The following is a 144,179-nucleotide window of genomic DNA, read 5'->3' as shown; positions in this document are numbered from 1 at the left end:
CGCCTGGTCGGAGGGGTGTAGAGACTCGGAGGTAACTACCACTTTGGGGTACCCATTGTCAGGCTCACAGGACGAAGCGGACAAAGTATTGAGTACCGGGTGTAGAGAAGTCTCTCTCCATTTGTCATCGAGTGGTATCCCGGAGGGTTCAGGAGGCAACAGGGGATCCTCCGCCAGGTAGTAGAGGTGCACAGACTCTGAGGTAACCACAGCTTTGGAGCATCCTTGGACATGCACACCGGTTAAAGAGAAAGAAGCATCTGATGCCGGGTGCAGGAAGTTCTCCTGTGTGGAGTCTGGATGGGCAGAAGTCTCTTCGGCCAGGAGAACTGGTGCACTACCCACGCACATTACCCATTGGGGTTTCTCCGGGATACAGGGAGATGAAGCTTCAGTAGGGACTTCAAGGTTGGGGTCAGGAGGTCTCAGGGAGGACAGACCCTGGCGTGACGGCTTGCCTCTAAGTCTAGCACGTCTGGACTGCCTCTTGAGGTTGAGAGAAGTATTCCGGAAAGCGTAGTCACCCTGTGAGGATTCTGGGTGGGCAGTAGTCTCATTGGGCTGGAGGACTATTGCGCTACCCACACACATTACCCGTCGGGGCTGCTCCGGGATATTGGGAAGTGAAGCTTCAGCAGGGGCTTCAGAGTTAGGGTCCTCGAAGACCATACGAAAGGCCACCAGGAAGGCCTGCAGGTCAAGGATGACAGGATCCCATGCTTCCCATAGGGGAGTGACCCATTTCAAGGCATCACCCGCTAGGTAGTCAATCATAAAGGCCACTTTAGCCCAATCGGAAGGAAAATAGAGAGGGTAGGCCTTAAAGTGTAGCATGCATTGCTCCACAAATGCACGACACTGTCTTGGATCCCCATAGTAACGTGGCGGATCCGCAGGAACGAGAGCTGATAGATCCATCTGGACGGGTGCGTAATTCGCCTGGAACTCAGCTAAAGGGGGGAAAAAATTTATTTATTTATTTTAATGCATGTATTCGCTGGAAAAACTTCTCAAAGAGCGAAGGCCGTGGGGCTCAACGGGAACCATGGCCTGAGCATGCTGTTATGCACACGCCCGGGCTAAGCGGCGTGTGCGTGTGATTGTAGTGATTCCACTGGACCGTGCCGGAGAGTGAATGCCTGGAGGGGCGTGACTAAGTATTCACCCGATCCGACCAGGGTCGCACGACGGCATACGACGCCAGTGCACCAAGGAGGAACCGAGCAGAGGGACCAGGTGCTACTCCAGGACAGACCCCGGACACGGCTGTTGACCCACACAGGGGAATACAGGAACAGGCTGGTAGGCTGGCACACAGACTGGTGGGTATAGGCAGGCACGACTGGTATGCAGGCAGGCGGGTATGCAGGCAGGGGGGTAAAGGCAAGCACAGCTAGAGTGCAGACAGGGAGGCACTAGCAGGTAGGAACACAGGCGGGATAGGACCCAGTACACACCGGGACTCAGGAACAATACAGGCAGAGGGTTACAGGCAAGCACAGCTAGAGTGCAGACAAGGCTGAGCAGGGAGGACAGGGCTCTGTTCACACGGAACAGACAGGAAGGGAAAGACAGAGCCAGATACTCACACAGTACTTGCAGAGACAACAAGCAGGAGTTAGGTACGAGTTCAGACTCTGCAGAAAAAGGAAGGGAACGGACATAGAGGCAAAACAGGTAAAGGACAGGAGAGAGTTCAGACTGGAACTGAGTGTACGGAGGAGACCGACACTGCAGAGGGATACAGGAGCGGGTCTGGGAATACGGCCCCCAGAGAGGCGGAACGAACAGGCAAGGAGCGTGTTCAGACAGGACAGACCAGACGCAGGAGCGGGTCTAGGAAATCGGCCACTAGAAGGCGGAACGAACAGGCAAGGAGCGTGTTCAGACAGGACAGACCAGAGAACACAAAAAGGACACAGTTCAGACACGGGAGCTGATACCGCAAAGCAGGAGACATACAGGACTCAGTTCAGACACGGGAGCTGAAACCGCAAAGCAGGAGACATACAGGACTCAGTTCAGACACGGGAGCTGATACCGCAAAGCAGGAGACATACAGGACACAGTTCAGACACGGGAGCTGATACCGCAAAGCAGGAGACATACAGGACTCAGTTCAGACACGGGAACTGATACAAAAAGCAGGAGACAAGAGACGGGACCTGGCACCTTCAGAGTGCAAGCACACACTGAAGGAAACACTATGCTCAGGCAGGGATAGAAGGGAGCTGCTGAGCTATATACCAAGTGACAGACAGCAATAGGCTGAGGACGCACAAGGGGTGTGACCCACAGCAGGTACAAAAGGCAGGAAGTGATCGGGCGCCGCCTTTAAGCAGCAGAAACAGACACAAACAGACAGCATGGAGGGAAGCCAGAGAGACATTCTGGACAGGAGATCAAGTGCGCCCTCTTGCACAGTGGGAGATGGACCACCATGCAAGGACGCCGCCAGGTATGTTACAATGTGGACTTTATTCTTGAGCTCCTTCCACAAGTTTTCAATTGGGTTAAGGTCAGGAGACTGACTAGGCCACTCCAACACCTTGACTTTTTCCCTCTTGAACCAGGCCTTGGTTTTCTTGGCTGTGTGCTTTGGGTCGTTGTCTTCTTGGAAGATGAAATTACGACCCATCTTAAGATCCTTGATGGAGGAGCGGAGGTTCTTGGCCAAAATCTCCAGGTAGGCCGTGCTATCCATCTTCCCATGGATGCGGACCAGATGGCCAGGCCCCTTGGCTGAGAAACAGCCCCACAGCATAATGCTGCCACCACCATGCTTGACTGTAGGGATGGTATTCTTGGGGTCGTATGCAGTGCCATCCAGTCTCCAAACGTCACGTGTGTGGTTGGCACCAAAGATCTCGATCTTGGTCTCATCAGACCATAGAACCTTGAACCAGTCTGTCTCAGAGTCCTCCAAGTGATCATGAGCAAACTGTAGACGAGCCTTGACATGACGCTTTGAAAGTAAAGGTACCATACAGGCTCGTCTGGAACGGAGACCATTGCGGTGGAGTACGTTACTTATGGTATTGACTGAAACCAATGTCCCCACTGCTATAAGATCTTCCCGGAGCTCCTTCCTTGTTGTCCTTGGGTTAGCCTTGACTCTTCGGACAAGCCTGGCCTCGGCACGGGAGGACACTTTCAAAGGCTGTCCAGGCCGTGGAAGGCTAACAGTAGTTCCATAAGCCTTCCACTTACGGATGATGCTCCCAACAGTGGAGACAGGTAGGCCCAACTCCTTGGAAAGGGTTTTGTACCCCTTGCCAGCCTTGTGACCCTCCACGATCTTGTCTCTGATGGCCTTGGAATGCTCCTTTGTCTTTCCCATGTTGACCATGTCTGAGTGCTGTTCACAAGTTTGGGGAGGGTCTTAAATAGTCAGAAAAGGCTGGCAAAAGAGATCTTTAATCCACACATGTGAAGCTCATTATTCTTGGTGCCTGAACTACTTCTTAATACTTTAGGGGGACCAAACAGAATTCTTGTGGTTTGAGGGGTTGAATAATAAATGACACTCTGAATTAACTTTTAACGTTTTTAAAAAAAAAAAAAAAAAAAAACAAAAACAAAATTTGCTGCAGTGCATTTCCCACTTCCAGGCTGATCTACAGTACAAATGTCACAATGCCAAGTTAATTCCCCATGTGTCAACCAGCTAAATCTGCAGGGGGTTGAATACTACTTGTAGGCACTGTAATAAATATAATAGTTTAAAATAGTGTAAAAGTGACTGACCTTAGGTTCACACCTGTATACAGGTAATTACTATGTTACTATTCCAGTACAATGTTAGACATGGAGAAAGAATGATGGCTGAATTGAATTCTTCACGCAGGTGTGAATCTCGCATAACCTGTCGATACATACAATGCGGTAGGAACTAATGAGGCCAAATGTGCCAGAATTCTGGAGCAATCTGAGCTTAAAAAAAAGGACTTTCACAACCTGCACCATATTTATTAGGTGTTTTAACCGGTTCCCGACCGCCCACTGTAGATAAACGTCGGCGCTTGCCGGGCTCTGTGTGTAACGGGTCCGGGAGGCGGAACCTCTGAGCTACTATACAAGGGGGAGGCCCTTGTAAGGGAGCGGGTGGCAGTCTCTGGGTGAACGGACAGGGAGTTACGGCAAGTGATCAGGGCAGTCTCTGGGTAAGGGGTAGGTACGACCTGTGATGGCAGAGCCTCCGGGTAGGCTAGCAGGCAGATGGTAGATGTGTGCTCCCAGGTGAGCAAGCGAGAGTCTCTGGAATAGCAGGTGGTCACGGCACGTGACGGCGGAACCTCCGGGCTGGCAGGCAGGTAGGTAACGGAGAAGCGCTCCCAGGTGAGCGGGCAAGAGTCTCTGGAATAGCTGGTGGTCACCGCACGTGACAACGGGACCTCCGGGCTGGCAAGCAGGCAGGTAACGGAGATGCGCTCCCAGGTGAGCGGGCAAGAGTCTCTGAGATAGCTGGTGGTCACAGCACGTGACAACGGAGCCTCCGGGCTGGCAAGCAGGCAGATAACGGAGAAGCGCTTGCCAGCCTGGCAGGTAACTGGCAGGTAACTGGCAACGGGACCTGAGGGCTGAAGCACAGGTGAGACACAGGTGCAAACAACATTGCTCGGGCACCTCCATTTTGGAGGAGGTGCCTTATATATGATGAAGTCCTCCGGCCATTGGCCGGGGACTCCTTAGGACGGCGCGCGCGGCCCCTTTAAGAGGAGGGGAGCGCGCGCGCGCCCTAAGCACAGGGGCCGGGAAGGAGCGCGCGCTGAGAGCAGAGCGGGAGGAGGACGCCGGGAAGGAGCGCGCGCTGACAGCAGAGCGGGGAGAGGACGCCGGGCACGGAGCAGAGCGGTGAGGGGAGCAGCGTCCCTGCCTAGCAGAGGGCAGGGACGCCAGCGCTACAGTACCCCCCCCTTTAGGCCCCCCCTTTTTTAGGCCAGACAGAAATTTAGCTAGGATGAGAGGGGCATGGATGTTCTCCCGGGGCTCCCACGTTCTCTCCTCAGGACCAAACCCCTTCCAATCTACCAGAAAAAAGGTCTTTCCTCTTACCCTTTTGGTGGCAAGAATGTTCTCTACCTCAAACTCGTCCTCAGCAGAAACCGGAGCAGGAGGCGTACCTGTAGACTTGGAAAAAGAGTTAAGCACCACAGGTTTGAGGAGAGACACATGGAAGGAGTTAGGGATCCGTAAGTTGGCCGGGAGTTTCAATTTATAGGCCACCGGGTTGATCTGACTGATGACCTCCAGTGGGCCGATGAACCGAGGCCCTAACTTATAGGAAGGGATCTTGAGCCGGACATATTTGGACGAGAGCCAGACTTTATCCCCAGGGCGGAATTGAGGAGGGTCCAGACGTTTTTTGTCAGCGTGTCTTTTCATACGCTCGGATGACAGAAGGAGTGCGGACCGGGTACTCTCCCATATGGAGGAAAATTTGTTAACAAGAGATTCCGCAGCCGGATTGTCCGCCGAGGTGAAGACGGGAAACGGGATCCGAGGATGCTGACCGTAGACTACAAAAAACGGGGATTTGGAGGAAGACTCGCTCTCGTGATTGTTGTACGAGAATTCGGCCCATGGCAGGAGATCCACCCAGTCAGAATGGTGGGCATTAACGAAGTGCCGAAGGTAACTGGTCAGGTTCTGATTGATCCGCTCCACTTGACCATTAGACTGTGGGTGGTAAGCGGAGGAGAAGTCCAGGGTGACGTCCAGCAATTTACAAGTGGCTCTCCAGAAACGGGAAGTGAACTGTACCCCACGATCCGACACGATGTGACGGGGCAGGCCATGAAGACGGAAGATGTGGCGGATAAAGTCTTTAGCCAGCTCGGGTGCAGACGGAAGACCTGGCAGTGGAATGAAGTGAGCCATCTTGGAGAAGCGGTCAGCGACCACCCAAATGACCGTACAACCGGCAGAGACGGGTAGATCAGTAATGAAGTCCATCGCTATATGCTGCCAGGGGGCAGCAGGTACTGGCAGAGGTAGGAGGCGGCCGGCCGGCAGGTGTCTCGGAACTTTGTTGCGGGCGCAGGACACACAGGCAGAAACAAAGTCTATTACATCCTTGTGCAGGTTAGGCCACCAGTAGTGCCGGGTAATAAGCTGGAGGGTCTTTTTCTGACCGGCGTGGCCAGCTAGTTTAGACGAATGACCCCAGTGTAGGATCTTCTCCCGATCAGGTACTGGTACGAACGTCTTACCAGGAGGAAGACGATTTAGACTCACGGGAGCCACCTGCATTACTCTGGCGGGATCGATGATATGTTTCGGATCCTCCTCGAGATCAGACACCAGAAAGGACCGAGACAAGGCGTCCGCCTTGACGTTTTTGTCAGCCGGGCGAAAATGAAGGACAAAATCAAAACGAGCAAAAAACAAGGACCACCGGGCTTGGCGCGGGTTAAGTCTCTGGGCATGCTGGAGGTAAGCCAAGTTCTTGTGGTCAGTGTAAATTATTACCGGGTGAAGAGCCCCCTCGAGCAGGTAACGCCACTCCTCCAATGCCAGTTTGATGGCCAATAACTCTCGGTCTCCTATGGAATAGTTGCGCTCAGAGGAGGAGAAGAGTTTAGAGAAGAAGCCACAAGTTACCATCCTCCCGGAAGATGATTTTTGAGTAAGTACCGCTCCGGCTCCAGAGGAGGAGGCGTCAACTTCCAGGAAGAACTGTTTGTTGCCATCTGGGCGATGCAGCACCGGGGCGGAAGAGAAGGCCTGTTTAAGGGAAAGAAAGGCCTCCTCTGCTTCGGGTGGCCACTCTTTGGGATTAGTACCTTTACGGGTGAGCGCAGAAATTGGGGCCGTCCGGGAAGAGAAGTGTGGTATGAAGAGGCGGTAGTAGTTGGCGAAGCCCAGGAATCGCTGAATGGCCTTCAACCCCTCCGTTCGGGGCCATTTCTCGATGGCAGACAGTTTCTCAGGATCCATTTGTAGGCCGGTCTGAGAGATAATGTAGCCCAGAAACGGAAGCGAGGTCTGCTCAAAGAGGCACTTCTCAAATTTAGCGTAGAGATGGTTCTGCCTTAGCCTGAGCAGGACCTGACGAACGTCCCTCCGGTGAGTCTGGAGATCCGGAGAGAAGACCAAGATGTCGTCCAGGTACACCACTACGCAGGAGTAGAGAAGGTCCCGGAAGATGTCATTGACCAACTCTTGAAAGACGGCAGGAGCGTTACAGAGACCAAAGGGCATTACCAGGTATTCATAGTGGCCGTCCCGGGTGTTGAATGCCGTCTTCCATTCATCCCCCTGACGAATACGAACCAGGTTGTACGCCCCACGAAGGTCCAGTTTGGTGAAGATCCTAGCCCCCCTCAGGTGATCAAATAATTCTGGAATGAGCGGAAGGGGGTACTTATTCTTCACCGTGATCAGGTTTAGGCCTCTATAGTCTATACAGGGACGGAGAGAGCCGTCCTTCTTTTTGACGAAAAAGAAGCCTGCTCCCGCCGGGGAGGTAGATTTCCGGATGAATCCTCTGGCCAGATTCTCCTTAATATATTCGGACATTGACCGGGTCTCAGCAGCGGATAAAGGATAGATACGCCCACGGGGAGGAGTAGTACCGGGTAGCAGATCGATGGGACAGTCGTATGGTCTATGTGGTGGTAATGTCTCTGCCTCCTTTTTATTAAAGACATCTGCATAAGACCAATAAGGAATCGGAAGTCCAGGTAGATTAGCTGGGGTAGGAGAGGGACGGACGGGATGGACGGGAACCAGGCAGGTTTTATGACAGTCTTGTCCCCAGCGAAGGACCTCTCCGGTTTGCCAGTCTAGCACGGGTGCATGTCTCTGGAGCCAGGGCAGACCTAGCAAGAGGGCGTGAGAGAGTCCAGGCAGAACATGAAAGGAGATACTTTCAGAATGCAGCATTCCCACCTGCAGGGTAATGGATTCGGTGATGAGTTGAATGGGGCGAGGTAAGAGGCCCCCATCCACGGCAGCGACAGACAAGGGTACAGCCAGAGGTTTGGTGGGGATGCGGTATTTCTCAACCAGGGACTGTGAAATAAGGTTCCCGGCTGCTCCAGAGTCAAGTTGGGCTAGTTCGAAATAACGGTTCTCCCCGTAGATGATCGAAACTGACAACAGCAGGGATGGAGAGGATTTATTCTTGTCTAGGTGGACCTCTCTGAGCGAACCTAGACACAGGCGTTTCCCGACCTCTCCGGGCAGGCACGGATCCGGTGCTCCTTACTGCCACAGTAGAAGCAGCTCCCCTCGGCACGGCGTGAGTCCTGACGGGTTTTGACCATCTTGGTCTGGTCGACCTGCATAGGCTCAGGAGAGTGTACCTGGGGAGAGATGGAGGGAATGACGGGTTTCTGGAAAGTAGGAGCTAAACGTGGAATCCTTCTCTCACGGGTGACCTCTTTGGCACGCTCCTGGAACCGTAGGTCAATCCGGGTGGCAAGGGTTATTAGATCATCGAGAGAGGTAGGAATGTCCCGACCAGCAAGTTCATCTTTAATACGACCGGACAGACCCTCCCAGAAGACGGATACCAGAGCGTCGTTATCCCAGGCCAGCTCCGAGGCAAGGGTGCGGAACCGTATGGCATATTGGCCCACGGTGAGACCCTCCTGACGGAGGCGTAGCAGTGATGATGCAGATGAGGTCTTCCGTCCGGGTTCGTCGAAGACTTTCCGGAAAGCCGAGAGAAAAGCAGGCAAGTTGGACACCAGGGGGTCTCCTCTCTCCCATAGAGGATTTAGCCAGGCCAGGGCCTCCCCGGTGAGATGGGACATGATAAAGGCAATTTTGGCCCGGTCGGAATTAAACTGATGGGACAAAAGTTCAAAGTGCAGGGTGCACTGATTTATGAAGCCCCGAGCCTGGACGGGGTCGCCTCCGAAGCGAGGAGGTGCAGAAAGCCGGGGTCCGGGGTAGGATACCATAGTATTAGTGGGCAGCGGAGCTGCCGGATTGCAAGATATGGCACTGGCGGAGGTTGTTGGTGGATCAGACAGAGTGTTCAGGCGAGTATTAACATTCCGCAGGTGACCCAGGATGGCCTCCTGTTGGAACCTCTGACGGGACAGTTCAAGACAGAGGTCCGAGAGCGAGGGAGCTTGGGTGCCACCGGGTTCCATGGCCCGAGCAAACTGTAACGGGTCCGGGAGGCGGAACCTCTGAGCTACTATACAAGGGGGAGGCCCTTGTAAGGGAGCGGGTGGCAGTCTCTGGGTGAACGGACAGGGAGTTACGGCAAGTGATCAGGGCAGTCTCTGGGTAAGGGGTAGGTACGACCTGTGATGGCAGAGCCTCCGGGTAGGCTAGCAGGCAGATGGTAGATGTGTGCTCCCAGGTGAGCAAGCGAGAGTCTCTGGAATAGCAGGTGGTCACGGCACGTGACGGCGGAACCTCCGGGCTGGCAGGCAGGTAGGTAACGGAGAAGCGCTCCCAGGTGAGCGGGCAAGAGTCTCTGGAATAGCTGGTGGTCACCGCACGTGACAACGGGACCTCCGGGCTGGCAAGCAGGCAGGTAACGGAGATGCGCTCCCAGGTGAGCGGGCAAGAGTCTCTGAGATAGCTGGTGGTCACAGCACGTGACAACGGAGCCTCCGGGCTGGCAAGCAGGCAGATAACGGAGAAGCGCTCCCAGGTGAGCGGGCAAGCTGGTCCATAGACAGACTGACCGGAGTAGTAAGGCAGACCGTCGGACCTCAGGCAAGCAGGCAGGTAGCTGATATGCGCTCCCAGGTGAGCGGGCAAGCTGGTCCTTAGACAGACTGACAGGAGTAGTAAGGCAGACCGTCGGACCTCAGACTGGCAGACAGGTAACAAGTATTCAGGCAGGAATCAGGCAGGTAACTAGCAGGAAACTGGCAGGAAACTGGCAGGTAACTGGCAGGTAACTGGCAACGGGACCTGAGGGCTGAAGCACAGGTGAGACACAGGTGCAAACAACATTGCTCGGGCACCTCCATTTTGGAGGAGGTGCCTTATATATGATGAAGTCCTCCGGCCATTGGCCGGGGACTCCTTAGGACGGCGCGCGCGGCCCCTTTAAGAGGAGGGGAGCGCGCGCGCGCCCTAAGCACAGGGGCCGGGAAGGAGCGCGCGCTGAGAGCAGAGCGGGAGGAGGACGCCGGGAAGGAGCGCGCGCTGACAGCAGAGCGGGGAGAGGACGCCGGGCACGGAGCAGAGCGGTGAGGGGAGCAGCGTCCCTGCCTAGCAGAGGGCAGGGACGCCAGCGCTACACTGTGCAGTGCCGACGTTTAAAAACGGTGGGTGGTCTCGCAGTGCTCAGGACCCCCAGGGTCCTGCAAGCACTGCGATTCCGGTGCAGAGCGTTAGCTCTGACAGGGTACATCATCGGGACCTGATTAGATCAGGTCCCAGTGATGTTAACCCTTTGCTGTCTTCTATATGCTGTGATCTATAGTGATCGCGGCATATAGGAGACAGCAGGAAGAGAGGGGGTCGTCTTACTTACCTCCGAAGACCTCCGTTTCGTTTGAGGACCTGGGGTTGCTATGGCAGCTGGAGGTCACATGACCGCCTCCAGCTCTGCCATATATGGTGTCCTTCCTGTCTGACTTCAGCCTGTATGTAGCTGAAGTCAGACAGGAGACTCTGACTGAAACAGTCAGTGAAGATCTCATATAATGTAATATATGTGTATTACATTACATGAGATCAGTGATCAGAAAAATAAAAATTAATGTCCCATACAGGGACTAAGTAAAAATGTAAAAAAAAGTAAAAAAAAAGTTTTTAAACTATTAAAAAAAAAAATCACAAAATAAATAAAAATAAATAAATAAAATATTAAACCAATAAATCCGTAAATTATTACAAAACCAAAAAAAGTACACATATTTGGTATTGCCACGTCCGAAACAACGCGAGCTATAAAACTGTCACACTAATTAACTCCTTCTGTGCACACCGTAATAAAAATAAATAAAAAACGGAGCAAAAAAATATGCTTTTTCATCATATCGCCAAACAAAAAGTGGAAAAAAATGCGATCAAAAAGCAGAATAGAAATAAAAATGGTACCGCTGAAAACGTCATCTTGTTCCGCAAAAAAAAGCCGCCATACAGCTCCATCAGCCAAAAAATAAAAAAGTTATAGCGCTCAGAATAAAGCAATGCAAAAAAAATATTTTTTTTTCTATAAAATTGTTTTATTGTGTAAAAGCGCCAAAACATAAAAAAAATACAGTAAGTGTAGTATCGCTGTAAACGTACTGACCCGAAGAATAACGCTGCCTGATCACTTTTACCACACGCAGAACGGCATAAAAAAAAACTCAAAAACAATTCCTGAAGTGTTTGTTTTTGTTAACTTTACCTCCCAAAAAACGGAATAGAAAGCGATCAAAAAATGTCACGTGCCCAAAAATGGTTCCAATAAAAATTTCAACTCGTCCCGCAAAAAACAAGCCGTCACATGACTCTATCGGCCGAAATATGGAAAAATTATAGCTCTCAAAATATGGTGATGCAAAAACTAGATTTTGCAAAAAAAGCGTATTTTAGTGTGTGACAGCTGTCAGTCATAAAAACCCGATATAAATCTGGTATCTCTGTAATCGCACCGACCCGAAGAATAAAGTAATCTAATCAGTTATATCACACTAGGAACGGCATAAAAAATAAATAAAACAAATATTATTCACCTGCTACTGATTTGTTTATTATGTCTCCCAAAGATCCCAGTAAGGCTCTGCTCACATTTATCCTGTGCTCTGCGCTGAGCACTTACACCAGAGTTTCCGTGTAAATCTCTGAAATACGTGATTCAGCCAGAACCCATGATGGAAGATTCCCTGTAATGAGGCAGATATAGGCCACTGTGGATGCCGTCTAGCCTGGGATCCCACGGTGTCATTTGTTTTAGGCGTGCATAAAAGTGCGGTTGGCCACAGTTTTGTGCACTTCTGAAAAAAAGGACACCGCTAAACAGAGGCCAGACGGAGTCCAGAGTAACTCTGCTGCCTCATTACAGTGAATGGATCCTGCATGGGTTTCATCTGAATTACATCACTTGGAAAATTAGATGGAAACCCCGATGTAAGTGCTCAGCCTAGAGCGCCGGATAAATGTTACGTAAAATGTTCCCAATAAAAGCTTCAACTCAGTCCTCAAAAAAAGCTAGTCCCCACTCAGGTCCATCATCTGTTAAAAATATAAGGGACTTCCAAGTTACTGGTAGCAGAAAGGCTCTGGAAAAGCAAAATGGCCCTTGCCCCCCAAAAGAAATTCAGAAAATTTTGTGCTCCCAAATCCAAATGCCTATTCTACAATAATTTGTTCTCCAATTGTCAAATAGCGCTCCTTCCCCCTCAAATCTCACCGTATGGCTAAGTGGTACGATACAGCCACATATGGGGTATTGACACTTTTAGAAGAAATTGTGTGACACATTTCGGCACCATTTTTACCCATTGCCCTGTGTGAAAATGTAAAATCTGAGGGTAAAACATTTTTTTGTGGTAAAAATATAATTATGCTTTTTTCACTGCCCAATGGTATAAATTTAAAAATTAAAAAATGCTCACTACTTCCCTAGATGAATTCCTTGAGAGGTGTAGTTTACAAAATGGGGTCACTTGTGGGGGTTTCTGCTGTTTTGGCATGTCAGCGACTCTTCAAATGTGACATGGTGTCTGCTGCCTATCCCAGCCAACATAGTGCTTCTTTCTCTTCCGAACCCTGCCGTACACCAAAGCAGTGGTTTTCCCCCACATATGGGGTATCGGCGTACTCAGGAGAAATTGCACAACAAATTTCATGGTGCAATTTATCCTGTTACCCTTATGATAATACAAAATTAGGGAATGAAAAACATTTTTTGAGGGAAAAATGTGAAAATTTTATTTTTACGGCTCAATATTATAAACTTCTGTGAAGCAGCTGGGGGTGCAAGGTGCTCACCACATATCTAGATAAGTTCCCTAAGGGGTCTAGTTTCCAAAATGGTGGCACTTGTGGGGGGTTTCCACTGTTTAGGCACATTAGGGGCTCCCCAAATGTGACATGGCGTCCGCTAATTATTCAAACAAATTTTACATTCAAAAAGTCAAATGGCGCTCCTTCCCTTTCAAACCCTGCCATGTGCCCAAACAGTAATTTGCCTCCACATATGGGGTATCAGCGTGTTCAGGAGAAATTGCATAACAAATTTCATGGTGCAATTTATCCTATTACCCTTATGATAATGCAAAATTAAGGGATGAAAAACGGTTTTGTGGGAAAAATGTGAAAATTTTATTTTTACAGCTCAATATTATAAACTTCTGTGAAGCACCTTGGGGTTCAAGGTGCTCACCACACATCTAGATAAGTTCCCTAAGGGGTCTAGTTTCCAAAATGGTGTCACTTGTGGGGGGTTTCCACTGTTTAGGCACATCAGGAGCTCTCCAAACGCAACATGGCGTCCGCTAATTATTCAGACAAATTTTACATTCAAAAAGTCTAATGGCGCTCCTTCCCTTCCGAACCCTGCAGTGCTCCCAAACAGTGGTTTTCCCTCACATATGGGGTATCAGCACGCTCAAGAGAAATTGCACAAAAAAATTTGGGGTCCATTTTTTCATGTTACTCCTGTGAAAATAAAAAAATTGGGTCTATAGTAACATTTTTGTGAAAAAAGTTAAATGTTAATTTTTTTCTTCCACATTCCAAAAATTCCTGTGAAGCACCTGAAGGGTTAATAAAGTTCTTGAATGTGGTTTTGAGAACCTTGAGGGGTGCAGTTTTTAGAATGGTGTCACTTTTGGGTATTTCCTGCCATAAAGACCTCTCAAAGTGACTTCAAATATGATGTGGTCCCTAAAAAAATGTTTTTGTAAATTTTGTTGGAAAAATGAGAAATCGCTGGTCAACTTTTAACCCTTATAGCTCCCTAACAAAAAAAAATTTGGGTTCCAAAATTGTGCTGATGTAAAGTAGACATGTGGGAAATGTTATTTATTAACTATTTTGTGTGACATATCTCTCTGATTTAAGGGCATGAAAATTCAAAGTTTGAAAATTGCAAAATTTTCAAAATTTTCGCCAAATTTCCGATTTTTTCACAAATAAACGCAAGTGATATCAAAGAAATTTTACCACAATCATGAAGTACAATATGTCATGAAAAAACAATCTCAGAATCAGGGGAATATGTTGAAGCGTTCCAGGGTAATTACTTCATAAACTGGCAGTGGTCAGAATTGAAAAAATTGGCCTGGTCACGAAGGCAAAACCAGGCTCTGGGGCGAAGTGGTTAAACACTTTGGTTGATGAAGTTATGAAAAGTTATGACCCACAGGGAAAGGCGGCATGGTCCAACGTCAACACAATAAGGCAAAAAATGCAATAAGGCAAAAAAAGTAAGTGAACTAAAAATAAATATATAATGTAGCACAGAACTGCATTTCAATAACCAAACAGGTAGATAATAAAGGAAAGGTCTATACATGTCCTTTTATATTGAATACTTGCTTTAGGCTTAAAAAAGGGAATGTGTCATCAGAAAAGAAATCATTGTTTAAATCATGTCTGTGTGTTAGATGTGTTTTTTAAAATATTTTTGGCAATGTTATTTTTTATATTACAATCTGCATTGAAAAACAAAATTAGTAATCTTGCAACTCACCACTGAGGTCCATTTTATACTTACACTTCTCATCCTTTCAGTAAGAGCTTTCATCAGGCTAATTATTATCAGAAGCAGGATTACAATGGCAGGTAACACCTATACAGCTAATAATTCAGGATCCACCATTCACAATAGGTGATGTCACAGCTCACCTCCTCCTCCTTCTGTACAATGACTGATAACACCTCTATATACAGTAGATAACACAGGATCCACCATTCACAATAGGTGATGTCACAGCTCACCTCCTCCTCCTCCTGTACAATGACTGATAACACCTCTATATACAGTAGATAACACAGGATCCACCATTCACAATAGGTGATGTCACAGCTCACCTCCTCCTCCTCCTGTACAATGACTGATAACACCTCTATATACAGTAGATAACACAGGATCCACCATTCACAATAGGTGATGTCACAGCTCACCTCCTCCTCCTCCTGTGCAATGACTGATAACACCTCTATATACAGTAGATAACACAGGATCCACCATTCACAATAGGTGATGTCACAGCTCACCTCCTCCTCCTGTACAATGACTGATAACACCTCTATATACAGTAGATAACACAGGATCCACATTTCACAATAGGTGATGTCACAGCTCACCTCCTCCTCCTGTACAATGACTGATAACACCTCTATATATAGTAGATAACACAGGATCCACCATTCACAATAGGTGATGTCACAGCTCACCTCCTCCTCCTGTACAATGACTGATAACACCCCTATATACAGTAGATAACAGGATCCACCATTCACAATAGGTGATAGCACAGCTCACCTCCTCCTCCTGTACAATGACTGATAACACCTCTATATACAGTAAATAACACAGGATCCATCATTCACAATAGGTGATGTCACAGCTCACCTCCTCCTCCTGTACAATGACTGATAACACCTCTATATACAGCTGATAACACAGGATCCATCATTCATAATAGGTGATGTCACAGCTCACCTCCTCCTCCTGTATAATGACTGATAACATCTCTATATAGAGTAGATAACACAGGATCCATCATTCATAATAGGTGATGTCACAGCTCACCTCCTCCTCCTCCTGTACAATGACTGATAACACCTCTATATAGAGTAGATAACACAGGATCCATCATTCATAATAGGTGATGTCACAGTTGACCCTGCTCCCCTTTTCTTCATAATGAACTTTGCACACGCTTTAATAAAAATATAGAGTCTGAGTCAGTGTATTGTGGCTAATGTACATGTCATTTTCCTGAACGAACAAGAAGTATGATTCTAGAATAGCCCCAGTGGCCAGTGTGAAAATTTTAAGATTTCTCATTTTAATTTTTAATTAAATCATTAATTATTATGTATGAAAAAAATATTAAAAATAAGCAAAAATAAGTACATTTGTCATAAGACCTGATTTAAACAATAGGTAATTTTCTGATGACATTTTACCTTTAAGAAAGTAATCTAGCTGTACAGATAGGATGTGTTGGCATGGGATTGTCAGATTTGCTTACAGCTCATCAGTGGAGTAACACGAGTCCTTTGGGCCCCAGACATCATCCCTTGTAAGAAAAAAAGAAAGATAAAAGTAATAAATTTCACAGTAAACATGGCAATAGTCATACAGTTACCAAATATAATCACCATACTGTTAGTGAGCCATGTTCACTATACCAGCACTAATAATATTACTATTCAAGAGATAAATAATGCTGCCACACCTTGAACAAATATTACAGCCACGTTGAATGCAACCACAATCCATTCAGCAGCGATGGTGGCCGCTCTTCAAATCGCACCTATTTCATGTATTTCCATTATGCGCTCCTCCATCTGAATACAATCCGTACGTCTGATGAAGGTCACTTGTTACAGACCGAAACGTCACATTTTACATTTTAAATTACATAGCATGAATAAATATCACTATTTTCGCTTCCAATTGAGCATTAAATTCTTTCTGTATTGCTATATGCATGTATCCGAGCACCTAAATCCCAGGGGTGTTGTATTCCCAAATCGGTACTTTAACCACCATCAAGTTACTGAACAAAATCCACCGGTCCAAGACCAATATAACAATAATGCCACATACAAGAGACAAATAATACCGCCAAACCATGACCATATAATACCATCACATACAGTGGTGACTGAATAATAGTATCATGCAGATCATTAACAAAAACTATTGTACTAACAGTAATATTACCACCAGTGACAGTTATACCCAGGAGCTCTATAGACAGTATAGACATACTGTATACAGAGCAGATAAATCCAGGGACATTTCCATTTAAAATAATTTATTTTCGCTTTTCTTCGTTATCTGTCACAGACCGCTATTACTTCTTTCAGTAAGGACTCGTGAGGAGCTGCCCACTTACTAAAGACTATGATATTTTTCCAGCAACGGACCACAATTTTTGTCAATATTATTATTGTGTTTTATTAGTGATTTACTTGTTATGTTTTATATAGTTCTGCTTACTTGTCAGTATGTAAGATTCACTTGTAAAATGTCCAGCATTCCACTAATCTGTATCTCAGGATATCTGTATCTCAGGAGTATCTAACCATTGTTCCAACAGCCAAAAATCACATTATGTGTGTGTAGAGTGTAGACATAGTGGAACCGTCACCACAGGGGGTCTTACATGCAGTCTCAGGTGAAGGCTTCTAGAATATTCTTCATTGTTTTAGCAAACAATGAATGTTTAAGGGGGAGGGTGTGATCACTTCTGAACTGGGAGGGGACTGATCCCAGTGGAAGAAAGTGGAGACATGTTTTAGAGAGTTGTGTGGAAGGATTGAAGGAAGAGGATGGAGACCATGGACTTGGAAGGATGGATGGATAAACATGTTACCATTATGGATTATGTCGTTTGGATTTACACTTTCTTAAAAGGACTGCTGCTACTGGATACCTGGGCTTTCATCGTTTTATCTGCCATCTAGAGGATCATGGACTGTGGCTACAGACTATACTGGCTGGAGATACGAAGTCTGTGGGCCAACCAAAAGTTGGGAGACAATGAGTATGGCCTGATACAAAGCCAGTGGAACTACTGAACCCAGATTGGGAACTTAAGGACTGAGAGAACTGTATTTTGGCCATTTACCTGGAATTGCTTTATTACCATGGCTGTGATCAATAAAATATTGTTGCATCGTTAACCTGCCAAGGTGATTACTTACAACCCACAACCTCAGATCTTTACACTCGTCAATGGCTGTTATAGTGTTACCCATACAGCAATAACATATACCACATCCTCACCCACTCAGTAATAGCCTCCATGTTTTTTGTCCCAATACATTTGTAATGCCTCCAAACGTTATTTATCTAGGGCATTAATGGGGATCATTATTAATGTATAGAGACACAATGAGGGAAATTATTAATCTATAGGGCCATAATGGAAGACATTATTAATATCCTCTTTTGTGGCCCTATACATTAATAACGTGGTCCACTTTGGCCACATCCACAAATAATGTTTCACACTGTGATCCCATAAATTATTTTTCCCACTTTGCCTCATACACTAATAATGTCTTCCATTGTGCCCCAATAAAGTAATAATGTCTCCCATTGCGGCCCTCTATATTAATGATGTCCCCCAGTGTGGCACCCATATACCGTATTTTGCGGACTATAAGACGCACTGGACCATATGATGCACGCCAAATTTTGAGGAGGAAAATAAAAAAATGAAATGTGTCAAATGGGGCTTCGTCTTAAAGTCCGAATTTAGCTTACCGGGGTGGCGGCAGTGGAGTGGGGCACAGGAGACAGGGTCGCCGCTACAGGAAGCTGGTGGCGGAAGGAGTGAGACGATACTGACGGTCCTGGGATGGAAGGATGGGGTGTCCCAGCGGTGGGTTTCATAAAAATGATGGCTGTGCAGTCCCCGCCCTACATATTTCTTTGCCGGCGGAGGGCTTCAAGAAAATGGCTGCTGGAGACTGCGCATGGGCAGATTGAGATATCGGCTCGTCATTCAGCTCTTTAACTCGTTAATAGAGATTATTGTATTTCTTAAAATTTGAATTTGCTAACTTTGCTTAATTTTTCCCAAAAATTAAATTTGCATAAAATTGAGCTGTGGCTCACAGATAAAGCTGCTGTCTGCAAATTTAGGAAAGTGCGTTTGAGTCCTGGGGAGGAGTGAATAAATTAAATTTAATTTATGCACTGAGCAGAGAGAATGCGGCCCCGCCCCGAAGAGGAGGAGGAGCTACGGCAGCAATGAAGATTTTGTAGAGGTGAGTAGAGAAGCCAGGACAAATCAATGACAAGGCGGGACTGAGCCCTCAAAGCGGGACAGTCCCGCTGAATCCGGGACGGTCGCGCTGAATCCGAGACAGTTGGGAGCTATGTAGCTGTTCTTCTCTGCCGAGTTATCACACGCACAATCTGTAATGTTTGTTCAATGTTTTATGGATTCTTCTCCCTATATCTAAGCTATGCTGCGAGCTTTGACATCTTCTCACTATCCAGATGCACCACAAAATGGCTGCTGCATTTCCTCTTTATGCTTCTATATAGACCAATAGTTCTTCCTGATTGGCTGTGCTATACCATGTGATGCAGTAGTTGCGAAAACCACTCAGCTCATGTCATGTGAGCCTTCTCTGGCTGCTGTAATCTTCTACAGTGTGTAAAATGGCAATAGATATTTTAGACGCTTTGTGAGAGACACTCATTGCCAAAGAAAGCAAAAGTAATCCAAAAATATTCTTCAACTACATAAACAGTAAGAACTTAAGAAACTTAAAAATTATGGTTTTGGCTCCATAAAAATAATCTGGGTGAAATGGTGGAAGACAATGTGGAAAAGGCCAATCTGAAAACAGCTTTGTCTCCACAGTATTTACACAAGAGAACACCATAACAGAAGATCAGAGAGACCATAAATTCTCTCTATTAAATATTTAAATATTACCTGCTTAACCCAGTCGGAAGTATGGCGTCCCCTCAAAATCACTAAAGTAGACAAATCACCAGGCCCGGATGTCATACACCCCCAAAAGTACAGTATCACAGGACTGGCGCATGGCAAATGTGGAGCCAATATTCAAAAATGGGACAAAAACTGAGCCTTAAAATTATAGGCCGGTAAGTTTTAACTCTACTGTGGGTAAAATCCTGGAGGGTTTCCTAAGAGATGCTATACTAGAGGATCTGAAGAAGAATAACCTCATGACCCAATATCAACATGGGTTTACGAGGGATCAGTCCTGTCAAACTAATCTGGTAAGCTTCTATGAACTGGTAAGTTCCAGACTGGATGAGGAAAATGTCATGGATGTTGTCTATCTGGACTTTTCAAAGGCGTTTGATACAGCGTCATGTAAAAGGATGGTAAATAAAATGAGAGAAATGAGACTAGGGAAAAGTGGGGTACCATAGGGGTCAGTATTGGGCCCTCTTCTTTTTAACATATTTATTAATGACCTTGTAGGGGGCATACAGAGTAGAATTTCAATATATGCAGATGATACTAAACTCATCATATATGCCGATGTACTAAATAGTAAAACATTGGGTAAAGCAGTCCTTGAAAAAGACTGGGGTATATGGGTTGACAGCAAACTCAACTTTAATGACTAGTGTCAGGCAACTGCAGCCAAGGCAAATAAAATAATGGGATGCCTTAAAATAGGCATAGATACTAATGACAAAAACATAGTTTTGTCTCTGTACAAGTCAGTAGTGAGGCCACACTTACATACTGTGGACAATTTTGGTGTCCGGTATACAAGAAGCTGAACTAAAGTGGGTGCAGAGAAGAGCGACCAAGGTGATTAAGGCAACGTTCCCACAATCAGGAAGTAGCAGCGATTTGGACACAGCGTATATTCACTGCGTTCAATGCGCTGTGTTCTAATCACGCAGTTAAATCCGCATGTGTTCACAATGCCTGCGATGGAGACAAGGGGGAATCCTCTGGAGGAAAGAAGGTTTAAGCATCATCAGACAGTGATTCTTTACTGTAAGAGCAGTGGGACTATGGATTCTTTACTGTAAGAGCAGTAAGACTATGGATTCTTTACTGCAAGAGCGGTGAGACTATGGATTCTTTACTGCAAGAGCGGTGAGAATATGAATTCTTTACTGCAAGAGCGGTGAGACTATGGATTCTTTACTGTAAGAGCAGTGAGACTATGGATTCTTTACTGCAAGAGCGGTGAGAATATGAATTCTTTACTGTAAGAGCAGTGAGACTATGGATTCTTTACTGCAAGAGCAGTGAAACTATGAATTCTTTACTGTAAGACTGGTGAGAATATGAATTCTTTACTGTAAGAGCGATGAGACTATGAATTCTTTACTGTAAGAGCAGTGAGACTATGGATTCTTTACTGCAAGAGCAGTGAAACTATGAATTCTTTACTGTAAGACTGGTGAGACTATGGATTCTTTACTGTAAGAGCGATGAGACTATGGATTCTTTACTGTAAGAGCAGTGAGACTATGGATTCTTTACTGCAAGAGCGGTCACAATATGAATTCTTTACTGTAAGAGCAGTGAGACTATGGATTCTTTACTGCAAGAGCGGTGAGAATATGAATTCTTTACTGTAAGAGCGGTGAGACTATGGATTCTTTACTGTAAGAGCAGTGAGACTATGGATTCTTTACTGTAAGAGTGGTGAGAATATGAATTCTTTACTGTAAGAGCAGTGAGACTATGGATTCTTTACTGCAAGAGCGGTGAGACTATGAATTCTTTACTGTAAGAGCAGTGAGACTATGGAAATCTCTACCACATGATGTTATAATGGTTGATTCACTACAAAAGTACAAGAAGGGCCTGGATGGCTTTCTAGAAAAATATAATATTACAGGTTATGGGCACTAGATTCTTTGATGGGACATTAATCCAAGGAACTAGTCTGATTGCAGTTTGCAGAGTCTGGAAGGATTTTTTCCTCTAATATGGGGCTATTAGTATCAGTTACATCTCCAATATAGTACCTTTCAAAACATTATTTTTGGAACATTTTGCTATTAGCATCTGCCTCCTGAGGGTTTTGCCTTGCTCTGGATTAACATGTTAGGCTATAGATTGAGCTCTATGAACTTATGTCTACCTTCAACCTAAAAAAAACGACAGTATGAAACGGTGAAATTTGTAAAAAAAAAATTAAACAAATTTGATTTTCAACAAATCACTTCACTGATAAGACATTTTTAAATTAGGCAAAGTGAAGTTTCTGCATTGTAGTAATTATCATGTTTCCTTCAAATGCAAAAGGTCACCGGGCAGAAACAATACCTAGAAGTTGCCCTAACTTTTTTTTTTAAGATGCGTGAGTGACTGAAGCAGCTGGAGCTGTGTGAAATGTCTCTACCAAAGCAAAAGGAAAAAACAGAACAGTTTTACATCAACACAACAACTCGGGGGCATTAACCTTAGAAAGGCTTCATAAGCAGAAAACAATGGATTGGAATATATAGCATTCAAGTCAATTGGTTTTAACACAATGGCAGGTTCAGCAACAGGGTACATGTTCTGGGGGAGAGACTGATACACCAAATACGGAAATTCTTTGGAAGGACCTTTCTGTGGATAAAACTTTTTAGTGATTTTTTATGGTAAGTTCACACAAGTTTTTTTTTATGTGGATTTGGGAGCAGATTTTGCTTCAAAAAACAATCCAAATACTGTTTGAAAAAAATCCATATTCATTTCAATGAGAAAACGGGAGAATACTTTTTTCCCACCTGTTTTTGTAAGCCTGTAAAAAGAAGCAACGTGTCAATTCTTAAGGTATTTCTGCTTGTAAAAAAAACAATGTTCCAAATTTGACCTTTGATTGAGCGGAAGGTGGAAAACATATTTCATACACAAATAATACAGCGTCAAAACTCACCAAAAATCCCACCCAAAAGCTTTTATTTCTTTTAACTGCAACGTTGAAGTATTTTTTAAATGGATTTTAATGCAAAACTGCAGCAGAGTATGATCACACGGAGTTTTTTTAAGCAGTTTTTGGCTTGGATTCCATGCCAAAATGCACACCAAAAAAAAAAACTTTCAGCCTGTTTTGAAACAAACCACCCATTCTTTTTTTCTATATTTTTAATGTGTGTTAGAAGAAACATTAAGTCAATTTGTTTGGCACATTTTCCATGTGTTTTTGCCAAGGCATTTAATCACAGCTTTTAATGCATTTTTGTTGGCAAGGTATTTTGCAGCTGAAATACGATGTAGGAGCCTTTGGAGTATTCTTTTACAAAGCCACTTCACGAAAAAGCAGATGTCTTTTTTATCTGAAGCAGCTCTGCTGGCGGTTTTGTTGTCATTTTCACGGCTATGCCAGCTTCTTTTTCCTACAACCCCTGGCAAAAATTATGGAATCACCGGGCTCGGAGGATGTTCATTCAGTTGTTTAATGTTGTTGAAAAAAAGCAGATCACAGACATGGCACAAAACTAAAGTCATTTCAAATGGCAACTTTAGGGCTTTAAGAAACACTAAAAGAAATCAAGATTAAAAATGTGGTACTCAGTAAGGGTAATTTTTTTTCAGACCAAGCAGAGTGACCAAGTGACAGAAGCAGCCGCCTTTATGAAGTAAGATGTTGTCTCTATAAAAAGACCCAAAAAAATTGACGTGTGAGAACAGCTAGCTAGTAAAGAAAAATACTAGCAAAAACAGTTAATGTCAGGAGGCCCCTATAGACATTAGACCAACGTCAGCAGGATTAGCCGACAGTCAAACATGTATGGTGGCCTCCCGACGCTCTCTCCTCAAGAGATGATGTCAGGGTAGAGAAGGATCAAGAATGTAGGATTTCCGATGGCAGAAGCTTTTGTTCTCCACGAGATAAGCAGCTGCCTAAGGAGCCTGAGAGCGGTTCTCTCATTGAGGACACAGGAGCGTTCCCCTAACTGTTCCTGTGTATTGGGGGGGACTCGTTTAGGGCAACAGCTTTTAAGATCTATTTGTGCATTGGGGACTTTAGACTTAGACCAGACAGACTTAAAATGCAACATATTTATCATTGTCAAGCGAAGAGTAGAAGTCCTGGTCACCCAAATGGCTCCTTAGAAATGCCACCTGTATTTGATGTTCAACATAACAGAATTGAAAAAATATTCCATCCTGCGCTCGCCCATTTGCAGAAATGAATCAAGCTAAATGTGCCAAAAACTGTATGTAACGGCTTTAAGCATATGTATTATAAGTTTTAGACACTTTCTGCACCGTGCCCGTGGGCTCATTGCAAAAATAGGAGTGACCTATTGCGTGAAGCAAATTTCTGGCACACAGTAAGACAATAGGTGCTGTGTAATTTTAGGCTAGAAAGTCTCAAGATGAGCCAGATCTTAAACAGCATGAACCACTTTGATATATCGGGTGCATTTGCGGAACGAGAGTTCATAGAAACATTCATTCACGATTATCAGTCCGTCTAAACAGACCAACAATCACAGGATGAATGAACAAAATGCCGGCATAAAAATCATCATTATTGGCAGAACAAACGTCACCTCATGTAAACAGGTGATGGGCTGCCAATAACATGATGTTATATGAGCAGAGAACCATTGCATTGCCGATCATTCTGTGAGCATGGAACGTGCGTTGGCCAGTGTAAACAGCCCAGTAATCGATCACTGATCGGCTTCTTTGGAGATCATTTAACGACATGGATCGTGCCTTGTAAACCCAACATAACGCAAATTCTTCATTAAACAATAGGTGATTTTCTGAAGACACATTGCTTTTACAATCAGATTTTTTATGCTTTCAGTGTTGGTTAAAGGGGTTGCCTAGTATCATATATTGATGGCTTATCCTTGTATGCGAAACGCAATGTTTGTCGCGACAGAAGCACAAGAAAGCTGACACAAGTTTCACTTATATATACAGTATATGCTGCAAGAAAAAATGTAGACGATGGAACCTCAGCACCACAAAAGAAAATGAGACTGTAGGTCTTTCTGCAGTGATAGTTTATTTTGACCCGGCAAGGAGTCAAAAACAGATATGGTCCAATATTTTGACCAGAAGTGGTCTTTATCAAGGACATCTGTGTGGAGAAGAAGCCTATCACTGCAGGAAGACCTACAATCTCATTTTCATTTGTGATGCTGACGTTCCTTCTTCAACAAGTCTGAACCACGAGTCCCTTCTTCAATCGCGCAATTCTTTAATAGGACAGTGTGCCGGTCTTTCTCCTTCTAATTAGCAAGATAAAATGTATTAATCAACAACTTTTCAATAGTAGAAGAAATGATACAATCTCTTCTTACTAGTGTTGATGACTGAATGCCTTTTAAGGGCCATATGAGTGGAAAAAAAAAGCTTCAAACGGTTGTCCCCTTTCAGAAAACTTTTTTTTATAGGATGTGGCAGCAATGACAAAACCAAACCAATTATTACGTACCCTCCCTGGTTCGCTGCCCCCTGTCTCAGTGATTGGCTGCAGTGCTGTCAACAAGATGTCAGCATTGTAGATAAACAGGGACCGGGGCAGTGGCGTAGAGCCGATGCTGGACAAGGAGAATATAAATAATACTAATTTTCTTATTAAATGACTCCTGCAGTCTAGGAAAGAAAGTTTTATGAACGGGGACAACTCCTATAACTAGGGGAGACATTAGTTTTGGATTACACTTCGATAATTTATCTGATCCAATTAATTTTATTAAAAGCTCATAATTATAGACTGAACTTTGCAGGATTATAGCGCATAAACCCACATTAATCTACAGATGTAATCCGATGTCTGCAGGAACAATGTAGCAGATGTATGCAACTTTGCTACTAGTGATGATCGAGGACTGAAATGCTCGAATGCTCAGTACTCGAATTGAGCAGGTCAGACGCTCTTATTGGCTCAATCCATGTTTGGTGTCTACAAACTCATACTGACCTGGAGAATCATAATGGCAGGTCAGTTTTAGCATTTAGTGAACATGGTAACAAAAAAAAAACAACTGTGGAATTGCACTTTTTTTTGCAGTTTCACCGCACTTGGAATTTTTTTCTCGTTTTCCAGTACACGATATGGTAAAACCAATGGTGTCATTCAAAAGTACAACTTGTCCCGCAAAAAAAAGCCCTCACACGGCCATATTGACCAAAAAATAAAAAAGTTATGGCTCTGGGGAGAAGGGGAGCAAAAAAAACAAAAATGGAAAATAGCCCAGGAATGAAGGAGTTAAAATCAGCCTGCAAAGTGTCTAAAAGTAACATTTTCTAAATGCCCTCAATGAGAACCTGTCACCATAAAAATGCAGTCCAATCGGGGCAAGCTGAGTGGGTTGATATACGTTTTGTGAGAAAATATTCCGTTTTTCCTCGGCTTCAATCATTCTAACCTCTGCTTTTCTCTGGGATTTTCATCCCAGGGGCGGTCCTATCAGTGATTGACAGCTCTCTCTGTATGCACACTTATTCATAGAAATGTACTACAGTCCCTGACTGGAGTAACATTCCTGGTAGAGAAGCACAGGAGATGCCCCTAATTCATTAACCCCTTCATGAATTAGACACATTTTACACCAGCGTTGTCTTCATTAAGACTGGCATACAAAACTCCAGTCTTAATGAATAAATCCCACATTGTTTTTACAACCAGATTTTTTTATATTTTCAATCTTCATTGCTCGTTAAGGCCTTGGTTACACTGAGACTTTTTGTAGCGCTAATGATTGATTTTTACTATTAAGTTTCAGCTGCAGTCCACCCAATTGCATAAAACTCGATGCATTGCTTTCGGACTGCAGCAGTAGCTAAATAGTTATAATCAATAATAATAAAATAATAATTTTATTTATATTGCACTAAAAAATTACGCAGCACTTTACAATTAAGCGGGGACATGTACAGACAATAAAAACAATACAATGTATCACATTTCAACAGTTACAGGAGGAGTGAGGGCCCTGCTTGCAAGCTTACAATCTATATTGAAATGGGGGGACACTATAGGTAGAACGTTCTGTCATGTATGGTCCGGCCATCATTATAATAAATAGGGTGTTTCAAAAAGCAACATGATCCGGTCATCAGCCAGGATCTGTCTAAGTGCAGTTACCAAGTGCTATTGGGTGCATGGAGGGTGTGAAGACAGATGAATAGGAGGGACCAGATGATGAGGAAAATTTAGAAAGAAGGAACAGCGAAGTGAAATCAACTGATAAGCCTGTCTAAAGAAATGTGTTTTTGAAGCACAATTAAAAATGTGGGGACTACGTTTTAGTCGGATTTCTGGGTTAGTGCATTCCAGAAAACTAGCACAGCAAGAGAGAAGTTTTGGAGACGGAGGTGCGAGGTTTGGATTATGGAGCATGTTAGTCTTAGATTAGTTACAGAACTGAGGGCACGGGAGACAGAAATGAGGGATGAGATTTAGGGCGTTGCAGAACTGTGGAGCACTTTGTGGGTGAGAGAGATTTGTATTGTATTTTGTAGTGAATGGGTAACCAGTGCAATGACTGGCACAAAGTGGAGATATCGGTGTAGCTGGCTGGACAAAAATACAACCCTGGCTGCTGCGTTCAGGATGGATTGCAGAGGAAAAAGTTTGATTAGTGTGAGACTGATCAGAAGAGAGTTGCAATAGACCAGACTAGAATAAATAAGAGCAACAGTAAGGCTCTTAAGAATCATCAGGGAGTAGTGACCATTAGATTTAGCTGTTAGTAGATCGTTAGAGACTTTAGTGAGGGCAGTTTCAGTAGAATGTAAAGAGGGAAAATCAGATTCTAAATGGTCAAGAAGAGCGTTATCTGAGAGACAGCTGATTAGACTGGAGTGGACCAAGCATTCCAGTAGTTTAGAGATGAAGGGAAGATAAGAGACAGGTCTTTAGTTAGCAGTGCAGTTCTCCCCGAGGGATGTTTTTTCAGTGAAAGGGTTGTGATGGCGTGTTTGAATAAAGATGGAAAGATACTGGAAGAAAGAGAGAAGTTAAATATTTTAGTTAGGTGGCTATTGACAGCCGGGAAGAGAGACTGGAGAAGTTATGAGGGAATAGGGTCACTTTTACAGGTTGTAGGATGAGAAGAAGTGAGGAGCTTGTTAGCTTCTTCTTCCGTAACAGGTTCAAATGTAGAAAGTGAGTTTAAGATGGGGGTGGGAAGGGGATACAGATTCTGAGTTGAATGGGCGAAAATGTTCTGATGGATGAGTTTGATTTTTTTTCTAGGAAATAAGTGGCCAGATATTCGGTGCTGAGGTTGTTGACCAGGAAAGTTTTGAAGAGTCATTTTGGATTGCTGTCTAGTGATGTGATGAGGGCGGTGAAGTGTACTTGTTTAGCCAGATGGAAAGCAGAGTTATAAGTTTTGAGCATGAACTCATAGTGGATGAAGTCTTCTGCTGAAAGTAATTTTCTCCACTGACGCTCAGCACACCTTGAGCAACGCCGGAGAAAACGTTTTTTGCATTCTGAGTGTAACAGGTGCTGCTTCATCCAGGGCACTCTGCAATATATTACTATAATGTGACAATGCTGAATCTGAACAGGACAGGGAGGAGCTTGTAGCTAAAGATGACTGTAGATTATTCAAAAGATGGCACGTAATTTCTGTATCTGTGGTAAGTGGTGGTGTCCTGAGCGGGGAGACAGTTCTTGACAGAGAACGAAAGAAGATTATGGTCAGAGAGCGGGAGAGGGGAGTTAGTAAAGTCAAGCACTGAGCAGAGGCGGGAGAAGATCAGGTCCAGAGTATTCCTGTCATCATGAGTAGGAGAGTTAGTGAGCTGTGAAAGGCAAAGGAGGAGGATAGAGAAAGAAGATGAGTGGCAGATGGGGAGAGAGGATTATATAATTATCAATGGGGATGTTAAAGTCCCACATGATGAGAGTGGGAATGTCACAGGATAGAAAATGTGGGAGCCAGGTGGCAAAGTGATTGAGGAAATGGTTGGTTTTGCCTGGAGGGCGATAGGCAACTGCAACTCTCAGGGAGAAGGGTTTGAAGAGTATAAACTGTGAGGACTTGAAAGGAAGGAAACATAAGTGAGGGTACGGGGAGGATGACCTAGAAAGAACATGGTGATGAAAGGAGCAGACCAACACTTCCACCTTGTCTGCTCTCAGGTTAAGCAGTATGTGAAAATTGTATCTCACCATACGAGAGAGCAACAACGGCGGTTGGGTCCAACTACTGGATCCAGGTTTCAGTGAGAGTCAGAAGGTTAAGGAAGTTAGAAAGGAAGAGCTCAAGGATGTAGGGGAGTTTGTTACACACTGACTCTGAGTTTCAGAGGGCAATCAGTCAGTAGCGCTACAAAAAGTCGCAGTGTAGGCCTGGCCTAATATGTGAAAATATGTGTGACTCGCCCCCTGGGCCGTGGGGCACTCGGATCCAGGCAGTAGGGGAACGATGGGAGTAGTAGTGGCAACCCGGCTCCGTGGCTCAGGGTGGTGAGGCCAGTGGTAGTCCGTTATGCGCTGATGATTATGTCCGACTACGCCACCCGTGGATTGCGGTTATTAGGAACCGCCTCTGCATGCAGACCGCTGGGGCTGATGAGGTGTGCAGCTAGGGTAGTGTGACTCCACACGGGAAGAGTGCGGCCCCAGGGCAGTATAATGGATGGTGGGAGTGATGGTGGTGAGAGTCCCAGTACCGGTAGTGCTGGAGGCGCGAAGGAGCACACAGACAACAGGTTGCAGTCCAGGGCCTTTACTAAAACAGGTAAACTGACCCATAAACAGTCCCGGCTAGGAGGGGACCTGGATGTCTGAGAGCAATGGGGAAATTGGCCCTGGTCAGGGTGAGGGTGTAGGCCTACCGTGCTTTCTGTGCTCCTTCTGGCTATCTCCTACTTATAGGGTAACAGCCCACGTTTCCGAGCTTTCCGTGTACTCTCGCCTGTATGGCCTGCGACGTGGGTTCCTTTCTGCTCCCGGCCTGGTACGGCTTTACTGGTCCCTTCTGTTGTGGCAGAGCCTCCAGGTTTCTTAGGCCAAGGAACATACAGTCCCCTGCGGACTGGTTATCTGCTGTGGGATGTGGAATCCTCCCAGCCTCAGACACCAAAGTCTGGTAAATTAAGTCCTTTATCTGCCAAGACAGGCTCTCTTTGCCTCTTGTCTCTGGCTTGTGGCTCTCCTCCTGCCACACTTCCTCTTAGGTGCAATACAACTTTCTGTCCCTGCTCTGCTCCGGGACAAGTCTCAGTACTGAGACAGGTCATCCAGTTCTCTCTAACCCTGCCCCCAGTACCAGCTTTTATAGCGGCAGCCTGCTCCCCCTACTGGCCTGAGACAGGAGGTACTGCATGCTAATGTTCCCCTGACTAGAGAACCTCCCCTTGCTCTCAGACACAGCTTTATTACATTTTGTGGCATCCAGGCCAGGGTGACACATGTGCATGTGTAAAGTCTGCACATTATAAATGTTTATTTTTAGGAGTTGTTGGTTTCTTCAAAATCTGAGCCCAGGAACAGAGATATAAAAAAATATAAATAAAAATAGGTTAGGTCAGCACTACTAATATCTGCAATTAAATTAATGGAGTAGATAATGGAGATGGTATCATTGTTTAAGTCCCAAGTCAGTAATATCATAGCCACAGACAGTGCTCAACAGAAAACTGGCAAATAGGAGCTAGGAAAAACTCTGGCACTCCCCTCATGGCTGAAAAGTTATCCCTTTATTGCATACCGGAATCACAACTCTTACTTTTGATAGCCGCTGGTTTACACAGATAAAAGGAACAGCAATGGGGACGCCTGTAGCCCCAGTTTTTGCTAATATTTTTTGGGAGGAATTTGACATTCAGATGATCTATAGTATTAATAATCCATTTTTAAAATACCTAAAATTGTACCATCGGTTTATAGATGACATATTAATTGTTTGGGCAGGTTCTGAGATACAATTCTTTGAATTTATAAAATATTGAGAAAATAAAACTAAAGCTAAAAAAAATTCATTTTCTTTCAAATATAGCACATATTAAGAATGACTCTACACCTCTACACTGGTTAAAGTTGCGCTTAAAAAAACATTCATATACTTTAGAAGTAGTACTAATTTAAGGAATATTTTGATAAAGGAGAGATTTTCATTATAAACACTACCGAGAGGAAATCAAGAATGTGGTCATTGCAAATATTTTATGCAGTTAATCACTGGTTTGCATCTCCAAATTGGAGGCTCATGGGTTAATGTACAGGGTGGGCCATTATATGGATACACCTAAATAAAATGGGAATGGTTGGTGATATCAACATCCTGCTTGTGGCACATTAGTATATGGGAGGAGGAAAACTTTTCCAGATGGGTAGTGACCATGGCGGCCATTTTGGATCCAACTTAATTTTTTTCAATGGGAAGAGGGTCATGTGACACATCAAACTTATTGAGAATTTCATAAGAAAAATAATGGTGTGCTTGGTTTTAATGTAACTTTATTCTTTCATGAGTTTTTTACAAGTTTATGACCACTTATAAAATGTGTTCAAAGTGCTGCCCATTGTGTTGGATCTTCAATGCAACCCTCTTCTCCCACTCTTGACACACTGATAACACCACCGCAGAAGAAATGCTAGCACAGGCTTCCAGTATCCGTTGAGACCGGGGGCCATCAGAAGGTGAGTATAATGGGTTTTTTTATTTTTTACCATTTTTAATCTTTTTTTAACTATTAACTTGCTCACACTATAGAAATCCATGCCGGTTGCATGGATTTATATAGTGTGACCAAGTTGTCAAGCACTTTCCAAGTGATGATAAAATCGCTTGTCAACCCGCATGCGGAAATGCATGTGAAGAACGCTTCACAAACGCTTCTACCTGGCGGGAAAAACGCATGTAAAATTCACATGTGTTTTTCCTGCCAGGGAGATGCAGAAAAAATCAGGAGCATTTCTGCATCGTGGGCACATAGCCTAAGCCTCAATTTTAAACCTCATTGGAGCAGGATTGTGAGGAGCGATCACAATGACAAAAGGACAAGATCAAAAGAAGACATGCGCTGCCACAATACATCAAAGGGAGAAACATCCACATAAACTCTTCACCTGAAACATTTGTGTCACCCTCAACACTCAGGAAGTTTCAGTAGTATAGTGGTTATCACGTTCGCCTCACACACGAAAGGTCCCTGGTTTGAAAACGGGCAGAAACATATTTTTATAAATATGATCTCACATTGCATAAATTGTCCCTCAACACCTTTTCAATAGTCAAACAAATTATATGAACTCTGTTTGCTAGTTTTATTAAATGTACACTTTTAAAGGAGCTAAAAAACTTTCAAAAACACAAAGACCTTGGTTTGAGGTTACATCTTGATCATTTCTTCTCATCCAATGAATTTTGTTGGAAATCATAATTGTTGTCAGATCATTGCAGAATGATGGTGCAGACACCCCCAGTACCCTACAGCTGTAACTCTGTGCCTCCAGGAAGATCACAGCTGATTTACTCCAGCCTGCAAGTTGGACCTTTGTCCCAGCTGAAGCGTTAAAAAAGAAAACATAAAGGAGTTTCTGTAGTGTAGTGGTTATCACGTTCACCTAACACGCAAAAGGTCCCCGGTTCGAGACCGGGCAGAAACATTTATTACATTTTTTTTCTTTAACGATCCTTTCAAGACACGTGAGTGACAGCAGCAAGTGCCGTTAGAAACTAAGACGTTGTCTCTGCAAAAGAAAAAGAGATTGCCGTGTGAGAACAGCTGGTCCTTTAACCCCTTCTCGTTATAAGACGTAATTGTACATCATAATTGGGAAGATGTTCCCATAAATAAGATGTACAGGCATGTCATGGTGATCCTGTAGGCTCAGGAGTTGTGCCCGCACAATTCCCACCAGGAGCTCAGATTAACTGATGGTCAAACAACAATCAGGGCTGTACACTGTGGTCAATAGTGACTGCGGCATTTAGTTGGTTGTGAATGGGAGGGGGCTTCCTCTATCACCCAATTGATCCCTATGCTATGCGATCACAGGGTGCCGGTAGTTGTCATATTTGCTATTGACGTGTCCGGAACACCCGGAGCTATTCATTCTGTAACATTATTTATCCTGTATGGTAAAAAAAATAAATTACATACTAAAAATATAGGCTTTTTATCAAACTGACAAAGAAAACAATGGAAAAAGAGTGATTAAAAAGTCATATAAAAAAAGCAAATAAAAAAATGTTATGTACCCCGACATGCTACCAATAAAAACTTCAACTCAACTCACAATTAACAAACCCCCGCACAGGTCCGTTATCTGTCAATGGGAAAATAGAGGGTTTCCATGTTACCTGTAGCTTAAAGGGAAGGTGCTGTAATTTTTAATTTTGCATTAATAGTTATTGATTATGTAATCAATTATTTTTAACACAAAATTAAATTTACCACTTTATTCATTTTTGATTTATTCATTTTTACATTAGCCACTGGTGGCTGCCATTTTCATTTGGTGGATGTGTAAGAGTCTAAGCAGGACTTTTACACACCTCACTTATGGCAGCCATGGGCATAAGAAACTGTGGTCGGTCTCCTACCGTATCTCTACCATTAGAGGCCGCTCCTCCTGCCTCTAGCTGTGACCTGGGCATATACCCTGGGCTGTCCAGGTCGCAGATGTGGGAGGAGATCGTGGACATCTTTGTGGAGCCCGCAGTGTAAGTTGCGAGCTGCACTTTCCCTATGTCGTTGCTCGCACTGCTCAGTCAGTGCATGCCATGACAGGAGCTACCGGGGAGGAAGTGCTGGGGAGCGGAGGCCCCGGGAGAGTATCTGCAGCAGCTGTGGCGGGGAATGGTGATCTTAGCCTGTCAGCTGTTATCACCGCTGACATCTTCAGAGCACACAGAACACAGCGCTGTATGGGAGCGTGGAAGGTGAGTAGAAGCGTTTTTTGCATTCAATATACAGTTGTGCTCAAAAGTTCACATACCTCGGCAGAATTTTTCCTTTCTTGGCCTTGTTTCAGAGAATATGAATGATAACAAAAAAACTTTTTCTCCACTCATGGTTATTGGTTGGGTGAAGCCATTTATTGTCAAACTACTGTGGTTTCTCTTTTTAAATCTTAATGACAACAAAAAACATCCAAATGACCCTGATCAAAAGTTCACATACCCTGGTGATTTTGGCCTGATAGCATGCAAAGAATTTGACACAAATGGGTTTGAATGGCTACTAAAGGTAACATCCTCACCTGTGACCTGTTTGCTTGAAATCAGTGTGTGTGCATAAAAGCTGAGTGAGTTTCTGGGATCCAGACAGACTCTTGCATCTTTCATCCAGCTACTGACATTTCTGGTTTATGAGTCATGGGGAAAGCAAAAGAATTGTCAACGGATCTATGGGAAAAGGTAGTTGAACTTTATAACACAGGAAAGGGATACAAAAAGATATCCAAGGAATTGATAATGCCAGTTAGCAGCGTTCAAACTGGGATTAACAAATGGAAAATCAGGGGCTCTGTAAAAACTAAACCACGGTCAGGTAGACCAACAATATTTCGGCCACAGCTGCCAGGAAAATTGTTCAGGATGCAAAGAAAAACCCACAAATAACATCAGCTGAAATTCAGGACTCTCTGAAAACTAGCGGTGTGGCTGTTTGAAGATACACAATAAGTAGGCACTTGAAGAAAAATGGGCTACATGGTCGAGTTGCGAGAAGAAAGCCATTACAGCGCAAATGCCACAAAGTATCTCTCCTACAATAAGCCAAACCGCACAGAGACAAGCCTCAAAACTTCTGGAACAAGGTAGTTTGGAGTGATGAAACCAAAATTAAATTTTTTGGCCACAACCATAAACGTTACATTTGGAGAGAGGTCAACAAGGCCTATGATGAAAGGAACACCATTCCTACAGTAAAGAACGGAGCTGGATCGCAAATGTTTTGGGGATGTGTGAGCTACAAAGACACAGGAAACTTGGTAAAAGTTGAAGGAAAGATCAATGCAGCATGTTATCAGCAAATACTGGAGGCAAATTTGCACTCATCAGCCCGGAAGCTGCGCATGGGACGTACTTGGACTTTCCAACATGACAACGATCCAAAACACAAGGCCAAGTCAACCTGTCATTGGCTACAGCAGAACAAAGTGAAGGTTCTGGAGAGGCCATCTCAGTCTCCTGACCTCAATATCATTGAGCCACTCTGGGGAGATCTCAAGCGCGCAGTTCATGCTAGACAGCCCAGGAATTTACAGGAACTGGAGGCTTTTTGCCAAGAAGAATGGGCAGCTTTACCATCTGAGAAAATAAAGAACCTCATCCACAACTACCACAAAAGACTTCAAGCTGTCATTGAGCTTGGAGGTGGCAATACATGGCATTAAGAACTGGGGTATGTGAACTCTTGATCAGGGTCATTTGGATGTTTTTGGTTGTCATTAAGATTTAAAAAGAGAAAACACAGTAGTTTGACAATGAATGGTTTCACCCAACCAATAACCATGAGTGGAGAAAAAGGTTTTTGTTATCATTCATATTCTCTGAAACAAGGCCAAGAAAGGAAAAATTCTGCCGGGGTATGTAAACTTTTGAGCACAACTATATGGGGCCATATACCCAGGATGGAGGGCCATATATCCAGGATGGAGGGCCATAAAACCAGGATGAAGGGCCATATATCAAGGATGGAGGGCCATATACCCAGGATGGGGGCCATGTACTAGGATGTTGGGGCCATGTACCAGGATGGGGGCCATTTACCCAGGATGGGGGCCATATTCCATATACCCAGGATGGGGGCATATACCCAGGATGGGGGCCATATTCCATATACCAGGATGGGGGCATATATCCACAATGGGGGCCATGTACCAGGAAGGCAACATATACCAAGATGGAGGGCCATATTCCAAGATGGGAGTCATATACCAGGATGGGGGCATACACCAAGATGGAGGGCCATATACCAAGATGGGGGGGCATATGCCAGGATGGGGTGGGGTCATATACCAGGATTGGGGGGGAATATACCAGGATGCGCTATATGGTGCCATTATACTGTGGGACAATATATGATGCCATTATACTATGGTGCACTATATGGGGACATTATACAGAGGACTCGGTTATTCTGATGAGCTGTATAGTTACTGACGTCACTGCTCATCACAGCCGCCGGGTCTCGGGGAGCACAGCGGTACCTGGAGTGGCTGCTGCTATGGCCTATGGAGCGTCGTTCTCTGAACAAGGCTCCATAGCCTTTGGATGTCGGATTCGGGTATCGCCGTGGGAGCGTCATGGACTACGGCGGACCTGCATGTTTTTTTTTGTTCAAAAATAAATTGATGAACCAGGGAAAGTGTCGGGGAGTCTTTATTCAAATAAAATTTATTTTTCAGTCTGTGTATATTTTTCCATTAGTGGGTTAGTAGTGGGGGTGTCTGATAGATGCCTCTCCATTACTAACCACAGGGCTTGATGCCAGATGTGAAATTTGACATTACACAGCTGTCGTCAACCCCAACTATCAATACCCTGATTGCCACCGCATTAGGGCAATCGGTAAGAGCCGGGAAAAGCGTCTGAATTGGCGTATCTAAAGTGATGCGCCAATTCTCAGGCAGCTGTGAGTTGGTATTTTTTGGCTGCAAATGGCCAAAAACCAGGGACATTCCAGCCTGATAATATAAGCCCGCAGCTGTCTGCTTTACCTTGCCTGGTTACCAAAAATAGTGGGGAACCCACGTTGTTTTTTTTTTCATTTATTTATTAGGGTAAACACCCTTTAATGCCACATGAAAGGCACAGTTAACAAACAAAGTAGCACTCTGTAACGCTAAGTACGTAAATATGAAGTATGAAATATGAATAGCATTACTGCTGTAGAATAGAAGTAAATGAGAAATCTTAGCGCATAAATTGACCAATTCATGTGTACCTGACAGCCGCGGTAAGGCATTTCTCGATGTCAGGACCCTACCAATGTGAATACCTGTCTAAGGCTATGTGCCCACGTTGCGGAAATGAAGCGGAAAATTTGCGCTTCATTTCCGCATGTCCTTTCCTGGAAAAACGCATGCGGAATTTCGCAAGCGTTTATCGCACGTTTTTTGCGCGTTTTCAACATGCGGAATTGCCTTGTGTTTTTTATTGCATTGCAAAGGCAATTCCGCAAGCGGAAACGCAAAATTAATTGACATGCTGCGGATTTTTGTGCGCATCAAAAACGCTGCGGAAAAATCCGCAGCATGGGCATAGAACTTGCGGATTCTCATTGGGGACTATGGGGTGCGGATTACCAAGCATTTTACAAGCGTTTCCGCAGCGGAAATTCCGCATCAAACACACTTGTAAAACGCTACGTGGGCACATACCCTAAGGGACATCCGTCTGCTTATGTGCGAGAAAGTAAGATCCTACTACAGTTAAAACCACCTGCGGCATCAGAGTGGAGTGCTCAGTCTAAGCTTAAACATAGAAACAGAAAAAACTGACGGCACTTCCAATACAAGAAATAGGTGTGAACAGGTGCTTACTAGGAGCAGCTACCTCCATATACAATTAATAAACAAAGTAGCACTCTGTAACGTGAGGTGGTTTTAATTGCAGTAGGATCTTACTTTCCCACACATAAGCAGACGGATGTCCCTTAGAGAGGTATTCACATTGGTAGGGTCCTGACATCGAGAAACGCCTTACCGCGCTGTCAGGTACACATGAATTGGCCAATTTATGCACTAAGATTTCTCACTTATTTCTATTTTCTACAGCAGTAATGCTATTCATATTTCATACTTCATATTTACATACTTAGCGTTACAGAGTGCTACTTTGTTTGTTAATTGTATATGGAGGTAGCTTCTCTTGGTAAGCACCTGTACACACCTATTTCTTGTATTGGAAGTGCCGTCAGTTTTTTCTTTTTTTTTTTTTCTGTTACATGAAAGGCACAGGACATTTATTCTATTACACCACTGCTCCCATGAAAATAGACAGAGCAGGGTTACACATTTCTATGGGAGTAGTGTGGTGTAATGTGTGACCCTGCTCTGTCTACTTCTACAGGAGCAGTGGTATAATGTGCGACCCTGCTCTGTCTACTTCTATAGGAGCAGTGATACAATGTGTGACCCTGCTCTGTCTACTTCTATAGGAGCAGAGGTGTAATGTGTGACCCCCGCTCTGTCTACTTCTATAGGAGCAGAGGTGTAATGTGTGACCCTGCTCTGTCTACTTCTATAGGAGCAGTGGTGTAATGTGTGACCCTGCTCTGTCTACTTCTATAGGAGCAGTGGTATAATGTGCGACCCTGCTCTGTCTACTTCTATAGGAGCAGTGATACAATGTGTGACCCTGCTCTGTCTACTTCTATGGGAGCAGTGGTGTAATGTGTGACCCTGCTCTGTCTACTTCTATGGGAGCAGTGGTGTAATGTGTGACCCCCGCTCTGTCTACTTCTATAGGAGCAGAGGTGTAATGTGTGACCCCCGCTCTGTCTACTTCTATAGGAGAAGAGGTGTAATGTGTGACCCTGCTCTGTCTACTTCTATAGGAGCAGAGGTGTAATGTGTGACCCCCGCTCTGTCTACTTCTATAGGAGCAGAGGTGTAATGTGTGACCCTGCTCTGTCTACTTCTATAGGAGCAGTGGTATAATGTGCGACCCTGCTCTGTCTACTTCTATAGGAGCAGTGATACAATGTGTGACCCTGCTCTGTCTACTTCTATAGGAGCAGAGGTGTAATGTGTGACCCCCGCTCTGTCTACTTCTATAGGAGCAGTGGTGTAATGTGTGAACCCGCTCTCTCCACTTCTATGGGAGCGGTGGTGTAATGTGTGACTCCCGCTCTGTCCACTTCTATAGGAGCAGTGGTGTAATGTGTGACACCGCTCCGTCCACTTCTATAGGAGCAGTGGTTTAATGTGTGACCCTGCTCTGTCTACTTCTATGGGAGCAGTGGTGTAATGTGTGACCCCGCTCCGTCCACTTCTATAGGAGCAGTGGTGTAATGTGTGACACCGCTCCGTCCACTTCTATAGGAGCAGTGGTGTAATGTGTGACCCTGCTCTGTCTACTTCTATAGGAGCAGTGGTGTAATGTGTGACCCTGCTCTGTCTACTTCTATAGGAGCAGTGGTGTAATGTGTGACACCGCTCCGTCCACTTCTATAGGAGCAGTGGTGTAATGTGTGACCCTGCTCTGTCTACTTCTATGGGAGCAGTGGTGTAATGTGTGACTCCCGCTCTGTCCACTTCTATAGGAGCAGTGGTGTAATGTGTGACCCTGCTCTGTCTACTTCTATGGGAGCAGTGGTGTAATGTGTGACCCTGCTCTGTCTACTTCTATGGGAGCAGTGGTGTAGTGGACGGAGCAGGGTCACGCATTAAACCACTGCTCCCGTTGAAGTGAACGGAGCGGGGTCACATCTTACGTACATTAGATATTGCGTATCTAATCCTATCCTGTGTGATACACTCCGCTGAGCTCAATATTACTCTAAGCGTATCTAATTGCACACATGATACACTCCATGTATCTAACCCCAGCTTATGATAAAGCGAGCAGCACCAGGTAACAGAATCAGTGCTGCTGGCCGTCCTCAGTGACACTGTATTTGTCAGTATCACTGGCAGTCACCAACAAAATGGCTCCACACTGTGATCCTAAACTTCATTCTCTCTTATCTTTTCACAAACACCCAGAAGGGAGTGAGGTCACAGACGTTTGAGCAGATCCCGCCCACATTTACTGCAGTCGTAATGTGAGCTAGTTGTACTAGGTTTTCATGGCAAAATTCAGCAGCTGCTCCCCCTAGTATTTAAAAGTGGAAATACCAGCCTTTTCAAATTGTTTTTCATATTTTACTTACCGTATATTCCGGCGTATAAGACGACCTGGTGTATAAGACGACCCCCCTACTTTCCTGTTAAAATATAGAGTTTAGGATATATTCACCGTATAAGACTACCCCTTTTCCAACGCATACCAAACACCGGTAAAAATTTAAAAAAAACAGATTTGAATTTAACATGGTCCTTTTTTAATTTAAATTCTTATGACATGCAGGTATATAGCAGGAAAACTGTCACTCATAAACATATTAAAATAGGGGGGACCCCACGTCATTTTTTGGGGGGGTCCCCCATTCTAATAGCTAGTAAAGGCTAGGTATTCAGCTGGGGGCTGATATTAGTAGCCTGGGAAGCTCCGTGGGTATTACCCCCTTCCCAGGCTTCAAACATCTGCCCCAGCCGTCTGCTTAACCTCCGCTAGAGACTATAATGATGGTGGATCCCCACGCCAATTTTCTTTTTAAAAAATCCTTTATTTTAACACTAAATGACAATTGAGGGGTTAATAAAGATGCAGTCCCTAAATTATTATTAATTTTGTAATTAATTTTTCCCAAAAATGTTGATGTGGGCTTCACCATATTTTTGTGTCCAGCCAGGTACAGCAGGCAGGAACGGGCTGCCCCCAACCACCAGCTGCCTATTTGTACCTGGCCGGACACAACAATATAGGGAAGGCCTTTTTTTCTTAATTATTTCATGAAATAATTTAAAGAAAATTGACGTGGGGCTTCGCCCTATTTTTGTGTCCAGCCAGGTACAACTAGGCAGCTGGGGGCTGGAATCTGCAGCGCAGGGAGACCCAAGCTTTCTGGCCCCCCCCGCTGCAAATTGCAGTCCGCAGCCACCCCGGAAAATGGCGCGTTCATAGAAGCGCCATCTTCTGGCGCTGTACCCAACTCATCCAGGGCCCTGGTGCGGTGGCTCACTGGGTAATAAAGGGGTTAGGGCCAGCTTGGCATTATCAGCTGGCCCTAAGCCCGAAATTCATGGGGTCACGCCAATATTAGACATGACCACCATGAATTTCTAGTAAAGTAATTAAAAAAAACACAAACACCCAGAATAAAGTCCTTTAATTGAAATAAAGACACAATCCTTTATTGTTCTAAATTAAACCATACTTACCATCACGCCCATTCCAGCTGAAGCCAACGATCTCCTGCAATAAAAGTAAAATAATAAAGCAACCTCATCCTTACCTCTCCATGGTTCCCACGACAGCTTCAGCTCTGCTACATTCACATGACAGGCTGCACCGCAGCAGAACGCTGCCGTTCAGCTTGCCATGCGGCAGACACTGAGAAGCGCAGGCATGCTTGTGCTCCTCAGTGTCTGACTGTGACGGCATCCAGATGAGCCGAGATCATGTCCAATGAACTCAGCTCACCTCATGCACGTCACTGACAGCGTGGGAAAATTCTCCTGCTCCCCGCATGCGCAGTAGAAGTTTCCCACGCTGTCAGTGACGGACGTCCAGGAGGTGAGCTGAGTTCATTGTCGGCTCATCTGGATGCCGTCACAGCGAGACACTGAGGAGCGCAAGCATGCCTGCGCTTCTCAGTGTCTGCGGGATAACAGGCTGGATGGCAGCGTTCTGCTGCGGTCCAGCCTGTCATCTCGATGTAGCAGAGCTGGAGCTGTCCTGGGAACCATGGAAAGGTAAGGATGATGTTGCTTTATTATTTTACTTTTATTACAGGAGATCGTTGGCTTCAGCTGGAATGGGCGTGATGGTAAGTATGGTTTAATTTAGAACAATAAAGGAATGTGTCTTTATTTCAATTAAAGGACTTTATTCTGGGTGTTTGTGTTTTTTTTAACTTTTACTATGGGGTTAGTAATGGGGGTGTCTTATAGACGCCTCTCCATTACTAACCTGGGCTTGATGTCAGCTGGCATTATAAGCTGACATCAACCCCAGCCCTATTACCCCCTGCCACCGCTACAGGGCAGCGTGGAAGAGCGAGGCTAAGTGCCAGAATTGGCGCATCCTATGAATGCGCCATTTCTGGGGCGGCTGACGGCTGGTGTTTCTAGCCTGGGAGGGGGCCAATATTCATGGCTCCCTTCCTGGGCTATTAATATCAGCCCCCAGCTGTCTGCCTAGCCTTTGCTAGCTATTAAATTAGGGGGGACCCCACGTCATTTTTTTTGGGGGGTCCCCCATTTTAATAGCTAGTAAAGGCTATGTATTCAGCTGGGGGCTGATATTAGTAGCCTGGGAAGCTCCGTGGGTATTACCCCCTTCCCAGGCTTCAAACATCTGCCCCAGCCGTCTGCTTAACCTCCGCTAGAGACTAAAATTAAGGGGAACCCCACGCCAATTTTTTTTTAAATAAATCCGTTATTTTAACACTAGATGACAAGTACAGTAACCAGCACTGTCACTGTACTTCATATATATGTGACTGACATGTTTCTATCTATCTAATCTATGTGTGATGCTCTATCTTTCTGTTATAAATTGTCGGGTACAGATGCTGAATTGCTGGCCGGCTTTTTTAAAGAGACGGTGCATGAAAACACTATTATTTGTTTTAATAAATCCTTTACACTAAATGACAAGTACAGTAAGCAACACTGTCACTGTACTTCATATATATGTGGCTGACATGTTTCTATCTATCTAATCTATGTGTGATGCTCTATTCTTTCTATTCTAAATTGTCGGGTGCCGGCTTATGCCGCTGCTGAATTGCCGGCTTTTCATATATTGTCACAGAAGCGATGCGAACTTCCCTGCTCCGGACACAGCGCAGCGCTTCTGTGACAAGTGAAAGCTGTCGGCACAGAAGCCCTGCGCTGTGTCCGGAGCTGGGAATACGCTGCGCTGTGTCAGTTTCAGCACAGAAGCGCTGACTGTCTGGACCTACCGCCGCCGTATTTTAACTCCCTCCACCTTATATTAACTCCGACATGGCAGGGATACGGCCACGGCAGCTTATTAACACCCCCAGAGTATCCCCGCATGTCAATTTCTGAAAGTTCAAAAGCATTACCGGCGTATAAGACGACCCCAGACTAGACAGAAGATTTTTCAGTCTTCAAAAGTCGTCTTATACGCCGGAATATACGGTAATTAAAAATAGATCATGAAATATTAAAAAAAAAACATATTAATACTTTACATTTTTCCAATTGTTGAAAAAAATTTTTTTTTATGGCACCTTCCCTTTAATGGCTCTGGAAAGCAATATGGATCCTCCTCCCTTAAGAAAATCTGTGCACTCAAATCCAAATGTCCCCGCACCTCCCTTCTGAGTGTGCCCAAACTGTAGTTTCTGACAATATTTGGGGTATTGACAAAACCAGGAAAAATTTGGTAACAAAATACTGTATTTTTCGGAATTATAAGAAACACTTTTTCCCTCCAAATCAGGGAGAAAAATGGAGGTGCGAATGTAGCTTACTGGCTGTGGTGGAGCAGGGTCACAGGAGGCAGGGTCGTTAAATGATCACAGTGTGAATGCACACCTATACATTGCACACCTGTACTTTAGGGCTCAGGAGGGAGTGGAAAGTTTTGAAGAGTCATTTTGGATTGCCAGTTAGTGAAGTGATGAGGGCGGTGAAGTAGACTTGTTTAGCCAGATGGAAAGCAGAGTTATAAGTTTTGAGCATGAACTTATAGTAGATGAAGTCTTCTGCTGAAAGTCATATTCTCCACTGATACTTGGCACACCTTGAGCAACTCCGGAGAAAAGTTTTTGCAGCGTGTGCCAGGGTTACCGTCATTTGTGCAGGGACGTTTTGAGTGTAACAGGTGCTGCTTCATCCAGGGCATTGTGCAGTGTATTAGTATAATGTGAACATGCTGAATCTGAACAGGAGAAGGAGCAGCATGGAGTTAAACATGACTGTAGATTGTTCATAAGATGCTGGGTATTGATGGCATGTAATTTCTGTATGTGTGGTAAGTGGCGGTGTCCTGAGAGGGGAGACAATTCTTGACAGAGAACGAAAGAAAATTGTGGTCAGAGAGCGGGAGAGGGGAGTTAGTAAAGTCATGCACTGAGCAGAGTCAGGAGAAGATCAGGTCCAGAGTATTCCCGTCATCATGAGTAGGAGAGTTAGTGAGTTGTGAAAGGCAAAGGAGGAGGATAGAGAAAGAAGATGAGTGACAGATGGGGAGAGAGGATTATATAATTATCATTGGGGATGTTAAAGTCCCCCATGATGAGAGTGGGAATGTCACAGGATAGAAAATGTGGAAGCCAGGTGGCAAAGTGATTGAAGAAATGGTTTGTTTTGCCTGGAGGGCGATACACAACTGCAACTCACAGGGAGAAGGGTTTGAAGAGTCTAACTGTGAGGACTTGAAAGGAAGGAAACATAAGTTAGGGTATGGTGAGGATGACCTAGAAAGCATGCTGTGATGAATGGAGCAGACCAGCACCTCCACCTTCTCTGCTCTCAGGTCTGGCGGTATGTGAAAAGTGTAGTGTAATGCAGGTGCCGGAATGCAACGCACAGAGACACAAGGCGAGAACAGTCAGAGATGATTGTAAACAGTTTTATACAACAGGTATACTGAAACAAGGGATTAGCAACAAGGGTAATGAACAGTGGTTTGAAATATCAGAAAAATACGAAATTTCTCAAAATAAGGCGCAGTCTCTTAAAGTAAGGCGCAGTCTCTTAAAATAAGGCGCAGTCTCTTAAAGTAAGGTGATGCCCTCAAGCATGAGAAGCACCACACAAGTTCTTTAACCGTGAATTTGGCCCTAGCGGGGGTCACCGGTTATTCCCGCTAGGCCGTGAGTCTCTTTCCGGATGAATTCAATTAAATCACGTTGTGCTACTTTAGCCCCAACCGTCCCCCTCCCAACCTGAGTACTTAAACCCAATTGTCCCCGGTACCGTGGGTGAGCAGTGGAAGTGACGGCCCTGCTCACGTATGCAGCTCCTCTCTGCTTGGCTGTTGGGGGCAGTCTCTCGAGCCTTGGATAGGGGGGTCCAGGCCTCGTCTGTCGGCGGCCGACGTCGGGTTCCGCGAACTCACTCAGCACAGCGATCAGGTTCCTAGTATCCTCAGCAGGCACAGCACTCGAGTCACAACTGTGAGGGATCCGGAGCTCTTTTACCGGTGCCCGGCTGGAGCACCTCTCAGGCCTCTGGATTTGGCCTGTCACACGGGGTTTCTCAGGACGCAGGGAGCACGTCTGCTCCTCTCTGCTGCTTGGCGCCAAAGACCCCTCAGGTTTGGCACGCTGGCCTCTTATCTCTCTGAACTCCTTCCTGGAAGTCACCTGATCGGGTCCAGCCTCTGAATCTCTCCTGCCTGCAACTTCCTTTGTGTATTTTGGTTCCGCTTGACTGTCTCTGGCCAGTAGATGGCAGTCTCGCTCCATCCTTGAAACGTCATGTTGAAGTTCTGTTACAAGCTTTTTAGCTCGTTCTACATTCCTCCCTCCTTTTTGCTCGCCAGTCCTCGGGCGAGTGGACTCCTCGCAGAATTGATGTCTCCTTCCAGGCAGTGCAAGCTCAGACAGGAGTTGGGCACACTCCTGCGTTTTCTGTTGGATTCGAGACCAGATAAACTCTTCCTGAGCATACCGGTTAGGAGGAATTCCGGCATTAGCCCGCTCAGTTCTGCGGGGCTCTTCTTGCGGAGGAGACTCCGGGAGATCCGAGGAATCAACTACTGGGGATTGCAAATCATTTCCTGACTCATTCTGACTTCCACTCGGGAGTGGCACCAACGGTTCTGACGGGCCCAACTGCATTGTGGCCCACCCTTCTTCATCCCCCAAGGTTCCTGTATGTGGCACTTCAGCCAACACGTCTGAGGGCCCAGCCCTGTTACAGACTTCTGCTTCAGAGGAGCAAGGTCGCAACATATTACGGTGCAACACCCTGGATGTCGCGGTGTCATCCCCTTCGGGCCTAACCTCGTAGACGGGGTTGTCTGGGTGAACCTTCTTCACCTCCCGATATGGTATTGCCTCCCAACGATGGTCCAGCTTACTCCCAAATCGTTTAGCCCTCACCAGCACTCGGTCTCCTGGCTGAAGCGATCCACCTGTGGTCGGGGGCCGAACTGCATGCTCTACTTCCTGAAACTTCTGAGCAACCAGTCTTCTCACGGTATGGAGTCGACGCTGGTGTTCTCGAATCCAGGTACTTGGGCTACTGCCCAGACCGGGGTCTTCTGAGTCTAGCTCCAGTTCGGTGATTTCTCGGCCACTTCTTCCAAACAGCAACATGTAGGGGGTGTAGCCGGTGGTTGCATGAACTCGATTATTATACACCCACACCAGCTCGGACACGAATTCGGGCCACTTCATCTTTTTGTCCGCTTCCAGTGTTCGCAACATTTGCAACAGGGTTCGGTTAAAGCGCTCGCAAGCCCCGTTCCCTTGCGGGTGGTAGGGCGTTGTCCGGGAACGGTCGATCCCATAGATGCGGTATAGCTCATCCATCACTCGTCCTTGGAAGCAGGCCCCCTGGTCAGAATGTATTCGCTTCGGGCACCCATAAATCCGGATGAAATCTTGACAGATGGCCTTGGCTGCGGCTTCTGCCGTCTGATCTTTAGTGGGCGTCACTACTGCAAACTTGGTGAAGTGATCAGTCATGACTAAACAGTGTCCATAACCGTTGTATGAAGTTCCTACCATCAAGTAGTCAATCATCAAGACTTCCAAGGGGGCAGAAGTTCGGATGGTCTGAATGGGAGCTCTTTGCTCCGGGGGCTTGTTCAACTCACACTGGCGACATGTTCGGCAGACCCCCTCGACTTCTTGTCGCAGTTGAGGCCAATACACCAGCCGTTGCAACCACCGGAAGGTCTTTTCTACTCCGAAGTGAGCACCTCTTCTATGAGCTTCTTGGGCTAGCTGTGTTACTAGTGCTCCTGGAACTACCACTTGCCAGGTAACATCAAACTCTCGAGGCAGCTGGATTCTTCGGCATAGCAAGCCATCCTTCAGGAGGAGCCTCTCCCACTGGCCTAGGATTTGTAGGGTAGTTGGAAGTGAAGCGGCTCTGGTTTCCTGGTCGGGTCTCTGATTAAGGGCGACCCATTCTCTCAACTTTGCTAGCTCCGGGTCGGATTGCTGCAGATGTATCCATTCGTCTCTTGAACGTCCCAGAATCTGAGTGGGCCTCGGCTCCCCTCTGGTCTCTTGGGCGTCGACCACAGCAGCGGCAAACTGGCTGAAATCCGGGATCTCGTCGCCTTCGAGCTCCTCATCTCTGTCCTTCTTCGGCCCCGCCTGAGTGACCCGGGACAGGGCATCTGCATGTGTGTTCAGGGCCTTGGACCGATAGGCGATTTTATACTGGAATTTGGACATCCTTGCGACCCACCGCTGTTCTAACGCGCCCAGTTTGGCGTTCTCCAAGTGGGCCAAAGGGTTGTTATCTGTCCGCACTTGCACTTCTGACCCTGACAGGTACTCAGCAAACTTCTCGGTCATGGCCCACACCAGTGCCAGTAGCTCCAGCTTAAACGAACTGTAGTTGTCCGGATTCTTCTCCGTATCTCGGAGTGACCTGCTGGCATACGCGATCACTCGCTCTTTCCCTCCTTGTACTTGAGCCAGCACTGCTCCCAGCCCATGCAAGCTTCCATCAGTGTACAACATGAACGGCTGCGAAAAGTCAGCGTAGGCCAGAATCGGGGCATCTGTTAGCGCCATTTTCAATGCTCGGAATGCCTCTTCTTGTCGTGGGCCCCACTGAATGGGCTGCCGCTTGGCTCCCCCGGCTGTTCCTCTCAGCAATTCATTGAGCGGGTTCGCAATCTTAGCGAAGTCTTTAATGAATCTGCGGTAGTATCCAGCGAGCCCCAGGAATGCCCTTAGTTCCCTTAGATTGGCGGGCGTGGGCCACTTCTGCACGGCAGCTACTTTCTCCGCAGTGGGGTGCACCCCTGCACTGGACACAGTGTGCCCCAGATATTCAATTTCTCGTTTGAAGAGACGACACTTACGAGGCTTAATTTTCAGGCCGTGCCTTTGTAGCCGTTCTAACACTTGTTCCAATCGGCGGAGATGATCCTCAAACGTTGCGGAATAGATAATTATATCGTCCAGATATATTAAAGTGGCTTCAAAGTTGAGGTCCCCCAAGCATCTCTCCATCAGCCGTTGGAAGGTTCCTGGCGCATTTGTTAGTCCGAACGGCATTCGATTGAACTCAAACAGGCCCATAGGGAGAACAAAAGCTGTCTTCGGACGATCCTTCTCAGCTACTGGGACCTGCCAATAGCCACTGGCCAGGTCGAGGGAGGAGAAGAATTTGGCGCTCCCTAGTGCAGATAGAGACTCTTCGATTCAGGGGAGTGGATAGGAGTCCCGTACTGTACAGGCATTCAGCTTCCGATAGTCTACGCAGAATCTCAGGGTACCGTCCTTCTTTCGGACCAGCACGATCGGAGCCGCCCAGGGGCTCTGGCTTTCACGGATCACACCGTTCCGCAACATGTGGGCCAATAGCTCTTTCACCTCCTGGTACATTTGAGGCGGGATCTGCCGATATCTCTCTCGGATGGGAGCAGTATTTCCGGTGGGTATTTCATGCTGAATGTACCGAGTGCACCCGAAATCATCTTCATGCTGTGCAAACACTCCCTGATATCGCTGTAGAAGTTGTTCGATCTGCCTCACTTGTCCAGCAGAAAACTCAGTCAGGTTAGCTTCCATTTCTTCCAGGAGGTGGCGTCCAGCCAACGGTTCTCTTCCATGTTCCTGGCTATTGAGGGACACCTCTAGGGTCCATGGCTTTCCTTCCACAGGTGCCAGCCCTATAGCGTCAGCTCTAGTAAGGGCCTCCGGCATTACGCACACTCGCGCCACCTCTTGTCGGGGCAACAACTGTAAACTGGTGCCACTTAAATTGATGCAGCGCACGGGTACTCGACCGTGCCGCACGGTGGCCAGAGTTCGAGCAATCAGGAGTCCAGAGGGCGCTTCTTCTCCCTCCATTGGTTCAACTTGAATGTCCACGCCCTCTAAGGACACATGTGCCAGCACCGGCAAAGTGAGTACAGTCTGTCCCACCGGCAGTGTTATTGTGGCTTCGGGCGGTATCGATACCTTACCAAGGTACTGGGAGGTAGTGGGCAACTTTTGAATCTGACTGACCCGCACGAGGTGCTGGAACACTCTCTTGTTAGCTGGGTCTCGAGTGGCGCGGGTCCAGTTGTTTTTGCTACAGCCCTCAGCCAGGAACTGTCCGACTTCTTTCAGCACATTCATGCCCAGGGTTACAATGGGCCCATCGCCTCGGGCCCGGTGGTCAGTACAATCCCTTTTCGACCGAGGTCCTTTCCACATGCCCGCACAGACATCCATACTACTCCTGCTACTGGGATAGGTAGTTGATTAGCCGCCACCAGTTTGACAGTGGGTTCCCGGCAGGAACGAGCGACTTCAGGAAAGTGACTTTGGAAGTACGTCTCAGGCATAGTGGTCACTTGAGACCCGGTGTCCATCAAACAACGGATTCGCTGCCCATTGAATTCAGCCCAGATAATGGGCCTCTCAGAGACAATGTCTTCAGAGCTCCCTCTTCTACTCTCTGAAGCTCAAAACCCCACGGTATGCTCCACAACCGTGGGGCATTTTAGTTTAACGGCTGTCCCCTCCTCCTCCTTTCTCGGTTGGGACAGTCTTTGGAGATATGCCCCCTACCTCCGCAGGTCCAGCACTCCGGTCCTCGGTCTGCCGATAGGTCGGGTACATGTCGTGCTGGGGCCGGATAGGAACGTCTTTCTCGTTCTGGTCTCCGTCCGCGTTGAGCAGTACGGTCCGTCGGCAAGGGGGCAGTAGGAGTCTTCCTAATAGAATTCAGCTCACCCCGAATGTCTCGAATTTCCTGACGTATTTCCCGTACCCAATCAGGCTCTTGGTTGGTGAATCCAGGAGCAATTGCCTCATGACTTCTAACTGTGGCTTTGAGAACAGGAACTTCTCTCTCCAGGCCTCTAGCTTCAGCCCCTACCTCCAGGAAGCCCATATCAGGGCTCAATCGCAGCCGCTCCTTCAGGATCTGCCTCAGGGAAGGGTCTTTCAAGCCAGCAATCAGTTGGTCACGCAACACCTCATCCAATGGTCCCAGTCCTCGGTTCCCATCTCGAGTTTTCTTAGTGATATGGGCCGTCACTTCCTGTAATGCATTAACATACTGATTTACTGTCTCATTTTCCCCTTGGACCCGCTGAAACAACCGTAAGCGCAAGTGTCCCAAATCTGTAGTGTCACCGTGCATGTCCTCTAGAATTTTTATCACTTTATCCACGGTGTCACGGTCCCCAGGTGGGCGGTACATCACAGTCTGTCGGGCCTCTCCACCAAGGGTTAGGAGGGCCAACTCCGCCTGGGCTAGAGGGTCAAGGGGATACATACGTAGCATACTTCTCAGTCTTTCTGCCCAGTCCCAAAGTGACATGCCATCCCCTGTAAACTTGGGAAGATGGCTGAGCATAGCCCCCAGGGGTATATGGCTCCGGCCGGACCCAGCCATAGACTGATCCGCCATCTCTGCGTCTGAATGTTGCATCCTGCCGACTACGCCAAATGTAATGCAGGTGCCGGAATGCAACGCACAGAAACACAAGGCGAGAACAGTCAGAAATGTTTGTAAACAGTTTTATACAACAGGTATACTGAAACAAGGGATTAGCAACAAGGGTAATGAACAGTGGTTTGAAATATCAGAAAAATACGAAATTTCTCAAAATAAGGCGCAGTCTCTTAAAATAAGGCGCAGTCTCTTAAAGTAAGGCGCAGTCTCTTAAAATAAGGCGCAGTCTCTTAAAGTAAGGTGATGCCCTCAAGCATGAGAAGCACCACACAAGTTCTTTAACCGTGAATTTGGCCCTAGCGGGGGTCACCGGTTATTCCCGCTAGTCCGTGAGTCTCTTTCCGGATGAATTCAATTAAATCACGTTGTGCTACTTTAGCCCCAACCGTCCCCCTCCCAACCTGAGTACTTAAACCCAATTGTCCCCGGTACCGTGGGTGAGCAGTGGAAGTGACGGCCCTGCTCACGTATGCAGCTCCTCTCTGCTTGGCTGTTGGGGGCAGTCTCTCGAGCCTTGGATAGGGGGGTCCAGGCCTCGTCTGTCGGCGGCCGACGTCGGGTTCCGCGAACTCACTCAGCACAGCGATCAGGTTCCTAGTATCCTCAGCAGGCACAGCACTCGAGTCACAACTGTGAGGGATCCGGAGCTCTTTTACCGGTGCCCGGCTGGAGCACCTCTCAGGCCTCTGGATTTGGCCTGTCACACGGGGTTTCTCAGGACGCAGGGAGCACGTCTGCTCCTCTCTGCTGCTTGGCGCCAAAGACCCCTCAGGTTTGGCACGCTGGCCTCTTATCTCTCTGAACTCCTTCCTGGAAGTCACCTGATCGGGTCCAGCCTCTGAATCTCTCCTGCCTGCAACTTCCTTTGTGTATTTTGGTTCCGCTTGACTGTCTCTGGCCAGTAGATGGCAGTCTCGCTCCATCCTTGAAACGTCATGTTGAAGTTCTGTTACAAGCTTTTTAGCTCGTTCTACAGTAGCTCACCCTACAAGACAGCAGCAGCGGTGGTTGCGTCTGACTACTGGATCCAGGTTTCAGTGAGAGTCAGAAGGTTAAGGGAGTTAGAAAGGAAGAAGTCTTGGATGTAGGGGAGTTTGTTACACGTTGATCATGAGTTTCAGAGGGCAATCAATTAAGCAACGCTACAAAAAGTCACAGTGTAGCCCTGGCCTAATATGTGAACATATGTGCATGTGTAAACTCTGCACATCATGAATGTTTATTTTTAGGAGGTGTTGGTTTCTTCGAAATCTGAGCCCAGGGACAAAGATATAAAAAATATAAATAAAAAGAGTGTAGGTCGGCACTACTAATATTTGCAATTAAATTAATGGAGTAGCATATGGAGATGGTATCATTGTTTAAGTCCCAAGTCAGTTATATCATAGCCACAGACAGTGCTCAACAGAAAACCGGCAAATGTGAATAGGAGCAAAGAAAAACTCTGGTACTCCCCTCATGGCTAAAAAGTTATTCTTTATTGCATACCGGAATCACAAGTCTTACTTTTGATATCTGGTTTACACAGATAAAAGGAACCGCAATGGGGACGCCAGTAGCTCCAGTTTTTGCTAATATTTTTTGGGAGGAATTTGACGATCAGATGATCTATATTAAAAATCCATTTTTAAAATACCTTAAATTGTATCACCGGTTTATAGATGACATTTTAATTGTTTGGACAGGTTCTGAGATACAATTCTTTGAATTCATAAAATATCGGAAAATAAAACAAAAGATAAAAAATGTGCATTTTCTTTCAAATATAGCACATATTAAAAATGACTCTACACTGTTTAAGCTGTGCTTAAAAAAACATTAATATCCTTTACAAGAGTACTAATTTAAGGAATATTTTGATAAAATATCCTGCTCCTATCCTGATTTCCATGCATATTTCTCTCTACCTCTCTGCCCCTATATACTAATGGTACGTGACTCAGCTTTCCCATCCTGATTTCCATGCAGATTTCTCTCTACCTCTCTGCCCCTATATACTAATGGTACGTGACTCAGCTTTCCCATCCTGAATTCCTTGCAGATTTCTCTCTACCTCTCTGCCCCTATATACTAATGGTACGTGACTCAGCTTTAACATCCTGATTTTCATGCAGATTTCTCTCTACCTCTCTGCCCCTATATACTAATGGTATGTTTTTCAAGTAACACCAGCTACCCCCACTTTCATTTATGACCTTGTTTACTTATCCTTTGACTATCCAGCATCTGTTTCAGCCTTAATGAGCTGATCAAGATGAGCACAGACCACTCCCCTCCGGTTCACAGCTGAATGCATTCTGTTACAAATATATTGTGAACTAGAAGTCTGTTAGACTTTAGTCTGTGTCCATCACCTTAAGTGTGTCCCTTGCTTAAGTGTGAGAAATATGAATTAATCCTGAATAAAACCTGAAGGAAACTGAAGGGAACTGGATACTAAGTCACAGTAAACAATGTTTGTCTTTGTTTTCACTCACCCCCTTAATCCTTCACCTTTTCCAACCAATCTCTAATCCCTACACCTAGTATTGAACTATTCATCTCTCCCTCCATCCTCCCCATTCATCTCACCTCCTCCTCAGAACTATTCCTCAACATTCATTCCTGTGTCTCCAAACACAGACAGCCACCTCATGCCCTCTCCTGCTCCCACCTACTAACACTTTCTCTGCTCCTCCTCACTGCCGGCGACATCTCTCCAAATCCTGGCCCTCCTCACCACATCCCTACAATCACTTCCACCTTCTACCCACGATCTATCCCAATCTCTTGTAACCCTTCTAACCTTATACCTATCCGCCCAGCCCCCGCTTCCCCAGTCCCTCTAACAGGAGCTTTATGGAACGCTTGCTCCATCTGCAGCAAACTTTCCTACATCCATGATCTTTTCATCACTAACAAGCTTTTCTTCCTGAGCATCACTGAAACCTGGCTCATCCCCTTCGACACGGCCTCTCCTTCGTGTGGTGGATTCCACATTTCCCACACCCCTTGCCCCACCAGCAAGCATGGTGGAGGAATAGGTTTCCTCCTATCAGATAACTGCTCCTTCACCCAAAACCCACTGCCGCCCTCCATTACTCTCCCCTCTTTTGAGGTGTACTGTGTGTGCATCTACTCCCCCTCCAACCTCCAACTGGCTGTCATTTATCGCTCCCCAGGATCAACCACCACCTTCTTTGACCACTTCACCACCTGGCTACTTCATTTCCTCTCCGTTGACATCCCCACTATCCTCATGGGTGACTTCAACATCCCCACTGACACTTCCCTCTCAGCTGTCTCTAAACTTCTATCCCTCATTTCCTCCTTTGGCCTTAATCAGTGGTATTCCGCAGCCACCCACAAAGATGGCCACACACTGGACTTCATCTTCACCTAACCTCTCTAACTCACCTCTCCCTCTTTCTCACCACAACCTACTTACATTCTCTACCCTCTCCTTTCCAGGGCACCAATCCCCACTCCACAAATTTGCACACCCTCACAGAAATCTTAAACACCTTTACCTACACTCAATCTTTGAATCCCTTCTCCCTCTTACAGACATTAGGTCCTTACATGATGCAGATGTTGCTGTCACTTTATACAACACCACAACAGCTGCAGCTCTCAAATCGGTCACCCCCCTCACACATACCAAAGCTCGCACAATTAACAGGCAACCCTGGCACACCAGCCTAACTAAAGAACTACGATGGGCCTCCAGGGTTGCTGAACGTAGATGGAAAAGGTCCCACTCCAATGAGCACTTCATCACATTCAAACAGTCCCTCACTACCTTCAAGTCCACACTCACTGCAGCAAAACACACAAACTTCTCATCTCTCATATCCTCCCTGTCTCACAACCCTAAACAGCTGTTCAACACCTTCAATTCTCTCCTTCGTCCCCCAGTGCCTCCTCCCTCTCCTCTTATTTCAGCCAAAGACTTTGCCTCATTCTTCAAGCAGAAGATTGACACCTTCAGACAAAGCTTTTGCCCAAAGTCCCCACAGCCCCTCCCCACACCAACTCAATCCTCCTCCTCCATAACCACCTTCTCCACCATTAAGGAAGATCTCTTTACTCTCCAAATCACACCTCACCACCTGTGAACTTGACCCAATCCCATCCCACCTCATCCCAAACCTTACCACTATCTTCATCCCAAGCTTAGCCCACCTTTTCAACTTGTCACTAACAACTGGTGTCTTCCCCTCGTGCGTCAAACATGCCTCGATCACACCCATCCTCAAAAAGCCCTCCCTTGAACCATCCTCTCTGACTAGCTATTACCCCATATCACTTCTCCCCTATGCCTCAAAACTACTGGAACAACACGTCCATTCTGAAGTGTCCTCCCACCTCTCCTCCTGCTCCCTCTCCGACTGCCTACAATCTGGTTTCCGACCACACCATTCTGCTGAAACTGCCCTGACTAAAGTCACCAGCGACCTACTAACCGCCAAATCCAAGCAACACTGCTCTGTCTTCCTCCTCCTGGACCTGTCATCTGCCTTTGACACAGTGGAACATTCCCTCTTAATCCAGACTCTCTCATCTCTTGGCATCACAGACTTGGCCCTATCCTGGATCTCCTCATACCTAACAGACCGGACATTCAGGGTCTCCCAATCACACACCACCTCCTCATCTCACCCCCTATCTGTCGGTGTCCCCCAAGGTTCAATCCTAGGACCCCTACTGTTCTCCATCTACACCTTAGGCCTGAGACAGCTCATAGAGTCTCATGGTTTTCATTATCACCTCTATGCCGATGACACCATCTACCTCTCTGGACCCGATATCTCCTCCCTACTAACTAAAATCCCACAATGTCTGTCCGCTATTCCATTCTTCTTCTCTGCTAGATTTCTAAAACTTAACATGGACAAAACAGAATTCATCATCTTTCCGCCATCTCATTCAATCCCCCAAACTGACCTATCTATCAACGTTAATGGCTGTCCACTCTCCCCAGTCCATCAAGCTCGCTGCCTTGGGGTAACCATGGACTCTGAACTCTCCTTCAAATCACATATCCAAGCCCTTTCCACTTCCTGCTGACTCGATCTTAAAAATATCTACCGGATCCGCAAATTCCTCAACCATTAATCTGCAAAAACACTAGTGCATGCCCTCATCATCTCCCGCCTCGACTACTGCAACCTCCTGCTCTGTGGCCTCCCTTCCAACACTCTTGCACCCCTCCATTCTATCCTAAACTCTGCTACCTGACTAATCCACCTGTCCCCCCGCTATTCCCCAGCTTCTCCTCTCTGATAATCTCTTCACTGGCTCCCCATTGCCCAGAGACTCCAGTTCAAAACCCTAACCATGGCATACAAAGCCATCCACAACCTGTCTCCTCCATATATCTCTGACCTAGTCTCCCGGTACATACCTGCCTCCACAACCTGTCTCCTCCATATATCTCTGACCTAGTCTCCCGGTACATACGTGCACGCAACCTCCGATCCTCACAAGATCTCCTTCTCTACTCCCCTCTTATCTCCTCCTCCCACAATCGTATACAAGATTTCTACTGTGCATCCCCCCTACTCTGGGACTCTCTACCCCAACATATCAGACTCTCGCCGACCGTGGAAACCTTCAAAAGGAACCTGAAGACTCACCTCTTCCGACAAGCCTATAACCTGCATTAACCATCGCTCCACCATACCGCTCCATGACCAGCCCTACCCTCACCTACTGTATCCTCACTCATCCCTTGTAGACTGTGAGCCCTCGCAGGCAGGGTCCTCGCTCCTCCTGTACCAGTCGCCATCACATTTTGCTCAAGATAATTGTAATTGTTTTCGCTATGTATACCCCTTTTTCACATGTGAAGCGCCATGGAATAAATGGCGCTATAATAATAATTAATAATAATAATAATAAAGGGGAGATTTTCATCAAAAACACTACTGAGAGGTAATCAAGAATGCCGTCATTGCAAATATTGTATGCAGTTAATCACTGGTTTGCATCTCCAAATTGGAGGCTCATGGGTTAATGTAGAACAATTTATGACCTGTAGAAGTGATTACGTAGCCTATTTAGTAATTTCTGAATGCGTTTTTTATTATATTGGTAAAATAATTCACCCCATGTTCAAACATTTTGATGAGCATATGAGATCCTTGGAAACTGAAGTGGGCACGCCACGATTGATACAGCACCTGTTGCAAGTCCATGGTGGCAATCCACGAGCAATGCAATGTGTGGAAATGGCGCGTGTCAAACCCCTACCATCTGGGGGAGATAGATATATATTATTACAAAAGGAAGCGGAACCTATTTTAAGATTGGAAGCTTTTTAAATGATACGTGAAAACGTTTTTCTAATGCATTTGTGAAATGTCTAGGTTAATTCTGTTACTATTTAATTGTTTGGTTTTTGTTACATGGGTGCACTCACCTTGGAAAAAAGGTTATAAGGGGATTTGGGTGAAGCAAACAACCTGGATGAAGCGCTTGACAGAGTGAAACAGTCAGAGCTCTTATTTCTATCTGTATTCTCCATCCGGAATGCAATAAAGGAATAACTTTTTATCCACGGTGAGTGCTACAGTTTTTCTTTGCTCCTATTCATATAAAAGTCTGAGTCTGAGTGTTCTCCTAACCTCAAGAAAACAAAAGAACATCTATTGACTGTTAGCATTTGGGCGTTTACTGTTTCTCTCCTTTTGTAGCTCACCTTGTTGACTCCTTGTTTGCTCTAAAGAATCCAAAACCTTTTTAAAGTTTGCACTTTCTTGACTTTTTGAGAGCAGTGTGTGTTTTTGGGGACTAACCACCCCGTTTACTTGGAGAGTGGTGGCCACTTGTGTATCTGGGGTGTGAGGATTTTGTTGAAGTGTTATTTAGCCTCAATTTGAAGCCTCATTGGAAGGTGAGAGCAGGATTGTGAGGAGCGATCACAATGACAAAAGCACAAGATCAAAGGAAGACATGCGCTGCCACAATACATCAAAGGGAGAAACATCCACATAAACTCTTCACCTGAAACATTTGTGTCACCCTCAACACTCAGGAAGTTTCTGCAGTGTAGTGGTTATCACATTCACCTCACACACGAAAGGTCCCCGGTTCAAAACCGGGCAGAAACATATTTTTATAAATATGATCTCACATTGCATAAATTGTGTCCGTCAACACCTTTTCAATAGTCGAACAAATTATATGAACTCTGTTTGCTAGTTTTATTAAATGTGCACTTTTAAAGGAGCTAACAAACTTTCAAAAACACAAAGACCTTGGTTTGAGGTTACATCTTGATCATTTCTTCTCATCCAATGAATTTTGTTGGAAATCATAATTGTTGTCAGATCATTGCAGAATGATGGTGCAGACACCCCCAGTACCCTACAGCTGTAATTCTGTGCCTCCAGGAAGATCACAGCTGATTTACTCCAGCCTGCAAGTTGGACCTTTGTCCCAGCTGAAGCGTAAAAAAGAAAACCTAAAGGAGTTTCTGTAGTGTAGTGGTTATCACGTTCGCCTAACACGCGAAAGGTCCCCGGTTCAAGACTGGGCAGAAACATTTGTTACATTTTTTTTCTTTAACGTTATTTTCAAGACACTTGAGTGACAGCAGCAAGTGCCGTGAGAAACTAAGACGTTGTCTCTGCAAAATAAAAAGAGATTGCCGTGTGAGAACAGCTGGTCCTTTAACCCCTTCTCGTTATATGACGTAATTGTACATCATAATTGGGAAGATGTTCCCATAAATAAGATGTACAGGCATGTCATGGTGATCATGTAGGCTCAGGAGTTGTGCCCGCACAATTCCCACCAGGAGCTCAGCTTAACTGATGGTCAAGCAACAATCAGGGCTATACACTGTGGTCAATAGTGACTGCTGCATTTAGTTGGTTGTGAATGGGAGAGGGCTCCCTCTATCACCCAATTGATCCCTATGCGATGCGATCACGGGGTCCCGGTAGTTGTCATATTTGCTATTGACGTGTCCGGAACACCCAGAGCTATTCATTCTGTAACATTATTTATCCTGTATGGTAAAAAAAATAAATTACATACTAAAAATATAGGCTTTTTATCAAAGTGACAAAGAAAACAATGGAAAAAGAGTGATTAAAAAGTCATATAAAAAAGTAAACAAAAAAATGTTATCCCGACATGCTACCAATAAACCCTTCAACTCAACTCACAATTAACAAGCCCCCGCACAGGTCCGTCATCTGTCAATGGGAAAATAGAGGGTTTCCATGTTACCTGTAGCTTAAAGGGAATGTGCTGTAATTTTTAATTTTGTATTAACCCCTTTACAACCCAAGGTGGTTTGCACGTTAATGACCAGGCCAATTTTTACAATTCTGACCACTGTCACTTTATGAGGTAATTACTCTGGAACGCTTCAATGGATCCCACTGATTCTGAGACTGTTTTTTCGTGACATATTGTACTTCATGATTGTGGTAAAATTTCTTCGATATCACTTGCGTTTATTTGTGAAAAAAAAAAGAAAATTTTGAAAATTTTACAATTTTCAAAATTTGAATTTTTATGCCCTTAAATCAGAGAGATATGTCACACAAAATACTTAATAAATAACATTTCCCACATGTCTACTTTACATCAGCACAATTTTGCAACCAAAATTTTTTTTTATTAGGGAGCTATAAGGGTTAAAAGTTGACCAGCGATTTCTCATTTTTCCAACAAAATTTACAAAACCATTTTTTTAGGGACCACATCATATTTGAAGTCACTTTGAGGGGTCTTTATGACAGAAAATACCCCAAAGTGACACCATTCTAAAAACTGCACCTCTCAAGGTTCTCAAAACCACATTCAAGAATTTTATGAACCCTTCAGGTTCTTCACAGGAATTTTTGGAATGTGGAAGAAAAAAATTAACATTTAACTTTTTTCACAAAACTGTTACTTTAGACCCATTTTTTTATTTTCTCAGGGGTAACAGGAAAAAATGGACCCCAAAATTTGTTGTTCAATTTCCCCTGCGCACACAGATATGTGGGGAAAAACCACTGTTTGGGCGCACAGGAGGGTTTCAGAAGGGAAGGAGCGCCATTTGACTTTTTGAATGTAAAATTTGCTTGAATAATTAGCGGACGCCATGTTGCATTTGGGGAGCCCCTGATGTGCCTAACAGTGGAAACCCCCCACAAGTGACACCATTCTGGAAAGTAGGTCACTCAGGGAACTTATCTAGTTGTGTGGTGAGCACCTTGAACCCCCAGGTGCTTCACAGAAGTTTATAACATTGAGCCGTAAAAATAAAATTTTCACATTTTTCCCACAAAAATGTTTTTCAGCCCCCATTTTTGCATTTTCATAAGGGTAACAGGAGAAATTTCACCATGCAGTTTGCTGTGCAATTTCTTCTGAGTAAGCAGATACCCCATATGTGGGGGAAAACCACTGTTTGGGTGCACGGCAGGGTTTGGAAGGAAGGAGCATGATTTGACATTTTGAATGTAAAATTTGCTTGAATAATTAGCGGATGTGCCCCTGATGTGCCTAAACAGTGGAAACTCCCACAAGTTACATCATTTTGAAAACTAGACCCCTCAGGGAACTTATCTACAGTACAGACCAAAAGTTTGGACACACCTTCTCATTTAAAGATTTTTCTGTATTTTCATGACTATGAAAATTGTACATTCACACTGAAGGTATCAAAACTATGAATTAACACATGTGGAATTATATACTTAACAAAAAAGTGTGAAAGAACTGAAAATATGTCTTATATTCTAGGTTCTTCAAAGTAGCCACCTTTTGCTTTGATGACTGCTTTGCACACTCTTGGCATTCTCTTGATGAGCTTCAAGAGGTAGTCACCGGAAATGGTTTTCACTTCACAGGTGTGCCCTGTCAGGTTTAATAAGTGGGATTTCTTGCCTTATAAATGGGGTTGGGACCATCTGTTGTGTTGTGCAGAAGTCTGGTGGATACGCAGCTGATAGTCCTACTGAATAGACTGTTAGAATTTGTATTATGGCAAGAAAAAAGCAGCTAAGTAAAGAAACACTAGTGGCCATCATTACTTTAATAAATGAAGGTCAGTCAGTCTGAAAAATTGGGCAAACTTTGAAAGTGCCCCTAAGTGCAGTTGCAAAAACCATCAAGCGCTACAAAGAAACGGGCTCACATGAGGACCACCCCAGGAAAGGAAGACCAAGAGTCACCTCTGCTTCTGAGCATAAGTTTATCCGAGTCACCAGCCTCAGAAATCACAGGTTAACAGCAGCTCTAATTAGAGACCAGGTCAACGCCACGCAGAGTTCTAGCAGCAGACACATCTCTTCAACAACTGTTAAGAGGAGACTTTGTGCAGCAGGCCTTCATGGTAAAATAGCTGCAAGGAAACCACTGCTAAGGACAGGCAACAAGCAGAAGAGACTTGTTTGGGCTAAAGAACACAAGGAATGGACATTAGACCAGTGGAAATCTGTGCTTTGGTCTGATGAGTCCAAACTTGAGATCTTTGGTTCCAACCACTGTGTCTTTGTGCGACGCAGAAAAGGTGAACGAATGGACTCTACATGCCTGGTTCCCACCGTGAAGCATGGAGGAGGAGGTGTGATGGTGTGGGGGTGCTTTGCTGGTGACACTGTTGGGGATTTATTCAAAATTGAAGGCATACTGAACCAGCATGGCTACCACAGCATCTTGCAGCGGCATGCTATTTCATCCGGTTTGCGTTTAGTTGGACCATCATTTATTTTTCAACAGGACAATGACCCCAAACACACCTCCAGGCTGTGTAAGGGCTATTTGACCAAGAAGGAGAGTGATGGGGTGCTATGCCAGATGACCTGGCCTCCACAGTCACCAGACCTGAACCCAATCGAGATGGTTTGGGGTGAGCTGGACCGCAGAGTGAAGGCAAAAGAGCCAACAAATGCTAAGCATCTCTGGGAACTCCTTCAAGATTGTTGGAAGACCATTTCCGGTGACTACCTCTTGAAGCTCATCAAGAGAATGCCAAGAGGGTGAAAAGCAGTCATCAAAGCAAAAGGTGGCTACTTTGAAGAACCTAGAATATAAGACATATTTTCAGTTGTTTCACACTTTTTTGTTAAGTATATAATTCCACATGTGTTAATTCATAGTTTTGATGCCTTCAGTGTGAATGTACAATTTTCAAAGTCATGAAAATACAGAAAAATCTTTAAATGACAAGGTGTGTCCAAACTTTTGGTCAGTACTGTATATTAAAAATCCATTTTTAAAATACCTTAAATTGTACCAACGGTTTATAGATGACATTTTAATTGTTTGGACAGGTCGTGAGATACAATTCTTTGAATTTATAAAATATCGGAAAATAAAACAAAAGATAAAAAATTAGCATTTTCTTTCAAATATAGCACATATTAAGAATGACTCTACACTGTTTAAACTGTGCTTAAAAAAACATTAATATCCTTTAGAAGAATTACTAATTTAAGGAATATTTTGATAAAATATCCTGATCCCATCCTGATTTCCATGCATATTTCTCTCTACCTCTCTGCCCCTATATACTAATGGTACGTGACTCAGCTTTCCCATGCTGATTTCCATGCAGATTTCTCTCTACCTCTCTGCCCCTATATACTAATGGTACGTGACTCAGCTTTCCCATCCTGATTTTCATGCAGATTTCTCTCTACCTCTCTGCCCCTATATACTAATGGTATGTTTTTCAAGCAACAGCAGCTACCCCCACTTTCATTTATGACCTTGTTTACTTATCCTTTGACTATCCAGCATCTGTTTCAGCCTTAATGAGCTGATCAAGATGAGCACAGACCACTCGCCTCCGGTTCACAGCTGAATGCATTCTGTTACAAATATACTGTGAACTAGGAGTCTGTTAGACTTTAGTCTGTGTCCATCAACTTAAGTGTGTCCATTGCTTAAGTGTGAGAAATATGAATTAATCCTGAATAAAACCTGAAGGGAACTGAAGGTAACTGGATACTAAGTCACAGTAAACAATGTTTGTCTTTGTTCTCACTCTCACCCCCTTAATCCTTCACCTATTCCAACCACCTCTAATCCCTACACCTAGTATTGAACTATTCATCTCTCCCTCCATCCTCCCCATTCATCTCATCTCCTTCTCAGAACTATTCCTCAACATTCATTCCTGTGTCTCCAAACACAGACAGCCACCTCATGCCCTCTCCTGCTCCCACCTACTAACACTTTCTCTGCTCCTCCTCACTGCCGGAAACATCTCTCCAAATCCTGGCCCTCCTCACCACATCCCTACAATTACTTCCACCTCCTACCCACGATCTATCCCAAACTCTTGTAACCCTTCTAACCTTATACCTATCCGCCCAGCCCCCGCTTCCTCAGTCCCTCTAACAGGAGCTTTATGGAACGCTCGCTCCGTCTGCAATAAACTTTCCTACATCCATGATCTTTTCATCACTAACAAGCTTTTCTTCCTCAGCATCACTGAAACCTGGCTCACCCCCTCCGACACGGCCTCTCCTGCTGCACTTTTGTATGGTGGGTTCCACATTTCCCACACCCCTTGCCCCACCATCAAGCATGGTGGAGGAAGGTGAGAGCAGGATTGTGAGGACTGTTTACAATGACAAAAGCACAAGATCAAAAGAAGACATGCGCTGCCACAATACATCAAAGGGAGAAACATCCACAAAAACTCTTCACCTGAAACATTTGTGTCACCTCCAGCAATCAGGAAGTTTCTGTAGTGTAGAGATTATCACGTTCGCCTCACACGCGAAAGGTCCCTGGTTCGAAACCGGGCAGAAGTATCTTTTTATAAATATGATCTCACATTGCATAAATTGTGTCCGTCAACACCTTTTCAATAGTCGAACAAATTATATGAACTCTGTTTGCTGGTTTTATTAAATGTGCACTTTTAAAGGAGCTAACAAACTTTCAAAAACACAACGACCTTGATTTGAGGTTACATCTTGATAATTTCTTCTTATCCAATGAATTTTGTTGTAAATCATAATTGTTGTCAGATCATTGCAGAATGATGGTGCAGACACCCCCAGTACCCTACAGCTGTAATTCTGTGCCTCCAGGAAGATCACAGCTGATTTACTCCAGCCTGCAAGTTAGACCTTTGTCCCGGCTCAAGTGTAAGAACGAAAACATACAGGAGTTTCTGTAGTGTAGTGGTTATCACATTCGCCTAACACGCAAAAGGTCCCCGGTTCGAGACCGGGCAGAAACATTTATTACATTTTTTTTCTTTAACTATATTTTCAAGACACGTGAGTGACAGCAGCAAGTGCCATGAGAAACCAAGAAGTTGTCTCTGCAAAATAAAAATAAATTGCCGTGTGAGAACAGCTGGACCTTTAACCCCTTCTCGTTATATGACGTAATTGTACATCACAATTGGGAAGATGTTCCAATAAATAAGATGCACAGGCATGTCATGGTGATCATGTAGGCTCAGGAGTTGAGCCCGCACAATTCCAACCAGGAGCTCAGATTAACTGATGGTCAAGCAACAATCAGGGCTGTACACTGTGGTCAATAGTGACTGCTGCATTTAGATGGTTGTGAATGGGAGGGGGCTCCATCTATCACCTAATTGATCCCTATGCGATGCGATCACAGGGTGCCGGTAGTTGTCATATTGGCTATTGACGTGTCCGGAACACCCGGAGCTATTCATTCTGTAACATTATTTATCCTGTATGGTAAAAAAGTAAATTACATACTAAAAATATAGGCTTTTTATCAAACTGACAAAGAAAACAATGGAGAAAGAGTGATTAAAAAGTCATATAAAAAAAGCAAATAAAAAAAGTTATGTACCTCGACATGCTACCAATAAAAACTTCAAGTCAACTCACAATTAACAAAGCCCCGCAGAGGTCCGTCATCTGTCAATGGGAAAATAGAGGGTTTCCATGTTACCTGTATCTTAAAGGGAAGGTGCTGTAATTTTTAATATTGTATTAACCCCTTTACAACCCAAGGTGGTTTGCACGTTAATGACCGGGCCAATTTTTACAATTCTGACCACTGTCACTTTATGAGGTAATTACTCTGGAACACTTCAACGTATCCCCCTGATTCTGAGAGTTTTTTTTCGTGACATATTGTACTTCATGATTGTGGTAAAATTTCTTCTATATCACTTGCGTTTATTTGTGAAAAAAATGGAAATTTGGTGAAAATTGTGAAAATTTTGCAATTTTCAAAATAAGAATTTTTATGCCCTTAAATCACAGAGATATGTAACACAAAATAGTTAATAAATAACACTTCCCACATGTGTACTTTACATCAGCACAATTTTGGAACCAAAATTTTTTTTACTAGGGAGCTATAAGGGTTAAAAGTTGAACAGCGATTTCTCATTTTTTAAATAAAATTTATAAACCATTTTTTTTAGGGACCACATCACATTTGAAGTCACTTTAGGGGTCTTTATGACAGAAAATACCCCAAAGTGACACCATTCTAAAAACTGCACCTCTCAAGGTGCTCAAAACCACATTCAAGAACTTTATTAACCCTTCAGGTGCTTCACAGGAATTTTTGGAATGTGGAAGAAAAAAATTAACATTTAACTTTTTTCACAAAAATGTTAATTAAGACCCAATTTTTTTTATTTTCGCAGGGGTAACAGGAAAAAATGGACCCCAAAATTTGTTGTTCAATTTCCCCTGGGCACACAGTTACCCCATATGTTGGGAAAAAACACTGTTTGGGCGCACAGGAGGGTTTCAGAAGGGAAGGAGCGCAATTTGACTTTTTGAATGTAAAATTTGCTTGAATAATTAGCGGACGCCATGTTGCATTTGGGGAGCCCCTGATGTGCCTAAACAGTGGAAACCCCCCACAAGTGACACAATTCTGGAAACTAGACCCCTCAGGGAACTTATCTAGTTGTGTGGTGAGCACCTTGAACCCCCAGGTGCTTCACAGAAGTTTATAACATTGAGCCGTAAAAGTAAAATTTTCACATTTTTCCCACAAAAATGTTTTTCAGCCCCCATTTTTGCATTTTCATAAGGGTAACAGGAGAAATTTCACCATGCAGTTTGTTGTGCAATTTCTCCTGAGAAAGCAGATACCCCATATGTGGGGGAAAACCACTGTTTGGGTGCACGGCAGGGTTCAGAAGGGAAGGAGCACCATTTGACATTTTGAATGTAAAATTTGCTTGAATAATTAGCGGATGTGCCCCTGATGTGCCTAAACAGTTAGAACCCCCACAAGTGACACCATTTTGAAAACTAGACCCCTCAGGGAATATTATTATCTACACTGTGTGCAGAATTATTAGGCAAGTTGTATTTTAGAGGATTATTTTTATTATTGATCAACAACTATGTTCTCAATCAACCCAAAAGACTCATAAATATCCAAGCTTAATATTTTTGGAAGTTGGAGTGTTTTTTTTTAGATTTGGCTTTCTTAGGAGGATATCTGTTTGTGCAGGTAGCTATTACTGTGCAGAATTATTAGGCAACTTAATAAAAACCAAATATAATCCCATCTCACTTGTTTATTTTCACCAGGTAAACCAATATCAGTGCAAAAAATTTAGAAATAAACATTTCTGACATGCAAAAACAAAAAACAAAAAAATTAGTGATCAATATAGCCACCTTTCTTTATGATGACACTCAGCAGCCTTCCATCCATAGATTCTGTCAGTTACTTGATCTGTTCTCGATCAACATTACATGCAGCAGCCACCACAGCCTCCCAGACACTGTTCCGAGAGGTGTACTGTTTTTCCTCCCTGTAGATCTCACATTTTATGATGGACCACAGGTTCTCTATGGGGTTCAGATGAGGTGAACAAGGGGGCCGTGTCATTATTTTTTCTTCTTTTAGACCTTTACTGGCCAGCCACACTGTGGAGTAGTTGGATGCATGTGATGGAGCATTGTCCTGCATGAAAATCATGTTTTTCTTGAACGATACCAGCTTCTTCCTGTACCACTGCTTGAAGAAGTTGTCTTCCAGAAACTGGCAGTAGGTCTGGGAGTTGAGCTTCACTCCATCCTCAACCCGAAAAGGTCCCACAAGTTCATATTTGATGATACGAGCCCATACCAGTACCCCACCAACCACCTTGCTGGCGTCTGAGTCGGAGTGGAGCTCTCTGCCCTTTACTGATCCAGCCTCTGGCCCATCCATCTGGCTCATCAAGTGTCACTCTCATTTCATCAGTCCATAAAACCTTTGAAAAATCAGTGTTAAGATATTTCTTGGCCCATTCTTGACGTTTTATCTTATGTTTCTTGCTCAAAGGTGGTCGTTTTTCAGCCTTCCTTACCTTGGCCATGTCCCTGAGTATCGCACACCTTGTGCTTTTTGATACTCCAGTAATGTTGCAGCTCTGAAATATGGCAAAACTGGTGGCGAATGGCATCTTGGCAGCTTCACGCTTGATTTTCCTCAATTCATGGGCAGTTATTTTGTGCCTTTTTGGCAAACACGCTTCTTGTGACCCTGTTGGCTATTTGTCATGAAACGCTTGATTGTCCAGTGATCACGCTTCAAAAGTTTGGAAATTTCAAGACTGCTGCCTCCCTCTGCAAGACATCTCACGATTTTGGACTTTTCAGAGCCCGTCAAATCTCTCTTCTGACCCATTTTGCCAAAGGAAAGGAAGTTGCCTAATAATTAAGCACACCTTATATACGGTGTTGATGTCATTAGTCAACACCCCTCCTCATTACAGAGATGCACATCACCAGATTTACTTAATTGGTAGTTGGCTCTCAAGCCTATGCAGCTTGGAGTAGGACAACATGTATAAAAAGTATCATGTGATCAAAATACTAATTTGCCTAATAATTCTGCACACAGTGTATATGTGTGGTGAGCACCTTGAACCCCCAAGTCCTTTACAGAAGCTTATAACATGGAGCCGTGAAAATAAAAAAATCAAACTTTTTCCACAAAAATTATGTTTTAGCCTCAATTTTTTTATTTTCACAATGGTAAGAGGAGAAAATAGACCCCAAAAACTTTTGTGCAATTTCTCCTGAGTACGCCAATACCCCATATGTGAGGAAAATACAGTATTTGGGCACACGGCAGCGTTCAGTAGGGAAGGAGCACTGTGTGACTTTTTGAACGCAAAATCGTCTGGAATCGAGAGCGGACGCCATGTAGCGTTTGGAGAGCCCCTGATGTGCCTAAACAGTGGAAACCCCCCACAAGTGACCTCATTTTGGAAACTACACCCCTCAAGGATTTTATCAAGGGGTATAGTGAACATTTTGAACCCAGAGGTATGACACAGAATTTGATAACATTAGGTCATCATATTGAATAAGTTGTCATTAGTCTTGAGCGTAAGTGTTCACTACTTGAGTTTGCATCGGGTACTCAGGTATGCACCATGTATCAAGGGTGCTTGAGTGACATGCTCGAGTTCCCGCAAGGTTATTTTGACCGCGAAACATATGGGGCGGAGACTCGAGCACCCGCGATACTCAATGCATACCTGAGCACCCGATGCAAGCTAAAGTAGCGAGCACTTGCGCTCAACACTAGTTGCCATATCGTCATCTTTTTTTTTACTTTTGAAAAAAATCCCAACCCTAACCCTCACTCTAGCCCAAACCTAACCCCAACCCCAACCCCAACCCTAACCCTAGCCCAACCCTAACCCCAACCCTAACCCTAGCCCAACCCTAACCCTAACCCTAGCCCAACCCTAGCCCTAACCCCAACCCTAACACTAGCACAACCCTAGCCCTAACCCCAACCGTAACCCTAGCAGAACCCTAGCCCAACCCTAACCCTAGCCCAATCCAAACCCCAACCCTAACCCTAGCACAACCCTAACCCCAACCCCAACTCTAACCCTAGCACAACCCTAACCCTAGCAGAACCCTAACCCGAGAGTTTATTTTTTACGTCGTTCCTCGTGTGGCTTAAGTTATTAGACGACTTTATTCTTCGGGTTGGTGCGACTACAGAGATACCAGAATCATATCGGGTTTTTATGATTGACAGCTGTCACACACTAAAAGACGCTTTTTTTTGTAAAATCTAGTTTTTGCATCACCATATTTTGAGAGCTATAATTTTTCCATATTTTGGCCCGACAGAGTCATGTGACGGCTTGTTTTTTGCGGGATGAGCTGACGTTTTTATTGGTGCCATTTTCAGGCACGTGACATTGTTTGATCGCTTTCTATTCTGATTTTTGGGAGGCAGAATAAACAAAAACCAACAATTCAGGAATTGTTTTTTTAAAAAAAAATTTTATTCTGCTCCGCATGTGGTAAAATTGATGAGGTAGCTTTATTCTTCGGGTCAGTACGTTTACAGCGGTACCACATTTATATCGTTTTTCTATGTTTTGGCGCTTTTACATAATAAAAGCAATTTTTTAGAAAAAAAAATTTTTTTGCATCGCTTTATTCTGAGATCTATAACTTTTTTATTTTTCAGCTGATGGAGCTGTATGGTGGCTTCTTTTTTGCGGGACGAGATGACGTTTTCAGCTGTACTGTTTTTATTTATATTCGTCTTTTTGATCGCGTGTTATTCTATTTTTCGTTTGGCGGTATGATGATAAAGCATTGTTTTCTGCTTCGTTTTTTTTTTTATTTTACCGTGTTCACTGAAGGGGTTAACTAGTGGGACAATTTTATAGGTCAGGTTGTTCCGGACGCGGCGATACCAAATATGTGTACTTTTATTGTTTTTTGTTTTTTTTCATACTAATATTTATTGATGGGTACATTATATTTTTATTTTTGGTGGATATTTTTTTTCATATTTTTACACATTTTTTTAATTTTTTTTTTTCACTCTGACAGTTTTTTTTACTTTTATACTTTGTCCCACTCTGGGACTTTCACTTTTTTTATTCTGATCGCCTGCATAGCTCAGGAATGGAGCACCATCCCTGTGCCATGCAGGCAGTCAGCGCTGCACAGTGAGAAGATTGTTTGGTCATGCACTGCGCATGACCAAAAAATCTTCCTGCTGTCTGGTGAGCCGGATGTTGTCATGAAGACATTGGGTCGTCATGGCAACATCCGGGAAGTCGCGGCAGACAGCGCTGGAGGCTGGAAGAGGAGGTGAGTATTTCGATCACCTCCCCTTAGCCACCGCAATGCTGCGATCGACTTCGATCTCAGCAATGCGAGGGTTAATGTGCCAGGAGCGGTGCGGGACCGCTCCATGCACATAGCACTGGGTGTCAGCTGTGACAATTTGCTGACACCCGGCGGCGATCGCGCCCGTACAGCCTGTGTGCGCGCGCGATCACAATGACGTACTAATGCGTATCAGGCTCTTAAAGCCCAGGGCACAGACGCGCATTAATACGTCTTGGGCTTTAAAGGGGTTAATAATTATTGATTATGTAATCAATTATTTTTAACACAAAATTAAATGTACCACTTTATTAGTTTCTTATTTATTCATTTTTACATCAGCCACTGGGGGCTGCCATTTTCATTTGGTGGATGTGTAAGAGTCTAAGCAGGACATTTACACACCTCACTTATGGCAGCCATGGGCATAAGAGACTGCAGTCGGTCTTCGACCACATCTCTACCATTAGAGGCCGCTCCTCCTGCCTCTAGCTGTGACCTGGGCATATACCCTGGGCTGTCCAGGTCGCAGATGTGGGAGGAGATCGTGGCCATCTTTGTGGAGCCCGCAGTGTAAGCTGCAAGCTGCACTTTCCCTATGTCGTTGCTCGCACTGCTCACTCAGTGCATGCCATGACAGAAGCTACCGGGGAGAAAGTGCTGGGGAGCGGAGGCCCCGGGAGAGTATCTGCAGCAGCTGTGGCGGGGAACGGTGATCTCAGACTGTCAGCTGTTATCACCATTCACCGCTGACATCTTCAGAGCACACAGAAGACAGCGCTGTATGGGAGCGTGGAAGGTGAGTAGTTTCTTTTGTTTTTCATTGAATATACAGTTGTTCTCAAAACTTTACATACCCCGGCAGAATTTTTCCTTTCTTGGCCTTGTTTCAGAGAATATGAAAGATAGCAAAAAAACTTTTTCTCCACTCCTGGTTATTGGTTGGGTGAAGCCATTTATTGTCAAACTACTGTGATTTCTCTTTTTAAATCTTAATGACAACAAAAAACATCCAAATGACCCTGATCAAAAGTTCACATATCCCAGTTCTTAATACCGTGTATTGCCCCCTCTAACATCAATGACAGCTTGAAGTCTTTTGTGGTAGTTGTGAGTGAGGTTCTTTATTTTCTCAGATGGTAAAGCTGCCCATTCTTCTTGGCACAAAAAGCCTCCAGTTCATGTAAATTCCTGGGCTGTCTAGCATAAAACAATTCACCCCATGTTCAAATGTTTTGATGAGCATATGAGATCCCTGGAAACAGGTGTGGGCTCGCCACGATTGATGCAGCACATGTGGCAAGTCCATGGTGGCAATCCACGAGCAATGCAATTTGTGGGAATGGAGCTTGTCAAACCCCTACCATCTGGGGGAGATAGATATATATTATTACCAAAGGAAGCGGAACTTATTTAAAGATTGGAAGCTTTGGGACCGCTAAGGTTAAGTGATTGAAACTATTTAAGTCCTTTTCTAAAATATACGTGAAAACGTTTTTCTAATGCATTTGTGAATTCTCTAGGTAAATTGTGTTACTATTTAATTGTTAGGTTTTTTTTAACATGGCTCCACTCACCTTGGAAAACAGGTTATAAGGGGATTTGGGTGAAGAAAAGAACATGGATGAAGCGCTTGACAGAGTGAAACAGTCAGAGCTCTTATTTCTATCTGTATTCTCCATCCGGAAAGCAACGAAGGAATAACTTTTTATCCACGGTGAGTGCTACAGTTTTTCTTTGCTCCTATTCATATAAAAGTCTGAGTCTATTGACTGTAAGCATTTGGGTGTTTCTGTTTCTCTCCTTTTGTAGCTCACCTTGTTTAGTCTTGTTACCCTTTTTTGTAAGCACTCTACTTTTTATAAGAAAGTTTAATAAGTTGACTCCTTGTTTGCTCTAAAGAATCCAAAACCTTTGGCACTTTCTTGACTTTTTGAGAGCAGTGTGTGTTTTTAGGGACTAACCACCCCGTTTACTTGGAGAGTGGTGGCCACTTGTGTATCTGGGGTGTGAGGATTTTGTTGAAATGTGATTTAGCCTCAATGGAAGGTGAGAGCAGGATTGTGAGGAGCGATCACAATGACAAAAGCACAAGATCAAAAGAAGCCATGCGCTGCCACAATACATCGAAGGGAGAAACATCCACATAATCTCTTCACCTGAAACATTTGTGTCACCCTAAACAAGCAGGAAGTTTCTGTAGTGTAGTGGTTATCACGTTCGCCTCACACGCGAAAGGTCCCTGGTTCGAAACCGAGCAGAAACATAGTTTTATAAATATGATCTCACATTGCATAAATTGTCCCTCAACACCTTTTCAATAGTCGAACAAATTATATGAACTCTGTTTGCTGGTTTTATTAAATGTGCACTTTTAAAGGAGCTAACAAACATTCAAAAACACAAAGACCTTGATTTGAGGTTACATCTTGATCATTTCTTCTCATCCAATGAATTTTGTTGGAAAACATAATTGTTGCAGAATGATGGTGCAGACACCCCCAGTACCGTACAGCTGTAATTCTGTGCCTCCAGGAAGATCACAGCTGATTTACTCCAGCCTGCAAGTTGGACCTTTGTCCCAGCTGAAGCATAAAAAAGAAAACATGAAGGAGTTTCTGTAGTGTAGTGGTTATCACGGTCGCCTAACAAGCGAAAGGTCCCCGGTTCGAGACCGGGCAGAAACATTTATTACATTTTTTTCTTTAACATTATTTTCAAGACACGTGAGTGACAGCAGCAAGTGCCGTGAGAAACCAAGAAGTTGTCTCTGCAAAATAAAAATAAATTGCCGTGTGAGAACAGCTGGACCTTTAACCCCTTCTCGTTATATGACGTAATTGTACATCATAATTGGGAAGATGTTCTCCCAAATAAGATGTACAGGCATGTCATGGTGATCATGTAGGCTCAGGAGTTGTGCCCGCACAATTCCCACCAGGAGCTCAGATTAAGGCCCTCTACACACATCAGTATCTCTGGTATGAGTGGTGACAGTTTTTCAAACATACCGGAGCCACTTACACACATAGACCCACTGAAATCTACATGTCTGCGCACATGTCAGTGTGTTTCCACGGACCGTGTGTCAGTAGGCAAAACACACTGACATGTCCGTTTTTTGAACGCAGCACGGGCCGCAAAATGTCCCACACACGTGCACACTGATGACACATGGATGACATCCGTGCGTCATCAGTGTGACACGTACCGGCGCCTGGGAATCAGCAGTACAGTTCCCTCTGATCCCCGGCGCCAGGTGCTGAAGGAAGCTCACATCATTGCCGCCTGCTCTACCTGCGATCAGCGAGAGCAACAATGATGGGAGTTGTATTCAGCACCCGCAGTGTACATTGTGTGTAACAAAGAATTAAATTAAAAAATTGTAGTGAGCTCCCGCGTCATTTTCATAACCAGCACAGGGAAATCCGACCACAGGGGGCTAATATTACTAGCCAGGGAAGGGGCCATGGATCCTGACCCCCTCTGAAGCTAATAAGATTAGCCCTCAGCGACCCCAGAAAGATGCACCAATTCTGGGGCTTAGCCTCCACTCTTCCCACTTGCCCTGGTGCAGTGGCAAGTGGGGTAGTAAGGTTGGGGTTCATGTCAGCCTTGTATTGGCAGCTGCCACGAAGCCCAGGGGTTAGTAATTGAGAGGGGTCTATGAGACACCCCCATAACTAACCCCATAGTCATATTGTAAATAAACATACAGCCTGAATAAAATCCTTTATTAGAAATAAAAGTCCACACACTGTTTTACACATTTCTTTAAAAATAAAAAAGACAGTTATACACATCTTAACACCTAATCCATTGAAGCCATTGTCCCCTGTAAAAAAAAAAGAAACATATCCCTAACCTTTCCAAGGTGGAAAGAATCAACACTGTCCCATGCCGTAATCCAACTGTGCGGCATGTACGTGAGAATGAGCTGCAGCGAGAGCAGGCCCATGAACTGCAGTGACCTCAGTGAGATCACGGCTTCTCACAGTCCTGCGCAGAGCTCAGTGATTTCATCGTAGTTCTCGGTCAAACTCGGCCATTACACAGTACACAGCAAGGGCACATTTATACAATTATCTCAGCACAGAAACTTTTTTTTTAAACACATCCAATTGTGGAAGTTATTATTATTTCAAGATCTATTGATTAAAACTAAATTTGTTAATGGGACAACCCCTTTAGGTTTTTAGAATTATTCATTAAAAATTATATTTTATTTATATCAGAGTCTCTCCTTGCTGTTAATTTGATTATTTCTGAGAAATCTGTTCCTGTTTAAATAGGTCGGCTGACTATTGCTATAATCTACTTATTTACATACTCCAGGGTATTTGTTTCTATCTTCAGGTCCAGTCTGTTAAATGACCACAGTGTGAATGCGCACCTATTCATTGCACCAACATGTGCTCTGGCTCAATTTTTTTTCTTTTTTTTTAGTTTTTGTACTTTCTACAAAGAGGGGTGTGGCTCCCCTTATTTTGAGCTGTTCATTTTGCTTATATAGCTTTCCACGGACAGGTGTCTGAACAGTCAGGGATGGTCCTCCTCTGCCCTTATCTATTTTTCCGTCTGCTGAGGTGAACTACAAGATTTAGGTGCCGTCCGATTCAGGTACACCTTGTCGTGGTGGGATGGATGTAGTTTACTTTTTTTTTACCAAAACAGTGTTACCTAAGTCCCCCATGTTATCTACATGTAATATTAGGATTTATTTACTTACTGCAGGGTATTTGCTCATTTTGTTTTCATCTTAGGTTCTACAGTGCAAATTTAAACCAGACAGTCATAAAATGCACCAGATTAATCATGGTCCACAGAAGAGGAGAAATCCAGCACGTCCAAACTGATCCAGAGCAGAGTCCAGCCTGCAAGTTGGACCTTTGTCTCAGCTCAAGCGTAAAAACAAAATCATACAGGAGTTTCTGTAGTGTAGTGGTTATCACGTTCGCCTAACACGCGAAAGGTCCCCGGTTCGAGACCGGGCAGAAACATTTATTAAATTTTTTTCTTTAACGATCTTTTCAAGACACTTAAGTGACAGCAGCAAGTGCCGATAGAAACTAAGACGTTGTCTCTGCAAAAGAAAAAGAGATTGCCGTGTGAGAACAGCTGGTCCTTTAACCCCTTCTCGTTATATGATGTAATTGTACATCACAATTGGGAAGATGTTCCCATAAATAAGATGTACAGGCATGTCATGGTGATCATGTAGGCTCAGGAGTTGAGCCCGCACAATTCCCACCAGGAGCTCAGCTTAACTGATGGTCAAGCAACAATCAGGGCTGTACACTGTGGTCAATAGTGACTGCGGCATTTAGTTGGTTGTGAATGGGAGGGGGCTCCCTCTATCACCCAATTGATCCCTATGCTATGCGATCACAGGGTGCCCGTAGTTGTCATATTTGCTATTGACGTGTCCGGAACACTCGGAGCTATTCATTCTGTAACATTATTTATCCTGTATGGTAAAAAAAATAAATTACATACTAAAAATATAGGCATTTTATCAAACTGACAAAGAAAACAATGGAGAAAGAGTGATTAAAAAGTCATATAAAAAAAGCAAATAAAAAAATGTTATGTACCCCGACATGCTACCAATAAACCCTTCAACTCAACTCACAATTAACAAACCCCCGCAGAGGTCCGTCATCTGTCAATGGGAAAATAGAGGGTTTCCATGTTACCTGTATCTTAAAGGGAAGGTGCTGTAATTTTTAATTTTGTATTATTATTGACTATGTAATCAATTATTTTTAATACAAAATTAAATGTACCACTTTATTCATTTTTTATTTATTCATTTTTACATTAGCCACTGGTGGCTGCCATTTTCATTTGGTGGATGTGTAAGAGTCTAAGCAGGACTTTTACACACCTCACTTATGGCAGCCATGGGCATAAGAAACTGTGGTCGGTCTCCTACCGTATCTCTACCACTAGAGGCCGCTCCTCCTGCCTCTAGCTGTGACCTGGGCATATACCCTGGGCTGTCCAGGTCGCAGATGTGGGAGGAGATCGCGGCCATCTTGGTGGAGCCGGCAGTGTAAGCTGCGAGCTGCACTTTCCCTATGTCGTTGCTCGCACTGCTCACTCAGTGCGTACCATGACAGGAGCTACCGGGGAGGAAGTGCTGGGGAGCGGAGGCCCCGGGAGAGTATCTGCAGCAGCTGTGGTGGGGAACGGTGATCTCAGCCTGTCAGCTGTTATCACCGCTGACATCTTCAGAGCACACAGAAGACAGCGCTGTATGGGAGTGTGGAAGTTGAGTAGAAGCGTTTGTTTTTTCTTTGCATTAAATATATGGGGGGCATATACCCAGGGTGGAGGGCCATATACCCAGGAAGGGGGCCATGTACCAGCATAGGAGCATATACCTAGCATGGGGGCCATGTACCAGGATGGGGCATATACCAAGATGGAGGGCCATATACCAGGATGGGGTGGGGTCATATACCAGGATTGAGGGTGAATATACCAGGATGCGCTATATGGGGCCATTATACTGTGGGGCACTATATGATGCCATTATACTGTGGTGCACTATATGATGCCATTATACTGTGGTGCACTATATGGGGCCATTATACTGTGGTGCACTATATGGGGCCATTATACTGTGGTGCACTACATGATGCCATTATACTGTGGTGCACTATATGGGGCCATTATACAGAGGACTCAGCAACTCTGATGAGCTGTTTAGTCACTGACGTCACTGCTCATCACAGCCGCCGGGTCTCGTGGAGCCCAGCGGGATCCGGAGTGGCTACTGCTATGGCCTATGGAGCGTCATTCTCTGAACAAGGCTCCATAGCCTTTGGACATCGGATTCGGGTATTGTCGTGGGAGCGCCATGGACTACGGCGGACCTGCATGGTTTTTTTTTTTTTTCAAAAATAAATTGGTGAACCAGGGAAAGTGTAAGGGAGTCTTTATTCAAATAAAATGTATTTTTCTGTCTGTGTATTTTTTTCAGTAGTGGGTTAGTAGTGGGGGTATCTGATAGACCCATCTCCATTACTAACCACAGAGCTTGATGCCAGATGTGATATTTGACAATTTACAGCTGTCATCAACCCCAACTATCAGTATCCTGATTGTCAGGCTTTAGGGCAATCTAATGTGATGCGCCAATTCTCAGGCGGCTGTGAGTTGGCATTTTTAGGCTGCAGAGGGCCCAAAAACCAGGGACCTTTCCAGCCTGATAATATAAGTCCGCAGCTGTCTGCTTTACCTTGCCTGGTACCAAAAATATGATAAAAAGGAGGAACAAGGAGCAAAATGGTAAAGAGCAATAGAAATTTTAATAATTAAGTTCAATAAATAAACATCATCACATAGGTAATCTAGTCATAGCATGGAACAACAGAAAAGTGCATACTATCCGGAACACCCAGTACTCAGAAGCTCATAACCCCCAGACCATTGCATTGGGTAAAGGCAAGAAAGATGGGAAAGAGCACGGCAGGCAAAAAAGAAGAAATCAAATATAAACCAGGGGTACACACAATATCCATTTAAGGCAGGAGCCTGCCATAATAACATGTAGCCCTGGTCAGTAAGTAACAAATGCCTTACCAAGAGATAGATGGAGAGCGCTGGGAAGGTGGTAAACCGTGGTAAGAAGGAGCTCCTTAAATGGATATTGTGTGTACCCCTGGTTTATACTTGATTTCTGAGTGATGCACTCCACTGAGCTCAATATCTAATCCCATCATGTGATACACTACACTTAGCCCTGTATCTAATCCCAGCGTGTGTTACTCTAAGTGTATCTAATCTCAGCACGTGATACACTCCATGTATGTAACCCCAGTTTACGATAAAGCGAGCAGCACCATCTAACAGAATCAGTGCTGCTGGCCGTCCTCAGTGACACTGTACTTGTCAGTATCACTGGCAGTCACCAACAAAATGGCTCCACACTGTGATCCTAAACTTCATTCTTTCTTATCCTTTTAACAACACCCAGAAGGGGAGGAGAAGAGCGACGTCACACAAATGTGAGCAGATCCAGCCCACATTTACTCCAGACATAATGTGAGCTAGTTGTTCTAGGTTTTCATGGCAAATTTCAGCAGCTCCTCCCCCTAAATCTTTTTGATGGCACCTTCCCTTTAAAGATACTGTAAAGTAACATGGATCCTCCTCCCTTAAAAAATCTGTGCACCCAAATCCAAATGTCCCCGCACCTCCCTTCTGAGTGTGCCCAAACTGTAGTTTCTGACAATATTTGGGGTATTGACAAAACCAGGAAAAGTTTGGTAACAAAATACCATATTTTTCAGAATTATAAGAAACACTTTTTCCCCCCAAATTTGGGAGAAAAATGGGGGTGAGTCTTATAATCCGAATGTAGCTTCCTGGCTGTGGTGGAGAGGGGTCACAGGAGGCAGGGTCGTTAAATGACCACAGTGTGAATGCACACCTATACATTGCACACCTGTACTTTATGGCTCAGGAGGGAGTGGAAAGTTTTGAAGAGTCATTTTGGATTGCCGGCTAGTGAAGTGATGAGGGCGGTGAAGTAGACTTGTTTAGACAGATGAAAAGCACAGTTGTAAGTCTTGAGCATGAACTTATAGTGGATGAAGTTTTCTGCTGAAAGTCATTTTCTCCACTGATACTTGGCACACCTTGAGCAAAATGTTTTTGCAGCGTGTGCCAGGGTTAGTCATTTGTGCAGGGACGTTCCGAGTGTAACAGGTGCTGCTTCATCCAGGACATTGTGCAGTGTATTATTGTAATGTGACAATGCTGAATCTGAACAGGAGAGGGAGGAGATTGGAGCCAAAGATGTCTGTAGATCAGACCTGGGCAAAGTGCGGCCCGTGGGCCACATCCGGCCCTGTGGCGCCGCCAGCCCCTTCTTCCACCAATCAGCGAGTGAGACAGCTGACGCGATGATGTCATTTCATCACGTCAGCTCAGCTGAGCTGAGCTGGGCACTGCACACCGGAGACAGGAGCAGAGGCACAGCGCCAGGGCAACGGGAAAGCGAGCGAGATGATTATGTGGTGTTTTTTTTCATGGCTATGGGGGTCAGTAGCAGGACATGGGGAGGCTATGGGGGTCAGTTGCAGGACATGAAGAGGCTATGATGGTCAATTGCTGGACATGGGGAGGCTATGGGGGACAGTTGCAGGACATGAAGAGGCTATGAGGGTCAATTGCTGGACATGGGGAGGCTATGGGGGTCAGTTGCTGGTCATGGGGAGGCTATAGGGGTCTCCTGCTGGACATGGGGAAGCTATGGGGGTCTTCATGTTGACCATGGGGAGTCTATGTGAAGGATCATGCTGACCATGGGGAGGCTATGTGGAGGCTCTTACTGTATATAGGGGGCTGTGTGTGTTCTCAAACAGCATATAGGGGATGTCTACATACTCAATTCTGCTCAATATGAAGTGATACAATTAATAATATAGAGTAATTATAATTAATATGTTAATATTAATATTGAGCAGAATTAATTTCAGCCTATTTGTTCGGCTCTCCACAGCAGTCACGGTCTCTCATGTGGCCCCTCTGGAAAATTCATTGCCCAGACCAACACCTCCACCTTGTCTGCTCTCAGGTCTGGTGGTATGTCAAAATTGTAGCTCACCATACGAGATAGCGACAGCGGCGGTTGTGTCTGACTGCTGGATCCAGATTACAGTGAGAGTCAGAAGGTTAAGGGAGTTAGAAACGAAGAACTCTTGGATGTAGGGGAGTTTGTTACATGCTAACCGTGAGTTTCAGATGGCAATCAGTCAGTAGAGCTACAAAAAGTCGCAGTGTATCCCTGGCCTAATGTCTGAAAATATGTGCACGTGTAAACTCTGCACATCATGAATGTTCATTTTTAGGAGTTGTTGGTTTCTTCAAAATCTGAGCCCAGGAACAAAGATATAAAAAAATATAACTAAAAAGAGGTTAGGTCAGCACTAATAATATTTGCAATTAAATTAATGGAGTAGTATATGGAGATGATATCATTGTTTAAGTCCCAAGTCAGTTATATCATAGCCACAGGTAGTGCTCAACAGAAAACTGGCAAATGTGAATAGGAGCAAGGAAAATATCTGGCACTCCCCTCATGGCTAAAAAGTTATTCCTTTATTGCATACCGGAATCACAACTCTTACTTTTGATAGCTGCTGGTTTACACAGATAAAAGGAACCGCAATGGGGACGTCAGTAACCTCAGTTTTTGCTAATATTTTTTGGGAGAAATTTGACGATCAGATGATCTATAATATTAATAATCCATTTTTAAAGTACCTAAAATTGTACCACCGGTTTATAGATGACATATTAATTGTTTGGGCAGGTTATGAGATACAGTTCTTTCAATTTATAAAATATTGAGGAAAAAAAACTAAAGATAAAAAATGTACATTTTCTTTCAAAAATAGCACATATTAACACCTTACCGACGTGGTGTGTACTAGTACGCATCACGTCGGTACCCCCAGTTCAGCACGGGCTCCAGCGCTGAGCCCGCACTAAACCAGGCACATGTCAGCTGATTTATACAGCTGACATGTGCCCGCAACAGCCGTGGGTGGAATCACGATCCACCCACGGCTGTTAACCAGTTAAATGCCGCTGTCAATCTCTGAGACCATCATTTAACTCGCGCTTCCGGGAAGCGTGTCACTGACTCCGCCCATCGGTGACCTTGTCACGTGATCGCGGGTCACCGATGGGTTGGCATGACAACCTGGGGTCTGCAGCAGACCCCTGTGGTTGACATCTCTAGATTGCTATAAGCGCCGCGCAGTTGTCGGCGCTCATAGCAAGTGAGCATTTCTGCTACACAGAGGCGATCTGATCATCGCCTGTGTGTAACAAACAATCAGATAACTGCAGCTTCTAATCTCCTATGGAGACAATTGAAGCAAGCAGAAAGTGTGAAAAAAATGTTTAAAAAAATATTTAAAAAAAAAAAGATATAAAAGTTTAAATCACCCCCCTTTCGCCACATTCAAAATAAAACAATAAAAAAAAAACACATACATATATTTGGTATCGTCGCGTTCAGAATCGCCCGATCTATCAATATAAAAAAAATAATTAATCTGATCGGTAAAAGGCGTAACGAGAAAAAAATTCTAAACTCCAGAATTACGTTTGGTTGCCACAACATTGCAATAAAATGCAATAACGGACGATCAAAACATCGGATCTACCCCAAAATGGTATCAATAAAAATGTCAGCTCGGCGTGCAAAAAATAAGCCATAACCTGACCACAGATCCCAAAAAATGGAGACGCTACGGGTCTCGGAAAATGGCGACTTTTTTTTTTCTAGCAAACTTTGGATTTTTTTTCCACCACTTAACTAAAAAAGAACCTATACATGTTTGGTGTCTACGAACTCGTAATGACCTGGAGAATAATAATGGCAGGTCAGTTTTAGCACTCGGTGAACGTGATAAAAAAAACAACAACTGTGGTATTACACTTTTTTTGCAATTTCAACGCACTTGGATTTTTATTCCCATTTTCCAGTACATGATATGGTAAAACCAGTGTTGTCGTTCAAAACTACAACTCTTCCCGCAAAAAATAAGCCCTCACATGGCCATATTGACCAAAAAATAAAAATGTTCTGGCTCTGGGAACAAGGGGAGCAATAAACGAAAACACAAAAACGAAAAATGCTGCGGTCATTAAGGGGTTAAGAATGACTCTACACTGGTTGAAGTTGCATCTGAAAAAACATTCATATCCTTTAGAAGAAGTACTAATTCAAGGAGAGATTTGTTATCCAAAACATTACTGAGAGGGAATCAAGAATGCCGTCATTGCAAATATTGTATGCAGTTAATCACTGGTTTGCATCTCCAAATTGGAGACTTATGGGTTAATGTAGAACAATTTATGACCTGTAGAAGTTATTACATAGCCTATTTAGTAAATTCTGAATGCGGTTTTTATTATATTGGTAAAATAATTCACCCCATGTTCAAACGTTTTGATGAGCATATGAGATCCTTGGAAACAGGTGTGGGCTCGCCACGATTGATACTGCACATGTGGCAAGTTCATGGTGGCAATCCACGAGCAATGTGTGGAAATGGCGCGTGTCAAACCCCTACCATCTGGGGGAGATAGATATATATTATTACAAAAGGAAGCGGAACTTATTTTAAGATTGGAAGTTTTGGGACCGCTAAGGTTAAATGAGAGAAACTATTTAAGTCCCTTTCTAAAAGATGTGAAAATGTTTTTCTAATGCATTTGTGAATTCTCTAGGTAAATTGTGTTACTATTTAATTGTTAGGTTTTTTTTAACATGGCTCCACTCACCTTGGAAAACAGGTTATAAGGGGATTTGGGTGAAGAAAAGAACATGGATGAAGCGCTTGACAGAGTGAAACAGTCAGAGCTCTTATTTCTATCTGTATTCTCCATCCGGAATGCAATAAAGGAATAACTTTTTATCCACGGTGAGTGCTACAGTTTTTCTTTGCTCCTATTAATATAAAAGTCTGAGTCTATTGACTGTAAGCATTTGGGTGTTTCTGTTTCTCTCCTTTTGTAGCTCACCTTGTTTAGTCTTGTTACCCTTTTTTGGAAGCACTCTACTTTTTATAAGAAAGTTTAATAAGTTGGGTCCTTGTTTGCTCTAAAGAATCCAAAACCTTTTTAAAGTTTGCACTTTCTTGACTTTTTGAGTGCAGTGTGTGTTTTTGGGGACTAACCACCCCGTTTACTTGGAGAGTGGTGGCCACTTGTGTATCTGGGGTGTGAGGATTTTGTTGAAGTGTGATTTAGCCTCAATTTTAAGCCTCAATGGAAGGTGAGAGCAGGATTGTGAGGAGCGATGACAATGACAAAAGCACAAGATCAAAAGAAGACATGCGCTGCCACAATACATCAAAGGGAGAAACATCCACATAAACTCTTCACCTGAAACATTTGTGTCACCGTGAACAATCAGGAAGTTTCTGTAGTGTAGTGGTTATCACGTTCGCCTCACACGCGAAAGGTCCCCGGTTCGAAACCGAGCAGAAACATTTTTTTATAAATATGATCTCACATTGCATAAATTGAACCTCAACACCTTTTCAACAGTCAAACAAATTATATGAACTCTGTTTGCTGGTTTTATTAAATGTACACTTTTAAAGGAGCTAACAAACTTTCAAAAACACAAAGACCTTGATTTGAGGTTACATCTTGATCATTTCTTCTCATCCAATGAATTTTGTTGGAAAACATAATTGTCAGATCATTGCAGAATGATGGTGCAGACACCCCCAGTACCCTACAGCTGTAACTCTGTGCCTCCAGGAAGATCACAGCTGATTTACTCCAGCCTGCAAGTTGGACCTTTGTCCCAGCTGAAGCGTAAAAAAGAAAACCTAAAGGAGTTTCTGTAGTGTAGTGGTTATCACGTTCGCCTAACACGCGAAAGGTCCCCGGTTCGAGACCGGGCAGAAACATTTATTACATTTTTTTTCTTTAACGATATTTTCAAGACATGTGAGTGACAGCAGCAAGTGCCGATAGAAACTAAGACGTTGTCTCTGCAAAAGAAAAAGAGATTGCCGTGTGAGAACAGCTGGTCCTTTAACCCCTTCTCGTTATATGACGTAATTGTACATCATAATTGGGAAGATGTTCTCCAAAATAAGATGTACAGGCATGTCATGGTGATCATGTAGGCTCAGGAGTTGTGCCCGCACAATTCCAACCAGGAGCTCAGATTAAGGCCCTCTACACACATCAGTATCTCTGGTATGAGTGGTGACAGTTTTTCAAACATACCGGAGCCACTTACACACATAGACCCACTCAAATCTACATGTCTGCGCACATGTCAGTGTGTTTCCACGGACCGTGTGTCAGTAGGCAAAACACGCTGACATGTCCGTTTTTTGAACGCAGCACACACGTGCACACTGATGACACATGGATGACATCCGTGCGTCATCAGTGTGACACGTACCGGCGCCTGGGAATCAGCAGTACAGTTCCCTCTGTTCCCCAGCGCCAGGTGCTGAAGGAAGCTCACATCATTGCCGCCTGCTCTACCTGCAATCAGAGAGAGCAACAATGATGGGAGTTGTATTCAGCACCCGCAGTGTACATTGTGTGTAACAAAGAATTAAATTAAAATATTGTAGTGAGCTCCCGCGTCATTTTCATAACCAGCAGAGGGAAATCCGACCACAGGGGGCTAATATTACTAGCCAGGGAAGGGGCCATGGATCCTGACCCCCTCTGAAGCTAATAACATTAGCCCTTAGCGACCCCAGAAAGATGCACCAATTCTGGGGCTTAGCCTCCACTCTTCCCACTTGCCCTGGTGCAGTGGCAAGTGGGGTAGTAAGGTTGGGGTTCATGTCAACCTTGTAATGGCAGCTGCCACGACAGTTATACACATCTTAACACCTAATCCATTGAAGCCATTGTCCCCTGTAAAAAAAAAAACAACCATATCCCTAACCTGTCCAAGGTGGAAAGAATCAACACTGTCCCATGCCGTATTCCAACTGTGCGGCATGTACGGGAGAATGAGCTGCAGCGAGAGCAGGCCCATGAACTGCAGTGACCTCAGTGAGATCACCGCTTCTCACAGTCCTGCGCTGAGCTCAGTGATTTCATCATAGTTCACGGTCAAACTCGGCCATTACACAGTACACAGCAGGGGCACATTTATACAATTATCTCAGCACAGAAACTTTTTTTTTAAACACATCCAATTGTGGAAGTTATTATTATTTCAAGATCTATTAATTAAAACTAAATTTGTTAATGGGACAACCCCTTTAGGTTTTTAGAATTATTCATTAAAAATTATATTGTATTTATATCAGAGTCTCTCCTTGCTGTTAATTTGATTATTTCTGAGAAATCTGTTCCTGTTTAAATAGGTCGGCTGACTATTGCTATAATCTACTTATTTACATACTCCAGGGTATTTGTTTCTATCTTCAGGTCCAGTCTGTTAAATGACCACAGTGTGAATGCGCACCTACTCATTGCACCAACATGTGCTCTGGCTCAATTTTTTTTCTTAGTTTTTGTACTTTCTACAAACAGGGGTGTGGCTCCCCTTATTTTGAGCTGTTCATTTTGCTTATATAGCTTTCCACGGACAGGTGTCTGAACAGTCAGGGATGGTCCTCCTCTGCCCTAATCTATTTTTCCGTCTGCTGAGGTGAACTACAAGATTTAGGTACCGTCCGATTCAGGTACACCTTGTCGTGGTGGGATGGATGTAGTTTACTTTTTTTTTACCAAAACAGTGTTACCTAAGTCCCCTATGTTATCTACATGTAATATTAGGATTTATTTACTTACTGCAGGGTATTTGCTCATTTTGTTTTCATCTTAGGTTCTACAGTGCAAATTTAAACCAGACAGTCATAAAATGCACCAGATTAATCATGGTCCACAGAAGAGGAGAAATCCAGCACGTCCAAACTGCTCCACAGCAGAGTCCAGCCTGCAAGTTGGACCTTTGTCTCAGCTCAAGCGTAAAAACAAAATCATACAGGAGTTTCTGTAGTATAGTGGTTATCACGTTCACCTAACACGCGAAAGGTCCCTGGCTCGAGACCAGGCAGTAACATTTATCAAATTTTTTTTCTTTAACGATCTTTTCAAGACACTTAAGTGACAGCAGCAAGTGCCGATAGAAACTAAGACGTTGTCTCTGCAAAATAAAAAGAGATTGCCGTGTGAGAACAGCTGGTCCTTTAACCCCTTCTCGTTATATGATGTAATTGTACATCACAATTGGGAAGATGTTCCCATAAATAAGATGTACAGGCATGTCATGGTGATCATGTAGGCTCAGGAGTTGAGCCCGCACAATTCCCACCAGGAGCTCAGCTTAACTGATGGTCAAGCAACAATCAGGGCTGTACACTGTGGTCAATAGTGACTGCGGCATTTAGTTGGTTGTGAATGGGAGGGGGCTCCCTCTATCACCCAATTGATCCCTATGCTATGCGATCACAGGGTGCCCGTAGTTGTCATATTTGCTATTGACGTGTCCGGAACACTCGGAGCTATTCATTCTGTAACATTATTTATCCTGTATGGTAAAAAAAATAAATTACATACTAAAAATATAGGCTTTTTATCAAACTGACAAAGAAAACAATGGAGAAAGAGTGATTAAAAAGTCATATAAAAAAAGCAAATAAAAAAATGTTATGTACCCCGACATGCTACCAATAAACCCTTCAACTCAACTCACAATTAACAAATCCCCGCACAGGTCCGTTATCTGTCAATGGGAAAATAGAGGGTTTCCATGTTACCTGTATCTTAAAGGGAAGGTGCTGTAATTTTTAATTTTGTATTATAATTGACTATGTAATCAATTATTTTTAATACAAAATTAAATGTACCACTTTATTCATTTTTTATTTATTCATTTTTACATTAGCCACTGGTGGCTGCCATTTTCATTTGGTGGATGTGTAAGAGTCTAAGCAGGACTTTTACACACCTCACTTATGGCAGCCATGGGCATAAGAAACTGTGGTCGGTCTCCTACCACATCTCTACCATTAGAGGCCGCTCCTCCTGCCTCTAGCTGTGACCTGGGCATATACCCTGGGCTGTCCAGGTCGCAGATGTGGGAGGAGATCGCGGCCATCTTGGTGGAGCCGGCAGTGTAAGCTGCGAGCTGCACTTTCCCTATGTCGTTGCTCGCACTGCTCACTCAGTGCGTACCATGACAGGAGCTACCGGGGAGGAAGTGCTGGGGAGCGGAGGCCCCAGGAGAGTATCTGCAGCAGCTGTGGTGGGGAACGGTGATCTCAGCCTGTCAGCTGTTATCAAAGCTCAACGCTGACATCTTCAGAGCACACAGAACACAGCGCTGTATGGGAGTGTGGAAGTTGAGTAGAAGCGTTTGTTTTTTCTTTGCATTAAATATATGGGGGGCATATACCCAGGGTGGAGGGCCATATACCCAGGAAGGGGGCCATGTACCAGCATAGGAGCATATACCCAGCATGGGGGCCATGTACCAGGATGGGGCATATACCAAGATGGAGGGCCATATACCAGGATGGGGTGGGGTCATATACCAGGATTGAGGGTGAATATACCAGGATGCGCTATATGGGGCCATTATACTGTGGGGCACTATATGATGCCATTATACTGTGGTGCACTATATGATGCCATTATACTGTGGTGCACTATATGGGGCCATTATACTGTGGTGCACTACATGATGCCATTATACTGTGGTGCACTATATGGGGCCATTATACAGAGGACTCAGCAACTCTGATGAGCTGTTTAGTCACTGCTCATCACAGCCGCCGGGTCTCGTGGAGCCCAGCGGGATCCGGAGTGGCTACTGCTATGGCCTATGGAGCGTCATTCTATGAACAAGGCTCCATAGCCTTTGGACATCGGATTCGGGTTTCGTCGTGGGAGCGCCATGGACTACGGCGGACCTGCATGTTTTGTTTTTTTTTTCAAAAATAAATTGGTGAACCAGGGAAAGTGTAAGGGAGTCTTTATTCAAATAAAATGTATTTTTCTGTCTGTGTATTTTTTTCAGTAGTGGGTTAGTAGTGGGGGTATCTGATAGACCCATCTCCATTACTAACCACAGAGCTTGATGCCAGATGTGATATTTGACAATTTACAGCTGTCATCAACCCCAACTATCAGTATCCTGATTGTCAGGCTTTAGGGCAATCTAATGTGATGCGCCAATTCTCAGGCGGCTGTGAGTTGGCATTTTTAGGCTGCAGAGGGCCCAAAAATCAGGGACCTTTCCAGCCTGATAATATAAGTCCGCAGCTGTCTGCTTTACCTTGCCTGGCACCAAAAATATGATAAAAAGGAGGAACAAGGAGCAAAATGGTAAAGAGCAATAGAAATTTTAATAATTAAGTTCAATAAATAAACATCATCACATAGGTAATCTAGTCATAGCATGGAACAACAGAAAAGTGCATACTATCCGGAACACCCAGTACTCAGAAGCTCATAACCCCCAGACCATTGCATTGGGTAAAGGCAAGAAAGATGGGAAAGAGCACGGCAGGCAAAAAAGAAGAAATCAAATATAAACCAGGGGTACACACAATATCCATTTAAGGCAGGAGCCTGCCATAATAACATGTAGCCCTGGTCAGTAAGTAACAAATGCCTTACCAAGAGATAGATGGAGAGCGCTGGGAAGGTGGTAAACCGTGGTAAGAAGGAGCTCCTTAAATGGATATTGTGTGTACCCCTGGTTTATACTTGATTTCTGAGTGATACACTCCACTGAGCTCAATATCTAATCCCATCATGTGATACACTACACTTAGCCCTGTATCTAATCCCAGCATGTGTTACTCTAAGTGTATCTAATCTCAGCACGTGATACACTCCATGTATGTAACCCCAGTTTACGATAAAGCGAGCAGCACCATCTAACAGAATCAGTGCTGCTGGCCGTCCTCAGTGACACTGTACTTGTCAGTATCACTGGCAGTCACCAACAAAATGGCTCCACACTGTGATCCTAAACTTCATTCTTTCTTATCCTTTTAACAACACCCAGAAGGGGAGGAGAAGAGCGACGTCACACAAATGTGAGCAGATCCAGCCCACATTTACTCCAGACATAATGTGAGCTAGTTGTTCTAGGTTTTCATGGCAAATTTCAGCAGCTCCTCCCCCTAAATCTTTTTGATGGCACCTTCCCTTTAAAGATACTGTAAAGTAACATGGATCCTCCTCCCTTAAAAAATCTGTGCACCCAAATCCAAATGTCCCCGCACCTCCCTTCTGAGTGTGCCCAAACTGTAGTTTCTGACAATATTTGGGGTATTGACAAAACCAGGAAAAGTTTGGTAACAAAATACCATATTTTTCAGAATTATAAGAAACACTTTTTCCCCCCAAATTTGGGAGAAAAATGGGGGTGAGTCTTATAATCCGAATGTAGCTTCCTGGCTGTGGTGGAGAGGGGTCACAGGAGGCAGGGTCGTTAAATGACCACAGTGTGAATGCACACCTATACATTGCACACCTGTACTTTATGGCTCAGGAGGGAGTGGAAAGTTTTGAAGAGTCATTTTGGATTGCCGGCTAGTGAAGTGATGAGGGCGGTGAAGTAGACTTGTTTAGACAGATGAAAAGCACAGTTGTAAGTCTTGAGCATGAACTTATAGTGGATGAAGTTTTCTGCTGAAAGTCATTTTCTCCACTGATACTTGGCACACCTTGAGCAAAATGTTTTTGCAGCGTGTGCCAGGGTTAGTCATTTGTGCAGCGACGTTCCGAGTGAACAGGTGCTGCTTCATCCAGGACATTGTGCAGTGTATTATTGTAATGTGACAATGCTGAATCTGAACAGGAGAGGGAGGAGATTGGAGCCAAAGATGTCTGTAGATCAGACCTGGGCAAAGTGCGGCCCGTGGGCCACATCCGGCCCTGTGGCGCCGCCAGCCCCTTCTTCCACCAATCAGCGAGTGAGACAGCTGACGCGATGATGTCATTTCATCACGTCAGCTCAGCTGAGCTGAGCTGGGCACTGCACACCGGAGACAGGAGCAGAGGCACAGCGCCAGGGCAACGGGAAAGCGAGCGAGATGATTATGTGGTGTTTTTTTTCATGGCTATGGGGGTCAGTAGCAGGACATGGGGAGGCTATGGGGGTCAGTTGCAGGACATGAAGAGGCTATGATGGTCAATTGCTGGACATGGGGAGGCTATGGGGGACAGTTGCAGGACATGAAGAGGCTATGAGGGTCAATTGCTGGACATGGGGAGGCTATGGGGGTCAGTTGCTGGTCATGGGGAGGCTATAGGGGTCTCCTGCTGGACATGGGGAAGCTATGGGGGTCTTCATGTTGACCATGGGGAGTCTATGTGAAGGATCATGCTGACCATGGGGAGGCTATGTGGAGGCTCTTACTGTATATAGGGGGCTGTGTGTGTTCTCAAACAGCATATAGGGGATGTCTACATACTCAATTCTGCTCAATATGAAGTGATACAATTAATAATATAGAGTAATTATAATTAATATGTTAATATTAATATTGAGCAGAATTAATTTCAGCCTATTGGTTCGGCTCTCCACAGCAGTCACGGTCTCTCATGTGGCCCCTCTGGAAAATTCATTGCCCAGACCAACACCTCCACCTTGTCTGCTCTCAGGTCTGGTGGTATGTCAAAATTGTAGCTCACCATACGAGATAGCGACAGCGGCGGTTGTGTCTGACTGCTGGATCCAGATTACAGTGAGAGTCAGAAGGTTAAGGGAGTTAGAAACGAAGAACTCTTGGATGTAGGGGAGTTTGTTACATGCTAACCGTGAGTTTCAGATGGCAATCAGTCAGTAGAGCTACAAAAAGTCGCAGTGTATCCCTGGCCTAATGTCTGAAAATATGTGCACGTGTAAACTCTGCACATCATAAATGTTCATTTTTAGGAGTTGTTGGTTTCTTCAAAATCTGAGCCCAGGAACAAAGATATAAAAAAATATAACTAAAAAGAGGTTAGGTCAGCACTACTAATATTTGCAATTAAATTAATGGAGTAGTATATGGAGATGATATCATTGTTTAAGTCCCAAGTCAGTTATATCATAGCCACAGGTAGTGCTCAACAGAAAACTGGCAAATGTGAATAGGAGCAAGGAAAATATCTGGCACTCCCCTCATGGCTAAAAAGTTATTCCTTTATTGCATACCGGAATCACAACTCTTACTTTTGATAGCTGCTGGTTTACACAGATAAAAGGAACCGCAATGGGGACGTCAGTAACCTCAGTTTTTGCTAATATTTTTTGGGAGAAATTTGACGATCAGATGATCTATAATATTAATAATCCATTTTTAAAGTACCTAAAATTGTACCACCGGTTTATAGATGACATATTAATTGTTTGGGCAGGTTATGAGATACAGTTCTTTCAATTTATAAAATATTGAGAAAAAAAAAACTAAAGATAAAAAATGTACATTTTCTTTCAAAAATAGCACATATTAACACCTTACCGACGTGGTGTGTACTAGTACGCATCACGTCGGTACCCCCAGTTCAGCACGGGCTCCAGCGCTGAGCCCGCACTAAACCAGGCACATGTCAGCTGATTTATACAGCTGACATGTGCCCGCAACAGCCGTGGGTGGAATCACGATCCACCCACGGCTGTTAACCAGTTAAATGCCGCTGTCAATCTCTGAAACCATCATTTAACTCGCGCTTCCGGGAAGCGTGTCACTGACTCCGCCCATCGGTGACCTTGTCACGTGATCGCGGGTCACCGATGGGTTGGCATGACAACCTGGGGTCTGCAGCAGACCCCTGTGGTTGACATCTCTAGATTGCTATAAGCGCCGCGCAGTTGTCGGCGCTCATAGCAAGTGAGCATTTCTGCTACACAGAGGCGATCTGATCATCGCCTGTGTGTAACAAACAATCAGATAACTGCAGCTTCTAATCTCCTATGGAGACTATTGAAGCCAGCAGAAAGTGTGAAAAAAATGTTTAAAAAAATATTTAAAAAAAAAAAGATATAAAAGTTTAAATCACCCCCCTTTCGCCACATTCAAAATAAAACAATAAAAAAAAAACACATACATATATTTGGTATCGTCGCGTTCAGAATCGCCCGATCTATCAATATAAAAAAAATAATTAATCTGATCGGTAAAAGGCGTAACGAGAAAAACATTCTAAACTCCAGAATTACGTTTGGTTGCCACAACATTGCAATAAAATGCAATAACGGACGATCAAAACATCGGATCTACCCCACAATGGTATCAATAAAAACGTCAGCTCGGCGTGCAAAAAATAAGCCCTCACCCGGCCCCAGATCCCAAAAAATGGAGACACTATGGGTCTCGGAAAATGGCGACTTTTTTTTTTCTAGCAAACTTTGGATTTTTTTTCCACCACTTAACTAAAAAAGAGCCTATACATGTTTGGTGTCTACGAACTCGTAATGACCTGGAGAATAATAATAGCAGGTCAGGTTTAGCATTCGGTGAACGTGATCAAAAAACCAACAACTGTGGTATTACACTTTTTTTGCAATTTCAACGCACTTGGATTTTTTTTCCCATTTTCCAGTACACGATATGGTAAAACCAGTGTTGTCATTCAAAACTACAACTCTTCCCGCAAAAAATAAGCCCTCACATGGCCATATTGACCGAAAAATAAAAATGTTCTGGCTCTGGGAACAAGGGGAGCAATAAACGAAAACACAAAAACGAAAAATGCTGCGGTCATTAAGGTGTTAAGAATGACTCTACACTGGTTGAAGTTGCATCTGAAAAAACATTCATATCCTTTAGAAGAAGTACTAATTCAAGGAGAGATTTTTATCCAAAACATTACTGAGAGGGAATCAAGAATGCCGTCATTGCAAATATTGTATGCAGTTAATCACTGGTTTGCTTCTCCAAATTGGAGACTTATGGGTTAATGTAGAACAATTTATGACCGGTAGAAGTGATTCAGTAGCCTATTTAGTAAATTCTGAATGCTATTTTTATTATATTGGTAAAATAATTCACCCCATGTTCAAACGTTTTGATGAGCATATGAGATCCTTGGGAACAGGTGTGGGCTCGCCACGATTGATGCAGCACATGTGGCAAGTCCATGGTGGCAATCCACGAGCAATGCAATGTGTGGGAATGGCGCGTGTCAAACCCCTACCATCTGGGGGAGATAGATATATATTATTACAAAAGGAAGAGGAACTTATTTTAAGATTGGAAGCTTTGGGACCGCTAAGGTTAAATGAGAGAAACTATATAAGTCCCTTTCTAAAAGAGGTGAAAACGTTTTTCTAATGCATTTGTGAATTGTCTAGGTAAATTGTGTTACTATTTAATTTTTTGTTTTTTTTACATGGGTCCACTCACCTTGGAAAAAAAAGTTATAAGGGGATTTGGGTGAAGCAAACAACCTGGATGAAGCGCTTGACAGAGTGAAACAGTCAGAGCTCTTATTTCTATCTGTATTCTCCATCCGGAATGCAATAAAGGAATAACTTTTTATCCACGGTGAGTGCTACAGTTTTTCTTTGCTCCTATTCATATAAAAGTCTGAGTCTATTGACTGTAAGCATTTGGGTGTTTCTGTTTCTCTCCTTTTGTAGCTCACCTTGTTTAGTCTTGTTACCCTTTTTTGTAAGCACTCTACTTTTTATAAGAAAGTTTAATAAGTTGGGTCCTTGTTTGCTCTAAAGAATCCAAAACCTTTTTAAAGTTTGCACTTTCTTGACTTTTTGAGAGCAGTGTGTGTTTTTGGGGACTAACCACCCCGTTTACTTGGAGAGTGGTGGCCACTTGTGTATCTGGGGTGTGAGGATTTTGTTGAAGTGTGATTTAGCCTCAATTTTAAGCCTCAATGGAAGGTGAGAGCAGGATTGTGAGGAGCGATGACAATGACAAAAGCACAAGATCAAAAGAAGACATGCGCTGCCACAATACATCAAAGGGAGAAACATCCACATAAACTCTTCACCTGAAACATTTATGTCACCGTGAACAATCAGGAAGTTTCTGTAGTGTAGTGGTTATCACGTTCGCCTCACACGCGAAAGGTCCCCGGTTCGAAACCGGGCAGAAACATTTTTTTATAAATATGATCTCACATTGCATAAATTGAACCTCAACACCTTTTCAACAGTCAAACAAATTATATGAACTCTGTTTGCTGGTTTTATTAAATGTACACTTTTAAAGGAGCTAACAAACTTTCAAAAACACAAAGACCTTGATTTGAGGTTACATCTTGATCATTTCTTCTCATCCAATGAATTTTGTTGGAAAACATAATTGTCAGATCATTGCAGAATGATGGTGCAGACACCCCCAGTACCCTACAGCTGTAACTCTGTGCCTCCAGGAAGATCACAGCTGATTTACTCCAGCCTGCAAGTTGGACCTTTGTCCCAGCTGAAGCGTAAAAAAGAAAACCTAAAGGAGTTTCTGTAGTGTAGTGGTTATCACGTTCGCCTAACACGCGAAAGGTCCCCGGTTCGAGACCGGGCAGAAACATTTATTACATTTTTTTTCTTTAACGATATTTTCAAGACATGTGAGTGACAGCAGCAAGTGCCGATAGAAACTAAGACGTTGTCTCTGCAAAAGAAAAAGAGATTGCCGTGTGAGAACAGCTGGTCCTTTAACCCCTTCTCGTTATATGACGTAATTGTACATCATAATTGGGAAGATGTTCTCCAAAATAAGATGTACAGGCATGTCATGGTGATCATGTAGGCTCAGGAGTTGTGCCCGCACAATTCCAACCAGGAGCTCAGATTAAGGCCCTCTACACACATCAGTATCTCTGGTATGAGTGGTGACAGTTTTTCAAACATACCGGAGCCACTTACACACATAGACCCACTCAAATCTACATGTCTGCGCACATGTCAGTGTGTTTCCACGGACCGTGTGTCAGTAGGCAAAACACGCTGACATGTCCGTTTTTTGAACGCAGCACGGGCCGCAAAATGTCCCACACACGTGCACACTGATGACACATGGATGACATCCGTGCGTCATCAGTGTGACACGTACCGGCGCCTGGGAATCAGCAGTACAGTTCCCTCTGTTCCCCAGCGCCAGGTGCTGAAGGAAGCTCACATCATTGCCGCCTGCTCTACCTGCAATCAGAGAGAGCAACAATGATGGGAGTTGTATTCAGCACCCGCAGTGTACATTGTGTGTAACAAAGAATTAAATTAAAATATTGTAGTGAGCTCCCGCGTCATTTTCATAACCAGCAGAGGGAAATCCGACCACAGGGGGCTAATATTACTAGCCAGGGAAGGGGCCATGGATCCTGACCCCCTCTGAAGCTAATAACATTAGCCCTTAGCGACCCCAGAAAGATGCACCAATTCTGGGGCTTAGCCTCCACTCTTCCCACTTGCCCTGGTGCAGTGGCAAGTGGGGTAGTAAGGTTGGGGTTCATGTCAGCCTTGTAATGGCAGCTGCCACGACAGTTATACACATCTTAACACCTAATCCATTGAAGCCATTGTCCCCTGTAAAAAAAAAAAACAACCATATCCCTAACCTGTCCAAGGTGGAAAGAATCAACACTGTCCCATGCCGTATTCCAACTGTGCGGCATGTACGGGAGAATGAGCTGCAGCGAGAGCAGGCCCATGAACTGCAGTGACCTCAGTGAGATCACCGCTTCTCACAGTCCTGCGCTGAGCTCAGTGATTTCATCATAGTTCACGGTCAAACTCGGCCATTACACAGTACACAGCAGGGGCACATTTATACAATTATCTCAGCACAGAAACTTTTTTTTTAAACACATCCAATTGTGGAAGTTATTATTATTTCAAGATCTATTAATTAAAACTAAATTTGTTAATGGGACAACCCCTTTAGGTTTTTAGAATTATTCATTAAAAATTATATTGTATTTATATCAGAGTCTCTCCTTGCTGTTAATTTGATTATTTCTGAGAAATCTGTTCCTGTTTAAATAGGTCGGCTGACTATTGCTATAATCTACTTATTTACATACTCCAGGGTATTTGTTTCTATCTTCAGGTCCAGTCTGTTAAATGACCACAGTGTGAATGCGCACCTACTCATTGCACCAACATGTGCTCTGGCTCAATTTTTTTTCTTAGTTTTTGTACTTTTTACAAACAGGGGTGTGGCTCCCCTTATTTTGAGCTGTTCATTTTGCTTATATAGCTTTCCACGGACAGGTGTCTGAACAGTCAGGGATGGTCCTCCTCTGCCCTAATCTATTTTTCCGTCTGCTGAGGTGAACTACAAGATTTAGGTACCGTCCGATTCAGGTACACCTTGTCGTGGTGGGATGGATGTAGTTTACTTTTTTTTGACCAAAACAGTGTTACCTAAGTCCCCTATGTTATCTACATGTAATATTAGTATTTATTTACTTACTGCAGGGTATTTGCTCATTTTGTTTTCATCTTAGGTTCTACAGTGCAAATTTAAACCAGACAGTCATAAAATGCACCAGATTAATCATGGTCCACAGAAGAGGAGAAATCCAGCACGTCCAAACTGATCCACAGCAGAGTCCAGCCTGCAAGTTGGACCTTTGTCCCGGCTCAAGCGTAAAAACAAAATCAAACAGGAGTTTCTGTAGTGTAGTGGTTATCACGTTCACCTAACATGCGAAAGGTCCCTGGCTCGAGACTGGGCAGAAACATTTATCAAATTTTTTTTCTTTAACGATCTTTTCAAGACACTTAAGTGACAGCAGCAAGTGCCGATAGAAACTAAGACGTTGTCTCTGCAAAAGCAAAAGAGATTGCCGTGTGAGAACAGCTGGTCCTTTAACCCCTTCTCGCTATATGATGTAATTGTACATCACAATTGGGAAGATGTTGCCATAGATAAGATGTACAGGCATGTCATGGTGATCCTGTAGGCTCAGGAGTTGAGCCCGCACAATTCCCACCAGGAGCTCAGCTTAACTGATGGTCAAGCAACAATCAGGGCTATACACTGTGGTCAATAGTGACTGCGGCATTTAGATGGTTGTGAATAGGAGGGGGCCCCCTCTATCACCCAATTGATCCCTATGCGATGCGATCACAGGGTGCCCGTAGTTGTTATATTTGCTATTGACGTGTCCGGAACACTCGGAGCTATTCATTCTGTAACATTATTTATCCTGTATGGTAAAAAAAATAAATTACATACTAAAAATATAGGCTTTTTATCAAACTGACAAAGAAAACAATGGAGAAAGAGTGATTAAAAAGTCATATAAAACAAGCAAATAAAAAAATGTTATGTACCCCGACATGCTACCAATAAACCCTTCAACACAACTCACAATTAACAAACCCCCGCAGAGGTCCGTCATCTGTCAATGGGAAAATAGAGGGTTTCCATGTTACCTGTAGCTTAAAGGGAAGGTGCTGTAATTTTTAATTTTGTATTATTATTGACTATGTAATCAATTATTTTTAATACAAAATTAAATGTACCACTTTTTTATTTATTCATTTTTACATCAGCCACTAGGGGGCTGCCATTTTCATTTGGTGGATGTGTAAGAGTCTAAGCAGGACTTTTACACACCTCACTTAGGGCAGCCATGGGCATAAGAAACTGTGGTCGGTCTCCTACCGTACCTCTACCATTAGAGGCCGCTCCTCCTGCCTCTAGATGCGACCTGGGCATATACCCTGGGCTGTCCAGGTCGCAGATGTGGGAGGAGATCGCGGCCATCTTTGTGGAGCCCGCAGTGTAAGCTGCGAGCTGCACTTTCCCTATGTCGTCGCTCGCACTGCTCACTCAGTGCGTAACATGACAGGAGCTACCGGGGAGGAAGTGCTGGGGAGCGGAGGCCCCGGGAGAGTATCTGCAGCAGCTGTGGCGGGGAACGGTGATCTCAGCCTGTCAGCTGTTATCAAAGCTCAACGCTGACATCTTCAGAGCACACAGAAGACAGCGCTGTATGGGAGTGTGGAAGTTGAGTAGAAGTGTTTGTTTTTTTCTTTTCATTAAATATATGGGGGCATATACCCAGGATGGAGGGCCTTATACCCAGGATGGAGGGCCATATACCCAGGATGGAGGGCCATATACCCAGGATGGAGGGCCTTATACCCAGGAAGGGGGCCATGTACCAGCATGGGAGCATATACCCAGCATGGGGCCATGTACCAGGATGGGCCATATACCAGGATGGGGTGTGGCCATATACCAGGATTGGATTGAGAGTGAATATACCAGGATGCGCTATATGGGGCCATTATACTGTGGGGCACTATATGGGGCCATTATACAGAGGACTCAGCAACTCTGATGAGCTGTTTAGTTACTGACGTCACTGCTCATCACAGCCGCCGGGTCTTGTGGAGCGCAGCGGTACCTGGAGTGGCTGCTGCTATGGCCTATGGAGCGTCGTTCTCTGAACAAGGCTCCATAGCCTTTGGAAATCGGATTCGGGTATTGTCGTGGAAGCGCCATGGACTACGGCGGACCTGCATGGTTGTTTGTTTTTTTCAAAAATAAATTGGTGAACCAGGGAAAGTGTAAGGGAGTCTTTATTCAAATAAAATGTATTTTTCTGTCTGTGTATTTTTTTCAGTAGTGGGTTAGTAGTGGGGGTATCTGATAGACCCATCTCCATTACTAACCCCAGGGCTTGATGCCAGATGTGATATCTGACAATTCACAGCTGTCATCAACCCCAACTATCAGTATCCTGATTGTCAGGCTTTAGGGCAATCTAATGTGATGTGCCAATTCTCAGGCGGCTGTGAGTTGGCATTTTTAGGCTGCAGAGGGCCCAAAAAACAAGGGACATTCCAGCCTGATAATATAAGTCCGCAGCTGTCTGCTTTACCTTGCCTGGTACCAAAAATAGTGGGGAACCCACCATCGGTTTTTATTTATTTATTTATTAGGGTAAACACCCTTTAGTGCCATATAAAGTGGTGTAATGTGTAACCCCGCTCTGTCCACTTCTATTGGAGTAGTGGTGTAATGTGTGACCACCGCTCTGTCTTCTTCTATGGGAGCAGTGGTGTAATGTGTGACCCCGCTCCGTACACTTTTATAGGAGCAGTGGTGTAATGTGTGACCCTGCTCTGTCTACTTCTATGGGAGCAGTGGTGTAATGTGTGACCCCACTCCATACACTTTTATAGGAGCAGTGGTGTAATGTGTGACCCTGCTCTGTCTACTTCTACGGGAGCAGTGGTTTAATGTGTGACCCTGCTCTGTACACTTCTATGGGAGCAGTGGTGTAATGTGTGAACTCGCTGTCTACTTCTATGGGAGCAGTGATGTAATGTGTGACCCCGCTCCGTACACTTCTATGGGAGCAGTGATGTAATGTGTGACACTGCTCTGTCCACTTTTATGGAAGCAGTGGTGTAATCCTATCCTGAGTGATACACTCCACTGAGCTCAATATCTAATCCCATCATGTGATACACTACACTTAGCCCTGTATCTAATCCCAGCGTGTGTTACTCTAAGTGTATCTAATCTCAGCACATGATACACTCCACGTATGTAACCCCAGCTTACGATAAAGCGAGCAGCACCATCTAACAGAATCAGTGCTGCTGGCCGTCCTCAGTGACACTGTACTTGTCAGTATCACTGGCAGTCACCAACAAAATGGCTCCACACTGTGATCCTAAACTTCACTCTTTCTTATCCTTTTACAAACACCCAGAAGGGGAGGAGAGGAGCGACCTCACACAAATGTGAGCAGATCCAGGCCACATTTACTCCAGACATAATGTGAGCTAGTTGTACACTAGGTTTTCATGGCAAATTTCAGCAGCTGCTCCCCCTAGTGTTTAACCCCTTAAGCCCCGCGGTTGGTTTGCACGTTAATGACCAGGCCAATTTTTACAATTCTGACCACTGTCACTTTATGAGGTAATTACTCTGGAACGCTTCAACGGATCCCCCTGATTCTGAGACTGTTTTTTCGTGACATATTGTACTTCATGATTGTGGAAAAATTTCTTCGATATCACTTGCGTTTATTTGTGAAAAAAATGGAAATTTGGCGAAAATTTTGAAAATTTTGCAATTTTCAAAATTTGAATTTTTAAGCCCTGAAATCAGAGCGATATGTCACACAAAAGAGTTAATAAATAACATTTCCCACATGTCTACTTTACATCAGCACAATTTTGGAACCAAAATTTTTTTTTGTTAGGGAGCTATAAGGGTTAAAAGTTGACCAGCGATTTCTCATTTTTCCAACAAAATTTACAAAACCATTTTTTTAGGGACCACATCACATTTGAAGTCACTTGGAGAGGTCTTTATGACAGAAAATACCCAAAAGTGACACCATTCTAAAAACTGCACCCCTCAAGGTGCTCAAAACCACATTCAAGAACTTTATTAACCCTTCAGGTGCTTCACAGGAATTTTTTGAATGTGGAAGAAAAAAATGAACATTTAACTTTTTTCACAAAAATGTTACTTTAGACCCAATTCTTTTCATTTTCACAGGGGTAACAAGAAAAAATGGACCGCAAAATTTGTTGTGCAATTTCCCCTGGGCACGCAGATACCCAATATTTGGGGAAAAAACACTGTTTGGGCGCACTGTAGGGCTCGGAAGGGAAGGAGCGCCATTTGACTTTTTGATTGTAAAATTTGCTTGAATAATTAGCGGACACCATGTTGCGTTTAGAGAGCCCCTGTGTGCCCAAACATTGGAGCTCCCCCACAAGTGACCCCATTTTGGAAACTAGACCCCCCAAGGCACCTATCAAGATGCATAGTGAGCACTTGCAACCCCCAGGTGCTTCACAAATTGATTCGTAAAAATGAAAAAGTGAAAAAAAAAACACTTTTTCATTGTTACGAATCAATTTGTGAAGCACCTAGGGGTTCCAAGTGCTCACTATGCATCTAGATAGGTGCCTTGGGGGGTCTAGTTTCCAAAATGGGGTCACTTGTGGGGGAGCTCCAATGTTTGGGCACACAGGGACTCTCTAAACGCAACATGGTATCCGCTAACAAATTGAATGGAAAATCGGCTCAAATTGTTAGCGGACACCACATTGCGTTTGGAGAGCCCCTCTGTGCCCAAACTTTGGAGCTCCCCCACAAGTGACCCCATTTTGGAAACTAGACCCCCCAAGGCACCTTTCTAGATGCATAGTGAGCACTTGGAACCCCCAGGTGCTTCACAAATTGATTCGTAATAATGAAAAAGTGAAAAAAAAACACTTTTTCATTTTTACAAATCAATTTGTGAAGCATCTAGGGGTTCCAAGTGCGCACTATGCATCTAGATAGGTGCCTTGGGGGGTCTAGTTTTCAAAATGGGGTCACTTGTGGGGGAGCTCCAATGTTTGGGCACACAGGGACTCTCTAAATGCAACATGGTATCCGCTAACAAATTGAATGGAAAATCGGCTCAAATTGTTAGCGGACACCACATTGCGTTTGGAGAGCCCCTCTGTGCCCAAACTTTGGAGCTCCCCCGCAATTGACCCCATTTTGGAAACTAGACCCCCCAAGGCACCTTTCTAGATGCATAGTGAGCACTTGGAACCCCCAGGTGCTTCACAAATTGATTCGTAATAATGAAAAAGTGAAAAAAAAAACACTTTTTCATTTTTACGAATCAATTTGTGAAGCACCTAGGGGTTCCAAGTGCTCACTATGCATCTAGATAGGTGCCTTGGGGGGTCTAGTTTCCAAAATGGGGTCACTTGTGGGGGAGTTCCAATGTTTGGGCACACAGGGACTCTCTAAATGCAACATGGTATCCGCTAACAAATTGAATGGAAAATCGGCTCAAATTGTTAGCGGACACCACATTGCGTTTGGAGAGCCCCTCTGTGCCCAAACTTTGGAGCTCCCCCACAAGTGACCCCATTTTGGAAACTAGAACCCCCAAGGCACCTTTCTAGATGCATAGTAAGCACTTGGAACCCCCAGGTGCTTCACAAATTGATTCGTAATAATGAAAAAGTGAAAAAAAAAACACTTTTTCATTTTTACGAATCAATTTGTGAAGCACCTAGGGGTTCCAAGTGCTCGCTATGCATCTAGATAGGTGCCTTGGGGGGTCTAGTTTCCAAAATGGGGTCACTTGTGGGGGAGTTCCAATGTTTGGGCACACAGGGACTCTCTAAATGCAACATGGTATCCGCTAACAAATTGAATGGAAAATCGGCTCAAATTGTTAGCGGACACCACATTGCGTTTGGAGAGCCCCTCTGTGCCCAAACTTTGGAGCTCCCCCACAAGTGACCCCATTTTGGAAACTAGACCCACCAAGGCACCTTTCTAGATGCATAGTGAGCACTTGGAACCCCCAGGTGCTTCACAAATTGATTCGTAAAAATGAAAAAGTGAAAAAAAAAACACTTTTTCATTATTACGAATCAATTTGTGAAGCACCTGGGGGTTCCAAGTGCTCACTATGCATCTAGAAAGGTGCCTTGGGGGGTCTAGTTTCCAAAATGGGGTCACTTGTGGGGGAGCTCCAAAGTTTGGGCACAGAGGGGCTCTCCAAACGCAATGTGGTGTCCGCTAACAATTTGAGCCGATTTTCCATTCAATTTGTTAGCGGATACCATGTTGCATTTAGAGTCCCTGCGTGCCCAAACATTGGAGCCCCCCCACAAGTGACCCCATTTTGGAAACTAGACCCCCCAAGGCACCTATCTAGATTCATAGTGAGCACTTGGAACCCCAGGTGCTTCACAAATTGATTCATAAAAATGAAAAAGTGGTTTTTTTTTCACTTTTTCATTTTTACGAATCAATTTGTGAAGCACCTGGGGATTCCAAGTGCTCACTATGCATCTAGATAGGTGCCTTGGGGGGTCTAGTTTCCAAAATGGGGTCACTTGTGGGGGAGCTCCAAAGTTTGGGCACAGAGGGGCTCTCCAAACGCAATGTGGTGTCCGCTAACAATTTGAGCTGATTTTCCATTCAATTTGTTAGCGGATACCATGTTGCATTTAGAGAGTCCCTGCGTGCCCAAACATTGGAGCTCCCCCACAAGTGACCCCATTTTGGAAACTAGACCCCCCAAGGCACCTATCTAGATTCATAGTGAACACTTGGAACCCCAGGTGCTTCACAAATTGATTCATAAAAATGAAAAAGTGTTTTTTTTTTCACTTTTTCATTTTTACGAATCAATTTGTGAAGCACCTGGGGATTCCAAGTGCTCACTATGCATCTAGATAGGTGCCCTGGGGGGTCTAGTTTCCAAAATGGGGTCACTTGTGGGGGAGCTCCAATGTTTGGGCACACAGGGGCTCTCCAAAAGCAACATGGCGTCCGCTAACAATTTGAGCCGATTTTCCATTCAATTTGTTAGCGGACACCATGTCGCGTTTGGAGAGCCCGTGATGTGCCTAAACAGTGGAGCTCCCCCACAAGTGTCCCCATTTTGGAAACTATACCCCTCAAGGATTTTATTAAGGTGTATAGTGAACATTTTGAACCCAGAGGTACGGCACAGAATTTTTTTACATTAGGTCATCATATTGAATAAGTTGTCATTATTCTTGAGCGCAAGTGCTCGCTACTTGAGTTTGCATCGGGTACTCAGGTATGCACCATGTACAGCGTGTGCTCGAGTGACATGCTCGAGTCCCTGCTCCGCATGTTTCACGGTTATTAGACACCCAAAAAAAAACATGCGGGGATCGCTCGTGCATGGCAGGCAATCCCCGTAAAGTTTTTTGGCTGCGAAGCATATGGGGCAGAGACTCGAGCATGTCACTCAAATACCCACGATACTCAATGCATACCAGAGCACCCGATGCAAACTCAAGTAGCGAGCACTTGCTCTCAACACTAGTCGCCATATCGTCATCTTTTTTTCTTACTTTTGAAAAAAATCCCAACCCCAGCCCTAACCCTAGCACAACCCTAGCCCCAGCACAACCCTAGCCCCAGCACAACCCTAGCCCCAAACCCAGCCCTAACCCTAGCCCAATCCTAACCCAAGAGTTTATTTTTGACGCCGTTCCTTGTGCGGTATAAGTGATTAGATGACTTTATTCTTCGGGTCGGTGTGATTACAGCAATGCCAGAATCATATGGGGTTTTTATGACTGACAGCTGTCACACACTAAAAGACGCATTTTTTGTAAAATCTAGTTTTTGCATCGCCATATTTTGAGAGCTATAATTTTCCAGATTTTGGCAGACAGTCATGTGACGGCTCGTTTTTTGCGGGATGACTTGACGTTGTTATTGGTGCCATTTTCAGGCACGTGACATTTTTTGATCGCTTTCTATTCCGATTTTTGGGAGGCAGAATAAACAAAAACCAACAATTCAGGAATTGTTTTTTTTTTTTTTTTTTTTATTCTGTTCCGCGTGTGGTAAAATTGATGAGGTAGCTTTATTCTTCGGGTCAGTACGTTTACAGCGGTACCACATTTGTATCATTTTTCTATGTTTTGGCGCTTATACACAATAAAAGCTATTTTATAGAAAAAAATATTTTTTTGTATCGCTTTATTCTGAGAGCTATAACTTTTTTATTTTTCGGCTGATGGAGCTGTATGGCGGCTTGTTTTTTGCGGGACGAGATGACGTTTTCAGCGGTATCATTTTTATTTATATGCGTCTTTTTAATCGCGTGTTATTCCACCTTTTGTTTGGCGGTATGTTGATAAAGCATTGTTTTTTGCTTCGTTTTTTTTTTTTTACCGTGTTCACTGAAGGGGTTAACTAGTGGGACAGTTTTATAGGTCAGGTTGTTCCGGACGCGGCGATACCAAATATGTGTACTTTTATTGTTTTTTTTTTATTTTTTTTATAATAATATTTATTGATGGGTACATTATATTTTTATTTTTGGTGTATTATTTTTTTTATTTTTTTATAATATTTTTGCACTTTTTTTTTTTTTTTTTTTTCCACTTTCACACAGTTTATACACTTTATTACTTTGTCCCACTCTGGGACTTTCACTTTTTTTTTTCTGAGCGCCTGCATGGCACAGGAATGGAGCACCATCCCTATGCCATGAAGGCTGTCAGAAGTGCACAGTGTGAAGATTGCTTGTAGATGCACTGCGCATGTCCAAGCAATCTTCCTGCTCTCTGGTGACCCGGATGTTGTCATGACGACATCGGGTCGTCATGGCAACACCCGGGAAGCCTTTGCAGACTGCGCTGGAAGCCGGAAGAGGAGGTGAGTATCGCCGATCACCTCCCCTTGCCCCCGCAATGCCGCGATCGACTTCGATCGCAGCATCGCGGGGGTTAATGTGCTGGGAACGGTGCATGACCGCTCCCTGCACATAGTACCGGGTGTCAGCTGTGACAATCAGCTGACACCCGGCGGCGATCGCGCCCGCACAGCCTGTGTGCGCGCGCGATCGCGATGACGTACTAATACGGGTCTGGCTCTTAAGTCCCAGGGCACAGACGCGTATTAGTACGTCAGATGTTATTAAGGGGTTAAAAGTGGAAATATAAAATATTTTACAATTATTTTTCATATTTTACTTCATTAAAAATAAATCATAATATTTTAAAAAAAAATGAAAACATTCATACTTTACATTTTTCAAATGCTGAGAAAATTTTTTTTTTTTGATGGCACCTTCCCTTTAAAGACACTGTAAAGTAACATGGATCCTCCGCCCTTAAAAAATCTGTGCACCCAAATCCAAATGTCCCCGCACCTCCCTTCTGAGTGTGCCCAAACTGTAGTTTCTGACAATATTTGGGGTATTGACAAAACCAGGAAAAGTTTGGTAACAAAATACCATATTTTTCAGAATTATAAGAAACACTCCCCCCCCCCCAAATTTGGGAGAAAAATGGGGGTGCGTCTTATAATCCGAATGTAACTTACTGGCTGTGGTGGAGAGGGGTCACAGGAGGCAGGGTCGTTAAATGACCACAGTGTGAATGCACACCTATACATTGCACACCTGTACTTTAGGGCTCAGGAGGGAGTGGAAAGTTTTGAAGAGTCATTTTGGATTGCCGGCTAGTGAAGTGATGAGGGCGGTGAAGTAGACTTGTTTAGCCAGATGAAAAGCACAGTTGTAAGTCTTGAGCATGAACTTATAGTGGATGAAGTTTTCTGCTGAAAGTCATTTTCTCCACTGATACTTGGCACACCTTGAGCAACGCCGGAGAAAATGTTTTTGCGGCGTGTGCCAGGGTTAGTCATTTGTGCAGGGACGTTCCGAGTGTAACAGGTGCTGCTTCATCCAGGACATTGTGCAGTGTATTATTGTAATGTGACAATGCTGAATCTGAACAGGAGAGGGAGGAGCTTGGAGCCAAAGATGTCCGTAGATCAGACCTGGGCAATGTGCGGCCCGCGGACCACATCCGGCCCCGTGGCGCCGCCAGCCACTTCTTCCACCAATCAGCGAGTGAGACTGCTGACGCGATGACATCATTTCATCGCGTCAGCTCAGCTCAGCTGAGCTGGGCACTGCACACCGGAGACAGGAGCAGAGGCACAGCGCCCGGGCAACGGGAACGCGAGCGAGATGATTATGTGGTGTTTTTTTTCATGGCTATGGGGGTCAGTAGCAGGACATGCGGAGGCTATGGGGGTCAGTTGCAGGGCATGAAGAGGCTATGAGGGTCAATTGCTGGACATGGGGAGGCTATAGGAGTCTCCTGCTGGACATGGGGAAGCTATGGGGGTCTCCTGATGGAGATGGGGAGGCTATGGGGTCTCCTGTTGGACATGGGGAGGCTATGGGGGTCTTCATGCTGACCATGGGGAGTCTATGTGAAGGATCATGCTGACCATGGGGAGGCTATGTGGAGGCTCTTACGGTATATAGGGGGCTGTGTGTGTGCTCAAACAGCATATAGGGGATGTCTACATACTTAATTCTGCTCAATATGAAGTGATACAACTAATATAAAGTAATTAATGTTAATATTAATATTGAGCAGAATTAATTTCAGCCTATTGGTTCAGATCTCCACAACAGTAACGGTCTCTCATGTGGCCCCTCTGGAAAATTCATTGCCCACCCCTGCTGTAGATTGTTCATAAGATGGCACGTAATTTCTGTATGTGCGGTAAGTGGCGGTGTCCCGAGTGGGGAGACAGTTCTTGAGAGAGAATGAACGTAGATTATGGTCAGAGAGCGCGAGCGGGGAGTTAGTAAAGTCATGCACTGAGCAGAGGCGGGAGAAGATCAGGTCCAGAGTATTCCTGTCATCATGAGTAGGAAAGTTAGTGAGTTGTGAAAGGCAAAGGAGGAGGATAGAGAAAGAAGATGAGTGGCAGATGGGGAGAGAGGATTATATAATTATCAATGGGGATATTAAAATCCCCCATAATGAGAGTGGAATGTCACAGGATAGAAAGTGAGAGTCAGAAGGTTAAGGGAGTTAGAAACGAAGAACTCTTGGATGTAGGGGAGTTTGTTACATGCTAACCGTGAGTTTCAAAAGGCAGTCAGTCAGTAGCGCTACAAAAAGTCGCAGTGTAGCCCTGGCCTAATGTCTGAAAATATGTGCACGTGTAAACTCTGCACATCATGAATGTTTATTTTTAGGAGTTGTTGGTTTCTTCAAAATCTGAGCCCAGGAACACAGATATAAAAAAATACAAATAAAAAGAGGGTAGGTCGGCACTACTAATATCTGCAATTAAATTAATGGAGTAGTATATGGAGATGGCTTAAAAGGGGGCGGCCCTCCCTCTCGCCTCAGTTTGGATTACAGAGCATTGAGAGGACCGCCCGGTTAGTAGACATAGCAACATAATCATGAAACAACCAGTATATACATTTTCTTACAACACTAATGTGTGAGAATAAAGAATGAAAACATAAGAAGTGCTCCCAAAAAGGGGTGAGGGGAGGGAATATAAGGGTGCTGTCATGTTCTCCGAGAAATCCCGTTACCGGTAAGTAACTAATCTCTTTATCGGTCGACTATGACAGCACCACGAGAGAATTGCAGAGATGAAGATTCTAGGGACGGACCACCGCTTGGAGCACCCTTCTCCCAAATGTGAGGTCAGACGAAGCACCCAGATCTAGTCTATAGTGCTTATAGAAGGTAGATGGAGAAGACCAGGTAGCTGCCTTACATATGTCCTCCATCGAGACGCCAGACCTCTCTGCCCGTGAGGTTGCCACCGCCCGGGTAGAGTGAGCTTTCAGGCCATGCGGTGCTTCCTCTCCGCTGGATACATAGGCTAGCGTAATGGCCTCCCTAATCCATCTAGCTATGGTGGATCTAGAGACCTTAAGCCCCTTCCTAACCCCCTGATAGGAGATAAGCAAGGAACTATCTCTCCTAAAGGGCTGAGTGACAGCAAGGTACCTAACCACACACCTTCTCACATCTAAAGCATGGAAATCTGCTTCTCTCTGATTACTAGGGTTCAGGCAAAAAGAGGGTAATATTACTTCCTGAAGTCTATGAAACCGGGAAGCTACCTTAGGCAAGTATGTTGGATCTGCTCTAAGAATGATTCTGTCGTCCAGAACCTGGGTGAAGGGAGGGCCAGAGGACAGAGCCTGAATATCACCAATCCTCCTAGCAGATGTTAGGGCTACAAGAAGCGCTGTTTTGAGGGTAATAGAACTCAGGGATACAGAATCTATCGGCTCAAAGGGTGACCCAGCTAACGCTTTCAGAACCAGGTTTAGGTCCCATGGAACGACATTAGTTTTGGTAACCGGCCTGGACCTACCTACTGCTTTTATAAAGCGGGAAATCCAATAGTTTTCTGCGAGGACACAGTTATAGAGAGCACCTAGTGCCGACACTTGGACCTTCAAGGTGCTCGTTGCTAACCCCAGCTTGAAGCCGCTTTGTAGGAAATCTAAAATCTTCCCAATTGGCGCTCCCTTATCCACTGAAGATTTAGAAAACGATAAAAACTTGTCCCAAATTTTTGCATAAATTTTGGTAGTGACAGGCTTTCTACTACGTAATAAAGTAGATACTAGACTCTGGGAAAACCCTTTTAGTTCCAGCAGGGACCTCTCAAATTCCACGCCGTCAAGTGGAGGCCCGAAGCTCGCGGATGGAGCACTGGACCCTGGCTGAGGAGATCCGGAACTTCGGGCAGGACCCAAGGGTCCGAGATGGACATGTTCCTGAGGCATGAGAACCAGGCTTTTGGGCCAAAAGGGGGCGATCAAGAGGACCCTTGCCTTGTCCTCTCTGATCTTTCTTAGCACCATACGCAGAAGGTTTAACGGTGGGAAGGCATAGGCCAGACTGAAGTTCCAAGGGATTTGGAGAGCGTCTACTGTCAGGGGCCTTTCTCTCGGATCTAGGGAGCAAAAAACCTTTGTCTTCTGGTTTTGCTTTGTGGCGAAGAGATCCACCACCGGAAGACCCCATTTCCGGACTAATAGGGAAAAAATGTCCTGTTTTAGTTCCCATTCGCCTTGCCTTAAAAAATGACGGCTTAAGAAATCTGCCTTTGAATTTTCTTTCCCTTTGATGTGGAGGGCTGTCAAAGAGAGGAGATGGCGTTCCGAGATCTGAAAGAGATGATCTGCCACTCTCATTAGCGATCCAGCACGAGTACCCCCCTGATGGTTAATATAAGCTACTGCTATATTATTATCAGACAGGATCCTAATGTTCTTATTGTGAAGGAATGGTAAGAAATGATTAACAGCCCTATCAACTGCCAGTAGTTCCCTGGTATTAGAGGAAAGAGCTCTCTCAGCGTCCGACCAGAACCCCTGGGCAATCATATCCCCCAAGTGAGCTCCCCATCCATGTAGACTTGCGTCAGTTGTAATTATTTCAGATATTCTGACCACCCAGGGAACTCCTTAAGATAAGTTTTCTAAATTCACCCACCACTGTAAAGAGTCAATAGACCGAGGAGATAAGAACATCCGTCTCTCCAAGTGCCCACGTAACAAGACCTCATTCTGTAGGACGTCCCACTGTAAAACTCTGGAGTGGTATTGTGCCCACATTACCCCCGGCAGACAAGATATTAGGGTACCAAGTAAGGACATTGCAGCCCTAAGGGACATGACCGGGTTCGCAAGAGCTCCTTCCACCAGCCTTTTAACCTTCTGTTTTTTGGCGTCTGGAATGAAACACATCTGGAGGTCTGAGTCTAGCATGATACCTAGGAACTGCTGTACTCTCGAAGGGACTACCCTGGATTTCTCCAGATTTAGAATCAAGCCCAGGTCTTCCAGAATAGAGGAGACCAATTTAAGATGGGAGACACATTGAGAGGCTGAGTCCCCAATGATCAAAAAATCATCTAAGTAAGGGATAATTAACACATTATGTTCCCGTACATGAGCCATCACCTCCGCTATCACCTTCGTAAATACTCTAGGGGCTATAGCGAGACCGAATGGCAAGGCCGCAAATTGGAAATGTTTGATTTCATCTCCTATGACCAAGGCCACTCTGAGGTATTTTTGGAAGCTTCTGTGTATAGGTATATGGTAATATGCGTCCTTTAGATCCAAAACTACCATGTGACAGCCTGAAAACAATAGTTTTATAGTAGACTTAATGGACTCCATTTTAAAGGTGGGAATTAACAAAAATTTATTCAGGGCCTTAAGGTTAATAATACACCTAAAGGATCCGTCAGGTTTAGTGACCAAAAATAACGGTGAGTAGAACCCCAGTCCCTTTTCTGCTATCGGGACCTCCACTAAGACGGCCTTATGGACCAGATTCAGGACCTCCACTTGTAGGGCTATCTGCTCCCTTGTTGAGGACCGGTTTGGGTTCAGGACGAACCTCCCACGAGGGACTCGCTGAAAGTCGAGTCTCAGGCCGGAACCTACCAGACCAAGGATCCAATTATTAGAAGAAATATTTGTCCAGGCAGATAAGAAGCCCAATAACCTCCCCCCTACCTGGGCCGTGAGTCATTGGCTCGGTTTTCGGGGGCCTTGGCTAGCAGAAGAGGATCCGAACAGGAGCCCTTTACCTTTCGGTCTACAGTCTTCCCATTTATCCTGAGCCTTCTGGCGCTTATTACGTAGAAACCTTCTTTTCTGAAAAGGACGTTTGTACGTGGGGGCAGATAGGTTAGGGAAGCCCCTTTTTGTGTCACTTGCTCTATCCAGTAGCTCATCCAGAACCGACCCAAAAAGATGTCCCCCTTCACAAGGGATAGCGCAGAGTCTTGTCCTCGCATGAATGTCCCCCGGCCAACATTTTAGCCACACGGCTCTCCGGGCCGAGTTAGACATGGCGGTCGATCTTGCTGCTAATCTGACAGAATCTGCCGATGCGTCCGCTAGAAAGGCTGCCGCCCCCTGAAGAAGAGACATGTCCGCCAAGATTTCCTTCCTGGGGGTATTGTTTTTAAGATGGGCTTCAAGCTGGTCCAGCCAGATCATTAGGGACCTGGCGGTACAAGTAGCTGCCACTGCGGGTTTTAGGGCTCCCGCCGAAGTCTCCCAGGTAACTCTAAGGAAAGAATCAGCCTTTCTATCCAGGGAGTCTTTAAGAGCTCCCATATCATCAAAGGGAAGGGAGGAACTCTTAGAGGCTTTGGAAATGGCCACATCTATCTTGGGGGCTTTTTCCCAGGAGGAAGAGGCTGGTTCCTTAAAGGGGTACTTCCTTTTGAAGAATGGAGGTAGAGCGCCCTTCCTTTCCGTTTTTTTCAATTCACTAAGGATTAAGCCCTGAATCTTTTAGTTCAACGGAAAACTCCTTCTCTTCCTTTGACCCAGCTCCCCGAACATAACGTCCCGGACTGACTTCTCCTGCCTGGCCTCTGTGATGCCCATAGTGGACCGAACCATTTTAATCAATCCGTCCACTTCACCAAGGGGGAAGCAATTTTGTCCCACATCACTATCAGAGGAGGAAGCTGAGGAAAAGGCTGCACTATCTGAATCCGACTCATAGGGAGAGGATAGGGGGTCATCCAAGACTAAGGGGATCTCACAGTCCGAGTTCACTTTCTCTTTAACTCTCTTGGAGAGGACCTTGTGAATCTGTTTTAACTAAGGTTTTTAAACCAGAAGTTAGAGCAGGACCCTCTTCTGCCAGTGTCTGGTTTATGCATAACTGACATAGCTTTTTAGGGTATCCGTCAGGAAGAAGAGACTTGCATAGCGCACACTGTATATGCCTTGCCTTGGCGGTACATTTCTTCCCCTGTTAAAATTTAGAAGGGGAGAAGGGATACCATATTACTAAGTGAACTTACTCGAAGATCACTTACCCAGGCGGCTCAGGAAGAAAAAACAGCTGGTACCGGATTGGAGGAAGGACCCTTCTCAGCCGGGGGACCTTCCCTAGAGGCTGCAGATTTGTCCGTTCTACCGGAGGTATGGTGACCAGACCTAGACCCCGAGCTCCGTTTTCCTGAGGACCGGCTACCAGAACCACGTGCGCGATGCGTTTTTTGGGGCTCCCCAGACAGCCGCTAAGATGGTGAAGATGGCGGCTGCTCCACCTGCTGCTGCTGCAACTGGACACCTTCAGACTCCATAATGAAAGAATGAAGCTTTGGGAAGCACTGAGCCATGTTACCTGATAGTTTAAATAGGTATTGACTCCTCCCCTCTAGCAGTGCATCAGCACATTTTTTCCATTTTTTTTTTTTTTTCTTGAATTTCCCGCTCTTTTGACACCGGCACATGATCGCCGAGTCGCGGTGACGTCATCGGGCCACGACTTAACGAAACCCGGAAGTACGTGCCGCACGAGCTTCGCGCGAGGACGCATGCTGTCAGCGCTCCCTCAGGTAAGCCGCGCTTTAGCGATGCACCGAGCTGCGTTCACCCAGGGCAGGGCGAGGGGACACAATCGCCTTGGCCCTCGCCCCCCCTCCCCATACTTACGGAGGGTGATGGTGGGCTGTCACCCCCACTCGGGATGCAGACCCCACCGCACTTTTGGGGCTCAGCCAGGGCCTACACTCCCACGGGAGGCGCACCTGGCTTGAGGCAGAAAAGGGGAAGCCACCCCAGACAGGGGCGCAGCCCCACTGCAAAAGGAACCCCCAGTGCTCAGGATGCTGTGCCTCTCCCATATAGGGGCGCACGAGCATAGGCCAACGCTGGAGCTGCCGTCCCCAGACAGGGGCGCAGGATCAACAGCCGTCGCCATCCACGTTCTTTCGCCTGCGACCGGCTTCCTCCATCAAGGACAGGAAACCAAACTGAGGCAAGAGGGAGGGCCGCCCCCTTTTAAGCCTGTAGGTTTCCTGTCCTTGGTGGGCGGATTCCCTCTCGTGGTGCTGTCATGGTCGACCGATAAATCATTGTTTAAGTCCCAAGTCAGTTATATCATAGCCACAGACAGTGCTCAACAGAAAACTGGCAAATGTGAATAGGAGCAAGGAAAAACTCTGGCACTCCCTTCATGGCTAAAAAGTTATTCCTTTATTGCATACCGGAATCACAACTCTTACTTTTGATAGCTGCTGGTTTACACAGATAAAAGAAACCGCAATGGGGACGCCCGTAGCCCCACTTGTTGCTAATATTTTTTTGGAGAAATTTGACGATCAGATGATCTATAATATTAATAATCCATTTTTAAAGTATCTAAAATTGTACCACCGGTTTATAGATGACATATTAAATTGTCTGGGCAGGTTCTGAGATACAATTCTTTGAATTTATAAAATATTGAGAAAAAAAACTAAACATAAAAAATTTACATTTTCTTTCAAATATAGCACATATTAACACCTTACCGACGTGGTGTGTACTAGTACGCATCACGTCGGTACCCCCAGTTCAGCACGGTCTCCGGCGCTGAGCCCGCACTGAACCAGGCACATGTCAGCTGATTTATACAGCTGACATGTGCCCGCAACAGCCGTGGGTGGAATCACGATCCACCCACGGCTGTTAACCAGTTAAATGCCGCTGTCAATCTCTGAAACCATCATTTAACTCGCACTTCCGGGAAGCGTGTCACTGACTCCGCCCATCGGTGACCTTGTCACGTGATCGCGGGTCACCGATGGGTTGGCATGACAACCTGGGGTCTGCAGCAGACCCCTGTGGTTGTCATCTCTAGATTGCTATAAGCGCCGCCCGGTTGTCGGCGCTCAATGCAAGTGAGCATTTATGCTACACAGAGGCGATCTGATCATCGCCTGTGTGTAACAAACAATCAGATAACTGCAGCTTCTAATCTCCTATGGAGACTATTGAAGCAAGCAGAAAGTGTGAAAAAAAATGTTTAAAAAAATATTTAAAAAAAAAAAGATATAAAAGTTTAAATCACCCCCTTTTCGCCACATTCAAAATAAAACAATAAAAAAAAACCACATACATATATTTGGTATCGCCGCGTTCAGAATCGCCCGATCTATCAATATAAAAAAAATAATGAATCTGATCGGTAAAAGGCGTAACGAGAAAAATAATTCTAAACTCCAGAATTACGTTTGGTTGCCACAACATTGCAATAAAATGCAATAACGGGCGATCAAAACATTGGATCTACCCCAAAATGGTATCAATAAAAATTTCAGCTCGGCGTGAAAAAAATAAGCCATAACCTGACCACAGATCCCAAAAAATGGAGGTGCTACGGGTCTCGGAAAATGGCGACTTTTTTTTTTCTAGCAAACTTTGGATTTTTTTTTCACCACTTAACTAAAAAAGAACCTGCACATGTTTGGTGTCTACGAACTCGTAATGACCTGGAGAATAATAATAGCAGGTCAGGTTTAGCATTCGGTGAACGTGATAAAACAAACAACAACTGTGGTATTGCACTTTTTTTGCAATTTCACCGCACTTGGATTTTTTTCCCCATTTTCCAGTACATGATATGGTAAAACCAGTGACGTTGTTCAAAACTACAACTCGTCCCGCAAAAAATAAGCCCTCATATGGCCATATTGACCGAAAAATAAAAATGTTCTGGCTCTGGGAACAAGGGGAGCAATAAACGAAAACACAAAAACGGAAAATGCTGTGGTCATTAAGGGGTTAAGTATGACTCTACACTGGTTGAAGTTGCATCTGAAAAAACATTCATATCCTTTAGAAGAAGTACTAATTTAAGGAGAGATTTTTATCCAAAACATTACTGAGAGGGAATCAAGAATGCCGTCATTGCAAATATTGTATGCAGTTAATCACTGGTTTGCATCTCTAAATTGGAGACTTATGGGTTAATGTAGAACAATTTATGACCTGTAGAAGTGATTACGTAGCCTATTTAGTAAATTCTGAATGCGGTTTTTATTATATTGGTAAAATAATTCACCCAATGTTCAAACGTTTGATGAGTATATGAGATCCTCGGGAACAGGTGTGGGCTCGCCACGATTGATGCAGCACATGTGGCAAGTCCATGGTGGCAATCCACGAGCAATGCAATGTGTGGGAATGGCGCGTGTCAAACCCCTACCATCTGGGGGAGATAGATATATATTATTACAAAAGGAAGTGGAACTTATTTTAAGATTGGAAGTTTTGGGACCACTAAGGTTAAATGAGAGAAACTATTTAAGTCCCTTTCTAAAAGATGTGAAAACGTTTTTCTAATGCATTTGTGAATTGTCTAGGTAAATTGTGTTACTATTTAATTGTTAGGTTTTTTTTAACATGGGTCCACTCACCTTGGAAAAACAGGTTATAAGGGGATTTGGGTGAAGAAAAGAACATGGTTGAAGCGCTTGACAGAGTGAAACAGTCAGAGCTCTTATTTCTATCTGTATTCTCCATCCGGAATGCAATAAAGGAATAACTTTTTATCCACGGTGAGTGCTACAGTTTTTCTTTGCTCCTATTAATATAAAAGTCTGAGTCTATTGACTGTAAGCATTTGGGCTTTTACTGTTTCTCTCCTTTTGTAGCTCACCTTGTTTAGTCTTGTTACCCTTTTTTGTAAGCACTCTACTTTTTATAAGAAAGTTTAATAAGTTGGGTCCTTGTTTGCTCTAAAGAATCCAAAACCTTTTTAAAGTTTGAACTTTCTTGACTTTTTGAGAGCAGTGTGTGTTTTTGGGGACTAACCACCCCGTTTACTTGGAGAGTGGTGGCCACTTGTGTATCTGGCGTGTGAGGATTTTGTTGAAGTGTGATTTAGCCTCAACTTGAAGCCTCAATGGAAGGTGAGGGCAGGATTGTGAGGAGCGATCACAATGACAAAAGCACAAGATCAAAAGAAGACATGCGCTGCCACAATACATCAAAGGGAGAAACATCCACATAAACTCTTCACCTGAAAGATTTGTGTCACCCTGAACACTCAGGAAGTTTCTGTAGTGTAGTGGTTATCACGTTTGCCTTACACGCGAAAGGTCCCCAGTTCAAAACCGGGCAGAAACATTTTTTTATAAATATGATCTCACATTGCATAAATTGTCCCTCAACACCTTTTCAATAGTCAAACAAATTATATGAACTCTGTTTCCTAGTTTTGTTAAATGTACACTTTTAAAGGAGCTAACAAACATTCAAAAACACAAAGACCTTGATTTGAGGTTACATCTTGATCATTTCTTCTCATCCAATGAATTTTGTTGGAAAACAAAATTGTCAGATCATTGCAGAATGATGGTGCAGACACCCCCAGTACCCTACAGCTGTAACTCTGTGCCTCCAGGAAGATCACAGCTGATTTACTCCAGCCTGCAAGTTGGACCTTTGTCCCAGCTGAAGCATAAAAAAGAAAACCTAAAGGAGTTTCTGTAGTGTAGTGGTTATCACGTTCGCCTAACACGCGAAAGGTCCCCGGTTCGAGACCGGGCAGAAACATTTATTACATTTTTTTTCTTTAACATTATTTTCAAGACACGTGAGTGACAGCAGCAAGTGCCGTGAGAAACCAAGAAGTTGTCTCTGCAAAATAAAAATAAATTGCCGTGTGAGAACAGCTGGACCTTTAACCCCTTCTCGTTATATGACGTAATTGTACATCATAATTGGGAAGATGTTCTCCCAAATAAGATGTACAGGCATGTCATGGTGATCATGTAGGCTCAGGAGTTGTGCCCGCACAATTCCCACCAGGAGCTCAGATTAAGGCCCTCTACACACATCAGTATCTCTGGTATGAGTGGTGACAGTTTTTCAAACATAAAGGAGCCACTTACACACATAGACCCACTGAAATATACATGTCTGCGCACATGTCAGTGTGTTTCCACGGACCGTGTGTCAGTAAGCAAAACACGCTGACATGTCCGTTTTTTGAACGCAGCACGGGCCGCAAAATGTCCCACACACGTGCACACTGATGACACATGGATGACATCCGTGCGTCATCAGTGTGACACGTACCGGCGCCTGGGAATCAGCAGTACAGTTCCCTCTGTTCCCCAGCGCCAGGTGCTGAAGGAAGCTCACATCATTGCCGCCTGCTCTACCTGCGATCAGCGAGAGCAACAATGATGGGAGTTGTATTCAGCACCCGCAGTGTACATTGTGTGTAACAAAGAATTAAATTAAAATATTGTAGTGAGCTCCCGCGTCATTTTCATAACCAGCAGAGGGAAATCCGACCACAGGGGGCTAATATTACTAGCCAGGGAAGGGGCCATGGATCCTGACCCCCTCTGAAGCTAATAACATTAGCCCTCAGCGACCCCAGAAAGATGCACCAATTCTGGGGCTTAGCCTCCACTCTTCCCACTTGCCCTGGTGCAGTGGCAAGTGGGGTAGTAAGGTTGGGGTTCATGTCAGCCTTGTATTGGCAGCTGCCACGAAGCCCAGGGGTTAGTAATTGAGAGGGGTCTATAAGACACCCCCATAACTAACCCCATAGTCATATTGTAAATAAACATACAGCCTGAATAAAATCCTTTATTAGAAATAAAAGTCCACACACTGTTTTACACATTTCTTTAAAAATAAAAAAGACAGTTATACACATCTTAACACCTAATCCATTGAAGCCATTGTCCCCTGTAAAAAAACAAACAACCATATCCCTAACCTGTCCAAGGTGGAAAGAATCAACACTGTCCCATGCCGTAATCCAACTGTGCGGCATGTACGGGAGAATGAGCTGCAGCGAGAGCAGGCCCATGAACTGCAGTGACCTCAGTGAGATCACCGCTTCTCACAGTCCTGCGCTGAGCTCAGTGATTTCATCATAGTTCACGGTCAAACTCGGCCATTACACAGTACACAGCAGGGGCACATTTATACAATTATCTCAGCACAGAAACTTTTTTTTTAAACACATCCAATTGTGGAAGTTATTATTATTTCAAGATCTATTAATTAAAACTAAATTTGTTAATGGGACAACCCCTTTAGGTTTTTAGAATTATTCATTAAAAATTATATTGTATTTATATCAGAGTCTCTCCTTGCTGTTAATTTGATTATTTCTGAGAAATCTGTTCCTGTTTAAATAGGTCGGCTGACTATTGCTATAATCTACTTATTTACATACTCCAGGGTATTTGTTTCTATCTTCAGGTCCAGTCTGTTAAATGACCACAGTGTGAATGCGCACCTATTCATTGCACCAACATGTGCTCTGGCTCAATTTTTTTTCTTTTTTTTTTAGTTTTTGTACTTTCTACAAACAGGGGTGTGGCTCCCCTTATTTTGAGCTGTTCATTTTGCTTATATAGCTTTCCACGGACAGGTGTCTGAACAGTCAGGGATGGTCCTCCTCTGCCCTAATCTATTTTTCCGTCTGCTGAGGTGAACTACAAGATTTAGGTGCCGTCCGATTCAGGTACACCTTGTCGTGGTGGGATGGATGTAGTTTACTTTTTTTTTTAAAAAACAGTGTTACCTAAGTCCCCCATGTTATCTACATGTAATATTAGGATTTATTTACTTACTGCAGGGTATTTGCTCATTTTGTTTTCATCTTAGGTTCTACAGTGCAAATTTAAACCAGACAGTCATAAAATGCACCAGATTAATCATGGTCCACAGAAGAGGAGAAATCCAGCACGTCCAAACTGATCCACAGCAGAGTCCAGCCTGCAAGTTGGACCTTTGTCCCGGCTCAAGCGTAAAAACAAAATCAAACAGGAGTTTCTGTAGTGTAGTGGTTATCACGTTCACCTAACATGCGAAAGGTCCCTGGCTTGAGACTGGGCAGAAACATTTATCAAATTTTTTTTCTTTAACGATCTTTTCAAGACACTTAAGTGACAGCAGCAAGTGCCGATAGAAACTAAGACGTTGTCTCTGCAAAAGAAAAAGAGATTGCCGTGTGAGAACAGCTGGTCCTTTAACCCCTTCTCGCTATATGATGTAATTGTACATCACAATTGGGAAGATGTTGCCATAGATAAGATGTACAGGCATGTCATGGTGATCATGTAGGCTCAAGAGTTGAGCCCGCACAATTCCCACCAGGAGCTCAGCTTAACTGATGGTCAAGCAACAATCAGGGCTATACACTGTGGTCAATAGTGACTGCGGCATTTAGATGGTTGTGAATAGGAGGGGGCCCCCTCTATCACCCAATTGATCCCTATGCGATGCGATCACAGGGTGCCGATAGTTGTCATATTTGCTATTGACGTGTCCGGCACACCCGGAGCTATTCATTCTGTAACATTATTTATCCTGTATGGTAAAAAAATAAATTACATACTAAAAATATAGGCTTTTTATCAAACTGACAAAGAAAACAATGGAGAAAGAGTGATTAAAAAGTCATATAAAAAAGTAAACAAAAAAATGTTATGTACCCCGACATGCTACCAATAAACCCTTCAACTCAACTCACAATTAACAAACCCCCGCACAGGTCCGTCATCTGTCAATGGGAAAATAGAGGGTTTCCATGTTACCTGTATCTTAAAGGGAAGGTGCTGTAATTTTTAATTTTGTATTATTATTGACTATGTAATCAATTATTTTTAATACAAAATTAAATGTACCACTTTTTTATTTATTCATTTTTACATTAGCCACTGGGGGCTGCCATTTTCATTTGGTGGGTGTGTAAGAGTCTAAGCAGGACATTTACACACCTCACTTATGGCAGCCATGGGCATAAGAAACTGTGGTCGGTCTCCTACCGTATCTCTACCATTAGAGGCCGCTCCTCCTGCCTCTAGCTGTGACCTGGGCATATACACTGGGCTGTCCAGGTCGCAGATGTGGGAGGAGATCGCGGCCATCTTTGTGGAGCCCGCAGTGTAAGCTGCGAGCTGCACTTTCCCTATGTCGTTGCTCGCACTGCTCAGTCAGTGCATGCCATGACAGAAGCTACCGGGGAGGAAGTGCTGGGGAGCGGAGGCCCCGGGAGAGTATCTACAGCGACTGTGGTGGGGAACGGTGATCTCAGACTGTCAGCTGTTATCACCGCTGACATCTTCAGAGCACACAGAAGACAGCGCTGTATGGGAGCGTGGGAGTTGTGTAGAAGTGTTTGTTTTTTCTTTGCATTAAATATATGGGGGCATATACCCAGGATGGAGGGCCTTATACCCAGGATGGAGGGCCATATACCCAGGAAGGGGGCCATGTACCAGCATGGGAGCATATACCCAGCATGGGGGCCATGTACCAGCATGGGAGCATATACCCAGCATGGGGCCATGTACCAGGATGGGGCATATACCAAGATGGATGGCCATATACCAGGATGGGGTGTGGCCATATACCAGGATTGGATTGAGAGTGAATATACCAGGATGCGCTATATGGGGCCATTATACTATGGTGCACTATATGGGGCCATTATACAGAGGACTCAGCAACTCTGATGAGCTGTTTAGTCACTGACGTCACTGCTCATCACAGCCGCCGGGTCTCGTGGAGCGCAGCGGGACCCGGAGTGGCTACTGCTATGGCCTATGGAGCGTCATTCTCTGAACAAGGCTCCATAGCCTTTGCACATCGGATTCGGGTATCGTCGTGGGAGCGCCATGGACTACGGCGGACCTGCATGGTTGTTTGTTTTTTTCAAAAATAAATTGGTGAACCAGGGAAAGTGTAAGGGAGTCTTTATTCAAATAAAATGTATTTTTCTGTCTGTGTATTTTTTTCAGTAGTGGGTTAGTAGTGGGGGTATCTGATAGACCCATCTCCATTACTAACCCCAGGGCTTGATGCCAGATGTGATATCTGACAATTCACAGCTGTCATCAACCCCAACTATCAGTATCCTGATTGTCAGGCTTTAGGGCAATCTAATGTGATGCGCCAATTCTCAGGCGGCTGTGAGTTGGCATTTTTAGGCTGCAGAGGGCCCAAAAAACAAGGGACATTCCAGCCTGATAATATAAGTCCGCAGCTGTCTGCTTTACCTTGCCTGGTACCAAAAATAGTGGGGAACCCACCATCGGTTTTTATTTATTTATTTATTAGGGTAAACACCCTTTAGTGCCATATAAAGGCACAGGACGTTTATTCTATTACACCACTGCTCTCAAAGAAGTGGACAGAGCAGGGTTACACATTTCTATGGGAGACAGTGGTGTAATGTGTGACCCCGCTTCGTCCACTTCTCTGGGAGCAGTGGTGTAATGTGTGACCCCGCTCCGTCCACTTCTCTGGGAGCAGTGGTGTAATGTGTGACCCCGCTCCGTCCACTTCTATAGGAGCAGTGGTGTAATGTGTGACCCCGCTCCATCCACTTCTATAGAAGCAGTGGTGTAATGTGTGACCCCGCTCCGTCCACTTCTATAGGAGCAGTGGTGCAATGTGTGACCCCGCTCCGTCCACTTCTATAGGAGCAGTGGTGTAATGTGTGACCCCGCTCCGTCCACTTCTATGGAAGCAGTGGTGTAATGTGTGACCCCGCTCCGTCCACTTCTATGGGAGCAGTGATGTAATGTGTGACCCTGCTCTGTCCACTTTTATGGAAGCAGTGGTGTAATCCAATCCTGAGTGATACACTCCACTGAGCTCAATATCTAATCCCATCATGTGATACACTACACTTAGCCCTGTATCTAATCCCAGCGTGTGTTACTCTAAGTGTATCTAATCTCAGCACGTGATACACTCCATGTATGTAACCCCAGCTTACGATAAAGCGAGCAGCACCAGGTAACAGAATCAGTGCTGCTGGCCGTCCTCAGTGACACTGTACTTGTCAGTATCACTGGCAGTCACCAACAAAATGGCTCCACACTGTGATCCTAAACTTCACTCTTTCTTATCCTTTTACAAACACCCAGAAGGGGAGGAGAGGAGCGACCTCACACAAATGTGAGCAGATCCAGCCCACATTTACTCCAGACATAATGTGAGCTAGTTGTACACTAGGTTTTCATGGCAAATTTCAGCAGCTGCTCCCCCTAGTGTTTAAAAGTGGAAATATAATATTTTACAATTATTTTTCATATTTTACTTCATTAAAAATAAATCATAATATTTTTTTAAAAAATTAAAACATTCATACTTTACATTTTTCAAATGCTGAGAATTTTTTTTTATGGCACCTTCCCTTTAAAGACACTAAAGTAACATGGATCCTCCTCCCTTAGAAAATCTGTGCACCCAAATCCAAATGTCCCCGCACCTCCCTTCTGAGTGTGCCCAAACTGTAGTTTCTGACAATATTTGGGGTATTGACAAAACCAGGAAAAGTTTGGTAACAAAATACCATATTTTTCAGAATTATAAGAAACACTCCCCCCCCAAATTTGGGAGAAAAATGGGGGTGCGTCTTATAATCCAAATGTAACTTACTGGCTGTGGTGGAGAGGGGTCACAGGAGGCAGGGTCGTTAAATGACCACAGTGTGAATGCACACCTATACATTGCACACCTGTACTTTAGGGCTCAGGAGGGAGTGGAAAGTTTTGAAGAGTTGAAGTGACCGCGGGCAAGGCCGAGCATTGGTATCTATGATCTGGCCCAGCAAGATCCCCACACACAGACTCCATCTTGATAACCGTATCTTTACTCGTCTACATTTTTAACACAGCAAAGAAAAACAATAAATGACAACCGTAAATATGCACAGTAATAACGTGTACTGATAAGCTGACCCTCACTGTCCCTACTCACACGTTACCAGTCCTTTACTCCAGAAGGATGTGTCCCCCGTCGCAGGCCTGTCTGTCTTTGCAGGAGGGCGTCCCAGCCGGAAAAAAAACAGGAACAGCAGAATTCGCGGAAAGAAAGGAAGGGATACTTCGGCCTCTCGCCAGAGGTCCCGCTTACAGTCTCTCTGATCCGGATAGAAGCTCTGGTGGGTCCTCTTATGTAGTCCACACTCCAGTAGCAGGGAGTGTAACAGCTGAATCCTTCAGCAGTGCAGGATCTGGGGAAGGCTCCGAGGATATGGTGTCAGATAGAAGAAATCACGTTGAGAGTCTCTCCTGCGCCACACACGAGGGCCTGCACACCGTCCTGGCTCTTTTCACAGACCACAGCAGACTCTTCGCGCACTTTTTCCTGCTTCCCACTTTGGTCACGTGACTCTCTAGGGCGGGACACAGGAGGCTCAGTCTTTTTCTCTGTCATCACACCCTGCGCAGGTGCAACCTCTGGCCACAAGGTGGCAACATCATCCTGTGTAATCACTTCTGTAACAGGCTCTATATCAATTATCACAGAACAGCCAGAGCCGGCCAGCTCACTACACGCCCCCCCACTCAAAGGTTGGCAGTCCCTGCCAACGACCGGCTCCAGGGCGGCGATGGCTGTGGATGTGACAGGGGGCGGCTGGGAAGAGGGCCACACATATTGGTCTCTGTAGGACTGTCCTGGAGGTACCCCTGCAGTGGTCCTAGTTGTCCGCCTAAAGGGTTGGATCCCCTCTCTCCTATCAGTCACCCCACTGTCTTTCCCAGTCGACATGTCAGTAGAGGAGGTAATCGGTTCAAGTGCGTCAGTTGGACGGACAGGGGTAGGCATGCATTCAGTCTCTACATCCCCGGGGTCAGTGTCTCCGACAGTATTAGTGATATCCATCTCTCTAGGTATCACAGTATGGGAGTCAGGCTGGGAACGGCAGGGGCGCAACATATTACGGTGCAAAGTTCGGATGCTGCCGCTGTCTTCGCCCTGTACTCGATAGACGGGGCCACCGGGGTACGGCTGTCCAATTACTCGATAGACTTCGGTCTCCCACTTGGGCCGGAGTTTCCCTTGCGGCTTCTTTATTCGGACTAGGACCAGTTGACCTACATTCAGTGGGTCTTCTTGTACCGGAAGTGGGTCAGCGTACACTTGATCCTGAATTTGTCGGCCTACTAGCCGGTAGACAGTCTCCATTCTCTGGCGGTGTGTTTGTAGCCAGGAAGGATAGGTACCACAGGTATCTTCTTCGGAGCTAGACAGTTGCAACTCATGGATGTCTTTGCCTGGACGGCTAAAGAGAAGGGTGTATGGGGTGTATCCGGTGACGGAATGGACCTGATTATTATAGGCCCACAGCAGTTCCGGGAGGAATCGAGGCCAGTCGGGCTTTTTGTCTTCAGCCAAAGTCCGGATCAGTTGTAAGAGGGTCCGGTTAAAGCGTTCACACGCGCCATTCCCTTGTGGATGGTAAGGGGTGGTCCTGGACTTCTTGATTCCATACATCCGTTGGAGTTCTTCAATGACTCGCCCTTCGAAACAAGCCCCCTGATCAGAGTGTAGCCGCTCCGGACACCCGTAGACCCGAACTAATTGCTGACATATAGCCTGTGCAGCTGATTCAGCAGTCTGATCCTTGGTAGCAACAGCGACAGCGAATTTCGTGAAATGGTCCACCATCACCAGACAGTACTGGTAGCCACTATTCGCCGTTCCGATCAACAGATAGTCCACCATCAACAGCTCGAGGGGCCTCGACGTCTTAATAGTCTGGACGGGGGCACGCTGCTCCGCGGACTTGTGGAATTCACAGGTACGGCATGCTTGACAGATGTTTTCAACCAACTTACGGAGCCCCGGACAAAAAATGAACTGCTGGGTCCACCGGAGGGTCTTGTCTATGCCGAAGTGGCCGTTCCTCCTGTGAGCTTCGTCCACCATCTCATGGGCCAACTGCACCGGGACGACAATCTGCCAACACTCCTCCAGCATATGGGATAAAAGGGCCCTGCGACACAGGACTCCATCTTTCATGATCAGCCGATCCCACTGGGCAAGCAGAGCCAAGGCTCCGGTCGATAGTCGGGCTCTCACTTCGGAGGGCGGTTTCTCTTGTTTATTCACATACTGTTTCAGTAAGACGTGCTCGGGATCTCGATCTTGAAGCTTGGCCCATTCTTGCTGGGACAGGGGAGATCCCACTACGGCTTCAATCCCTCCTACCGCATACTGGCGGCTATCTTCTATTTGCTTTGCGAGCCGGGCAAAGTCAGGCATCTCATCTTCCTCCAACTCTTCATCCCGGTCCCCCACTGGCGGGGATGATGTCACTCTAGACAGGCTGTCAGCATTCTGATTCTCGTTCCCCGCTCTGTATTTAATTTTGTACTGGAATCTAGAGAGCCTGGCCATCCAGCGCTGTTCCATTGCCCCTAGTTTGGCATTCTCTAGGTGGGCAAGAGGATTGTTGTCCGTCATGACCAGCACCTCCGCTCCTGTCAGATAGCCGGCAAATTTCTCCGTCATAGCCCAAGTCAGAGCCAAGAGTTCCAAGCGGAAGGAGCTGTAGTTGACGGGATTCTTTTCGGTGTCACGGAGAGACCTACTGGCATAGGCTATCACGCGTTCTTTATTATCTTGAACTTGAGAGAGGACCGCCCCTAGACCTTGAAGGCTGGCGTCGGTGTGCAACTGAAACGGTAATGTGTAGTCTGCATATGCCAGAACAGGGGGTGATGTTAGAGCAGCCTTAAGTGCCTGAAAGGATTTTTCTCGGTCAGGCCCCCAACTGATGCGTCGTCCTCTGGGGCTGTTCGCGGTCCCTCGGAGAACCTCATGCAGTGGTTCAGCAAGCCGAGCAAAGTCCTTGACAAACCGACGGTAGTAGCCTGCTAGCCCCAGAAAAGCCCGGACTTCTTTGACAGTAGTTGGCTGCGGCCACTCTTGAACGGCTGCTATCTTCTCCGGAGAGGGCTGGACGCCTTCGGCCGAGATCCGGTGACCCAAGTAGTCGATTTCCTGCTAGAACAGACGGCACTTGCTGGGCTTCAACTTCAAGCCGTGTCGCCTCAAGCGCTGGAACACTTGGCCAAGCTTGTGAAGATGATCTTCAAAGGTGGCGGAGTATACCACGATGTCGTCAAGGTATATCAGCGTAAACTCAAAGTTGAAGTCCCCCAGACAGCGTTCCATTAGTCTCTGAAAGGTCCCCGGTGCGTTATTCAAGCGGAACGGCATCCGGTCGAACTCATACAGGCCCATGGGAAGGATGAAGGCGGTCTTTTCCCTGTCCTTCTCACTCATTGGAACCTGCCAATATCCACTGGGCAGGTCTAGGGACGAAAAATATTTGGCCTTCTTCAGGGCGGTCAGTGACTCTTCGATCGAGGAAGTGGATATGAGTCTCGGATAGTGCAAGCGTTCAGCCTACGGTAGTCCACGCAAAACCTTAGGGAACCATCTTTCTTTTTGACTATCACCACAGGTGCAGCCCACGGGCTCTGGCTTTCACGTACCGCTCCAGCGTGTAGCATAGATTCTAACAGGCTTTTCACCTCCTGGTATTGCTGAGGTGGTATCTGCCGGTACCTCTCGCGGATAGGGGGGGTATCGCCCGTGGGTATCTCGTGCTGGATACTGGTGGTACACCCAAAGTCTGTGTCATGCTTTGCAAAGGAGTCTTGGTGTTCCCGCAGGAGTTCCTCCACTTGAGACACTTCTTGTTTGGTGTACTGAGACGTGTCTAGCTGCACTTTTTCCCGTAGTTTTCGCCCAATGTCTTCATCGTCTACTTGAGCGTTTATGGCTGAGACGGTTACCGTCCAGTCGCCTTCTGTAGACGGGTTGAATTCTAGGGGCCCAATGGGATTCACTTCCGTGGGTAGAGCATATACCCGGGCAAGTTGAGTGCCGGCTTCAAGGGCTAGGCCTACGTCAGCGGTGTTGTTTAGCCTGACAGGGACTCTCCCGTTCCTCACGACGGCTAGAGTGCGAGCAACTAGTGGGTTTAGCTTATCTCCACTTGGGGTCCTCGGCTCGATCAACACATCAACCCTCTCAAGTTGTCGGTGGGTGTTAAGGGGTAAGGAAATGACTGTCTCTTTTTCAGCGGGCAAAATAATCCGGGTACGGCGTGGCACCGTAATGGCGGCTAGGGGTAGTTGTTCCTCTGCCATCTGTTGAAGTCCAACGGTCCGGATTACGCGCTGGAACGCCAGACGAGTCGGCTTATGTTTGGTGACTTTCTGCCAGTATTTGGGTACTTTTCTTGTCAACAGCATAAGATCCAGGTCCTTCAAGATGTTCATTCCAACTATCACTGGGGTCTCGGAGCCGAAACCTTCCTTGACGATGACGATCCCTCGTTTTCCTAAGTCCTGTCCGCAGGCCTTTGTGTCCATCCAAGCAACTCCGGTCACTGGAATGGGTAGATTATTAGCCGCAATAATCTTAATGGAGGTGTCTGGGTCACGAGCAGTTCTTGGTTTGAGGTAATTTTCGTAAAACTGTTCAGAGATCGTGGTCACTTGTGACCCGGTGTCCATCAGTCCCTGTACGGCAATTCCTTCCAGGACAACTTCAAGTGTCGAGCTATTCGCGGCAAGAGCACTCCGCCATCGGCTCTGTTTTTCCACACCCCTCTCCTTGGCCTCCCCTGCTGCGCGAGCCTCAGCTGCAGGGGTGTCTAGTTTAACGGCGGCCATTGTGGTGAGGCCCGGCGTGGTAGCTCTGCTTGTGGATATGGCTGGGGTTCCATTCGCTGGTCTGATCGAAATTCCCTTCGCTGGGGTGACTGAGGGTTTGTTCGTTGGTGCGACGGAGGTTGTTGCAGAGGGAAGTGTTGAGGACAACGATTTGCCCTATGGCGAGGATCACCGCATGACCAACACTGTCCCACGGGACGACTAGGCTGTCTTCGCTGGTCTCCCTGTCGGTCTAATGTTAACTGTAATATCTGTCTCTGTAAGTCTGCTACCATCTGTTTCAGGTCTTCCGTGTCACTGTTCGGATTTTTAATGTCAGATATGGATCTGCACGCAGCACCTTGAATCCCCATATCCATGACGGGTCCCCTTGAACGTTCTATGGCTTCCTGTTTGACTTCAGCAAAAGTAAGAGCCGGCATCATCCGGATCAAGTCCTGTAACGTGTGGTTAAGATACTGATCTCTCAGTCCTATTACAAATTGGTCTCTCAGTACCAGGTCACGAGGAGCCATACCAGCTAGTTGCTCCCCTTTTCCACAGGTTTGTTCAAGGAGTACCTGAAGGGCGTTCGCATATTGGGGAATATCCTCCCATTCAAGCTGCGTCCGTCTAAAGAACATGTGTCGCAGTGTTCCCTGGTATGTGGTCGGCCCATAGGTGTTCTCCAGCACCTGCACCAAATCATCTACTGTACGCTGGCCCCTGACCGTCTCCAGCCTGACTGTCGTCCATGCCTCCCCCTCTAGCGTCAGTACCGCCATTTCTGCCAAGGTCTTAGGGTCAATATTATACATTTCCCCCAGTATCCGGACTTGTTCCGCCCACTCTGGTACAGGGTAGTTTCGTCCGCCAAATTTCCTGACCTGATTCACAATAGACACCGGCGGGGCTTTCTGACTGTACACATGGCCTGGGTGGGAATCCTGTTGGTCACAGATCCTGCCGACTACGCCAGATGAAGTGACCGTGGGCAAGGCCGCGCATTGGTATCTATGATCTGGCCCAGCAAGATCCCCACACACAGACTCCATCTTGAGAACCGTATCTTTACTCGTTTACATTTTTAACACAGCAAAGAAAAACAATAAATGACAACCGTAAATATGCACAGTAATAACGTGTACTGATAAGCTGACCCTCACTGTCCCTACTCACACGTTACCAGTCCTTTACTCCAGAAGGATGTGTCCCCCGTCGCAGACCTGTCTGTCTTTGCAGGAGGGCGTCCCAGCCGGAAAAAAAAACAGGAACAGCAGAATTCGCGGAAAGAAAGGAAGGGATACTTCGGCCTCTCGCCAGAGGTCCCGCTTACAGTCTCTCTGATCCGGATAGAAGCTCTGGTGGGTCTCCTTATGTAGTCCACACTCCAGTAGTAGGGAGTGTAACAGCTGAATCCTTCAGCAGTGCAGAAGCTGGGGAAGGCTCCGAGGATATGGTGTCAGAAAGAAGAAATCACGCTGAGAGTCTCTCCTGCGCCACACACGAGGGCCTGCACACCGTCCTGGCTCTTTTTACAGACCACAGCAGACTCTTCGCGCGCTTTTTCCTGCTTCCCACTTTGGTCACGTGACTCTCTAGGGCGGGACACAGGAGGCTCAGTCTTTTTCTCTGTCATCACACCCTGCGCAGGTGCAACCTCTGGCCACAAGGTGGCAACATCATCCTGTATAATCACTTCTGTAATAGGCTCTATATCAATTATCACAGAACAGCCAGAGCCGGCCAGCTCACTACAGAGTCATTTTGGATTGCCGGCTAGTGAAGTGATGAGGACGGTGAAGTAGACTTGTTTAGCTAGATGAAAAGCACAGTTGTAAGTCTTGAGCATGAACTTATAGTGGATGAAATTTTCTGCTGAAAGTCATTTTCTCCACTGATGCTTGGCACATCTTGAGCAACGCCGGAGAAAATGTTTTTGCAGCGTGTGCCAGGGTTAGTCATTTGTGCAGGGACGTTCCGAGTGTAACAGGTGCTGCTTCATCCAGGACATTGTGCAGTGTATTATTGTAATGTGACAATGCTGAATCTGAACAGGAGAGGGAGGAGCTTGGAGCCAAAGATGTCCGTAGATCAGACCTGGGCAATGTGCGGCCTGCGGGTCACATCCGGCCCTGTGGCGCCGCCAGCCCCTTCTTCCACCAATCAGCGAGTGAGACAGCTGACGCGATGACATCATTTCATCGCGTCAGCTCAGCTCAGCTGAGCTGTGCACTGCACACCGGAGACAGGAGCAGAGGCACAGCGCCCGGGCAACGGGAACGCGAGCGAGATGATTATGTGGTGTTTTTTTTCATGGGGGGGCTATGTGGAGGCTCTTACGGTATATAGGGGGCTGTGTGTGTGCTCAAACAGCATATAGGGGATGTCTACATACTTAATTCTGCTCAATATGAAGTGATACAATTAATATAAAGTAATTAATGTTAATATTAATATTGAGCAAAATTAATTTCAGCCTATTGGTTCGGCTCTCCACAACAGTAACGGTCTCTCATGTGGCCCCTCTGAAAAATTCATTGCCCACCCCTGCTGTAGATTGTTCATAAGATGGCACGTAATTTCTGTATGTGTGGTAAGTGGCGGTGTCCCGAGTGGGGAGACAGTTCTTGAGAGAGAATGAACGTAGATTATGGTCAGAGAGCGCGAGCGGGGAGTTAGTAAAGTCATGCACTGAGCAGAGGCGGGAGAAGATCAGGTCCAGAGTATTCCTGTCATCATGAGTAGGAAAGTTAGTGAGTTGTGAAAGGCAAAGGAGGAGGATAGAGAAAGAAGATGAGTGGCAGATGGGGAGAGAGGATTATATAATTATCAATGGGGATATTAAAATCCCCCATAATGAGAGTGGAATGTCACAGGATAGAAAGTGAGAGTCAGAAGGTTAAGGGAGTTAGAAACGAAGAACTCTTGGATGTAGGGGAGTTTGTTACATGCTAACCGTGAGTTTCAAAAGGCAATCAGTCAGTAGCGCTACAAAAAGTCGCAGTGTAGCCCTGGCCTAATGTCTGAAAATATGTGCAAGTGTAAACTCTGCACATCATGAATGTTTATTTTTAGGAGTTGTTGGTTTCTTCAAAATCTGAGCCCAGGAACACAGATATAAAAAAATACAAATAAAAAGAGGGTAGGTCGGCACTACTAATATCTGCAATTAAATTAATGGAGTAGTATATGGAGATGATAGAGATTAGTTACTTACCGGTAACGGGATTTCTCGGAGACCATGACAGCACCACAAGAGGGAATCCGTCCACCAAGGACAGGAAACCTACAGGCTTAAAAGGGGGCGGCCCTCCCTCTCGCCTCAGTTTGGATTACAGAGCATTGAGAGGACCGCCCGGTTAGTAGACATAGCAACATAATCATGAAACAACCAGTATATACATTTTCTTACAACACCAATGTGTGAGAATAAAGAATGAAAACAGATAAGAAGTGCTCCCAAAAAGGGGTGAGGGGAGGGAATATAAGGGTGCTGTCATGTTCTCCGAGAAATCCCGTTACCGGTAAGTAACTAATCTCTTTATCGGTCGACTATGACAGCACCACGAGAGAATTGCAGAGATGAAGATTCTAGGGACGGACCACCGCTTGGAGCACCCTTCTCCCAAATGTGAGGTCAGACGAAGCACCCAGATCTAGTCTATAGTGCTTATAGAAGGTAGATGGAGAAGACCAGGTAGCTGCCTTACATATGTCCTCCATCGAGACGCCAGACCTCTCTGCCCGCGAGGTTGCCACCGCCCGGGTAGAGTGAGCTTTCAGGCCACGCGGTGCTTCCTCTCCGCTGGATACATAGGCTAGCGTAATGGCCTCCCTAATCCATCTAGCTATGGTGGATCTAGAGACCTTAAGCCCCTTCCTAACCCCCTGATAGGAGATAAACAAGGAACTATCTCTCCTAAAGGGCTGAGTGACAGCAAGGTACCTAACCACACACCTTCTCACATCTAAAGCATGGAAATCTGCTTCTCTCTGATTACTAGGGTTCAGGCAAAAAGAGGGTAATATTACTTCCTGAAGTCTATGAAACCGGGAAGCTACCTTAGGCAAGTATGCTGGATCTGCTCTAAGAATGATTCTGTCGTCCAGAACCTGGGTGAAGGGAGGGCCAGAGGACAGAGCCTGAATATCACCAATCCTCCTAGCAGATGTTAGGGCTACAAGAAGCGCTGTTTTGAGGGTAATAGATCTCAGGGATACAGAATCTATCGGCTCAAAGGGTGACCCAGCTAACGCTTTCAGAACCAGGTTTAGGTCCCATGGAACGACATTTGTTTTGGTAACCGGCCTGGACCTACCTACTGCTTTTATAAAGCGGGAAATCCAATAGTTTTCTGCGAGGACACAGTTATAGAGAGCACCTAGTGCCGACACTTGGACCTTCAAGGTGCTCGTTGCTAACCCCAGCTTGAAGCCCCTTTGTAGGAACTCTAAAATCTTCCCAATTGGCGCTCCCTTATCCACTGAAGATTTAGAAAAGGATAAAAACTTGTTCCAAATTTTTGCATAAATTTTGGTAGTGACAGGCTTTCTACTACGTAATAAAGTAGATACTAGACTCTGGGAAAACCCTTTTAGTTCTAGCAGGGACCTCTCAAATTCCACGCCGTCAAGTGGAGGCCCGGACCTCGCGGATGGAGCACTGGACCCTGGCTGAGGAGATCCGGAACTTCGGGCAGGACCCAAGGGTCCGAGATGGACATGTTCCTGAGGCATGAGAACCAGGGCCTTTTGGGCCAAAAGGGGGCGATCAAGAGGACCCTTGCCTTGTCCTCTCTGATCTTTCTTAGCACCATAGGCGGAAGGTTTAACGGTGGGAAGGCATAGGCCAGACTGAAGTTCCAAGGGATTTGGAGAGCGTCTACTGTCAGGGGCCTTTCTCTCGGATCTAGGGAGCAAAAAACCTTTGTCTTCCGGTTTTGCTTTGTGGCGAAGAGATCCACCACCGGAAGACCCCATTTCCGGACTAATAGGGAAAAAATGTCCTGTTTTAGTTCCCATTCGCCTTGCCTTAAAAAATGACGGCTTAAGAAATCTGCCTTTGAATTTTCTTTCCCTTTGATGTGGAGGGCTGTCAAAGAGAGGAGATGGCGTTCCGAGATCTGAAAGAGATGATCCGCCACTCTCATTAGCGATCCAGCACGAGTACCCCCGATGGTTAATATAAGCTACTGCTATATTATTATCAGACAGGATCCTAATGTTCTTATTGTGAAGGAATGGTAAGAAATGATTAACAGCCCTATCAACTGCCAGTAGTTCCCTGGTATTAGAGGAAAGAGCTCTCTCAGCGTCCGACCAGAACCCCTGGGCAATCATATCCCCCAAGTGAGCTCCCCATCCATGTAAACTTGCGTCAGTTGTAATTATTTCAGATATTCTGACCACCCAGGGAACTCCTTAAGATAAGTTTTCTAAATTCACCCACCACTGTAGAGAGTCAATAGACCGAGGAGATGAGAACATCCGTCTCTCCAAGTGCCCACGTAACGAGACCTCATTCTGTAGGACGTCCCACTGTAAAACTCTGGAGTGGTATTGTGCCCACATTACCCCCGGCAGACAAGATATTAGGGTACCAAGTAAGGACATTGCAGCCCTAAGGGACATGACCGGGTTCCCAAGAGCTCCTTCCCCCCAGCCTTTTGACCTTTTGTTTTTTGGCTTCTGGAAGGAAACACATCTGGAGGTCTGAGTCTAGCATGATACCTAGGAACTGCTGTACTCTCGAAGGGACTTCCCTGGATTTCTCCAGATTTAGAATCAAGCCCAGGTCTTTCAGAATAGAGGAGACAAATTTAAGATGGGAGACACATTGAGAGGCTGAGTCCCCAATGATCAAAATATCATCTAAGTAAGGGATAATTAACACATTATGTTCCCGTACATGAGCCATCACCTCCGCTATCACCTTCGTAAATACCCTAGGGGCTATAGCGAGACCGAATGGCAAGGCCGCAAATTGGAAATGTTTGATTTCATCCCCTATGACCAAGGCCACTCTGAGGTATTTTTGGAAGCTTCTGTGTATAGGTATATGGTAATATGCGTCCTTTAGATCCAAAACTACCATGTGACAGCCTGAAAACAATAGTTTTATAGTAGACTTAATGGACTCCATTTTAAAGGTGGGAATTAACAAAAATTTATTCAGGGCCTTAAGGTTAATAATACACCTAAAGGATCCGTCAGGTTTAGTGACCAAAAATAACGGTGAGTAGAACCCCAGTCCCTTTTCTGCTATCGGGACCTCCACTAAGACGGCCTTATGGACCAGATTCAGGACCTCCACTTGTAGGGCTATCTGCTCCCGTGTTGAGGACCGGTTTGGGTTCAGGACGAACCTCCCACGAGGGACTCGCTGAAAGTCGAGTCTCAGGCCGGAACCTACCAGACCAAGGATCCAATTATTAGAAGAAATATTTGTCCAGGCAGATAAGAAGCCCAATAACCTCCCCCCTACCTGGGCCGTGAGTCATTGGCTCGGTTTTCGGGGGCCTTGGCTAGCAGAAGAGGATCCGAACAGGAGCCCTTTACCTTTCGGTCTACGGTCTTCCCATTTATCCTGACCCTTCTGGCGCTTATTACGTAGAAACCTTCTTTTCTGAAAAGGACATTTGTACGTGGGGGCAGATAGGTTAGGAAAGCCCCTTTTTGTGTCACTTGCTCTATCCAGTAGCTCATCCAGAACCGACCCAAAAAGATGTCCCCCTTCACAAGGGATAGCGCAGAGTCTTGTCCTCGCATGAATGTCCCCCGGCCAACATTTTAGCCACAAGGCTCTCCGGGCCGAGTTAGACATGGCGGTAGATCTTGCTGCTAATCTGACAGAATCTGCCGATGCGTCCGCTAGAAAGGCTGCCGCCCCCTGAAGAAGAGACATGTCCGCCAAGATTTCCTTCCTGGGGGTATTGTTTTTAAGATGGGCTTCAAGCTGGTCCAGCCAGATCATTAGGGACCTGGCGGTACAAGTAGCTGCCACCGCGGGTTTTAAGGCTCCCGCCGAAGTCTCCCGGGTCCCTCTAAGGAAAGAATCAGCCTTTCTATCCAGGGGGTCTTTAAGAGCTCCCATATCATCAAACGGAAGGGAGGAACTCTTAGAGGCTTTGGAAATGGCCACATCTATCTTGGGGGCTTTTTCCCAGGAGGAAGAGGCCGATTCCTCAAAGGGGTACTTCCTTTTGAAGAATGGAGGTAGAGCGCCCTTCCTTTCCGGTTTTTTCAATTCACTAAGGATTAAGTCCTGAATCTTTTAGTTCAACGGAAAACTCCTTCTCTTCCTTTGACCCAGCCCCCCGAACATAACGTCCTGGACTGACTTCTCCTGCCTGGCCTCTGTGATGCCCATAGTGGACCGAACCATTTTAATCAATCCGTCCACTTCACCAAGGGGGAAGCAATTTTGTCCCACATCACTATCAGAGGAAGAAGCTGAGGAAAAGGCTGCACTATCTGAATCTGACTCATAGGGAGAGAATAGGGGGGCATCCAAGACTAAGGGGATCTCACAGTCCGAGTTCACTTTCTCTTTAACTCTCTTGGAGAGGACCTTGTGAATCTGTTTTAACTAAGGTTTTAAACCAGAAGTTAGAGCAGGACCCTCTTCTGCCAGTGTCTGGTTTATGCATAACTGACATAGCTTTTTAGGGTATCCGTCAGGAAGAAGAAACTTGCATAGCGCACACTGTATATGCCTTGCCTTGGCGGTACATTTCTTCCCCTGTTAAAATTTAGAAGGGGAGAAGGGATACCATATTACTAAGTGAACTTACTCGAAGATCACTTACCCAGGCGGCTCAGGAAAAAAAAACAGCTGGTACCGGATTGGAGGAAGGACCCTTCTCAGCCGGGGGACCTTCCCTAGAGGCTGCAGATTTGTCCGTTCTACCGGAGGTATGGTGACCAGACCTAGACCCCGAGCTCCGTTTTCCTGAGGACCGGCTACCAGAACCACGTGCGCAATGCGTTTTTTGGGGCTCCCCAGACAGCCGCTAAGATGGTGAAGATGGCGGCTGCTCCACCTGCTGCTGCTGCAACTGGACACCTTCAGACTCCATAATGAAAGAATGAAGCTTTGGGAAGCACTGAGCCATGTTACCTGATAGTTTAAATAGGTATTGACTCCTCCCCTCTAGCAGTGCATCAGCACATTTTTTCCATTTTTATTTTATTTTTTTTTTTTGAATTTCCCGCTCTTTTGACACCGGCACATGATCGCCGAGTCGCGTTGACGTCATCGGGCCACGACTTACCGAAACCCGGAAGTACGTGCCGCACGAGCTTCGCGCGAGGACGCATGCTGTCAGCGCTCCCTCAGGTAAGCCGCGCTTTAGCGATGCACCGCGCTGCATTCACCCAGGGCAGGGCGAGGGGACACAATCGCCTTGGCCCTCGCCCCCCCTCCCCATACTTACGGAGGGTGATGGTGGGCTGTCACCCCCACTCGGGATGCAGACCCCACCGCACTTTTGGGGCTCAGCCAGGGCCTACACTCCCACGGGAGGCGCACCTGGCTTGAGGCAGAAAAGGGGATGCCACCCCAGACAGGGGCGCAGCCCCACTGCAAAAGGAACCCCCAGTGCTCAGGATGCTGTGCCTCTCCCATATAGGGACGCACGAGCATAGGCCAACGCTGGAGCTGCCGTCCCCAGACAGGGACGCAGGATCAACAGCCGTCGCCATCCACGTTCTTTCGCCTGCGACCGGCTTCCTCCATCAAGGACAGGAAACCAAACTGAGGCGAGAGGGAGGGCCGCCCCCTTTAAGCCTGTAGGTTTCCTGTCCTTGGTGGGCGGATTCCCTCTCGTGGTGCTGTCATGGTCGACCGATAAATCATTGTTTAAGTCCCAAGTCAGTTATATCATAGCCACAGACAGTGCTCAACAGAAAACTGGCAAATGTGAATAGGAGCAAGGAAAAACTCTGGCACTCCCTTCATGGCTAAAAAGTTATTCCTTTATTGCATACCGGAATCACAACTCTTACTTTTGATAGCTGCTGGTTTACACAGATAAAAGAAACCGCAATGGGGACGCCCGTAGCCCCACTTGTTGCTAATATTTTTTTGGAGAAATTTGACGATCAGATGATCTATAATATTAATAATCCATTTTTAAAGTATCTAAAATTGTACCACCGGTTTATAGATGACATATTAATTGTCTGGGCAGGTTCTGAGATACAATTCTTTGAATTTATAAAATATTGAGAAAAAAAACTAAACATAAAAAATTTACATTTTCTTTCAAATATAGCACATATTAACACCTTACCGACGTGGTGTGTACTAGTACGCATCACGTCGGTACCCCCAGTTCAGCACGGTCTCCGGCGCTGAGCCCGCACTGAACCAGGCACATGTCAGCTGATTTATACAGCTGACATGTGCCCGCAACAGCCGTGGGTGGAATCACGATCCACCCATGGCTGTTAACCAGTTAAATGCCGCTGTCAATCTCTGAAACCATCATTTAACTCGCGCTTCCGGGAAGCGTGTCACTGACTCCGCCCATCGGTGACCTTGTCACGTGATCGCGGGTCACCGATGGGTTGGCATGACAACCTGGGGTCTGCAGCAGACCCCTGTGGTTGTCATCTCTAGATTGCTATAAGCGTTGCCCGGTTGTCGGCGCTCATTGCAAGTGAGCATTTCTGCTACACAGAGGCGATCTGATCATCGCCTGTGTGTAACAAACAATCAGATAACTGCAGCTTCTAATCTCCTATGGAGACTATTGAAGCAAGCAGAAAGTGTGAAAAAAAATGTTTAAAAAAATATAAAAAAAAAAAAAAAAAGATATAAAAGTTTAAATCACCCCCCTTTCGCCACATTCAAAATAAAACAATAAAAAAAAAACACATACATATATTTGGCATCGCCGTGTTCAGAATCGCCCGATCTATCAATATAAAAAAAATAATTAATCTGATCGGTAAAAGGCGTAACGAGAAAAAAATTCTTAACTCCTGAATTACGTTTGGTTGCCACAACATTGCAATAAAATGCAATAACGGACGATCAAAACATCGGATCTACCCCACAATGGTATCAATAAAAATGTCAGCTCGGCATGCAAAAAATAAGCCCTCACCCGGCCCCAGATCCCAAAAAATGGAGACACTATGGGTCTCGGAAAATGGCGACTTTTTTTTTTCTAGCAAACTTTGGATTTTTTTTCCACCACTTAACTAAAAAAGAACCTATACATATTTGGTGTCTACGAACTCGTAATGACCTGGAGAATAATAATAGCAGGTCAGGTTTAGCATTCGGTGAACGTGATCAAAAAACCAACAACTGTGGTATTGCACTTTTTTTGCAATTTCACCGCACTTGGATTTTTTTTCCCCATTTTCCAGTACATGATATGGTAAAACCAGTGATGTCGTTCAAAACTACAACTCTTCCCGCAAAAAATAAGCCCTCACATGGCCATATTGACCGAAAAATAAAAATGTTCTGGCTCTGGGAAGAAGGGGAGCAATAAACGAAAACACAAAAACGAAAAATGCTGCGGTCATTAAGGGGTTAAGTATGACTCTACACTGGTTGAAGTTGCATCTGAAAAAACATTCATATCCTTTAGAAGAAGTACTAATTCAAGGAGAGATTTGTTATCCAAAACATTACTGAGAGGGAATCAAGAATGCCGTCATTGCAAATATTGTATGCAGTTAATCACTGGTTTGCATCTCCAAAATGGAGGCTCATGGGTTAATGTAGAACAATTTAAGACCTGTAGAACCGATTACGTAGCCTATTTAGTAAATTCTGAATGCGTTTTTTATTATATTGGTAAAATAATTCACCCAATGTTCAAACGTTTTGATGAGCATATGAGATCCTTGGGAACAGGTGTGGGCTCGCCACGATTGATGCAGCACCTGTGGCAAGTCCATGGTGGCAATCCACGAGCAATGCAATGTGTGGGAATGGCGCGTGTCAAACCCCTACCATCTAGGGGAGATGGATATAACATATTACTATAAAAGGAAGCGGAACTCATTTTAAGATTGGAAGCTTTGGGACCGCTATGGTTAAATGAGAGAAACTATTTAAGTCCCTTTTTAAACGATACGTGAAAACGTTTTTCTAATGCATTTGTGAATTGTCTAGGTTAATTGTGTTACTATTTAATTGTTTGGTTTTTTTTTACATGGCTCCACTCACCTTGGAAAAACAGGTTATAAGTGGATCTGGGTGAAGCAAACAACCTGGATGAAGCGCTTGACAGAGTGAAACAGTCAGAGCTCTTATTTCTATCTGTATTCTCCGCCCGGAATGCAATAAAGGAATAACTTTTTATCCACGGTGAGTGCTACAGTTTTTCTTTGCTCCTATTCATATAAAAGTCTGAGTCTGAGTGTTCTCCTAACTTCAAGAAAACAAAAGAACATCTATTGACTGTTAGCATTTGGGCGTTTACTGTTTCTCTCCTTTTGTAGCTCACCTTGTTGACTCCTTGTTTGCTCTAAAGAATCCAAAACCTTTTTAAAGTTTGCACTTTCTTGACTTTTTGAGAGCAGTGTGTGTTTTTGGGGACTAACCACCCCGTTTACTTGGAGAGTGGTGGCCACTTGTGTATCTGGGGTGTGAGGATTTTGTTGAAGTGTTATTTAGCCTCATTGGAAGGTGAGGGCATGATTGTGAGGAGCCTTCACAATGACAAAAGCACAAGATCAAAAGACATGCGCTGCCACAATACATCGAAGGGAGAAACATCCACATAAACTCTTCACCTGAAACATTTGTGTCACCCTCAACACTCAGGAAGTTTCTGTAGTGTAGTGGTTATCACGTTCGCCTCACACGCGAAAGGTCCCCGGTTTCAGACACTTATAAAAAGTATGATGTTGCCTCTACAAAAATAAAAAATATATTTTAACATGTGAGAACTGCTGGCCATTTAAAGGAATATACAATAGTTCAATAAAAGAATCACTGCACTGCTACACTGATTAAACCCGGGTATAGTTTGGTCCAGGCCAGAGTATACCCCGGGGGATAAACTGTCCCAGTCCAAACTATACTCAGGGTATAAAATAGCCTTGACCAAACTATACCCCTCCAGAATATACCCCTCTATTTTATGAGTCTTGTAAATGAGATAGATTTTAGATGCCATTTTGCTTTTCCAGATCCTTTGTGCTATTAATAACGTGGAATCCCCCTATATTTCCGTTAATGACAGACCTGAGTGGGGACTTGCTTTATTTGTGGATTGAGTCGAAGCTTTTATTGTGCTCCAAAATGTTATCTAAAATGTTCCAATTTATCCAGTGCTCAGTACGATTACAGCGGTATCACATTTATATAGTATTTTTTATGTTTTGTCGCTTTTACACAATAAAAACTATTTTATAGAAAAAATAATTATTTTTGCATTACTTTATTCGGAGAGCTGAAACATTTTTATTTTTTGGCTGCTGGAGCTGTATGGTGGCTTGTATTCTGCGAGACAAGGTGACATTTTCAGCGACACCATTTTTATTTACATTCATCTTTTTGAACGCGTTTTATTCCACTTTTTGTTTGGTGGCATGATGATAAAGCATTGTTTTTTGCCTCGTTTTTTTTTTTTTTTTTTTACTGTGTTCACTAAAGGAGTTAACTAGTGGGACAGTTTTATATGTCCGGTCGTTCTGGATGCAGCAATACCCAATATGTGTACTTTTATTATTTTTTTTCATAATAATATTTATTTATGGGTACAATATACAGTACAGACCAAAAGTTTGGACACACCTTCTCATTAAAGATTTTTCTGTATTTTCATGACTATGAAAATTGTACATTCACACTGAAGGCATCAAAACTATGAATTAACACATGTGGAATTATATACTTAACAAAAAAGTGTGAAACAACTGAAAATATGTCTTATATTCTAGGTTCTTCAAAGTAGCCCCCTTTTGCTTTGATGACTGCTTTGCACCCTCTTGGCATTCTCTTGATGAGCTTCAAGAGGTAGTCACCGGAAATGGTTTTCACTTCACAGGTGTGCCCTGTCGGGTTTAATAAGTGGGATTTCTTGCCTTATAAATGGGGTTGGGACCATCAGTTGTGTTGTGCAGAAGTCTGATGGATACACAGCTGATAGTCCTACTGAATAGACTTTTAGAATTTGTATTATGGCAAGAAAAAAGCAGCTAAGTAAAGAAAAACGAGTGGCCATCATTACTTTAAGAAATGAAGGTCAGTCAGTCTGAAAAATTGGGAAAACTTTGAAAGTGTCCCCAAGTGCAGTTGCAAAAATCATCAAGCGCTACAAAGAAACTGGCTCACATGAAGACCGCCCCAGGAAAGGAAGACCAAGAGTCACCTCTGCTTCTGAGGATAAGTTTATCCGAGTCACCAGCCTTAGAAATCGCAGGTTAACAGCAGCTCAGATTAGAGACCAGGTCAATGCCACACAGAGTTCTAGCAGCAGACAGATCTCTACAACAACTGTTAAGAGGAGACTTTGTGCAGCAGGCCTTCATGGTAAAATAGCTGCTAGGAAACCAGTGCTAAGGACAGGCACCAAGCACAAGAGACTTGTTTGGGCTAAAGAACACAAGGAATGGACATTAGACCAGTGGAAATCTGTGCTTTGGTCTGATGAGTCCTAATTTGAAATCTTTGGTTCCAACCACCGTGTCTTTGTGCGACGCAGAAAAGGTGAACGGATGGACTCTACATGCCTGGTTCCCACCGTGTAGCATGGAGGAGGAGGTGTGATGGTGTGGGGGTGCTTTGCTGGTGACACTGTTGGGGATTTATTCAAAATTGAAGGCATACTGAACCAGCTTGGCTACCACAGCATCTTGCAGCGGCATGCTATTCCATCCGGTTTGCGTTTAGTTGGACCATCATTTATTTTTCAATGGCACAATGACCCCAAACACACCTCCAGGCTGTGTAAGGGCTATTTGACCAAGAAGGAGAGTGATGGAGTGCTACGCCAGATGACCTGGCCTCCACAGTCACCAGACCTGAACCCAATCGAGATGGTTTGGGATGAGCTGGACGCGCAGAGTGAAGGCAAAAGGGCCAACAAGTGCTAAGCATCTCTGGGAACTCCTTCAAGATTGTTGGAAGACCATTTCCGGTGACTACCTCTTGAATCTCATCAAGAGAATGCCAAGAATGTGCAAAGCAGTCATCAAAGCAAAAGGTGGCTACTTTGAAGTTCCTAGAATATAAGACATATTTTCAGTTGTTTCACACTTTTTTGTTAAGTATATAGTTCCACATGTGTTAATTCATAGTTTTGATGCCTTCAGTGTGAATGTACAATTTTCATAGTCATAAAAATACAGAAAAATCTTTAAATGAGAAGGTGTGTCCAAACTTTTGGTCTGTACCGTATATTTTTTGTATTATATTGTGCTTTTTTTAAAAAAAAAAAAAATATTTGTACAACTTTTTTTCACCTTCTTTTTACTTTTTTACTTAGTCCCACTATGGGACTTGCACTTTCGGCAGTCTGATCGCTGTTATAAGGCATAGCAGTGCAAGAGCTTTGCTATGCCTTATAGCTGTCAGCCCTTCAGACACGTTAGTTAGATCATGCACTGCGCATGATCTAACTACCTTGCTAGTGGATGGTGACCCAGATGTTGTCATGATGACATTGGGTTACCATGGCAATGGTAGGGACCCAGAGATAACGCCGCAGGGTCTCCGATCCAAGAGCAGAGGGGCTCTTGGAAATATTTTTAATATTTCATGGTATTTGGCTTTGACAAAAATTGATATTTTCATGTGCGGATTTTTACCTACAGATTTCTGCCTCTAATGAAATTCTATGGGGAAAATCTGCACATAAAACTCAGCGCACCTGCAAGAGAAATTAGCAAATTGCGGATCTGAAACATGCACCGCAGCTCAGTTTACGTTGCATAAAAAATTAACAATGGGCATGAGATCTCTATTAGGCTGTGTGCCCACTATGCATTTTTCAAGCGCTTTTGATGCAGAATTTCCGCAGCGTAAACACTTGCAAAACACTTGGTAATCCGTGCCCCATGATCCCCAATGAAAATCTGCATGTTCTGTGCCCATGCTGCGGAATTTTCCGCAGCAGATTTTCCTATGTCTGTGCGTTTCCGCATGCGGATTTGAGGTCACAATGCATTTGAAAAATGCAAGTCAAATCCGCATGTAAAAACGCTGCAAAAACGCGTGTAAAATCCGCAAGCGTTTTTACTGCCAAGAACATGCAGAAACGCTGTAGAAATTTTCTGCTTCAATTCTGCATCGTGGGCACATAGCCTAAATTCCATTCACCCTACTGAAATGTTAATATGCTGTAGCAAAAATATGCAGTCAAGAACTCATTAAAAACTCATCATAGGAACTTAACCTAAATCTGGTATCACTGTAAACATACTGACCCGAAGATTAAACTCGTCTTATCACTGTGTAGGACCATCATAGCATGCAAAGGGAATGAGTGGAGACATCATAGAGTGCAAAGGGGGCTGTGTGGGGATATCATAGTGGGCAGTGTGGGCACATCATACAATGTAAGGGTGCTTTGTGGGGACATCATACAATGTAAGGGTGCTTTGTGGGGACATCATACTGTGTAAGGGGTTGTTTGTGGACATCTTAATGGGTAGGGGCTTTGTAGGGACAGTATACTGTGTATGGGGGATTGGTGGGGACACTATACTGTGTAGGGGACATCATACTGCGCAAGAGGGTTTTATAGGGACATCTTACCAAGCATGGGGGCTGTGTGGGTATGTAATACTATGTAAGAGCTGTTTGGGGACATCATACTGTCTAGAGGGGCTTTGTGGGGACATTATACTGTGTGTGGAGGCTGTGTGGGAACATTATATTGTACAAGGGGGTTGTGTGGAGACATCATACTGAGCATGGGGCTGTGTGGATATGTAATACTATGTAAGAGCTGTTTGGGGACATCACACTGTATAGAGGGGCTTTGTGGGAACATTATACTGTGTAGGAGACTGAGTAGGGAAATCATAGTGCAAGAGGGTGCTGTGGGGGGCATCATAGTGTGCAAGGGGGCTGTATGTGAACATCAAACTAGAAGGTTGTGTGGATGGAGACATCATACTGAGCATCGGAGCTGTGTGGGAATGTTATACTATGTTAGGGCTGTTTGTGGACATCATACTGTGTAGGAGGCTATCTGGGAACAATATACTGCGTAGGTGGGTTGTGTGAGGACATTATACTGTGTAGGGGGACTATGTGGGTACATTATATAAGCTCTATTGGAACAAGTGTTAACACTAGCAGAGAGTCATTCTTAATTCTGCTTAATATTACGTGATAAAAATTAATATAGAACAATAATAATGAGCAGATTTCATAGAATCATAGAATGGTAGAGCTGGAAGGGACCTCCTGGGTCATCTGGTCCAGATTTAAGTTCATCTGGTTGGTTGGGTTCTCCACAACAGTCACATTCTCTCATGTGGCACCTTTCGAAAAAAAATTGCCCACCTCTACTCTAAAGAATCCAAATCCTTTTTTAGACTGCGTAACTAACTGTTTGCGAGCAGGGTGTGAATTTTGGGACTCATCACCCCGATTGATCATTGAGTAGTGGCTGCTAATATATGTGGGGTGTGAGGGTGATTTATCTTCAATTTGAAACATCAAAGGAAGGTGAGAGCAAGATTGTGAGTGGAGATTGATTAACTCCTTACAGTCACACCCATGTCATGTGCGAAGTGTTCACAATGACAAAAGCACAATAAACTAGAGACACACATCCTATATGTCCTATACATCATAAGGTTAAACATCCACATACACCATTGACCTTCCAATGCAAACAATTGGGTCTGCTCAAGCACTCAGGAAGTTTCTGTAGTGTAGTGGTTATCACGTTCGCCTCACACGCGAAAGGTCCCCGGTTCGAAACCGGGCAGAAACAGTTGTTTTTTTTTTTTTTTTTTTTTTTAAATTCCCTTTTTTTCATAAACACATCAATATAAATACTTTATACTTTTATTCCCAAAAATTACAAAAGTATTCTAGGAGTTATAGCTTTGTCTAACCAGAAAAATTATATTTGTAAGCTTTCAGAGCACCGAGGCTCCTTCTTCAGGCGGTTTTACAAATAAATGACAGACTGGGGCACAACATTTATGAGATGTTACAACAGGACATATTTGCATGGGGTGATGCCTTCTAAAGAAAAGCCAAGGAACTCAAATTAAGGTTATTGTTACACATGGAGAGGTGGTGGAATTGTTGGCTTAGTCTGGTGGAGGTGTGAATTGTATTCATGTAGTGAGTCATAAATCCAGGTGTTAAGTGGAGTCCTATTGTTAAAGACTTGAACATTCTTATCAGCTTAAAAATCCTTATTAGCTTGAAGGATGTTCAAGTCTTTAACAATAGATAAGTACAACAGTGTATTAGGTCAGTGATGAGAGCATTCAAGTCCTCAATATAAAGAAAAAAGTTTAACAAAATGTACACAAATTTTTTAGAAAGCACAAATTCTAGAATGAAAAAAATTTGTGAAAAATGATTCACTATTAAAATCGCTTTTGTTATCTAACAATAAAAGTACATGCATTTTGGGATCACATCTGAAAAAAACAGAACTTTTAAACTGTTACATTACTTAACCTGTAACACCATTAAAAAACACAACCCACTCAATAAATAATGAATAACCATAGAATCATTTAAAATATTCATTTAATAGATTTTTTTTTAAATACATATATAAATCAAAAAACATAATTTAGAAAACAGACTCAGGGATATATAATAAATACCCAGTAATTGATTAGCTGTGGGGCACAAATCAATAAGAAAAAAACAGAAGGCAAATCCAGACTATGTGTTGAAGTGCATAGTGCAATAAATATACTCCTTGAGAAAGCCATCCGGCGAAACGGCGTTGCAGCCTATTTATATGGAATTTATTCCTCTCTGTTTATGTGGTCAAATTAATGTATTCAGTCTAGCACTCTAATTTATATTTATAAATACGTATAGCAGCAGCTAGAAATATAAATAAATAATTAAATCACCGTGGATATACAGTACAGACCAAAAGTTTGGACACACCTTCTCATTTAAAGATTTTTCTGTATTTTTATGACTATGAAAATTGTACATTCACACTGAAGGCATCAAAACTATGAATTAACACATGTGGAATTATATACTTAACAAAAAAGTGTGAAACAACTGAAAATATGTGTTATATTCTAGGTTCTTCAAAGT

General features: G+C 44.7%; 15 non-coding genes across 15 annotated transcripts; all 15 read left to right on the top strand.

Annotated features, from left to right (window-relative positions):
* Positions 1-32,078: 32,078 nt before the first annotated feature.
* TRNAV-AAC (transfer RNA valine (anticodon AAC)) lies at positions 32,079-32,151 on the top strand. Its single transcript has one exon. It is a non-coding gene; the product is annotated as a tRNA-Val (tRNA).
* A 25,191-nt stretch (positions 32,152-57,342) lies between these two features.
* TRNAV-AAC (transfer RNA valine (anticodon AAC)) lies at positions 57,343-57,415 on the top strand. Its single transcript has one exon. It is a non-coding gene; the product is annotated as a tRNA-Val (tRNA).
* Positions 57,416-62,566: 5,151 nt separating this feature from the next.
* TRNAV-CAC (transfer RNA valine (anticodon CAC)) lies at positions 62,567-62,639 on the top strand. The gene has a single exon. It is a non-coding gene; the product is annotated as a tRNA-Val (tRNA).
* Positions 62,640-63,000: 361 nt separating this feature from the next.
* Positions 63,001-63,073, top strand: TRNAV-AAC (transfer RNA valine (anticodon AAC)). The gene has a single exon. It is a non-coding gene; the product is annotated as a tRNA-Val (tRNA).
* An 8,056-nt stretch (positions 63,074-71,129) lies between these two features.
* TRNAV-CAC (transfer RNA valine (anticodon CAC)) lies at positions 71,130-71,202 on the top strand. The gene has a single exon. It is a non-coding gene; the product is annotated as a tRNA-Val (tRNA).
* A 348-nt stretch (positions 71,203-71,550) lies between these two features.
* Positions 71,551-71,623, top strand: TRNAV-AAC (transfer RNA valine (anticodon AAC)). Its single transcript has one exon. It is a non-coding gene; the product is annotated as a tRNA-Val (tRNA).
* A 2,240-nt stretch (positions 71,624-73,863) lies between these two features.
* TRNAV-AAC (transfer RNA valine (anticodon AAC)) lies at positions 73,864-73,936 on the top strand. Its single transcript has one exon. It is a non-coding gene; the product is annotated as a tRNA-Val (tRNA).
* A 7,949-nt stretch (positions 73,937-81,885) lies between these two features.
* On the top strand, positions 81,886-81,958 carry TRNAV-CAC (transfer RNA valine (anticodon CAC)). The gene has a single exon. It is a non-coding gene; the product is annotated as a tRNA-Val (tRNA).
* A 356-nt stretch (positions 81,959-82,314) lies between these two features.
* On the top strand, positions 82,315-82,387 carry TRNAV-AAC (transfer RNA valine (anticodon AAC)). Its single transcript has one exon. It is a non-coding gene; the product is annotated as a tRNA-Val (tRNA).
* Positions 82,388-92,445: 10,058 nt separating this feature from the next.
* TRNAV-CAC (transfer RNA valine (anticodon CAC)) lies at positions 92,446-92,518 on the top strand. Its single transcript has one exon. It is a non-coding gene; the product is annotated as a tRNA-Val (tRNA).
* A 356-nt stretch (positions 92,519-92,874) lies between these two features.
* On the top strand, positions 92,875-92,947 carry TRNAV-AAC (transfer RNA valine (anticodon AAC)). Its single transcript has one exon. It is a non-coding gene; the product is annotated as a tRNA-Val (tRNA).
* A 2,082-nt stretch (positions 92,948-95,029) lies between these two features.
* On the top strand, positions 95,030-95,102 carry TRNAV-AAC (transfer RNA valine (anticodon AAC)). The gene has a single exon. It is a non-coding gene; the product is annotated as a tRNA-Val (tRNA).
* Positions 95,103-114,559: 19,457 nt separating this feature from the next.
* TRNAV-UAC (transfer RNA valine (anticodon UAC)) lies at positions 114,560-114,632 on the top strand. Its single transcript has one exon. It is a non-coding gene; the product is annotated as a tRNA-Val (tRNA).
* A 356-nt stretch (positions 114,633-114,988) lies between these two features.
* TRNAV-AAC (transfer RNA valine (anticodon AAC)) lies at positions 114,989-115,061 on the top strand. Its single transcript has one exon. It is a non-coding gene; the product is annotated as a tRNA-Val (tRNA).
* Positions 115,062-142,796: 27,735 nt separating this feature from the next.
* On the top strand, positions 142,797-142,869 carry TRNAV-CAC (transfer RNA valine (anticodon CAC)). Its single transcript has one exon. It is a non-coding gene; the product is annotated as a tRNA-Val (tRNA).
* The last annotated feature ends 1,310 nt before the right edge of the window (positions 142,870-144,179 follow it).

This window comes from Phyllobates terribilis, unplaced genomic scaffold (genome assembly GCF_046119375.1).
Source record: "Phyllobates terribilis strain yellow unplaced genomic scaffold, ASM4611937v1 Scaffold_11__3_contigs__length_659146591, whole genome shotgun sequence".
In the NCBI taxonomy this organism is placed as follows: Eukaryota; Metazoa; Chordata; class Amphibia; order Anura; family Dendrobatidae; genus Phyllobates; species Phyllobates terribilis.
This window is presented reverse-complemented; position numbering and strand designations above follow the sequence as displayed.